Genomic DNA, 137,241 nt, shown 5'->3' on the forward strand with positions numbered 1-137,241 from the left:
AAGCTAACCCAGAAAAGTATAATTCAACTCTTCAGAGGTTTACACAATGTTGTTATCAATAATCGCTCATCTCGAGAAAGACTTAACCCCTTTGAGGCGAAAAAATCAAGATCGATTTTGAAGTTTAAACGCAAGAGATATTCTAAAGGAGGAAAAGCTTTTAAAAAATCTCCGTCTTCAAAGCAAGAAAAATAAGGAGGGAGTTTATGGGAAAAATTCATGGAGATATTTGAAATCAAGATAAGTTGCTAATCAACGGGATAGACTTGCGTGCCATTTTTTTGTTAGAAAAACCCGAATTTTACTTGTATTCTAAACACCTCGTTCAGCCACCACATCAAAATTATAGAGGCGACGTGTACATGAACCATGTAACTGTCAATCCGAACATCTTACTTGCGCATGAAAGTGTTCTCCAAAGATGTAATGCGTGAAGACGTATACTCTACGCGCAAACACATTTTCACTTTCACTGGATAATGCGGTGATTGGACAATTATCTAACTTGCTGGTGTTCGGTATACAGGAAAACGGTCGAAAAGCTCATACAACTTTAAACAAAAATAATCTGACAAGATTCAATTTATCAGCTAATGGAGTACAAGTAGCAAACCAACCTTTACTCGTAGAGTTTGACTTTTCAAATGAAACTTCGATTAGCACGCGAGGATATCTAAGCTTGTTCAAGGGTACTGGAATACATTATTCCGACAAGGGTCATCAAATATAAAAAAAAATTCTTTGATAATGAAGCGTTCTTGTTGGCGATTGATCTCACTCCAGACAATTCCTACAATTCAACATGTAGAAGTCTACTGAATCAGGGCACGATTAGGATCGAGGGGCGATTCAAATACGCTCTAAAGAAAAGCGTCATATGCGTTGTTTACGCAGAGGATGATAACAGTATGGAGATAGACAAGGCTCGGAATGTTTTCACGAGCTATTAAAATCTATATATAGTGCTGGCTCTCCGAAATTCTTCCACAATTAATCAAAAGTCGAAATGAGCTGTTTAGTGAATGTTGATTATCTTCAGATATCCTACTATAACAAGCAATCTAGCAGATGTGGAGGAATTGGGAAGATGTAGTGTTGGATGAAGACGTTATAAAAACATTAGCGAAATTTATTAACATATTTGTTTAAGAAGAAGGAATTTATAAAGCACTTTGTAACATCGCATTCGAAAATTATCAATATTGAATTCTGAACAGGAATGAAGACGATCGAACTAAACAGAACACTCAGAACGAACAATATATCATCAAGATCCTTGAAAGGCGTTTTCCCATGCAATTATTTACCGAAACAAATTAAAAGACCGGAATGTGTGGTAGCTAATGCAGATCCTTCTTACAAAAGTGGAACTTATTAGGTTGCTTTCTTCATTCCGAAAAAAAGACCTGCATAATACTTTGATTCATTTGGATGATACCAAGTAAATATTTTTTTCAAAAGTTTCTCCTGACTAATTCGTCCGTATTTATAAATAATAAGAAACGACTACAAAGTGCGTTTTAATCCCCCTGTGGGTATTACTGTTGTATGTATCTTTACTGGCGTTGTAAGGGACGAAGCCTTAGACATTTTCTAAACCAATTTTCATCATATGATTTCACTTGGAATGACGCTAAGGTTGTTACTTTATAGAAAAATGTATTTAAATCATGCACATAACAGGAGGAAATTTATGTACTCGTCGAAATGAAAACTAAGTTAAAAACCCGAATTGAAATATTTTACATTTAATTTTGCAACTACATTTGTTCATGATGAAGCTTGTAAGCAAGAAGTTAAAAAGTGAGAAAACGGCGAAAGCAGGAAAATCAGTGCAACAGAACAAGTGCTGTTAAATTACATATATTACTTGGACGGATGCCAGAACCAAAAACTTGTGCTCAGTTTTGATCCTTCAAACTTTGAAGCCAAACTCATTTTTCATCTTCATGGACAGCTTCCAGTATCGACAAACTATTCAGGATGGTGTGCAGTTTTCAGCCATATAAACAAGCTTAAAGAGGAAACTGGAGACTTTTTGCCGGATCAGTTTGGGCTTTCGAAATTTGCAGACATTTAAATTTTTAAAGCTATATGAGATGATGCGGTTCTTTAATATTGTTATGTCCCACAACAACAATACTATAATGGATACGTCACAAAGTGCCGAGAGAAAAGCATCATCAACCTGCCAGACGAAGATTTCTCGATGGTATAATATCGAGAGCATCTTCCGTTCATGTTAATTATTCCAGACTTTTTTATGAAATTCCAATATTGTGTACCGCTAATGTACTGTTTAATACTTTGTGTTTATAAAGAAATAAAAGAGCAAATTAAATAAAAGGAAAATATTGCCTTTTATGTTTTATTCAATGATTTTATTTTTCAGCAGATACATATACATCTTCTTCTTTTTCTTCAGTCTTTGTCCCGTTCGCAAGCGGGGTCGGCTCGTCATAATGGGTTCGGCATTTGCCTCAATCAAACGCCTGATCTGAATGCAATCGCGAGCATTTTGAATCCCCATCCAACGTATCAAGCCACCGTTGTTTCGGTCGGCCTTTTGGCCGTTTACCATCGACTTGGATATTTAGATCAATCTTGGCAAGTGAATTCTCGTTAGCGTGAATTATGTGACCATACCATCGAAGACACCTTTCTCCCAATTTTTCCACGATCAGTGCAACCCCATATCGACCGCGCATATCCTCATTTCGGATGCGATCAAAACGTGTTAGGCCACTAATCCAACGCAACATTTTCGTCTTCATTACCGCAAGACGCCGTTCATTGTCTTTTAAAGTTGGCCAACACTCAGAACCATAGATGGCTACAGGACGGACCACATTGCGGTAAATTTTAAATTTGAGACGTTCGTTGGTACGTCGATCACAAAGAACACCAATTGTAGTACGCCACTTCATCCAGGTTGCGTTAATGCGTGAAGTAATTTCATAACGCAGTTCTCCATTGGCTGATAGCGTTGACCCGAGGTATTATGATAAAATCGTTAAGTTCTGGGCAGGTCACTGCTGCTGACAGTGGTTTTGCCTATTTCATGGGGATCGGTCATCAAAAATTCAGCTTTAATCAGATCCAATCTGAGACCCTGTTACATGATTCGATCGTTCCATTTTTGGAGTTGCTAGAGATCATTTTTGCTATCAGATGCCAGGAAAACATCATATCCAGATGATGTTTTCCAACAGTGTGTAGGGCGCTGGACGTTGAATGCCTCATGTGACGGTGTCCGTAACAAAAACAAAGATGAGTGGTGATAGGGCGCTTCCTTGATGAACACCAACTGAGATACGAAGCGGTTTTGGCACTTCGAAGTTTACTTTTCGGATCGTGGTGGAGCCATTGAACCCAGCGCACAAGTTCTTCTGGCACTAAGTGTTGTCGCAAAGCATACCAGATGAGTTCGTGTGCACACGGTCAAACACTTTCTCTAGATCCAGAAATGCAATGTGGAAAGAGGACGATGCTTTTCACGGTGTTTCTCCATGAGTAACCGCGCGGCGTGTACTGCGTCAGTAGTTCCGCAGTTTGTGACAAATCCGGCTTGATTTACGGTTATTTCAACGATTCCATGAATACGGTTGTCAAGAATGCGTTCAAAAATCTCCATGGTATGGGAAGATAATCGGATCGGACGGTAATTTGAACATTCTGCTGGATAACGTTCCTTTTTAAGGTTTTGTGTAAACACAAAACCTTATTAAAATCGGTTTACCGTCTGTCTGTCTGTCTGTCCGTCTGTCTTTTTTTTTTTTTTTTGAGGAGGTGGAAATCTTCAAAAGACACTGGTCTGGACACACCAGCGTGTGGGATGTTTACCCACTAAAACCACCCCCGACTCCCTCCTTGCCCCGCGGAACCACCATAAGGTATTACATCACGGGGCGGAGTCAGCTCACTCTAGCTTAATCCCATTTCTTCTATACGCGGCGCACGTGACCGCGTTTTTCTCCTTTCCTCTGCCTTTCGCAATTTATCTTGAATTGATGCGATCATGGAGTTGACCGCATTCCAGTTCTCTTGATGTGCTAGCATTTTCGGCACCAGATTTTCTGGTACCAGCACCTCTCCTAGAGTCTCCTCTAGGTTCCTCCTTTCTTCCACAAATCTCGGACAGTGGAAGAATACATGCTCTGGGTCCTCTGGGAGTCCATCGCAATTTGGACAGTCGGGTGAGGTCTCCAATTTAAACCTGTGAAGGTATTGGAGATATCCTCCATGTCCCGTGAGAAACTGGGTGAGATTATAATTAACCTCACCGTGTCGTCTCTCCAACCACTCCTTGATGGCAGGAATGAGCCTGTGAGTCCACCGACCCTTTCCCGAGCGTTCCCACCGCTCTTGCCATCTATTTATGGATCTCTCCCTCTCAGCCTTCTTCGTCTGCAATAAGGGAGAGATTGGCTTCGCATGGTATATATTCGCCATCTCATCTGCCAAGATGTCAATGGACATCATTCCAGAGATGACGAATGCTGCATCATCTGAAACAGTCCTGAAGGCAGAGCATACCCTCAGAGCTGTCCTCCTGTAGACTGCATTCAGTTTGCTAGTGTTAACTGACATCCGCAACGCCTCGCTCCAAACTGGGGTCCGTCTGTCTGTCTGTCTGTCTGTCTGTCCGTCACACGCATTTTTCTCGGAGACGGTTATAGCGATTGACACAAAATTTGGTAGAAAGGTGGGAACTGTGAACGCTCACACATACAGTGAGTTACATCCTTTTACGTTGAATTTAAGGCGGGGTCCCCATACATGCAAAAGAGGGGTGTAAAATTTTTTTTCATCAAATATAGTCATGTGGGGTATCAAATTAAAGGTCTCGATTAGTACTTTTCGAAGCCGGTCTTAGTTTTGACATTTCTTGGAAACGTGGAGAGCGCGGGGGGTTGAAAGTGGTCATTTCTTTAAGGGGGCCATTCTCAGAAAAAACCAAGCCGAAAAATCTTAAAAAAATCAGGAGGCTGCCACTATATGGTGCCTTGGCTCCGAAATACCTTTCATACCGATATCCGTTCAAAGAAAGTTAATAATAGTATATTACTATAATTTTTTGTAATTGGCTGGAAACCCCCCTTAAATTCATCTTAGCGGCACGAAATTAGCAGTTATGTAGGCTATAATGTAGAGCATGATCATACCAAGTTTGATGGAAATCGTACTATTACTAACAAATTTATAATACGTCGAAATTGTTGCTTCTTTGAAAATTGAAGGCTATCAATGTCAATATCACCCGAAAGTGGACATATGCATATATTACGTGCTACGTATTAAGAAATACACAAAACCTTTCGTACCTGAAGCGTCCAGCTTCCGGTTTCCCGACTTGTTCAATATTGGAACTGTGGTACTTTCTTGTCAGTCATATGGTGTTCTACCTTCCAGAATAACCCGATTAAAGAATTCACTGAGCCACAATGTTGGATTCCAGCTCTTTGCTTTCCAGAGCTCAGATGCGATGTCGTCAGGTCCTGTAGTTTTCCCCGATTTCATTCGTTTTATTGCCTCCTTGATTTCAGTTGTGCTGACAGTTAAGGGGTTTGAGTGAGTGAGTTTAAAGTGAGCACCTGTGTTGCGACTTAATCCCACGGTCTTCTTAAGACACGGATTGATTTTGTGACCACAATCAGAGCCCCGCTGACACAAGCAACAACAGTACCAGTCTATACTAAGTGCATGGCTTAGCATTCATACTGGTGGATGCAAGAATTACCTAAATCTCTACCTAAATAAGGAGTACGGCACCCGTGTTGAAACGCAACACCACGCCGAGGCCCGAAGGTCTCTTCTCGTTTGAGCATAACCACAACCCCCATGAAACTCCCACTAGGGAGCCTACCGCAAATAACCGAGCTGTACTCACATACAACGGGAGTTCACCCGAAGTATGAGAGTCCAGGCGCCATTCCGGTTCCCATAGTACCAGTATACCCCTGGTAAGGTTTCGTGGCCAATTACCACTTCAGATGAGTCGCCGTGCAGACTCGGGTCTAATCGCCCTAATTAAACCTTTGGAGCATTCGCCTACTGCATCACGGCCGGAGAACCAAAGTGAGTACAGCTTCTCAAGGTGCCACCACTATGGAGGTTCTCCTCGGCCACTTGGTTTTGGTTTGGCCGACACGGGTGCCGCCCCGTCTTCCTCACCACCACCTCTGAGCACCAGTTGTGCTGACAGGTGGAATTGCTCCAAATGTCGGCAATGATTGTGCAAGTGGAGGATGAGCAAATTCTCCAGTTGAAATCTGCTCGAAGTATTCTCGCCACCTATCCGTTGCGGCTCGACGGTTGGTAAGTAAAGTACCGTTCTTGTCATTAAAGCAACAGAAGTGTTCGACATCCTGTATGCGTTGGTTTCGGCTTTTGGCAAGTCGGTACAGATCTCTCTCGCCATCCCGAGTGTCCAGTTTATAGTAAAGATTTTTGTAATGGTGCGCTCGGATGACAACGACTGCTTTCTTTGCTTCCCGGTTAGCATCCTTACAAATTTGTCAATTGGCCAGCGTTTTATCGTCGAGAAACTTCTGGTAGAAGCGTTTCTTTTCGCGGACCTTCATTTCAACATCGTCATTCCAAAGCCAAGTATTTCGGTTGATGTATCGCTTGCCTGGCTTGGTGACCCCGAGGGTTACAGAGGCCGCAAAAATAGAAGAAGCATCCCTATTTATATTTATTATTTTTCTCCATTCTCGTAATTTAATTCACTTAAAGCCATATGGATAGGATAAATGATTATCCGGGAGATTTTTTTTAATAAAATTAAATGCCAGAGTTTGCATCATCATCATCAACGACGCAACAACCGGTATCCAGTTTAGGCCTGCCTTAATAAGAAACTCCCGACATCCCGGTTTGCGCCGAAGTCCACCAATTCGATATCCCTAAAAGTTGTCTGGCGTCCTGACCTACGCCATCGTTCCATCTCAGGCAGGCTCTGCCTCGTCTTCTTTTTCTACCATAGACATTGTCCTTATAGACGTTTCGGACTGGATCATACTCATTCATACGGATTGAGTGATCCGCCCACCGCAACCGTGAAAACTGGCAAGATCATTGTCTTGTACAGTAAGAGCTTTGACCCTGTGGTGAGACGTTTCGAGCGGAACAATTTTTGTAAAGTGAAATAGGCTCTCTTGGCTGACAACAACCTTGCACGGATTTCATCATCGTAGCTATTATCGGTTGTGATTTTTGACCCTAAATAGGAGAAATTATCAACGGTCTCAAAGTTGTATTCTCCTATCTATTCTATAATATTTAAAATTCGATCGTTTGGAGGAGTAGACTGTTATCTACAGCATATTCAGAATAAAATTCATAAAGATAGTGTTTGTGACTCAAATTCTTGAACTATGTTATTAGAGATAAAAGAGAGCATACATGTAATGAATGCTATCGCCAAACATGTTATAAAGTAGTTCCACAAGAACATCTATGCTACATTGCTGCTTTTATCTGGCCTAGCACATTGGTCAGGGTCAGCCTAGTCAGTGTTATCGGTTTCGTTTCGAAACCGAATTCTCTCATGGCCATGCACAGTTCCAGCCTGGTTATGCTATCATATGCGGCTTTAAAGTCGATGAAAAGATGGTGCAACTGATGTCCATATTCCAACAGTTTTTCCATCGCTTGGAGCACACAGAAAATCTGAACTGTTACTGATTTGCCTGGAATGAAGTCCCTTTGGTATGGGCCAATGATGTTCTGAGCGTATGGGGTTACTTGACTTAGCAGGATAGCGGAGAATATCTTATAGGTTGTACTGAGCAACGTGATACCTCTATCACTGCTACACCGTGTAATATCTCCCTTTTTATGTATGAGCCAGATATTGCCTCTTTGCCAGTCGTCAGGCATTGATTCGCTGTCGCACTCCTTGAACATAAGTTGATGAACCACTTGGTGTAATTACTCGCCTCCATGTTTAAATAATGCGGCTGTAATTTCATCGGCTCCTGACGACTTATGATTTTTAAGCCGATGAATTGCACGGACTGTTTCTTCTATAATTGGTGATGGCAGTATTTGCCCATCGTCTTTAGTTGCCGAGATCTCCAAATCACCGCTGTTCTGGTTGTTTAGTAATTCATCAAAGTACTTAAGCCATCGCTCTAATATGCCCATTCTGCCGGAAATCAGATTTCCTTCTTTGTCTCATAAGTTGACTTCCACGCCTGGTGCGGTTGCCCCCTGTGCTTTTAGAGTTCAGAGTTTTTTGGTTCTCCCAGGCTTCCTTTTTCCGTTTGTGAAGTCGCTTCTCTGCTAGCCGGAGTTCGAGATAAGTTTCTGCGTGTGCCGACTTCCTTTGAGAATGCAACATTACTAGGTATGCGGTATTCTCCCGTTCCGTTGCTAGCTTACATTCATCGTCGAACCAGCTTTTTCGACTCTTTTTGCGGCTGGGGCCAAGTATGTTTGTGGTGGTATTAAGGATAACGTTCTTCAGGTGGTTGTGAAGATCATTTGTTCATACTCCATCTCCAGGAAATTTGTTAGATGCGGTTAATGTGGCATCCATTTTCCCCTTATGGGCTGCGTTGTGGATGGCTTCAGTGTTAACTATCATCTGATTGTCAGAGGGGATGCTGGGTCTTGTTGTGGAGTTCAGAGCACCATGCCAACGAGTTAGTGACTCTTCTCCAGGAAACCGGTCCCTGTCCAATGCTACATCAGCCCTATATTTGGACAGGGTATCGGCTAGCTGCTTGGCAGCTCCATCTCTGTACAGGGAGTGCACGTTCCATGAGAAAATGCGCAAATCGTTATCCCGTTGTCGTTGCCGGGTTCGTCGTTATGTAGTCAATCCAGTACGCTTTGTAACAAGTTGTTTTCCTTGTAGGATTGTCAGCCCTACTCAACCCCCAACCTGGAGGACCAGTTGGTACAATTTGTCTCGTTTTTAGGCGCGGGAGACTTGCCTTCATCCTTCTCCGTCTGCAGCTTTTCGTTAAGAAAATGCTCCCAGCGGTCACCACGGGCAGGTTGGAGATAGAGTTTGGTAGTAGAGCTGTTGATGGTGTTTCAACAGGCGTTTCCCAAGTTTTATGCTCCATCGTGCGTACCAGTCCACGTTTCCCCCTGGGGCCTATACTACCCTTTGACCCCTCCCCCGCTCCCCTACTCGTTTTCGCTTAATTTGATTCTCATACTTGATAATCGCGCCATTTTCTTCCTCAGCTTCTCCCGTTACTAAAGACTTTAAATGATTAAAGTTTACAATTTAGAATGTTTGAAAATTAATTGTTATGCCCTTACATTTTATTATATGTTTATATGCTTTAAGACCAATGGATATAAATTCCGAAATAAATGCATTAGGACCGAAGGATTCCATTTCATCTGTTAAATCGCCTAAATAATCTGATGTTTTAAGAACAGAAGATGTCTTTTTATTTCCAATAAATATTAAACTGTCAGTGTCGCAATAAAGAAGCGCGTTACCGTTATTTCCCATTGCTACATACACTTTTATCCGTGCAAAAGCAGTTGTGTATGCTGCAACGGGTATATTAATATACGGGAGCATGCTTAGATTTTCATCAAAATATCTCCAGTTTACCCACATTGAGTCCTCATTAATAGGTAAAATGAATGAGATCTCTATTCCTGGTGATTGAATAAAATTGCAAAACTCTTTGAAATCACCAATTTTCCTTTATATTGTTTATATCCAATTTAATACTTACGCACTCTTCAATTTTTGCCAAGAAATCCTCTTTATCTACTTCTGTTTTACATTCTCTACCCCAACCACTAGCTTCTTGCTTGATTTTGAAAAATGTGTTTACATACTCGGTGAATAACCCACCATTTTTCGTTTTTGGGTCAAATATTGTGTAATCATATTTCCACACTACAAGAAACCTTAAGTATTATACTTTATAACGTTGCTTCACTGCCAAGGCTACTTCATGAATCACCTATGTGCCGGTAATTCGTCTTTCACATTATTCGTGTATATGCGCACTTAAAGATGTTATTTTCTGCCCATTTTCTACAAAGTGGGAAATATAATTTATTGTCATATTTGTAAGATAAAACGGGTAAGAAGAGATTATCAGCAGGGAAAACAAAGCAAGAAAGAAATCCATGCGTTTCTAAAATTTCAGAAACTGGTAGAGTTTGGTTTCTGAATATTGTAGGATGCCCAATGGGGTATAGTGCGTATTTATTAATGTTTGGATACAGGCTTGTAAAATCTAAATAACGAATTACTTCATTTTCAGCATCAATTTTTGCATAAGTCCTACTATACTTCCGTTCTTCTCCCATAAACGGCATCGAGGGGGCTCAAAAGTAAAGTAAAGTATGCGAGATCTTCGCTTATTTGTTTATCTACTGCGGGCTTCCTTTTTAAAAAGTCTTTAAAATCACATTCCCAAATGTTTTCCAAATTATAACCATTCTTCCTAATAGCATGGTCCTTTCGGCCTCTGATTTAACGTGTCGCACTGACTATCCTTAATATATCTGATGAATTGAATTTGAAGCAGTCTAGAGCTCCATGGTAAAAACAACCAACAAAATTCGTAAGTGTTTGTTTTTGGGTTAAACCAATCGACGAAGAGTCCGCCTTTCTCTAATTTCACTTCACCTGCATTTAGTGCGGATAAAACTTCAACTGCAATGTTCATGCCTTTGAAATGTTCCCATTTGAGTGAAGCTGTTTTCCTTTGAAATATTTATTTTTTGGCATGATAGCCAGGGATTGAGCTTTTAAGATTTTTTTTCGAAATACCAGCATGCAGGCTGACGCTAGTGTGGAGGATTCTGTGAAAGGGTTAACAGTAGATATTTCCAGAAATTCTTTCATAAGAGATAAGCATCCTAAACGTAAAATAGGGACATCTTACTTAGTACTCTTAGTACTTTATCATTTCATTTTTATTATTAAACATTTTTGTACAATTTGAAGTGTACCATTCTAAGAATTTCTGTCTCTCTTTTTCCTTCATTGAATTGAAACCATACATTTTTGGTGTCGGGTATTTCCCAATTAATTAAAATTTTCCTTTGTATTGAAAAAGTATGGGAAGCAACCTTCATTATGATTTTCAAATCCAAACACATCAGAAAATTTCGATAAAGGAAATGGCAGAAAATTTAAAGAATCAATAAAACTAACACTTTTACAAGTAAGTTTCATTATTTTAGTGCCATTTAGTGCGAGAAAAATAATTAGAAAACGTGAATTACCTACTTCCCCCGGTATGGTTCAATGTAGCATAGATGTTCTTGTGGAACTACTTTATAACATGTTTGGCGATAGCATTCATTACATGTATGCTCTCTTTTATCTCTAATAACAAAGTTCAAGAATCAAGAGACCGTTGATAATTTCTCCTATCTAGGGTTGAAAATCACCACCGATAACAGCTATGATGATGAAATCCGCACACGGTCGTTGTCAGCCAACAGAGCCTATTTCAGTTTACAAAAACTGTTCCGCTCGAAACGTCTCACCATAGGGTCAAAGCTCTTACCACAGTAGATATACTATGGGCAGTACCCTTACAAAAATGACCCCACTTGCAAATGTGCTTGCAGAAGCTTATCTGTACACATCAGAGACGCTAAACAAGGAAATCGTATTGGTAAGAGAGAGATCGGTGAGCTTTTGCTATTCTGGTACTACGGCGTGCTCACCCATATAGCAAAAAGTTGTTTCACGTATTCACTTATACATAAGCCAAAACCTGCCAATCTCACCAATACATTGGCAAGTCCGGGCGGTATGTCAAACACACCTGATCGGGTTTTCGGTACATCTCGCTCATGCTCAAGGGCAAAACAATTTGAAATCGTGTGTACTCGCACTGATTTCCCCCCTTGAGGGGCAAGGGGGAGTGAGGTAGCTGTCTAGTATCTAACTGTGGCTCTTACTGTACAAGACAATGATCTTGCCAGTTCTCATGTATTCCTCGCAGACTTGGGTTCTTAGCAAGAATAATTGCGAAGGAGGAGGATGGACGATTCCGTAGCCTACATAACGATGAAATCTATGAGCGATACCATGACCGTCCGGTTGTGGATAAAATCCGACTGAATAGGTTACTGTGGGCGGGTCACTTAATCCGTATGGATGAGGATGATCCCACCCGGAAAGACTATAAGGGCAATATTTATGGTAGAAAAAGAAGACGAGGCAGACCCTGCCTAAGATGGAGCGATGGCGTAGGTCAGGACGCCAGACAGCTTTTAGGGATATCGAATTGGTGGACCTCGACTCAAAACTGGGATGTCTGGAGTTCCTTATTAAGGCAGGCCTAGACTGGATACCGGTTGTTGCGCCGTTGATGATGATAATAGAATTTGGATCAATATCATTGAACACAACAATCTGATAATTATTGAGTTACCTTTGAAATTTATTCTAGTAAGCTACAGCCATTTATTCCACTTACATTTACATTTGCAAATTTACAAAGTTTTTAGGTGCCGTACTTAAACTATTTTTTCCTATTTCACTATCAAAAACATAGCAAATACTGCTCGGAAGACAATGGACATCCCCTTCTTTGCCAACATCTACGACGCTAGTTTTCTCCAATAGGACGTCAGCTTCACTTAGTACTTTTGGATTTATTTTGCCCTTCCCAAATGGGAAATTGACGATGTATCTGTATGATATCGTCTGAAAGAAATGTTGAATTTCACTGATTAAGGCTTGATATTAATGATAGAATGTGTTCGCCATTTAGCTCGCTTACAGGTCTTAAATTTGACCAAATAATCCTTATTCATTTTAAATTCCCTAGAACATTCAAGAAAAAACTTGAAAAATGAATTCTTTCCTTCCACTGTTATTTAAACTTTTTATTTATCCAAGTAATTAATAACAGTGTTCATCACCTCAAAGCAAAACACTTTACCCAAAGCAACAATTTTGTAAGTTTAATTAAATTAAAAGTGAAAGACATTTTTAGAAAATTTTATTTTACTTTATGTTTCTTTTATTTTTACAATATATAATTTTTATTTATTTATTTATTTATTTCCTATTTTCTGTTTTCCTAATCTATACAATTTTAATCTATACAAATTAGAAAATCCAAAAATATATTATAAGCAAGCAGATAAAATGGCATACAGAGCAATAGAACTAGTTAATTTACTTACTTTATTTCTTTGTTTTTTTCAAACTGGGCATTTTCTTTTTTTTTGCCTTTTTTGAGAGATCTACGTTATTGTTTCTCTTCTTTCAATTTGTTAATTTTCTTAATAGTTTCAATTTTAATCCCCTTTTCGGCAATGGTTGCGACTCTGTATAAATCAGCAAGCTCACGCCTTATCCTGTGCTAAAGATCGGCTCGAAGGGGCTTCTTCTTAACTTTTGCAAAAGCAGCTGGTTGCGTTGGAGGCTTTTGCGAGTTCCTTGCTCGGTATTCCTCAATGGAAGTTGGCCTGAGGCCAGCAGTTTGGTCCTTGAGTGCTTACTCGAGATTTTATTACTATTTGAAAGTGCTGAAAACACATTTGTTATAATTTATTAATGAAATTTGAAATAAAAGTAGAAAAACTTTTAATAACATTTAACAAATTTTATAAAAGGATCTTACCCCACTGCTGACTTCTTGATAGTTTCAAAATTTCTGCGGATTTTCCACTTGAAATCTGCACTATTTATACATATTCCTAAGAAAGTCAAAAAATAGATCAAACTGGATAACTCAAATCATAATGTTCACAAGCAACAAATCTGCATTACAGCACTTAAGGCATAAGCATGTGTACTTTTTTTGGTGACGAGACAAACGTATTCATGATCGCAATACCTTAGTCCTATGCATTTTTTGTGCATCATTTTGCACTGAACGGGCAACCTGTCTTCATGATCATAATAACTTACGCTCATGTATTTTTTTTGCTTATTTTAGAAATCATGCAAAGTGTTGCAATGAATCATAAGACAAATATTTACGGAATCTTGTTCATAGGCATATGGTAGCAAAGGTTAATATTTTGAATTTGTAGAAAGTTTACATTTGCAGATGTTGAGTAATTAATTTCAGCGAACATAAAAACGTCACCAAACTGCCCTGGATAAATCATAAGGCAAGTATGCTGATCTTGATTTTTGTGTGAAACATCGGGTGAAAGGTACGGGAGTGACGGTTCAAAATATTATCATCAAAAATTTTAAAAATCTCTCTCTCAAAACCAATGCAACCGAAAAAAATTTGAAAAAAATCACTGTAGTGCATCTCTACGAAATCTAGGCCTCAATACAATACATCCGGTTCCGATATCTGCACAAATCAAGTTAATAATAGTATATTTCCCCTTTTTAGAAATTTACTCGGCAACCGCCCCCCCCCCCCTTATGTCCATCCTAGAAGTACAAGTGAATTTCGAGCATTCTGCAACGTGTATGACGTCATCATCACATATCAATTCGTCAATACCACAACGAAGTGGGTTCATATGAATGGGGTCGCCAATTTTGTTTTAGTTTTTTAGTTATTTGTATATGAATATCAATTACTCGAAACAGGCATATGTGTATATAGGTATATATGATAGTATATGCGTGCTAATGAAGTTTGCGGGTAGTGTCTAAATCAGATAGATATAATTGCACATTAAATCAGCCGTATTTAATATATCGTAAATCGGAAATATGGGTACAATTAATTTATATATGTGCATGTGTATGTACAGTGTTCGGAAATAGGCAGTTTGTTTGTTTAGGGTGAGGATAATATTTATGGCTATAATATGTACATATGTCTTATAATAATAATAATCTTTGGCGCAACAATCCAATTGGATCAGGGCCTTGGAGTGTGTTATAGCACTTCATTCAAGACCGTAACGATACACTACAGGATAACCTGTAGGAGGCAATGTGGTCAGCACTACGCTCGCCCGAGATTATTGCCCTGATCTGACTCAGGTACTCATTCACAGCTGAGCCGACTGGTTTCCCACGTTAAATCACGATACAAATTATACTGCCCCAGTGAGATTTGAACCGCAACCTTCTGGACGACAGCCTTGTGCTCTAACCATTCAGCATTATGTCTTATAGTTTGGAAAAATATGAATAAATATGTTGGATTTATAGTTATATACGAATAGGAAAATGTGCGTAGAAGTTTCTCATATAAGATGAACACAAAACCTTTATACGCGAAGCGCTAGCTTCCGGTATTCCACGTTGTTTTATTAGCTATCTTCATGATCGCGATATCATGTTCTCATGTAGCGAATGCGAAATTCATCCCAGGCAGGGTCTGCCTCGTCTTCTTTTTCTACCATATCTGATGCTCCTATCTTTATTTTTCCCGTTTGGCCAGTGGGATTTGATGTTGTTTATTGGTTGGTTTTTGGTGCTGGCGTTGCCACCATATATTTTGTCTTGCCTTCATTGATGTGCAGCCCAAGATTTCGCGCTGCCTGCTCGATCTAGATGAACGCAATTTGTACGTCTCGGGTCGTTCGTCCCATGATGTCGATATCGTCAGCATAGGCCAGAAGTTGGGTGGACTTAAAGGGGATCGTACTCCTCGCATTTATCACAGCATCACGGATCACTTTTTCCAGGGCCAAATCAAAGAGGACGCATGTCGTAGACCGTTGTTGACGTTGAATGGTCTCGAGGGTGATCCTGTAGTTTTTATCTGGCCTCGCACATTAGTCAGGGTCAGCGTAGTCAGTATTATCAGTTTCGTTTGGATACCAAATTCTTTCATGGCCATGTAAAGTTCCACCCTGGCTATGCTATCATATGCGGCTTTAAAATCAATGAAAAGATGGTGCAACTGATGTCCATATTCCAACAGTTTTTCCATCGCTTGCCGTAGAGAGAAAATCTGATCTGTTGCTAATTTGCCTGAAATGATGCCTCTTTGGTATGGGCCAATGATGTTCTGAGCGTATGGGGCTACCCGACTTAGCAAGATAACGGAGAATATCTTATAGGTTGTACTGAGCAACGTGATACCTCTATAACTGCTACACCGTGTGATATCTCCCTTTTTATGTATGAGACAGATAATGCCTCTTCGCCAGTCGTCAGGCATTGACCCGCTGTCCCACACCTTGGGCGCAAGTTGATGAACCACTTGGTGTAACTGGTCGCCTCCATATTTAAATAATGCGGCTGTAATTTCATCGGCTCCTGGCGACTTATGATGTTTAAGCCGATGAATTGCACGGACTGTTTATTCTATACTTGGTGGTGGCAGTATTTGTCCGTCGTCTTCAGTTGGCGGGACTTCCAACTCGTCGATGTTCTGGTTGTTCAGTAGTTCATCAAAGTACTTAAGCTATCGCTCCAATGCGCCCAATGTGTCGGGAATTAGGTTTCCCTCTTCGACGTTTGATCAGCACGTGGTCAATTTGGTTGAAAACAGTCCCGTCTGTAGAGGCCCACATTTGTTTGTGGATCGCTTTCCGCGCAAACCACGTACTTTCAACAACCATTTCGTGTGACACTACTAATGGAATAATCCGTCCGTTATCATTCGTATTTTGATGTAAGCTATGGAAGCCAACGTATCGCCTGAATACGGGCCCCGCCGCTACTTGGCTGTTAAAATCCTCAATTATGAGTTTGAAATCATATCTGGGACAGGCTTCGAGGGTTCCTTCTACTGCCTCGTAGAAAGAATCCTTCTCCGGCTCTTTATTCTCCTCTGTAGGACGTGAACGTTAATGAGACTTATATTTCTATACTTGCCTCGCAAACGCGGACTGCATAGCCCTTCGCTTATATTTTCAAAGCCGATAACAGCAAGTTTCATTTTTTGGTTGACTAAGAAGCCTACTCCGACCGCATGGTTTACTGAATGGCCACTATAATATAGGGTGTAGTGCCTCTTTTTCAAGAAACCGGTTCCTGTTCAACACATCTCCTGCAACGCTATTACATCAGCCCTATTTTGGGACTGGGTATCGGCTAACTGCTTGGCAGCTCCATCTCTGTAAAGGGAGCGCACGTTCCATGTGAAAATGCGGAAATCATTACTCCGTTGTCGGCTTCGTCGTTATGTTATCAGTCCAGTCGGAGGTTCCTGTTGTGGTTTCGTAACAAGTTGTTTCCATGTAGGGTTGTCAGCCCTACCCAGCCCTCAACCTGGAGGACAAGCTGATGCAATTTATTCCGTTTTTAAGCGCAGGAGACTTGCCGTCATACTTCTCCGTCTGCAGTTTTTCGTTAGGAAAGAGTTCCCAGCGGTCACCACGTGGATGTGGAGATAGAGTTTGGTAGTAGAGCTTTTGGTGTTGGTTCAGCAGACATTTCCCAAGTTTTATGCTCCATCGTGGGTACCAATCCACGTTTCGCCCTGGGACCTATACTACCCTTTGACTACAAAAAAATCGATACCCCCTATAAAGGCACCCAAAACAACCTGACACTCCCTAAAAAACACTCGGAAAAGATCGCTATCTCAGATACACACCGAACCAACTTAATAAAGGCACCAAATAAAACTTGACATCCCTCAAAAACACTTGAAAAAGATCGCTATCTCAGAAACACACCAAAAATCGGCTTGACATCTCCCAAGACGCACATTAAAGCAACATATCCCAGAAACGAAACTCTGTATCAGCCAAGACGCACAGGGAAAATGTTTATCCCAGAAAAACACCAGAAGAGCTTAACACTCCCTAGGCCACCAACCAAGATACAGACCCGGCAAAAGCATAGACCTCATTCCAAAGCCCCTCCCCGTTCCCAATGCGCAAACCCCGCTAAAAGCCTCCTCCCCAAGCACATATCCGAAAGCTCGTAGAGTGAAGGAGACGGAGCGAGCGAGATAGCATGAAAACTTAAAAACTCTATCGCGCTATCTGACCCTAAAACACAGAACCTATTGGGTGGGTGTCCCACTTACTGACAACTACGGAACTACTGACACGCTGCGTGGTTACTCATGCAGAATCACCGGGAGAAACATCGCCTTCTTTATAATACATTGGATTTCTGGATGTAAAGGAAACATTTGAACGTGTGCTACATAAACTCATCGGGTATATTTTGCGGCAACACCTAAGAGCGCACACAGAGGAGCGCGTTTGCTGACTTCAATTGCTTTACCACGATCCGAAAAGTGAATAAATATTTCGGGTCAATACTATCAGCGAATGATGAACTGCGTTATGGAATTGCTTCACGCATTTGTGTAACCTAGATAAAGTGGCGTTCCGCAACTGATGCTCCATGTGGTGGATGCAGCAACGAACGTCTCAAATTTAAAATTTACCGCAGTGTCATCTGCCCTCTCGCCCTCTATGGTTCTGAGTGTTTGTCGACTATAAAAGACAGTGAACCGCGTGCGGTAATGGGGACGAAGATATTGCGTTGGACTCGTGGCGTAACACGCCTTGATCACATCCGAAAAGAGGGTACCTTTGATCGATATGGGTTGCACTCATCGAGGAAAACTTGCGAGGCGTCTCCGATGGTATCGTCATGTAATTCACGCTTGCCAAGATTGGTCTAAACATCGAAGTCGATGGGAAACAACCAGGAAGCCGACCGGAACAACGATAGGTTGATACAATGGATGGCGATTTGAAAGCCTCACGACTGCATTTAGATCGAGATTTTGAAAAAACCTCGGGTGAATGTCGTTGCTTGTGCGCTTTTTGAATCACATTTAAAATGAAACGCGTTTAATGGCACTGCGGGCGTTTTACTGCCATGGCATATTCAAAATGCCTTGAACTGATCTCAATTAATTGCGGTAGACAGTTTCAGGCTAAGATTAACCGAAATTACTATCATTCCTATGATTTCGTTTCTCCCAGTACTATCTAACGCCAAATCTTTACCACACTTTTTCCCACTAAAAAGAGATCTCAAATTAACAATTCGAATACGACGACCCGCCAGCAGAAATGTGTCGTACCCATGAATCAGACAAATAGAAATTGCGACACGCGTATGTGTCAAAATTTCATGATATTAGTCAGACCCTTCGAAGCTTGTAACCCAGTAGTTCGTTAAAGCAGTGGATATAAGCAATCAAATTATTTCTTTGATTTGAAATAATAAAAATTTGTTTCTTTTTCGTTGGTGTGAATATTTATTCTTGCAAATACCGATATTTCGGGAACCACTTGTTCCCTTCATCAGTGCTAACAAGTTTGCAAACTAAGTAATCGTTGGAAAAACCGCATAATTTCACTGAGATATTTCTTCGATGTTTTTTTCGATTTTTTGCCGGCTTTTGATAATTGAATTGTTTTTGTGGAAAATGTTTAAGAAAATACGTTCTGTAACGGGCGAATGTAATAATAACAATGGAAAGAAAATTCAAAGTGGAAAAGAAACGAAAATACGGCTTTATTATTTGCCAAAATGTTGAATTATTGATGGTAGATATGAAGTGTGATGCAGCAAAAGGGATACGTTTAATGTTTCTACTTTTTAAATCTGCGTTGCCTTCCGTTTCGTAAAATTGAATCGGAATCCATTCTTTTTTTTCAGAAAGGAACGAAGTTTATTTATTTGCCTGTATACGTCAGCATTGAACCAACCAAGAAATTTGTGGAATATGAAAATAATGATCATAAATGATTGAAATTACGCCTACTGACGGCTATATAAATATTTTTTTTGTCAGCCATCGAAATTCATATGCTTTTATAGATTTTCGTACTGAATTGTTTTCGTATCGCTATTATCATTACTATGTAACAACCTAATTATTAGTAAAGTTATGGGATTTAAGCGAATGAGGACAAAATAACCAGGCTAGTGTGGGTGGTTCACCTTTTGAAGGGAGAAAATGCCAATTACGTCAGTTTATTGATGAGTTTCAGGCAGAATATTGGTACCGGCATAAGAGTTAAATACGTGGAAAAAGTGAATTCACGATGACGAGCGCGGCTAAATGCGGTCGTCAGCTGAAACTACACAGGTGGCTCACGATCTACATATCAGCTGTGCTTGACATCTAGATGCATCTGGGAATGCCTTCATTAAAGTGACACTAGTGACTGTGGGTAAGTGATAAGTGCAAGTTAGGGGTGGTTGTTGCGAATCAACGCGTTAATGATTGTTACAATTAAACTAAGCTTGCTCTGATGACAACGGGTGAAAGCGGCTCGTCGCGCGGAACACTCCGGTGAAGTGATTATAACCATTAAAGCAGCAATTATTTATACGCGGCTGAATTTGCTGGCGCATTTTAAATTCGGGATTTTAAATCGGCTAGAAAAAAAAAATGAGCATTTTATCACTAACTTTAAATGTTTACGAATACAAGAATGCAAGTTGCCCGGCATTTTACAAATCGTGATATTTCTAACTTACATGGTACATTATCCGACTCTTAGTGTAAGCTTAACTCAATATGTAAAGCTGGTCACTTTGGGAAAAGCCGTCGGAATACAAGGGAGCCGAACCACCCTATGTAACGGTTGTTGTTGTGCATTAGAGTAAGAGCCAGCGGACCCAAGCCCTACGTCGTAGTACAACACTTGGAAGTTTGTCAGTGGAAAGTTCCCACGGGTATTGGAACAATTGCGTACAAAAGACATTGAGTCGTAGTGGGTTCAGCAGGTAACAGGTAACAAAGGTGAGTAAAATTTCTAATTAATCACGTCATAGTATAAAGGCTAAGTTTTTAATATTTTCTTCGCGGGAATGTCAGGAACCAAGTTTTACATTGTTAGACAATTATCATAGTGGCAACCCCTGGCCAGACACCCCTAAAGTCCTATAAAATGTAAGTGTATCTACGCCATAGTATAAGGGTTGAATTTGATATATTTTACTCGTGTAACCATAAGTATATGTTTCCTCTGCAGCCAGACACTTTGGGCAGTGGCAGCACCTGCCAGACCAGCTGCCTGTGGCGCATTTTAATTTAATTTTAATTTCAATAAAAGTCGTCGTCTTAACACCACTAAAATCATAGTCGCTAAAGCACTACGATAGTAAGAGTATTGTATAATCATTGAATCGTATCTAGGACTTCATTCGAGAAAACACGAGTAAAATATATAAAATTCAACTTTTATACTATGACGTAGATATATCTACATTTTATAGGACCTTGGGGATGTCGGGCGAGGGGTTTATGATAACTGTCTGGCAATGTAAAACTTGGTTTCTGACATTACCCCGAAGAAAATATTAAAAAATAGCCTTTATACAATGAATTGATTAATTAGGAATTTTGCTCACCTTTGTTATTTGTTGCCTGCCGAAGCCAATACGACTCAAACTCTGTAGTACGCAATTGTTTCTATACCTGTGGGGACTTTCCACTAACAAACTTTCATGATATAGGTATGGGGTCCGCGGGCTGTTAGGCTACATGAACCAACCGTTTTTTGTTGGGGACCTAGTGCAAAATACAATATTTTCAGTGGTTTTGAGAATGCCAAAATGCTTTCAGATTTTATTAGTTACCAATTGCGTATATCCTTAGGACCAGTAGCAATATCTGCTAATAGCGAAACCTTATCCGATAAGTTATCCTCTTGGCAGTATTCTGAATAAATTTATTTCTGAACTAATGTGAATGCAACAAGTATACATTCTATTTTATCATTTCTCCAAACAACTTGTGACTTGGTCTTCGAAATAGTTTTCAACGACTTGGAGTTTGCTAACTGGTAGGAAGGTAGTGTTGTGGCTTCATGTGCGTCTTGTTCTTGTTTCGGGTTGTAACCCCCTTCCTAAATAATATATCTAAACATATCCTTACATTTTCTGATATTTTGTGTAAGAATATCTGAGTACACTGTGGTTCCAATTACATATAGCTCGTAGTGTAGGTACGTTGAATGTATCCGATACTCAATTCGATATGGTACTGATATTTTATCTCGTGGAGAGTAGTATTTTGATGTGAAAGAGGTATGACTTTGCTAATAATAATAGGACTTTCACAAAGCTTTCCAGTGTAAAGCTCCCGAATAAAATCTACCTCAATGCAATTTTCAAAACACAAAAACATACCATTATTTACTTTATTTGAACAAATATCGCTATGGGGAGTAGTTTGAGGGCTAGATACTAAGTGCATGGACTACTTTGGTTTCTTTAGATTTTTCGGATGGGGGTTTTCTGAGAATGGGCACCTCAAGTAATTTAACTTTTTTGGGCCGCCGGACTCCTTGCCTTTTATCCAATGTTAGAACTAACATCTGCTTTGAAAGATACTAACCGAGACCTTACATTTGATACCCCGTATGGCCATATTCGATTAAAAATATTGTGTAACCGTCTTTTAGGTATATGGGGCCCTTAACCTCAACGTGCAACAATTTACCATATATGTGAGGGTTCACAGTTCCCAACTTCCTTTCAAATTTCGTGTCGATTGGTAGAGTCGTTTCTGAGAAAAGTGCGTGTGATAGACAGACAGTGAATCGATTTGAAAACAAAATATTAAACAAGTCGGGAAACCGGAAGCTGGGCGCGTCAGGTATCAAAGGTTTTGTTTGCTTCTTCTGTGAGTATAATTGAGTGTAGAACTATCCCATTTGTACGTAGCCCGTTGTGTATATGCATTTAGCATGTGTGATATTGATATTTAGCTGCAGTAAATTTACACCGTAAAGTGAATTTTGAGCTAATGTAACTTTGTTACTAATGGCATGATTTTGATTAAACTTGGGGATAATATGCTCCATATTATATTTTATACTACTACCCACTTTTATAAATCTGGGATAAACTTAAAGGGGGTTTTACGCAATTTCCCCAAAAATATCGTAAAATAATATTATTAACTTAATTTTAACGGATATCGATATGGAGAGTATTTTGAGGCCTGGGCACCATATAGAGGCAGCTTCACAATTTTTTTCAGATTTTTTCGGTTGGGTAGTTTCTGAGAATGGGTCCGTTAAAGAAATCGTCAATTTCCTCCCCTCCCACTCCCCGCTTTTTTCTACGAAACTAAGACAGACTTCGAAAAGTACTAATTGAGACTTTCCTTTAAATATTCGGTGAAAAAAATTTTTACAACCCTCTTTTAAATATCTAAATCTAAATATTCCAAATCTCAACGGAGAAGGATATCACTCACTGCATGTCTGTGCGTTCACAGTTCCCACCTTCTCACCAAATTTCGTGTCAATTGGCATAGCCGTTTCTGAGAAAAATGCGTGTGACAGACAGACAGACATTGAACCGATTTTAATAAAGCTTTGTTTTGTAAAAGCTGATCTGCAGATCAGTTTTTTATGCAAAGTGGCAGTAAACAATTAGAGTGCGAGGTTCAATCGCCAGATTTGAATCCGATTAAGCTTCTGTGGACCATTTTATATGATAAAATTCCACTTCGGTCTCGTGTGAATCTGGATTCCTTCTCGACAAGCATTCCTACCCTGTGGATTTTTGTACCAGCGATTATGATTGTTACATATAAATACAATCATTTTCGATTTTTTTTTAATTAGATTTTGGTTTCGTCGAAGTGACCGCCATTATTTTTGATTACTTCCTCACCAATTGGGTGCATCCTTTCCAAAGCGCTTCGTAATAATGTTCAGAACTATCCTGCACTAGAAGAAAGAAAGATCTGGTAATTGTGAGGGCCATTTCATGTGTGTATGTATGATGTTGTGTTTTTATCTTCCTTTGAGAAACTTTTGGCACAGTTCAATTAGTACTTTTCGAAACTGATCTTATTTCTGATGCTGGATGAAAGATAGAAAAGTGGGGGTGCACATTGCGTGCCCCAAGAAGTGTAACAGTTCTCAAAACCGAAAAATCGGAAAAAATAATCATAACGAGGACCCTTACGATCTAGGCCTCAAAATACATCCTATTCCGATATCTGCGCAAATAAAATCAATAATGGTATATTTTCATATTTTGGAAATTTAACCGGAAACACCCCCCCCTCCCCCCTCCAATTCGTCCTAGAAATACACAATTACCATTATAAGTAATAATATAACACATAATTTTAGAAAGTTTGAAAGAAATCCAGCTATCATTAACAAATTATTCAAGGTCAACATTTTGCATTTCACGTGAATTAATTGAACTCTGACTCGTCATCGATACAGTGAACTGATATGAATAAATCGGAAATATTCAGATTGTTATCACTATTATAAATATGTATTCGGTAATAGGTTTAGGATGAGCGAAATATTTAGGTCTTTAATATGTAAGTACATGTAACATATCTTGGAGTTTGGAAATATATCAAAGAGTACTTAGAATTTTCATCCATGTACGAATGGAAAAACGTCAACAGACAGTTTCTCAAGATGAACATAAAAACTTTACACCTGAAGCGTCCAGTTTTCGGTATTTCAACTTCTTCCTATTGTTCTATTGTCCAATTCTTATGTGCTTCGCGTTGCTTATGTTTCGCTATTAATTTCAGTTTTTTGACAGCTCCGCAACATCTGAAACCACACTGAAACCCATTTAATCATAGCTGTTGAAGCCCTTTTTCACGTGCTTTATTTTCTAGCATCGGTTACGTTTGGACGTCAATATAATGGTGCCTTTTGTTATACTTTTGGGTTCGTCAGTTCTTTTTTTGCCAACTTTAGTCCCGGTTTCTAATTTCCTTATAATGTCACCTTTACATGACACTCCGAACCTTTCTGCAACTAGACACCCCGTAAAGCCTTCTTCTTCTCATAAAATACACTTAGTTTCCCAATACTTAGTTGCTGTCGTTCACGATTATACAGGAAAAATGTAAGATTTTCTAGTAAAAAGTTAATTTCGAAATAGATTTTATTAATTAGGGCACGTTTCCACCCAGACACAGTAGTGTTTTTTAAACTGATTTTTCAGAAATGAAATAACATTAAATTGGGCTTAGTTATGTTATGGCCCGAACTAGATCGTTTGAAAACTAGAATGTTGACAGCTTCCTAACAATTAAATTTCAAAATTGCACACATGCGAAAGGAGTGTGCCAAATTTTTTTATCTCGGGTGAAATGTAGGGAAGTGAGGGCTCAATATATGAAGCTCGAAAAGTGTAACAGATCTCGTTCTCAGAAGCTATCTAGGCCTACATCCCGTTCCGATATCTGCATAAATAAATTTAATAGTAGTAGCTAGAATTACAAAATTTTGCAGTGGTATAAGGAATAACATAAGGCATAATTCTTCTTTGAAGGAAATCCAACTTTTTTATGTGAATTTCATGCATTCTAAAACGTGTATGACGTCTTCATAATATATCAATTCGTCAATACCACAACAAGATGAGCTCACATGAAGGGGAGTAGTAGTTTATATAGTATATCAATATCAGTTACTCCAGTCAGCCATGTATGTATGTATATGTACATGAAGCTTTGGGGTATTGCCTAATTCAGATAGATATAAAAATAAAACTAGGTAGCTTGCTCCTACTACAATATATTTCAATAGTTAGTAAATACGTATTTCGAGAGCTACTCTCTCTTCTTCAGCACTTAAGGTAGCTTAAGTACTGAGGAAGAGAGTAAGTAGCTCTCGAAATAGGTATTTACCAACTAAGTAAATGACACTAATAGTTGGATTTTCATTAAGCTTGGCATGTGTATACACGAGGCTCTCCTCTATGTCGATGCAAAATTTAGTACCCCTACGATGAACCTAAGGGGAGTTTTTTAGTCGATTTCTAAAAGTTGATAATATACTATTAGTAAATTTTTTAGAGCAGATACCGGAATGGGACGGACATCTCTCGAAGGTTAGATTGCGCATAAGTGTTTTACACAAAACCTTCAAAAGGGCTACAGATAAGTAGATTCTTCATAAATGCGACTTCAATATTTCACGCGAATGTCAATTATTCCCGTTAATTATGACGTCAGCATCTTATTTGCATGGCTTTGGAAGCAGTTAATTGGCGCAAAAGTGCGAAGTTTGAACTGCTATAACTTTGGCGTTAATGGCCAGATTTTCACGAAATTTAGCACGTATATACGAAATGTTATCCTCTATGCTGGTGCAAAATTCGGAAGCCCTAGGATGGATTTAAGGGGGGTTTTACAGTAAATTTATAAAAGTTAGTAATATACTATTAGTAAGTTTATTTGAGCAGATATCGGAATGGGACATATTTTGGGGCCTAGATTTCATCTAATATAGTATTATATTTCTTTTTTTTTAATCTTCCGCAGGCATTTAAATTTTTTTCAAAAACGGTTAGTATTTAAAAATATTGAAATCGCAAAAATTCAAAAACTATGACGGCTAGGGTATTAAAATAAACGTTGATGAATGAAAATTTTCCATACGTAAAAATTGTGTTTTTTTCTTTCAAAATGTTTCTGTTTAACCGAATTTTAACGTATGCAATGTACTAATTTACCTCCAAACAATGAATTTCTGTTTTATTTGATAAAGTTTTACTAACATTATTTTATCTTAAATTGTCAAATACTCCAAATATCTGAACCCAAAGACACAAAATAGGTAAAAAGCGTTCATAACTATTCGATAATACACATGATTGTTCTTTGTCAACTTTGATTGATTAGACAACACGATTAGCAGTTCAGTATAAGGGAGTTATAATTACTAGGAGTTCGTAAGAGTGGCTGAAGTAGTTTAATTAATAGAAAAAAATTACGAGTTAATTCGGCTTCAATTTGAAGTGCTAGTTTAACTTACTTAAAATTTGTAGTAAGATAGATGTAGTAGTTAGTTAGTATGAAGCATTTCAAAGTTTGGTCAAAATCTTACTATTACTAACAAAGTTACAGTAGCTTAAAGTTGCCTTTACCCTTTAAACTTACTGCAATTAAATATCAATATCATACTAAGGTGAGTACACTTACATGCTAAATGCATTCACATAACTGGCTACGTACAAATGGGATAGTTCTACACTGAAATATACTCACAGAAGAAACAAACAAAACCTTTCATAAATGAAGCGCCCAGCTTCCGGTTTCCCGACATGTTTAGTTCTGTCCGGATTTCAATTTTACCTAGGAAAATGGAGTTTCTTTCGTTTTTCGCACTCGGCAAGGGTTCTATTTCATTCTTTTTCGCTAATTTTCGTTGCATTGTTTCCAACGGACTGTACGTTACGTTCTTATAAAAAAGGCAAAACAAGTGCGCCTTCTTTTATTCCCTATCTGAGCACTTATGTATTTCGAACGACAATGTCCGAATTTTTTACTCACTGTATGCATAACAATCATTTCAACATTCTGCGGCTTATTGAAAATTTAGCTTTCCAAGAAAGAAACTGAGTTATTAATGGGTTGTATTGAATCGTAGCTAGCCAACATATAACTATACAAAGCAGGCTTAAAATTAAATCCGAACGGATAACGTGCATCCTTCCTACGCTGCCCAAATACTCAATGATGAGGTTAATCAACAATTTCGATATCACTTTGTTGAAAGCCGACCGTTTCGTTGGCAATGAACTTGACATTTTTCCAGATTTCGTGTCCATAAATAAATTTCCTGTGACTCAGTTCGATATTTTGTTGATCACTCTCTACAATCGAAGATGAATTAATGTCAAAAATTTGCTTGTACGGTCAGAGAAAGCAATCAATAATCCATTGCGTTGAGTTGCTCCCAAAATTGTCGTTGCAGTGCGATGGTGATTTCACAAGATGATAAATTCCGCTTTGCGCAAAAGAATCATACATTCGAGAGAAAACTTTTTTCTGACATCACAAAATGGGATGCAGTTGCGGTCATAACCATGGCTTCATAAATCTTTTGCATTGATGATGGCGTCATACACGTTGTAGAATGCACCAAATTCACAAAAAATGGTAAAGTTTCACTCTCTATAACTTTGTTAATAATAGTGTGTGCATTATATTATCCCTTACACTCATGCCAAATTTTGTACTTCTTGGATTCTTTGGACATAAGGGGGATTGCCGGGTAAATTTCAAAAATTTGGAAATATACTGTTATTAACTTTATTTGTGTAGATATCGAAACCGGATGTATTTTGAGGTCTAGATTTCGTAGAGATGAACTACTCTGATTTGATACACATTTTGATGGTCATATTTTGAGCCCCCACTCCTCTATGTTTCCCTCGATATCAAATACGGAACCAGTATCGAAAAGTACTAATTGAGCCCTTTCATTTGATACCTGACATGGCCATATTTTATGAAAAAAGAATTTGCATCCTTCATTCACATGTATGGGGAGCCACTTCATTAAACCTAACACAAAATGGCGCCACTTGCGGTATGTTAAGGGAACAGATCACACGCACTTACCGATTTTCGTGACAATTGGTCTAGCCGTTTCCGAATAATCGGGTGTGACACAAAACCTTAACAATTATTAGTTGCTGGCATGGTATGAACCAAAGATCTCGCTGTTTAATGTAGGATAAGGAAAGATTTGATTTAATCGGAATTCCTTGAAAAATAAATATTCTTTAGTTGTTCGGACAGGTACAATTGATATTTGTACTATGACAGGTTGTGTTGACTTAGTAAATAGCTTCTTCAAAGTGAGAAATGATTTTATATCCTGAATTATGTATCTTGATGTTCGTGCAAGTTTCTATTGTCACTCATGCACTTATTGTTCAGTATCCATAACGTCGTGTCCGGATAACTGAGTGGTTAGAGTACAAGGCTGTCGTACGGAACGTCGCAGTTCAAATCTCATTGGTGGCATTGGAATTTGTATCGTGATTTGACGTCGGATACCTGATCCAATATGGATAGTTGCGCCAACGATTATTATTATCCATAACGCCGAAAGCAACATGCATTACATTGCCAATAAACTCAAATAGTGCTCGCTTGAATGTTTTCCTTATCACCTCTCTTCCAGTGATACACTCGTTATTAGATTAAGGTTGGAGATTTCTGTTTGAATACCGTTTTGTTTGTTCTAATTCGTTGCCATCGATTGCCCACCCAGCAGAAACTATTAGATTATCTTCGATGCTATTAAACATACATGTTAAGTAATCCAATTACTTTTTTATTTTAATAATTTCTTTACCGTTAAGTAATTAACACCACTTCTCATTTCAACAATCCTTATAAATATTTAAGATATTTTTAAATTAACAATTCATATGTTATTTTCATTAATGTACACTTAACATTACTTTTTAATTCAACGAACTCAAAAAGACTTCTCTGTTCAATTCCCAACTTGATATCTATAAATTGTGACAGGTCTCCTAAAACAAAATCATTCATCGCACACTTTTTTGAGATCTTCCACTCCCTTGGCGTGCCACGCAAAGTGGATAGATCCGCGCCATCTATTTGCTCGCACTCGCAACATTCGAAATAAATTTCGAATGCTGCGAATCCTGCCGCGCCACATCACTCCGCCCCCAGATGAAACCTAGGGGTTTCAGCGACTGATCCCCGAACTTCGTTCGCCGTTAATCCACAAAGCAGACACGACGTTGCTTCGGGGCGCACGCGGGTTTCAGTCTGGACAAAGAGACCGCCTTTTTGTGACCACTGATCTCGAGCTGGAAGAAATGTTCTCCCCGCTCGAGAACGCGGTACGGGCCCTCATATGGAGGCTGCAGCGGCTTCCGGACGGCATCCGTCCTGATCAGCACGTGCGTGCAAGTGTCCAGCTCCTTGGGCGAACAGGCAGGTATGGATGAGTGTCGAGTGGGTGGTGGCGCTTTGATGCGTCGGAGATTGTCTCTCAGCAGACGCACCAACCCCGACTCCGTGAGACCCGATCTCTTGTCGAAGACCGGATCGCTTGGGAGTCTCGGGTTCTCCCCGTAAACCAGCTCCGCGGGGCTGGCAGCAAACTCCTCTCGGCGGGTTGTTCGAAGGCCGAGTAGGACGAGAGGCAAGACTTGCGTCCAGGACGGGTCGTCGCGTGCCATAATGGCGGCTTTCAGCGTCCGGTGCCAACGTTCCAACATCCCATTGGATTGTGGGTGGTATGCCATAGTCCGCTGGCGTTTAAAACCAAGGAGTTTGCCTAACTCGGAGAAAAGGGTGGACTCAAATTGCATTCCCTGGTCAGTGATGACCACTGCAGGGACGCCAAAGCGAGGTATCCACTCTCGACAGAGGGCTTCAGCACATGATTGCGCCGTGATGTCTTTCAGAGGTATTGCCTCAGGCCACCGCGTGAACCTGTCGATGATTGTGAGGCAATACTTATAACCGTGCGAGTCTCGCAAAGGCCCTATTATGTCGAGGTGTATGGTGTGGAAACGCTTGGTAGTGCGGGGGAATGAGCCCACTTCTTTCCTAACATGCCTGGAGACCTTACATTTTTGGCATGCGATGCACTCTCTGGCCCAGGAATTAATATCCTTGTTCATGGAGGGCCAGAAGTATTTTCCGGTGACTAACCGGTTTGTTGTCCTGATGCCGGGGTGCGCCAAGTCGTGAACTGCGTGGAACACTTCCTTGCGAAATGTGGCCGGAATGTATGGCCGAGGTCCCTTTTCCGAGTCTTCGCAGCAGAGCGAGAGGCTTGAGCCGAAGATGGGCAACTCCCGAAATTTGTATTTGGGGTTGGACTTGAGGCTCTGAAGTGCTGCGTCATCCACTTGCGCCTTGGCAATAGCCGAGAAATCGAGTGAGGCGGGGATGTTAACTTCGGAGACACGAGACAAAGCGTCAGCAACAATGTTGTCCTTCCCGGACACGTGCTGGATGTCCGACGTAAACTGGCTTATGAAGCTCAGGTGTCGAAGCTGACGAGGGGACGCTTTGTCGGGCTTCTGTTTCAAAGCGAACGTGAGAGGCTTATGGTCCGTGAACACTGTGAACGGCCTGCCTTCTAGGGAGAAACGGAAGTATTTGATGGACAGGTATGCGGCGAGCAGTTCGCGATCGTAGGTGCTGTAGTTCCGTTGAGCGGGATTCAACTGCTTCGAGAAGAAGCTCAACGGCTGCCAAACTTGGTCCACCTTTTGGTGAAGGGCAGCACCTACTGCGTTGTCAGAGGCATCAACAAAAACGGCTAGGGGTGCATCTTGCAGAGGGAATGCCAAGAGCGTAGCGTCAGCCAGTTGTTGACGAGATTTGTCAAACGCGCAGATAGCCTCTTCAGACCACACGATCTCTCGTGTGTCCTTAGTTTTGGGGCCAGACAAGTACGCGTTCAAAATGGACTGGAGATGGGCGGCCCTGGGCAGGAAACGACGGTAGAAGTTCAGCATGCCCAAGAATCTCCTCAACTCCCTCACTGTCTTTGGACGCGGGAAGCTTGTTATCGCTTGCACCTTGTCTGGGTCGGGCTGTATTCCTTCAGGGGAAATGAAATGGCCGAGGAATCTCACCTGTTGTTGAAGGAATTTGCATTTCTCAACGTTTAGGACTAAACCGGCCTCAAGGAGACGTTGAAAAATGCACTCGAGATGGGCTAAGTGCTCAGACTCAGTGGTAGAAGCGACCAAAACATCATCCAAATATACGAAACAGAATTCGAGGTTTCGCAGGACTGAGTGAATGAACCTTTGAAAGGTTTGCGCCGCATTGCACAATCCGAAAGTCATTCGGGTGAACTCGAAGAGTCCAAAGGGTGTGCATATTGCCGTCTTTGGAATGTCTTCAGGAGCTACTGGAATTTGGTGATAAGCCTTGGTTAAGTCCAAGGTCGAAAAGATGCGGCAATTCGCGAGGTGATGCGCAAAGTCATGGATGAGTGGAATTGGATATCGGTCAGGAACAGTCTGTGCATTTAGTCTTCTGTAATCCCCACATGGGCGCCATTCGCCGTTTGGCTTAGGGACCATATGCAGTGGGGAAGACCAACAGCTGTTTGAGGGCCTGCAGATACCCTGTTGAACGAGTTGTTCAAACTCTTTCCGTGCAATTGCCAGTTTCTGAGATGGTAGGGGACGCACCTTCGAGAAGATCGGGGAACCAGTAGTGATAATGTGGTGCTGCACATTGTGCTTCACTGGTTTGGAGAGACTACAGTTGGTAGTAATCTGGCTGAACTTTTGGAGAAGTGCCCGAACACGAGAGTCGGTAATGTCTTCCAAAAGAACGGAAAGATTATTGCCTGGGTGAGATACCATATGTCCCGACGTATTAAGGTTGGTCGTGGAATCTATAAGAGACTTGTTTTGCAAGTCCACCAGCAATCCATAGTGACACAGGAAGTCTGCGCCTAGTATGGGGAAGCTGACATCCGCCAGGATGAAACGCCACGAAAACGTCCTACGCAAGCCAAGACTCACGTCCACTTGCCTATACCCGTACGTGTTTATGCGGGAGGAATTTGCTGCCGCAAGTTTGAGCGGTTGAGGGAAAAGTTGATGATGCTGGGGTACGGGAAGGACCGAAACCTCCGCACCCGTGTCGACGAGGTAGTCGCGCCTGCTGAGAGGGTCGAAAATAGTTAGGCGACGTGGCGCTGCGTTCTGGGTGGCCGCCGCCAAGACCCCCCGCGGACCTAGTTTTTTGCGGTAGGAGAGAATCTACACGGTAGCGTACATCTTGTCGCTTTATCCCCGAATCTGCGGTGGTACCAGCAAATCCCTGGGTCCGTGGACTGTCTTGACGACCTGCTACCTGATCGCCCTTTTCGGATGGCAGACCGCGAGCGTGCTCGCGATCTGGCGCCCGAACGCTGAGCGTCCAACGTCGCCCGCATCTCGGCCATGCTGGCTGTTAACGCAGCAATCTCGCGCCTCAATTCACCCACCTCATCTGACGGTGGTTGAACGGCCGCCAAGGTTGGGCGTACGTACACCTCCTGAACCTGGTCGGCCGTCGCTGCCAGTTCCTCCAAGGAACCGGAGACGCAAGCTAGGATCGCCTGGGTGCCCTCCGGGAGCCGACGCAGCCAGAGCGACTTGATCAGGTCTTCGCCGATCTTACTCCCACCCAATTGCCTCATTTCACGAAGCAATTGGCTGGGAGTTCGATCACCTAAGGTTAAACCTGCCAGCAAGTGGTCTAATTTTGCCGACTCGCTTGCCGACAGGCGCCTGATCAACTCGCTCTTGAGCTGCACATACGATGTCGACTTCACCACGTCGGACACCAGAAGTATGGACTCTTCGTCCAGGCCGACCACCGCGTAGTTGAAGCGGGTCGCGTCCGATGTGATGCCGGACATTTGGAATTGTGCTTCCAAATGCACGAACCACAGTTCGGGGTTCCGCCGCCAAAACGGAGGAACGCGTACGGCGAGGGCGGTCACTTGCGGGTTCGATGGGCCCGCCGCGTCCCTATTGTCAAAAGACATCTTGTTTCACGAAAAGTACGAGATTGAAATGCAAACGCGGTGAGTTTATTCTGAAACGCGGTGAACTTTACACCGACACGGCAGGCTGCACCCACAAATGCACGCACGAAACGAGAAAAAAAAAAAAAAAAAAAACGAAGCGGACGCTATCCAGCGCAGACCAAAAACACCACCAATGAGAATGGAGGACTCGCGATGTTAAACACTTGCACGCCGTCTCTTGCAGCGATTTCAATTTTTTTATTATTATTTATACAAAAAGTTGGGACAAACTCATTACGCTTAAAGAAGAGTGAAAAATACATGCGTGCCACGCGAGCATTTTAAAGTAAAACTAAAGAGAATTTCCTCAGGTCGTTAAGTTGCAGCGGTTACATTTGGTATGTATTTCGTCGTGGGGTCTTCTTATTCCGATAGCCGAGTAATCTGATGGTGATGGTCCGACGTGTGTCGCGTAGTACACTGTGTAGAGAAGGTTTGTTGATGGGGATGATGATGTGCTTGAGTTTTTTAATTATATGACACCTCGTGCACAGCATTGAGGAATTGAGACTTCTGCATTTGGAGCATATCGATCTTCTCGATTTGTTCTTGGACGTAATCCACTTTCCGTTTGAAGTAGTCTTTGGAGTCTTGTAGAATTTGTAGGCCACGAAGGAGATGGCTAGCAGGCCAATGGTAAGGACGATTCCTCCGATGAACGAGGGTCCATCGAAGTGGCGGCAATTCGGAGGAGGCTTGACCGTGGTTGTTGTGCTGGGACTAGGAGGCGTCGTTGGGGTTCTTGGAATTGGCGTTGTTGAAGTTGAGGTGGTCGAAGTGCTAGATGAACTTGAGGTAGCTGAACTGGTGGTTGTGTTTTTGGGAAGTTCCGGGGTCACCAATTAAGTAATCCAATTACTTTTTTATTTTAATAATTTCTTTACCGTTAAGTAATTAACACCACTTCTCATTTCAACAATCCTTATAAATATTTAAGATATTTTTAAATTAACAATTCATATGTTATTTTCATTAATGTACACTTAACATTACTTTTTAATTCAACGAACTCAAAAAGACTTCTCTGTTCAATTCCCAACTTGATATCTATAAATTGTGACAGGTCTCCTAAAACAAAATCATTCATCGCACACTTTTTTGAGATCTTCCACTCCCTTGGCGTGCCACGCAAAGTGGATAGATCCGCGCCATCTATTTGCTCGCACTCGCAACATTCGAAATAAATTTCGAATGCTGCGAATCCTGCCGCGCCACACATGATTGACAAATCCATATGATGGATAATTTCCAAAAACGATCTTGCTAACCTAATAATGCTCTTATTTTCAAAATATATTCTCGTGTCTTTTTAAAATTACATACATTTATATCGTAAATAAGCGAGTTTTATTCTCAATTACCTCTCCCGGTATATTTATATTTTCACCGTATTTCTTACATACGAGTAAGCTTACAAATTATGTATCTAAGATACATTATAGATTTGTTCATTAGTTTAATTCTTATCTTTCCCTTATCTTTCAACTTTGCTTCCTAAATCTTTCTTGACTTCACAATTTCTATTTGTTTGTGATTTTTTTTGTTTACCTAATCTCTCTATTCCATTTACATTTGAACCCAATTCTGACGGAAATGAGTATATTGTATGAATTGCTCTCTCAGTTTCTTCAAAAGTTGTTTTAATATTAACTATCCATACTAGTCCGTCTTTTCCTCTGCCCCTCTTCCAAGGTAATGGAGGAATATTGTCTTAAGTAGAACTAAAGTTCCGATTTGGATATTATCCTTAGTAGACCTCCATTTAGATCAAATATAATTTTGACTATGTACCCCATTTCTTTTACGCAATGCTGAACTTACTTCCAATCATCTCTATCGTTTTTGTAAAGTGTGTCTCCGTCCATCATTGCATATACTGTCGTTTCAATAAAGAAGTGAGCAGGCGTCAAAGTTTGCATGTCATTGGGATCATCGGATAATGGAACTAATGGTCTAGAGTTTAAAATGGATTCTATCTCTGCCATAATCATTGTCAGTGGTTCGAAAGTGAATGAAATATATGCGAAAGGGAAATTTAAATTTTTTTTCACAGAATGTGGTCATGTGTGGTGTGATGAAATTAATAATATCATATTACCATATTCTAGAAATTTACCCGAAAACGACCCTTAAGTTTATCCTAGAAACACAAAATTTGGAAATATTATAGGTAATAATATAAAACACAATTTTGGAAAATTTGAAAAAATACAACTGTTATTAGCAAAGAAATAAAAGGGCAAAATTGTGAATTTCACGTAAATTTATCGCACTTTAAGACGTGTTTGACCTCAGCATCATATGAAAGTGAACTCATATGAAGGGCGGAGTTGGAGTGTGGAAGAAATCAAGAAATATTTCGAAGTGTTAAGTATGACGAATGGGAAAATGTGCATATGACATTTCTCACATAAGATGAACACAAAATCTTAGTACCCGAAGCGTTCAGCTTCCGATATTGTGATTTGTCCTCATATCGAGCATTTAAGGGGGTCATCCCGTTTGTCAGATCCACGGAACCGATTTTTTTTGCCATCAATTGTATCTAAATAGAATAAATAAACACGTAATAAGTCGCATGCCAGATTTATGTCGATCGTTGTAATAGAGCGCGTATTTATCAGTCCGATTGACTTCCCTAAAAGGACAAGAATTGAAGCCAAGGCTGTACTTGTGTTTGTTGGCGAAACCTAAGGTTTATGGACTAGGTATAGCAAATTAATGATCAGTTAAGATTTTATGGCTAAAAATCACATTCTACTTTTTCTCGAAACTGCATATTGAAAATCTCCTCCCACCATAGCACAAAATCTATCCAACGAAATTCTTTGAAATTTTCACGAATTATTCAGAGCATATTTCTACGGCTCGCAAACTAGGATAATTGCGATTCTTTGGAGATGTGTATAAATTGTTCCGTATTTCAATAATGAATTGTTGTATCGGGCTGGAAAAATTACTACGCAGGCTCAAGATGTTAGTTAATACATTTTGAAAAATTCGTATTTGTATCTTTATCCAGTTGTTCACAAAAAATTTTTAAAAGAAGGAAAAAAAAAACGGCCTTCACACCCTTAAGGGTGATTGCCACCAAATTTCTGAGAAATTATTGAATTGTTGTGAATATTAAGTATAATTGTGGTAGTTCTAGTCATTGCAGTGACCAATCTTTCTCCATTATATCCCTCCAATTCAATATGTAAAAACACTGGTCCTCGTAATATTAATTCTGCGAATTTTCCAGTGTTGTAACATATGCTCAAGGCTCAATATCACTATCTCTTTGAATAGCTGCTACCCTATTGCCCATATATATATTGTTAATTTCGCTGGATCCAATGTAAAGGTAAAACAACTACCGAATCAAAATAATATTCAAGTGAGAGGTAATTTTAAACTTTAATAATAATAATCGTTGGCGCAACAATCCATATTAGATTAGGGCCTTGAAGTGGGCACTTCAAGACCGTAACGGTACACTAAGTACACTGTTGGAGGAAATGTGGTCGGCATTGCGCTCGCTCTAGATTTTTACCCTACTTTGACTCATGCACTCATTCACAGCTGAGTCGACTGGTATCCGACATCCAGTCGCCATATAATTTTCTTTGTCACCAGTGAGAGTTGCACCACGACCTTCCGCTACGTCCGCCATCCGGAAATTCTGAACTTTCTTCCACTTTTTTCATTAATTCGGCCAAAGGTGTAGCTGCACATAATTCTAGTCGAGGTGTAGTTATTGTTTTTATTGGAGCTACGTAGGATTTTGCACTTAAAATGGTACTTCATTATTAATTAATTAATTTCAAATATAACATCTAGTCTTTGAAATTTGAATTGCTGATTATTTGACTTTAAAAACGTCAAATGCCATACATGAAGTGACAAATATTTAGTAAAAACTCTGACATTTACGAAATGGGACACTATTCGCTTGAAGAAGGTTGGGAAATATTAAAAACTTATTTCCTTAAATCCAATTTATGGATCAATTCATGAAGCGAGTTCATGAAGCTGGAGTGTAAGTAGATAAAATAACTCATGTACGACGCACTCGTTCGATGCGATCAACTGAAAATATTGCTGCTGTTGTTGAAAGTGTGCGTGAACGACTATCAACATCAACTCGTTATCTTTTTCAACAATTGAACATTCCACGCACTTCTTTAATGGGAATTTTGCGTAAAGATCTTACTATGAAGCCAATAAAGTTCAAGTGCACAAACTAAAGTCAATTGACCCGAGCCGTCTACTGTTCGCAAATTGGGCAGAAGATCGTTTGACTGGGGATGGCGAACTTTACCGAAAAATCATCTTTTCGGACGAAGCTGATTTCCATCTCAGTGGTTGTGTGAATAAGCAAAACTGTCCCATCCGTGGCTCGCATGTCGCGGAAGAAAATCCCATGCATCCAAAAAGAGTGACTGTTTGGTGCGGATTTTGGTCTAGCCGCATCTTCGGCCCATTTTTCTTCGAAGGAGAACCGCGCAATGTTGACCGATTGGTTCTTCGAAGAAATTCGGATTTTTTGCACCCTATCTTCGAAAATCGAATAATCTGCAATAACGGTGCTGTGAATTGGCCTGCAAAAACCTTATTAAAATCGATTCAACGTCAGTCTGTCTGTCTGTCACACTCGATTTACTCCGAAATGGCTACAGGAGAGCTACACACATGCGAAAGGGGGGTGTAAAGTTTTTTTTAGCAGAATATGATCGTGTGCAGTATCCAATGAAAAGGATTAGTATTTTCTGAAATTGACCTTATTTCTGATAATAGGTGAAACCGCAGAGTGACGGCTCAAAATGTACGTCCCGGTTTCACTCTCAAAACCTATCCAACCGAAAAATCGGCAAAAAAATCACAGTAATGTATCTTTACGAAATCTAGGCCTCAAAATATATCTTGGTTCGATATCTGCACAAATGAAGTTAATAATAGTATATTACTATATTTTGGACATTTATCCGAAACCCTCCCTCCTCATAATTTCATCCTGTACAAAATTTGGCATCATTTTAGGCGATAATATAGGACATAATTCTGGAAAGTTTGAATGCAATCCATGTGTAGGAAGTGTATGACGCCATCATCATATAAAGTGAGTTTATACGAACTACGGGTTCCATGGAGGCATTTCCGCTTTTCTTTTTTAACTATTTCAATATCAGTGTCAATTACTGGAAACAGGCTGTATATACTCATGAAATTTGCGGGTGTGTGTATGTACCTGTATGCTTTCGGGCACAAAGTAAAGTGGAAATGCGTGATGATGCGTTAGATCAATTTTGAGCACAATATTTATGTCCTTAATATGTATGTACTTACGCATATTTTGTTTGGCAATATATAACAGAATATTTTGCACTCTTAGCTCTGTACGAATGGAAGAATGTGCGTAGATAGTTGCTCATATAAGAGGAACACAAACCCTTATACCTGGAGTGCCGAGCTTCTGGTGTTCCGACTTGTTTTTATAGCAAATTTCATTTTGCCCAAATTTTTAAATGGGCCATCCTGCTGCCCTACTGCTCCATATGCGTTCATTGATGCATTACAAAATCCATGTAATACGCTGCTGCAATTTCACCAAGGATAAATCTTAGAGCTTTTACCTTAAAAAAAACTAAATCTGTTCTATATCTCATCTATTTAGATTTAAACCCGTCACATACCTCATCATCGCAACCTAATGTCACTCCCCATAAATCTTGCAACATGATTTCAGCTGTTACTATGACTGGATTCAACAAACCTCAAGGACCGAAAAGTCTGGCAAGATCCGATAATTTTGCCTTCAGTTATTTTGGTTAATTTCATTTCATTCAAACATAGAATTTAGCTATTTGCTGATGGCATTTTACTGATAAATGTGGATGTGTCCCATAAGAGACTGTTTTTAATTTGAATATTCTTAGTTCTTCATCTGGATTCCATCTCCACTAAGTTGTTAAAATTGATCCTGTTCAGAAACGCAAGTTTGAATATACTTACTCATGTTTGAATCGAACTAAAATATTAAATCATCCTGAAGTTGTGGATCGGTAAGACTAATATCATTCAATGGAAGTCCACTTGTTATTTTAGATGATGCGTCAAATACCACTCTTAATTTAGTAGTTAAACTATTTGGTCTCAATATGCAATGATGAAGCATATAGCATACGTTATTTGGAAGAGAATTTTAATTAATTTCTTCCATATGTCCTAAGTCTATATATTCTTTGAAAAATGTGGATTATTCAAAAATTAGTTCCTAATTTTCCTTAAGCTTATCGTTTAAGTGTCCGAAGAGTTCAGTGGGTAGAGCAGTAGGCTGTCGTTAGGAAAGTCGCGGTTGAAATCTCACTGGTGGCTGTGTTGTTTGTATGGTGACTTGACGTCGGATACCAGTCGATTTAGCTGTGAATGAGTACCTGAGTCAAATCACGCTGACCGCATTGCCTCCTAGAGGATACTATAATCTTGTAGTGTGTCGTTTTGTTCTTGAATAAAGTGCTCTAACACACTTCATGACCCTGATCAAATTTTATTGTCGTGCCGACGATTATTATTATTATTTCCGAGTTGTCACAATCTCGATAAATGCCGGATATTACTCAATACCAACATTGAGTGCGAAGCATTTAGGCTCGGGCGATCCTACCCTAAAAGATGGTGGTGGTGGTCGGTGGTAGGTTAATGAAAATCCGCCGAGAACTCTCCGAAAGATCAAACAGGTATGCAAAATTGTGAATTGCATGGTTTCAACCAGACAGTGTTAGAGTGCCTAGACATCAAAGGAAACCGTGATAGATTTAGGTACAATACCTGCAGCTGACAATATGGGAACTATAACAACGTTCTCGAAATGCCAAATTTCTTTGACTTCTCGAGCCAGCGCCTCATGGTTCACATCCTTCTCCAGTTATTTCCATTCAATATTGCTATTATGGGGAATAGCGACATCAATAATGTATGCGCAGAGACCCGTCTTATCAACTAACAGCACGTCTGCATGTTGGTTGGCTCATGCTGTAAACAGAACTATCAAATATTGCCTGTGGCTCATACCAATATACCAATGACTATCGTATGGTACCGGGAAACCGGACATGTTCCCGTGATCAGCCCATACTTGTATGCAAGGTTTTGGTGAATCACCTTGCATATACCATTATGTCTGTTCAGGTATTGCACCGGTGCCACAATAGTGCAGTCAGAACCACATATTCTGCACTGGTTGTTCTTCTGCGCTTTTTTATTACGAGCTTTTTATAGGCTCTGGTACACATAAATCCCTTCGTCTCAACAAAGAGCATACACCAATTTGTTCAACAAATTGCTGCCAGAGATAATTCACGTGTTTGCCGTGCATTTCTTTCGACTTCCATTCATCGAGTTTGTATGATGCATTCGGAATTTGGCTATAGTAGACGGTATCTGCTGGACGTTTTTCAAATCTGTTTTCTGTCTTCTGTCGTCAAGAACTTTACTAGTTTGGGATCAATGCGTTACAGACGTAGGGCATCGATTAAGCAGGTGTGCGGGACGCTTCTAAAAGCCTTGGCGAAATCGATATAGCCGCTATAGAGATTTCTTTGTCTTCTAGTTGCCTGTTTTACCACTATCGAGTCGCTGTTTATGGCTCATCGAACTTCCTATTCGGTAACATCCGCAAAATTCATTCCCGGCATAGTGTCATGACGGCTGCCTTCAGGGGTAATCCACCCCAATACTCTTGCTTCCGTTACTGAAAACTGTTCTGCCTGAACGCTCTGTAGGATTTGTTGAGTGATCTGAAAAACCTACGCTGGTTACTCGCGTGCGTTGCATTCTGAACACGTCTGGAGTGACTTTCGCCATACCGTGGCAACCGGCTGCATGACAGAAAGTTTCTGCGTTAGTGTGTCCAGAATTTCAACTACGGGTGTCTCACTGAAGACGAAACATTATTATTATTATTTCATAAACTATAAAATCGCTTCAGTGTGATATGCCTAGCATTTTCTACATGTTCTGTTAGAACTTTTCGGGGAAGTTTCACTGCAAACCTACCATCCTCTTTTATTTTGTGAGTTTCTTTAAAGTGTAACTCACATTTTTCTTCATCTTTTGTCAGAATTTGATTGCCATTTACTTCTTCGCAATCCTAACATTTTTTAACTTTCTTATCTAGTTCTATGAGAGTGCAACTTACAATGCCGCAATAGAACACTGCCCAATTGAAAACTATATTTTGGATGTATAATTTTTTTTTTTTAATATTTTCTTCTGATTCATTAAAATTGATCCAATAATTGAAATTTGGCATCTTCCGAACTGAATTCGTAATAAAATTGCCTTGTGAACAATCATCAAGTACTGTACTGCCAACAAAAATTCCATCCACCCATTTATCTCGTATCACTATTATTATTATCAAAGACACATTGGTTTTAGATCTTGAAATGTTATCATCAGTTGTTCCCAATTCTTGCTTATTCACAAGTTTAATTGAAAACCCACTATTTATGAAGCATTTTCTGCTTCTTGTAATGACCTGAATTACATTGTTTACCCTCTTCTGAGTCTTCCAATGATTTTTCATATCTTGATCTTGTTTGAATAGTTTTCGTATTATTAAAAAATGCATTAAAATCTTTGTGAACTCTTTGCCGATGAGTTCTAGTGTTTCTAGCGCCTTTAAGCTAGTAGCCACTGTATCATGCAGATTTTTAATTTCATCTGCTGCATGGTTTTGAATTTTTGGGACATACTATTAACATCTTTTTAAAATATTCCCAATATTTTTGGATGGTATCGCTCATAGATTTCGTCGTTATGTAGGCTACGGAATCGTCCATCCTCATGTAGGGGTCCAAGAATTCTTCGAAGGATTCTTTTCTCGAACGCGGCCAAGAGTTCGCAATTCTTCTTGCTAAGAAACCAAGTCTCCGAGGAATACATGAGAACTGGCAAGATCATTGTCTTGTACACTAAGAGCTTTGACCCTATGGTGAGACGTTTCGAGCGGAACAGTTTGCAAGCTGAAATAGGCTCTGTTGGCTGACAACCGTGCGCGGATTTCATCATCGTAGGTGCTATCGGTTAGGATTTTCGACCCTAGATAGGAGAAATTATCAACGTTGTAGTCTCCTATCTTTATTCTTTCCGTTTGACCAGCGCGATTTGATGTTGTTGGTTGGTTTGTTTTCGGTGCTGACGTTACCACCATATATTTTGTTTTGCCTTTGTGTGCAAGATCTCGCGCCGCTTGCTCGATCTGAATGAAAGCAGTTTGTACGTCTCAGGTCATTCTTCCCATGATGTCGATATCGTCAGCATAGGCCAGTAGTTGGGTGAATTTAAAGAGGATCGGAACCCCCCAGATTCCACTCTAATCCCACGCGATCTTCTTTTTCTCCCTCTCCCATCTGTCCCACAAATCGAAAAATCCCCTACTGTTTTGCGCGGAAGCCGAAGTTCGCAGATTGAAATTTCTAATTTGAATGCGGGCAAGGAAACTGCACCGATGTAACAGGTTTCTTTAACGAATAAAAAACAAGTCGGGAAACCGGAAGCTTGATGCTTCAGTTATAAAAGGTTTTGTGCTTCCCTATGTGAGAAGCATAACGTAGTTCTCCATTGGCCCGACATATTTAAATCGGTCAGTTCTGGGCAGGTTACCACTATTGCCAGAACTCAGCGATTTAAATATCTGGAGGGGCAGTTTACTGCCATTGAAAGAACTGAGCGATTTAAATATCTCGAGTCAATGCTACCAGCCAATGGAGAACTGCGTAATGAAATGTTTCAAGCATTAACGCCACCTGGATGAAGTGACATTCCGCAACTGGTGTTCTTTGTGATCAACGTATCAGCGCACGTCCCAAATCTAAAATTTACTGCAATGTCGTCCGCCTGTCCCTCTTTATAGTTTGAGTGTTGACTATAAAGGACAATGAACGGCGTCTTGCGGTAATGGCGACGAAGATGTTGCATTGCACTGGTAGCGTGACACGTTTTGATCACGTCTGAAATGAGAATATACGCGATCGATATGGGTTTGCATCGATCGTGGAAACCTGCAAGAGACGCGTTTTCGATGGTGTGGTCACGTAATTCACGCTAACGAGAATTCAACAACCAGTATTGGTCAGAACATCGAAGTCAATGGTAAGCAACCAAAAAACCGGCCAAGACAATGGTCGCATGATATACTGGATGGGGATTTGAAGGTCTCGCGATTACATCCTGATCAGGCATTTGATAAAATAAGATGACGAAACCGATCACGACGAGCCGACCCCGCTTGTGAACTGAAGACTGAAGAAAAAGAAGAAGATGTGAGGAGCGGTGAGCCTGACAGTTCCGTGTCACATAGTTAAAAATTCTATTGGCATCTATTTTTTAGAAAGTAATTTAAATAAATCATTTGATAGAAAGCCCTGTATTGAAATAGTCAACCTCATCGCTTCACACTCTGAGTTTACTATTATTAGCAAATGCCAACAATTTAACCAACATCAAATATAAACAAGTCGGGAAACCGGAAGCTGGACGCTTCAGGTACGAAAGGTTTTGTGTATTTCTTAGTACGTAGCACGTAATATGTCCATATATTATGTGAGAGTATCTACTTTCGGGTGATATTGACATTCATAGTCTTCAATTTTCAAAGAAGCAACAAATTTGAGGTATTATAACTTTGTTAGTAATAGTGCGATTTCCACCAAACTATATTATAGCCTATATCACTGCAAAATTTCATGGTACTAAGATGAACTTAAGGGGGGTTTCCAACCAATTACAAAAAATTGTAGTAATATACTATTATTAACTTTATTTAAACAGATATCGGAATGGAAGGTATTTCGGAGCACAGGCACCATATAGTGGCAGCCTCCTGATTTTTTTCAGATTTTTCGGTTAGGTAGTTTCTGAGAATGGCCCCCTTAAAGAAGAGATCACTTCCAACCCCCCGCGCTCCCCACCCTTCCAACGAATGTCAAAACTAAGATCGGCTTTGAAAAGTACTAATCGAGACCTTTAATTTGATACCCCACATGACTATATTTGATGAAGAAAAATTTTACACCCCCTTTTTGCATGTATGGGGACCCCCCCTTAAACTCGACGTAAAAGGATGTAATTCACAGTATGCGTGACCGTTCACAGTTCCCACCTTTCTACCAAATTTGGTGTCAATCGCTGTAACCGTCGCCGAGAAAAATGCGTGTGACGGACAGACAGACAGATGGACGGACAGACAGACGGTAAACCGATTTTAATAAGGTTTTGTGTTTACAACAAAACCTTAAAAAGGGCTAGGCAGAATTAGATTCTTCTTGAATGGAATTTTAATATTTCACTCGAATTTCAATTATTCTCGTTAATTATGACGTCAGCGGCATGGCTTTGGAAGCAGTAAACTCGCGCGAAATTGCTAAGTTTGAACTGCTATAACTTTGGTGCTAATTGCCTGATTTCCATGAAATTAGCACATTTATACGAAATATTGTCCCCTATGCTGGTACAAAATTCGGAAGTCCTACGATGAATTTAAGGGGGGTTTTTCAGTAAATTTCTAAAAAGTAGTAATATACTATTAGTAAGTTTATTTGAGCAGGTATCGGAATGGGACATATTTTGAGGCCTAGATTTCATCTAGGCGCACCACCCTGATTTTTTTTCGGATTTTTAGGTTAGGTCCGAAAATGAGTCCTGTCTCACTTCAAGTGCGTACATTTTGACTCCTTACTCACGCACTTTGCAATTTATGCCAAAACTAATATCAGTTTCGGAAAGTACAAATCGAGGCCTTTCATTACCCTACACAACTATATCCGGTGAAAGAATTTTTTGAATCCCCCCTTTAAACTCCACCTAAATTTATGCTACTCGCTGTATGCGTGGGGTTTCATAGTTCCCATCTGTCCACCAAATTTCGTTTGGATCGGTTTAGCCGTTTTGGAGAAAAATGCGTGTGACAGAGAGACAGACATTGAATCGATTTTAATAAGGTTTTGTTTTACACAAAACCTTAAAAACAACCGAATGAATCGCAATTATCGTAGTTTGCGGACCGTAAAAATATGTTCTGAATAAGTCGTGAAAATTTCACAGAGTCTCGTTGGATAGATTTTGACCGATAAATATGGGCTTTATTACGGCGACCGACATAAATCTAGGACGTGACTTCATAGCCAAAGTCATAGCTCCATTAAAAATCGAGAAAGCTACTTTGCGACGAAACATGTACATATATTGTAAAGAAGGTAGGTTTGTATAAAAATGATGACCTACCCTTCTACGGTGGTCCCGTTAATTGCAACTATTTCCATTATCTTGTGAGTTTGTTTCGTTCGTATCTACACAAACTTTTCATTCTCAAACTAATAATATTTCAACTTTCACGAACTTTATAATTCCAAATTGATTTTGACTAATTATAAAGAGGCTGTACGGCAACAAATGCGGGAAGTGACCCCTAACTAACGATTTCAGCAAAATGCAGTGCCACCTTCTCCACAATACGATTAGAATCTTTATCTAAAATTCCAAATGATAATTACAATTAAATCTTAGGCGATTTTTTTCTAGGATAACGAAGCAGGAAAAACTGTACTCTCGCAACAATGGGGCAATACGATGAAGAAACTGGCGAAACAATCTACAGCGAAATGGAAAACATCTGGGAAACAGACAGGGAGACTGGTGAACCTAATTGTAATAAAATCAAATCTCTCTTCACAAAGACGAAGTTTAACGTTCCAAAGATGTATTTGACGAATCCGAGAGACAAACCAACTCCACGATGTATAAAAGAAACCTACACGTTAGTTGACAGCAAAAAATTTCTACATTTCAAAGAGGTAAATCGAGTTTTCAGAAAGAAAAATAATTATTAAAAATTGAAAATGAATCTTCATGGCAGGAAATAATTCTGGGATATAACAAAACAAGTCATCGCATGTTCCTTATTCCTTCGTTATTTCTCTTTTTCAAATGGACTGCGTTGTTTATTGCGGTCTCCGAAATAGTCCTCCATATTTGGGCCCATAAAAAAAACACAACAAATAACGACAAGAATGTTTATTATCGAAGCCCTTTACATATACTCACCTCACAATTCTGTGCAGTGTGCAGATCTCACCATGACTATGATCATATCAACCGATTACATGAGAAAACAAGACGATTACATGAAAATCTTTCGAGGGTTTCTAAGTCATTTAGTTAACAGAAATCTCTTTCATAGTACGGTATAATTGATTTGCATGTTTCCCATTCGATGTAATTGTACTTGAAGTAAAGAAAAAAAATATGAAGAATAAATGCCACTGAAACCTTTTTGTATTTGTAATAAAATACATAATTGATCCTAAGTGTTGTGGTAAAAGTGAGTTTATATATATATATAGGAAAATAAATGCGTTATTCTGGTACACTTCGATTATTTTTTAATTTAAACTTGTGCCATGCTCTTCAGGTTTGATGAAACCCTGAAATCACATTCCGTGCAAGCTGTAATGTCATCAACAGTATAACCATCGGCAATTTCGACTAAGTCGAGGACACCTGCTTCTTTATCGACTTCAAATACCGCCTAAAAATAGAAACGAAAGCTATGATAGGAAAAAATAATAACTGGTGAGATTTTAACCTTTTCCGTAATGATAATGTCAACACATCTCTTCCCTGTTACTGGTAATTTGCATTCTTTTAGGATCTTGGCCGATCCATCTCGAGCGTTGTGCTCCATCGTAACGATTACCTTAGTTCCTGGGGCTGCAACTAAATCCATAGCACCACCCATTCCTTTCACCACTTTCCCCTAAATTTTAACATTTAGCAAAGTTCGGACGGGAAATATTAATTTTGTACTTACAGGTATCACCCAATTAGCTAGATCACCACTTTGAGAAACTTCCATCGCACCAAGAATTGTTAAATCAACATGCCCACCACGGATCATTGCGAAACTTTCATCCGACCCAAAAAATGACGCACCTGGAACGACAGTAACTGTTTCCTTTCCGGCGTTTATTAAATCAGGGTCCACCTAGAAAAAAAGTTAAATTTATTGGAACGATTTTAAAACAAATCGGAAACTGGAAGCTAGGCGCTTAAGATATGGAAGGTTTTGTTCGTCTTTTGTTTAAGAATAGTTGAATTCACGACGGTTCCATTTATACATAGCTCGTCGCATTTATATGTGCTTTGAATGTATGCGATATTCAATTCGATGTGGTACTGACACGTTATATCTTATATAATAGTAACTTGGCGTGAAAGAAGCAACTTTGACTTTCTATAACTTCGTTAATAATAGCAGGATTTCCACCAAACTTTCCAGTATGATGTTTCATATTGAAATCTATATTATTCCATCATCTAGGATGAACTTAAAGGGGTAGATTTTCAATATGTAATAATAAAAAATGATTGCCAAAGGGTAGTGTAAGTCCCAAGGGGAAACGTGAATTGGTACCCACGATGGAGCACAAAAGCTGAGAAACGCCTGCTGAACCAACACCAACACCTCTACTAACAAACCCCATCTCCACCACGTCGTCACCAAGTAGGGACGGGGCCCGTATTCAGGCGATACGTTGGCTCTCATAGCGCACACAAGGATACTAATGATAACGGACTGAGGATTATTCAGTTAGGAGTGTCACACGAAATGATTGTCGGAAGTTCTCCAGACAGGACCATTTTCAAACAAATTGACCACATGACCCTTGATGAATGTCAGAATATATAGGGGGGCCAATATAGACTCCGATCCCTATCTCGTTGGCATGGTGCTCTGAGCTTGAATGACAACACCACCTAGACTCCCCGTTGACAACCAGGTGATAGTTAACACTGAATCCATTCACAGCCCAGCGTAACGTATAAGGGGGGAAGGATGGATGCCGTAATAATCGCAGTCAACAGAGGTCTTGGAAATGAAGCCTTAACGAATGATCCTCAAAATCACTTGGAGCACGTTATCATTGATACCACCAAAAACATACTTGGCCCAAGTCACAAAAAATTCGGAAAGGCTGATTCGACGGTGAATGTAAGGTAGCAACAGAATGGAAGGATATCGCATGCCGAGTAATGTTGCATCCCCAAAGAACGCGGGCGCGCGGAGATCTATCACGAACTCCGACGAGCGGAGAAGTGACTTCACAGACAGAAAAGGGAAGTCTGGGAGAACCAACAAATCTGTGAACTCGAAAAATATAGGGAGCAATCGCACCAGGCACAGTAGTTTTACCAACAAGTCAGCAGGTTGACGTCTAATACACCTCGATGATCATCCTTCCGATACAAAGAGGGAAATCTGCCGCCTATGATAGCGTAGCCAGGGTAAAACTGTACACGGCCATGAAAGAATTCGTTACTCCGACGAAATTGATAAGACTAACTACCTTGACCAATGTGCGAGGCCAGATAAAAGCAGGAGCATTCAATATCAACAACGGTCTAAGACAAAAAGATGTTCTATCATGCGTCCTCTTTAACCTGACCCTGGAAATAGTGATCCGTGATGCTGAGATAAATAAAAGCCTATGCTGACAATATCGACATCATGAGAAAAACGACTCGAGACGTACAGACCCTTCAGATTGAGCAGGCGACGCGAGATCTTTTGCTGCACATCAATGAAGGCAAGACAAAATATATGGTGGCAACGTTAGCGCCAAAAACCAACCAACCAACGTCAAATCGCACTGGTCAAATGAGAATAATAAAGATAGGAGACTACAACTTTGCGACCGTTGATAACTTCTCAAATCCTATCCCGAAAATCACAACCGATAAGAGCTATGACGGTGGAATGCGTACACGGTTATTGGCAGCCAACAGAGCCTATTTCAGTTTACAAAAAGTGTTTCGCTGGAAACGTCTTTTGGCCGAATTCGAGGGAAGAATCATCGGACGAATGTTTGGCCGCCTACATAACGACGAAGTTTTTGAGCGATGCCATGACGGTCAGGTTGTGGATAAAATTCGGCTCAATAGCTTGCGGTGGGCTAGTTACTTAATCCGTATGGATGAGGATGATCCAGCCCGAAAAGTCTAAAAAGGCAATATCTAAGGTAGAAAAGGAAGACCAAGCAGACCCTGAATGAAATGGAGAGATGGTGTGGGCCAGGAAGTCAGACAGCTTTAAGGGATATCGAATTGGTGGGCCTCGGCCCAACACCGGGATGTCTGGAGTTCCTTATTAAGGTAGGCCTAGGTCGGATACCGGTTGTTGCGCAGCTGATGATGATGATAATAAATAAATGTTCGAAATGTAATAATATACTATTATCAACTTTATTTGAACATATATCGCAATGGACAGTATTTTGAGGCCTACATACCATGTGCATAGACCACCATATTTTTTATTTTAAATTTTTCGGTTGAGTAGTTTCTGAGAACGGATCCTTAAAGTAATTGCCTCACTACTCCCCTTTGCATTCCATATGAGCTTCGAAAAGTACTACTAAGCCTTTTATTTGACACCCCACATGGCTATATTCGGTGAAAAGTTAAATAACCAAGAACAAAACTTGAAAAAAATACTCACTTAAATTTTCCGTTGCTTCAGCCTTGCAGAACATTTATTATTACGGCTATTATCTCACATTTATGAAGTTATTCATGAACAAGTCTAGTTAGGCTGAATTTGTGGTTCCTAAAGAGAAAACAGCTTATAAATGAGGAAATTTCGCGAACTTATTATTGAAACGCCGACTGCTACCATTGTTTTGTATAGTGAAAGCAAATCCGAACGTAAGAGTGCATCTCAACTTAAACTATCAGAGACATTATTATAGTAATCGGGGGGAATCTATAAACAAGTCGGGAAACCGGAAGCTTGACGCTTCAGATATAAAAGGTTTTGTGTTTCCCTTTGTGATAGCATTGACTCGAGGTATTTAAATTGCTCAGTGTTGTCAGCTGCAGTAACCTCTCCAGAACTGAGCAAATTAAATATCTCGGGTCAATGCTATCAGCCAATGGAGGACTGCCCAATGAACTGTTTCACACATTAATGCGACCTGGACAAAATGGCGTTCCACAACTGGTGTTCTTTGTGATCGACGTACCAGCGAACGTCTCAAACCTAAAATGTCGTCCGTCTGCCGCTCTCTATAGTTCTGAGTGTTGGCCGATTATAAAAGACAATAAACGGCGTCTTGCGGTAATGGAGGCGAAGATGCTACATTGGACTGGTGGCGTGACATGTTTTGATTACATCCGAAATGAGGATATCCGCGATCAATATGGGGTTGCACCGATCGTGGAGAAATTCCGAGGAAGGCGTCTTCGATGGTATGGTCGCGTAATTCGCGTTAACGATAATTCACTTACTAAGATTGCTATGAACATCGAAGTCAATTGTGAGCGACCAAAAGGCCGACCGAAACAACGGTGACTTGATAGGCTGGATGGGCATTTAAAAGCCTCGAAATTGAATCCAGATCTGGCATCTGATAAAATAAAATGACGAAACCGATCACGACGAGCCCCTCGAGCGGGACAACGGCTAAAGAAAAAGAGGGAGATGTGAAGAGCGACGAGAGCATGACAGCTCCGTGCGACATAATTAAAAATTCCATTGTCCTCTAGTTTTTAGAAAGCGATTTAAATAAATCATTTGATGAAAAGCCCTGTATTAATAATAGTCTGAGTCTGAGTTTAATATTATCAGCAAATGCGAAGAATTTAACCTACAACAGATACAAAAAAACCTAAGGGGGGTTTTTCAGTCAATTTCTAAAAGTTGGTAATATACTAATAGTAAGTTTATTTGAGCAGATATCGGAATGCGACATCTTTCGAGGCTTAAATTTCACATAAGTGTTTTGCACAAAACTTTAAAAAGGGCTAGGTAGAAGTAGTTTCTTCATAAATGCGAATCTAATATTTCACGCGATTTTCAATTATTCTCGTTAATTATGACGTCAGCATCTTATTTGCATGGCTTTAGAAGCGGTAAATTCGCGCGAAATTGTTAAGTTTGAACTTTGGGGTTAATGGCCAGATTTTCATGAAATTTGACAGGTGTATGCGAAATATGGTCCTCTGTGCAATTCACGCCAAAACTAATGTCAGTTTCGGAGTACTACGAGACCTTCCATTTGATACCCTACACGACTATATCTGGTGAAATTTTTTTTAAAATCCCCCCTCCCTTTCCATGTATGGGGAGCCCCCCTTTAAACTCCGCCTAAATTTATGTCACCCGCTGTATGCGTGGGATTTCATAGTTCCCATCTATCCACCAAATTTCATTCGGATCGGTTTAGCCGTTTCGAAGGAAAGTGCGTATGACAGACAGAGACAGACATTGAATCTTACAAGATTTGCATGACTTTCTTCTGTAAATTCTCTTTTCAGAAACATTTAACTTTATTTCGGAAATTATACAATAAGCTATTCTTTAGGAAAAGTAAAATATTGTTAAAGATGAGAGCTATTAAAAAGGGATAGCCCTAAATGTAAAATGTGTTATAAATACGCCTAGAATTGTATCAGTTGAGTTTAAATTATTGGCCATAATGTTGTATAATTAAGTTTGAAATAAACGTTTCCTTTAAAGTTACAGAATCGGTTTTGTCGAGCGGGAATAGTGTGTGTAATTTAAACGGGTGTTGTGAATTATTATTTGTGCCGATTCAAATTCCGGAAGTCTGGGTTCCCAGTGAAGGGGGCTTTCAAAGTCCTAGGTTTCTACGTAAACCAGTCTGAGCATGGAAGTCTCGGTATCCAAGTGGACATGTACGTAAGGCAATTAACAATAACAATATATGATATATATTCCAATGTTTTTATTTTTTCAACTAGTGTGTTAAAATATATTGAGTTTCAATTAATTTTCCAATCTTTTTTTATGGTAGCCTCCAGTTTTTTGGTCGGCAGTGTACGTCTCTAGTTCATTGTTCTTTTTTAGCATTAATTTTCCCATTTCATTCAGAGAAGCCTTTACTTCAAATGTGTTATGGCATTTGATGCTATGAAAGTGATAACTTTACAAAAGCAGAGCAAACTTGAAGACCAATACAAGCAGATGTAACTTAACTGGAATTCGAATTAGACCCACCTAAACTATATAATCTGGACGAAATAACAATCTGAGTTTTACAATAGAATTTATACGAAGGCTAAGTCGCTATTACTATTAGTCTGGCATTTTGACAGGAAATTGTGAAGGTTCATGCCTGTGACGTATGCGACGCCTGTGACGTACGATTTGACATACAATTGACGCTTAAACTTATTTGAAATATAGTTATGTCTGCAAACAAATTACAGATATTATATAAGCCATTGTTTCGGTTTTAGCAAGTTCCCATCAGCTCGAATTACATATCCATACCGTCGAAGCTGTTTCTTTCGCAACTTTTCCACCTTCGTTGCAACCCATATCAATCGCGGATGTCCTCATTGGTACGCAGCCAGCACTCAGAATCATCCTTGGCAACAAGACGAATAATACTCTGGTAAATTTAGGTTTGAGACGTTCATTGATGTCCATCACGAAAAACGGCACTTCATCCAAGTTGCGTTGATGTGTCAAGCATAACGCAGTTCACCATTGGATTATAGCATTGAACCAAGATATTTAAATCATTAAATTCTCAGCTGGCCGCTATCGCTGAAAGTTTCATCGGGGTCCGTGTTTTATTCCGATTCAGTCTCAGACCGTACTGCATGTGGCGATCATTTCACCTTTGGGCAAGTTGTTCGGGTTGCTTCTGTGAGACGCCAGTAAAACAAATTTGCATAGAGCTAAACGTTTGATGTCCGCAGTGACAGTGTGACAAAGAGGAGTGACGCGAGGACGCTTCTTTGATAAACACCTACAAAGAAACGAAGCCGTTTTGATATATCTGCCACACTTCGAACTTTACTCTTCTGATCCCGGTAGAGCAATTTAAGTAAGCACACCTCCTCCTCTGGCACTATGTACGTGTTGACGTAAAGCATACCGTGTGCGGAACAGGGTCAAATACCTTCTCTAGATCCAGGGCAGTAATGAAGGGTGAAGTGAACCACAATGTATCCCTAGCGGCTCGACGGTCGGTAGCCAATGAGCCCTTCTTATCATTACTTCAATAGAAGTGTTTGTGATTTCGGCTTGCGACAACTCGGTAAGGATCTCTCTTGATGCCCCGAGTGTTCAATTTGTCGTAAAAATCTTTGTAGTGTTTTTGACATTTTTATAGATTTTCCAATTGGACAGCCTTCATCGTCGAGGAATTTGTAATAAAGGTACTTCTTCTTCTCGTGGATCTTTATTACAACGTTTGCAGCTCCAGATTCATTCCTTTTCTCGCGGATTTTTATTACAACATTTTCGCCGATGGTTACTACGATTTTTCAGTTTTGGTTTTTATCGACCTGTTAAAATGTCAAAATATGTAGTTGTTTGTAGTTGGCTGCGCTAGTGCTAGTGCGAACAAATTTCTAGCCTTCATGAAGGGAACAAGTGGTTCCCGAAATATCGGTATTTGCAAGAATAAATATTCACACCAACGAAAAAGAAACAACAAGTTTTTATTATTTCAAATTCAAGTTATTGACAAATATCTTTTTACCCAAAAACGGACTTTTTATTATTGGATCTTAAGCATATTATCATAACCAATGGAACTTAGAAGCTTGGGCGGGGATAATTAATGACCAACTTACAAGGTCATTTGTATTTCTAAACCGATTCTCAGGTGAGTGGTATAAATCTTTTTTAAGGGAAGTCCCGCTTTATTATTGGTTTCGACACGATGGGGCATTTCGGCATACATAATTTCAGCGATGTTACATCCCTTCTTAACGAAGGATAGAATGAAGTAGATAGGCCAGTACGATGGCTTCGAATGCAAGTGAGAAGTGAGATTTTGGAAACATAACTCGAAATGTCAAGTATTCAAACGAGTCAAACCGAAACTATAATGATTATATCATAATGTCAAAATTTTAACGAACATAAATTAGAGATCTGTCAAAACTCATTCTCACCTATAATCGCGTTGACTCGTTTCAATATTTGACAACGTACTTGAAATCTCTCAGTGAGAATTGAATGTGACTGCCTATATTAGACGTACGTCGTGAAATGTTCCCCTCCGAATGCTTCATTAAACAACCGAATTTAGCATAGGAAATGTCAAACAGATATCGTAGGAAATGTCGAGTTGATATTTCCTACACTTGTCACTAGCTTACACTACTTCGAAAAAACAAATTTCGAATGACATTTCCCACTACATCTGTTTGACATTTCCTATGCTAAATTCGGTTGTTACCGAATTTTCTGTGTTCAGTTTAGTAGGAAGTTTAATGAAGCATTCGGAGGGGAACATTTCACGACGTACGTCCAATATAGGCAATCACATTTCCATCCAGGCAAAAATTAAACATGCAAATATAATTCTTAGTATCTCATTTTGTAAAATTTTAAGCTCATTTTTATGGTCCACTTTTTGAAGATTCACATTCGCATCTTTCACTTTATTCTTCACTGAATAACGGATGGTGTAAATCTCCAAATGATCTGCATAGAAGTTAGGTATTTTCTTCTTAACTGGATCTATATTAATTCATTTTGAATCGAGACTTTAAGACGTTAATTTTTTTTATTAAAGAGCAGCAGGAGAAGTTTGTAAAAAAATAATATAAATTATAATCATGAGGTTGTTTTTAGCCTTTACGTTTACCTCTCCCAGGAAACATTAGTACTCCCATGTATTGCACGTTGCCCATAATATTTGAAGCGCCAAGGGGCAAACATTTAGGTTGAGGTGGGTCACAACAGGGCCACCATGTCATCCCCCTCCCCCCGCATGAAGAAGAAAGGTAGATGAAAAAACCAACTCGTGGCTAATTCTTCCTCGTCGATTCCTCTGCGCATTAGTTTATTTTTATTTTATTTTTGAAATATTTAGTAGTATCAACTCAGCTCAAGGTTTCACACCAGTTAGCTCTAGTACGTGCCGTTCGATTCAAAATATTGGGATTTTTTTATTTGATATGTGTGTAACAACTATGAGATAAAGTTTTGGAATTGTAAGATACGAATCGGTAATTGATAATGCAGCAAATACGGCTGTCGGAATATCCAAAAGACGCACGCACTATTTGAGTAAATAACTCGGCGAAATATGTTTCAACTGTAGTCTTAAATCGTTCGAAACGTGCCTTTGAATCTCTGCTCGAAATGTATTTCATAATGAGTTGAAGAACATTTTTAACCTTTGAAGTAGAAGACAAATATTCATTATCATTTATCAAAACCATCAGTGTACACGATTGAAAATCAAAGGAAGAAGTAGTATTGTTAGTGGAGTGGTGGGCCCCTTTAAAGAAAATGGAGGAATTTGAAAATTGGTCCCAAAACTTCTAAAGGAGTAAAAACCAGAAAATAAATGACTAAATTTTTTGCTTGCACAAACGAAACACGATACCACACAACTTGTCATTGGTAAGTAACGAATGGAAAGTGTTGAGATTTAAGGGGATCATCCCGTGTGTCGGATCCGAGGAATCGATTTTTTTTCTGGCATCAATTGTATCTAGACATAGTTTAGAATATATGGGCGTGGAATCGTTCGGAAATTACATTGTTAAACAGGTAAAATGTCATTCAAGAAGCCTGAAATAACGCCAAAATTTACAAAAAAAAATTTAACAAGGCACTAAAAAATTAGCTTTTAATATTTTTTAAAAACCCTAATTTGTAGACTGTGGGTAATTCCGCACGTTGAAATATCGTTTACATTTTTAAATTTACGGGAAAAAATTAGCAATGAGCTAGTTAAATTTATATCGCAACTCATTAGAAACATTCGTTTTGAGAATGAAGGGGGTCCTAAGTCCGCATCAACTTAATGCAGGACCGGACCAATTGAGGAGCAACTTACTCCTTCTTTTCTGGTCCACGGACCAGAAACATCAGAAACAATAATGTTCATGTAGTCCTTGCTTCCAAGGGGTAACCCATGAAACTCACCCGATTTCCAATTTTCGTTATTTAGTTCATCGAAGAATAACAGGCGAGGAATCTCGTAAAAGAATCGGCCCACACAAAAGCCTATTGCAAACCGCCAAGCGTCTGCGTGCGGCCATTTACACTCAACAGCAAGCTGCAAAACAAAGAAGGATGATGCAAGCGTAAAAAAATGTAGCAACTGTGGTACACCACACACAGCCAACCGTCGAGGATGCCCAGTATACGCAATTGTGAAAGCATTCTAAACAACAAACCTACTATCCCAAACAGATTTGAACCCAGCAATAGAATACCGAATAGAGAAACCGTTTCAATCCCGAGCTACATATGGAAATGTTGCAAAATCCAATGCTCAAGAGGAACGTTGCTATAATCGACAGCTGCAAAACCTAGAGGGATTGGTTCTATCACTCTCGCAATCTCTAAACCAGTTCATAAACCTTATGCAAGCAATTATACAGAAATTAATTCACACGCAATAGCAGTTACTCAGTAAATTAACATCCTTAAAATATGTAATTGGAATGCCTAAGGTATAAGCCAACACAATAATGAAATAGATATCATCCCCATCTCTGAAATACACCCAACGGATAAATACAACTTTGGCATCAAATGATGGATTTACATTCTACGATATGAAAAATTTTGAAGGTAAGGTTCGTGGAGTGCCGACATCCTTGAAAACCAATTACTTATAAGAAACTACCATTCGGGTAACAGAAATGTCCGATGAAATAACTTACACAGTACAGTAGGTCCTCTAAAATTCAGCGCCAAACAATTTCAACTTTCGACTCTGGCCAATAGGTTCATTGCTGCGGGAGGTCACAAATTAAAACATACCCAGTGGGGCTTCCGACTAGTCAGTCCGAAATGCAAAGAGTTTTGGAAACTAAATTCGCTGTATCGTTTTATTTAAACCAAATTATTTAACAATTGATCCCAACTATAACTAAGCAGACAACGTGAAACTTTGTTCTGCCTAGCATTAACCGTAAAGGTTAATGAAAGATATTTTGGAAACTACGACCAAAGTGGTGAAATTACCAGCGGCGCTCGATACGGAAGTGGAATGTAGCTGGCTATCGTGTGATTTTGGGTGGAACAACGATTCGCAACTCAGACAGTGTGTTAAACGAAGTGGAGCACGCAACAATCGGTGCAGCCGGAACGTACAAAGTCGCAGCAATTTTATTCGCCGGACTGAAATGGAATAGGAGTCAGTGCAACGCATCAAAACAAACTTTGACTGCGCGTTTCGTGCACACCAAGTCGAATAAAAGTTGAATAACTAAAAATTCAATAAAGACACCGCTGTCAGTTCGCAAACTACTCAACATTACTTTTAACTTTAAGTCACAGCAGTTGCAAATTTACAATGTGCAAAAAAACTCCACTATTCAATATTACTCTACGCAAATCAAATTGGAAATGAAAGCATTCATTCATTGTTCATTTCAATCGAAATCAAATTGCAGCATTTATTGATCAATCGATTGGACCAATACACCATACGATTCATCAGCAATCAATCCGCTCCGGAGGTAAATCTGAAAACACCTCATAACAATATAGTTCCCATTCGCTCAATACAATTTATGAATTCATGATGAACGCTTGACCCCGAAATGAATTTTTCACTAGACCGTCATATAGGCAGATTTTAAAATGCCCTTCAAGGAATGCGTACCGCGACATTTTCTGCTGCTGTTCTGTTCTTGCTGTGTCAAACTGCTGTTAAGAACATTTTGAAGCGTGTTATCATTTTTACATTTTTCGTTCAGTGTATTTTCTTTAAGTGAAGGAATACTGGTTGTCTCGTCGTGATCGGCTACGCCATATTGTTCTTCCCAGTATTACAAAATCCAAGCCTACTCCGACATCAATGAATAGGTAGCTTGATGGATGTGTCGGTGAAATACATTAGGGACGTTTACAAGGTCCTGCTTGTCCAGGCAGAAGCTAATTTTTGGTTAGATTTTGCTGGTGTCGAATCATTTTAATTTGTCGAAAATGTACCTGATTCGTAATTTTTCCCCGCTAGAGTGACTATTTTACTGTTAATGCCAGCTCTATTAAAAATGTACAAACTGGAGCTTTTGCTCTAACATAGAATACAACTCTTTGGTTGCTATATTGAAGAAGGTAGAACTCCCTTGTGGGCGGCCATTGTGTAAATGTGCTACTACATTTTAAATATTGATCAATCTTGAATTGACGAAGTTTATGGTCCAGTCTGAGTACTGAGTGTCGAACCAAGTCTGGTTTAATTGAGTTGAGACGATGTTTAAACCAACTGAATCATAGACACTCTTTAAGTCAATAACACGCAGCAGGCTTTCCTGGCAGCAATTTCGGTCAGAATGTCATTGATGCAATGTGATGTGGACTTACCTTCTGGAAAGCGTAGAAGTGCGAAGAGGAGAATGCCGTTATCTGCCAGGAATGTTGAAATCCTGGTCACATGTCCGAAACACGTGTCTGTATTTTTCAAAAACCAAAATAAATCTATAGTACAATCGGAAACTTTTCTTTTAATAGTCTTCTCCAAAACAAACTATAAAAAACAAAGGAACTACTTTTATAAAACCTATTTAATAAGGAGATCGGATGAAAATTTTAGATGTTGCTGTGGTTTTAATTGGAATTCTCTCCATTTATCAGAGGTGTGCATCCAGAAGGAGTTTATTGATTTAAGACAGTTTTGGTGCTATCAGGAAGTATTTTTAGGTGATGAAATTTGGTGCTGTCAGTACCCAAAGCTAAGGAGTTGGATTTCTTGGCAAGGACTTCGTGGATTTCTTCATCAACAGAAATTAGAGGACGGTAGATTGTATTATAAGTAATATGTTGGAAGAAGGCCTCACATCTATGTTGGTCCGAAGTATCACACTCTTCTTTGCTTATGAAAGAGAGTTAAACTCTAGAGAAACAGTTGTGGAGGGCGGTATTGGAGTTTTCTTGATTAGACCGGTATTGAGTTCATCTTTGACTAGGTTGATATTCAAATTAGGGGAAATGTATTCGATTTAAGGTTGATTGGTAGTCTTCTTTTTAAGGTTTTGTTTGCCGAACAAAACCTTATTAAAATCGGTTCAATGTCTATCTGTCTGTCACAAGCACTTTTCTCAGAAACGGCTATACCGATTGACACGAAATTTGGTGAGAAGTTGGGAACTGTGGAGCCCCAGACATGCAGTTAGTCATATCCTTCTAGGTTGAATTTAGGGGGGGGGGCGTCCCCATACATGTAAAAGGAGGGTGTACATTTTTTTTCACCGAATGTAGTCATGTGGAGTATCAAATGAAAGGTCTCGGTTAGTACTTTTGGAAGCTGGTCTTAGTTTTGAGATTTGTTAAAAAGGCGGGGAGTGGGAGTGGTGGGAAGTGATGATTTCTTTAACGGACCCATTCTCAGAAACTACCCAACCGAAAAATCTGAAAAAATTCATGAAGCTGCCTCTATATGGTGCCCACGCCTCAAAATACTCTCCATATCGATATCTATTCAAATTAAGTTAATAATAGTATATTACCATATTTTTGGGGACATTGAGTAAAACCCCCCTTAAGTTTATCTCAGAGTTATAAAAGTTGGTAGTAGTATAAAATATAATATGCAGCATACAGCATATTATCCCCAAGTTTGATCAAAATCATACTATTACTAACAAAGTTACAGTAGCTCAAAATTGATTCTCCCCTGTAAATTTACTGCAACTAAATATCAATATCACATTGAAGTGGATAGTCAGACATGCTAAATGCAAATACATAACGGGCTACGTACAAATGGAATAGTTATACACTTAAATATACTCACAGAAGAAGCAAACAAAACCTTTTATACCTGAAACGCCCAGCTTCCGGTTTCCCAACTTGTTTTTCCACTAAATCCATTTGTTTGCCTATTGTAAAAGGAGTAATAATTTTAAAAAACAAACGGTTTTTCATCGGATTTATGGTCTTGAAGAAATACGATATCTATTTTATTTGTGAACAGCTAATATTCAAGGTTTTCTTCATTTTTTTTAATACTTTGGATATTGAGGAAAATAGCTAATATTCGTTTTGCAAACAGTGAGGAAGCTCAATAATCGATTTAAAAGTCGGAATAATGTTCTTAAATTGTAGTGTTAGCAGTATCAATCAATGTCTGTCACAAGCACTTTTCTCAGAAATGGCTACATCTATTGACTTAAGGAGGTCATCCCGTATGAAGGTCGTTTTTTCGTTGCTTTTAGAAATTTTTTGTGAAAAACTGGATAAAGATACAAATACGAAAATTTCACCATAAATTTATTAATATCTTGAGCGTGCATAGTAATCTTTCCACCCAGATCGTATAGTTGATTATTGAAATACAATTTATAAACCCATCCCCAAAAAAGGTATTTTTCTACTGCCAAGCTAGAAGGCGCTGCGATCATCTTAAAGAAAAAAGTAAACGGCATTTTAACGTACAAACTTAACTACAGTCTACAAACTAGGATTATTAAAAAATATTAGAAGCTAAATTTTTGGTGCTGTGTTCAACTTTTTTTATGAATTTTGGCGTTTTTCACTGCTTCTTAATGAATAAACAAGTCGGGAAACCGGAAGCTAGACGCCTCAGGTACGAAAGGTTTTGTGTATTTCTTTTATATAGAGATTTGAGTGTGCATTTGTCCCATTAGTATGTAGCACATACTATATGCATATATTATATGAAAATATCTACTTTCAAGTGATATTGACATCAAAGTTTTGAATTTTCACAGAATCGACAACTTTGACCTATTATAACTGTGTTAATAATAGTGTGATTTTCGCCAAATTTGGTGAGATCATGCTCTATACTGTAGCCTACATTCGTGATTCTAGGATGAACTTAAGGGGGGTTTTCCTATCAATTACTAAAAATTATGGTAATGTACTATTATTAACTTTATTCAAACAGGTATCCGTATGGAGGGTATTTCGGAGCCTAGGCACCATACAGTGGCAGCCTCTTGACTTTTTTCAGATTTTTCAGTTTGGTAGTTTCGGAGAATGGGTTCGTTAAAAAACTGACCACTTTCAACCCCCCTCACTCCCAATATTCCCAACAAATGTGAAAATCAAAACTGGCTTCGAAAAGTACTAATCGAGACCTTTAATTCGATACCCCACATGACTATATTTGATGAAAAAAAATTTACACCCCCCTTTTGCATGTATGGGGACCCCCCCCCCCCCCCCCCCCCCCTTAAATTCAACGTAAAAGGATGTAACTCACTATATGCGTGAGCGTTCGCAGTTCACACCTTTCTATCAAATTTGGTGTCACTCGCTATAACCGCCTCCAAGAAAAATGCGTGTGACGGACAGACAGACAGACAGTAAACCGATTTTAATCAGGTTTTGTGTTTACACAAAACCATAAAAAAACTACTGAACTAATCGCAATTATCCTAGTTTGCAGACCGTAAAAACATGTTCTGAATAAGTCGTGAAAATTTCAAAGAATTTCGTTGGATAGATTTTGAGCTATGGTGGCAGCCGTTATTCAACTTGCAGTTTCGAGAAAAACGCATTTAAAAAGTAGAATGCAATTTTTAGCCATAAAACCTTAACTGACCAGTAATCTGCTGTACCTAATCCATAAACCTTATGTTTCTTCAAGAAACATGTACAGCCTTGGCTTCAATTCTTGTCCTTTTAGGGAAGTCAATCGGACTGACTATTACGACTATTACGACGATCGACACAAATCTGGCATGTGACTTATCACGTGTTTAACACTATAACTTCCGAACGACTCCGAATATCAAAAAATCATTTTGCCCATATATTCTACACTATAGCTAGATAAAATTGATGCAAAAAGAGAGGGGTCACATATATGCAAAAGCGGGGTGTAAATTTTTTCTTCCCCGAATATGGTCAAGTGAGGTATCATTTGAAAGTTCTCGGTTAGTACATTTCAAATCATCGTTCTCAGAAACTACCGAAACCAAAAATCTTAAAAAAATTCACGAAGTTGCCACTGTACAGTCTCTAGACTTCGAAATATCTTATATATCGACACCTGCTTAAATAAACTTAATAATAGTACATTACTAAATGTTTGGGATATTGACTGAAAACCCCCTTAAATTCATCGTAGAACCATGAAATTTCACAGTAGTATAAGCATGATTCTATCAGATTTGGTATACCGCACTATTATTAAAAAATTATAATAAGTCAAAGTTGTGGCTTCTGTGCACATTTACTGCAAGCTAGAACTTTGAATGTGAGTATCAAGGAAAAGTGAATAGTTTGACTTAATATATATGAGATAGGTATAAATTGGACGCATGTCCACTCAAATATCAATTGATAAGGAACACACAAACCCTTTCTTACTTGAAGCATTTACCTTCTGGTTTTCCGACTTGTTTCTTTTACCGCGTTAACTTAGGGTTAGAAGTAGGTATGGTTGCGGATAGTGATTTATCTGCGGGTTTCGGGGCCTGTGTGAAAAGTTCACGTTTTAATGAACTGGAATCTGTAGTTGCAACTTGGGTGTATGCCCTCTTTTCTAATGAGGAGGTTATTATAATCCCTCTGTCTGTTTTTGGTGTTGTTGGTCGAGGGCTTAGTTTTCCGTTTTTTAGAGCGGGAAAAGCTGCTTCGTATATATTTTCGTTAGCGTGGAGATCCTTGGCTAGGAGACTGTATTAGTTTTTATTTGCGTTTTGTATGGAAATGCCCTATCAATATCTTAGGGGATATTTCTAAGAATCTAGCGCCGTGGCTCATGTTGCCGACAAAAAAATTTTACTAGGTAATCAAACTATTTTCATTCACCTGAGATTTTGACCAGTGTTTTGTAAATATAAATTGATAATTATTCAATATCTTTAATGCACGATTTAAGCAATGGTCCAAAAATTAACAAAATAGATTCTCTGAAGGGCTTATTAGCAAATGTGAAGAAATTCGCTGAAAACAGATACAAATAAGACGAAATACCGGAATTTGGTATAAAGGTTTTGTGTTCATCTTGTGTGAGAAATTTCCTATTCACGTTTTTCAAAGTGTTCCTTAATGTATGACATTTAGAAACTCCAACAATTTGACAATGACCATGTATTTCTAAACTCCAACTCTGCCGTCCATATGAGTTCGCTTTATATTGACGTCGTACACCTCTTAGAGTGCGATATATTCACGTGAAATATACAAATTTGACCTTCTATAACTTTGTTAATAACAATGAATTTTTGTTCCAAAATTATGCATTAGTAAGTAACAATACTTATAATACAATCTTACCAAATTGTATACTTCTAGAATTAACTTAAGGAGGCAGGGAACTGAATTTTTAAAATATGGTAATATACTATTATTATTATTAACGTCATTTAAGCAGGTATCGGAATGGGATGCATTTCGAGGCCTAGATTTCGAAAGGAAGCACCATTGTGATATTTTTCATATTTTGCGGTTGGATAGGTTCTGAGAACGAGACCTATTACACTTTTTGGAGCACACATTTTGAGTGATCAGTTTCGAAAAGGAGTGTGTCCTTTCTTTTAATACTCTACACGACCATATTTTGTAAAAAGAAATAAACACCCCCTTTCAATGTATGAGGAGTCTCTCCTTAAACCCAGTACAAAATGATGCCACCCGTTGCACGTAAAGGGATTCACAGACCACACATTCTCACCAAATTTCGTGACAATTAGTTCAGCCATTGCCGAGTAAATGGGGTGTGATACACAGACAGACATCGAATCCATTCTAATAAGGTTTTGTTTCGCACAAAAACTCAAAAAGGGCTCACCTAATAGCAGCAAAGGTCAAAAGGGCGGGGAGAAGTAACTCCACTATATATGGGACGTTAATATTCGACCCGAATGTCAATTCATCGTTATCATCAAGAGCGCAACAACCGGTATCCGCTCTAAGCCTGTCTTAATAAGGAACTCCAGACATCCCCGCCGAGATCAACCAATTCGATATCCCAAAAAGTTGTCTGGCGTCCTGACCTACGTCATCTCGTTCCATCTCAGGCAGAGTCTGCCTTGTTTTTTTCTACCATGGATATTGCCCTTATAGACTTTTCAGCCTGGATCATTCCCACCGTAACCTATTGAGCCGGATTTTAGCCATAACCTGACGGTCATGGTATCGTTATATAAACTACGGAATCATTCACCCTCATGTAGGATGGCAAACATTCTTCGGAAGATTCTTCTCTCAAACTCGGTCAAGAGTTCGCAACTTTTCTTGCTAAGAACCCATGTCTATAAGGAATATATGAGGACTGGCAAGATCATTGTCTTTGACCCTATGGTGAGACGTTCCGAGCGGAACAGTTTTTGTAAGCTGAAATAGGTTGTTAGCTGCCAACAACCGTGCCCCGATTTCATCGTCGTAGCTGTTATCGGTTGTGATTTTCGACCCTAGATAGGATAAATTATCAACGGTCTCAAAGTTGGAGTCTTTTATATTTACTCTTCCCGTTTGACCATTGCGGTTTGATGTTGTTGGTTGGATGGTTTTTGGTGCTGACGTTGCCACCATATATTTCGTCTTGCCTTCATTGATGTGCAGCCCCATTTCGCGCCGCCTGCTCGATCTGGATGAAAGCAGTTTGGACGTCTGGAGTCTTCTTCCCATGATGGCGACATTGTCAGCGCAGGTTGACTTACGTTGCGTTCCTCACATTTACCTCAGCATCACGGATCACTACTTCCAGGGCCAGGTTAAAGAGGACGTATGATAGGACATCCAGTTTTTTTAGATCGTTGTTGATGTCGAATGGTCTCGAAAGTGATCCTGCTGCTTTTATCTGGCCTCGCAAATTGTTCAGGGTCAGCCTAGTCGGTCTTATTAATTTTGTTGGGATACCAAATTCTCTCTGGCCGTGTACAGTTTTACACTGGCTATACTATCATAGGCGGCTTCAAAATCGATGCTTGCCGCACAGAGAAAATCTGGTCTGTTGCTGATTTGCCTGGAGTGAAGCCTCTTTGGTATGGTCCAATGATGTTCTCGGCATATGGGGCTATCTGACCTAGCAAGATAGCGGAGAATATCTTATACATGGTATTCAGCAACGTGATACCCCTATAATGGCTGCACTGCATGATATCTCCCTTTTTGTCAATTATTATCTTATTTGCATGGCTTTAAGATGGAGTAAATTCGTGTGAAATTGATAACTTTGAAACTAATAACCGGATTCTCATGAAACTTTGCAATATAGTGGACAGTTCCTCTTTGTTGCAAAATTTGGCAAACCCAAGATGAAATTAGGGGGTGTTTTTCGATCATCTTCTTAAAGTAGGTGATATACTATTATTAAGCTTATTTGAGCAGATCGGGGACACCTTTTAAGGACTAGATTTCATACGAGGGCACGGCCCTGATTTTTTTTCAGATTTTTGGGTAAAGTAGTTTGTCTCACTTTATATGTGCACGTTTTGACTCGTTACTCGCGCATTTAGCAATTTACATCCAAACTGAACGCTGACGAACTTAAGGGTTTTTTTTCGATTCATTTGATACCCCAACATGACTATAATTGGTGAGAAAAAATGTAAGCCCCCTTTCGCCCCCCTTAAAACTCAACACAAAATGGCGCTGCATATAAAGGGGGTGACAGTCGATTCAGTCGTTTCAGAGTAAATCGGGTGTGACAGACAAATAAACAGACGGACAGACAAACATTAACTCGATTTTGATAAGGTTTTGTTGTTTTACACAAAACTTTAAAAACGAAATCGGGGAGCGATGACATATTATTACCATACCATACACCGAAGTTCGGAGATACAAAAATCTTCGCCAGAGATTGCGACTACCAAAAAAATTAACTCTGAAAGCCCTCTGTACCTTACTAACCAACAACTCGGGTAATAAGGAAGTCGGAAAACCAGAAGCTGAACGCATATGTTATATGTCCCATCTGCACTGTAATGTAGGTATATACATATATTATGTCAGACCATTCACTTCAGTGTGATGTCAGTACCAAAGTCTTAGATTTCAGTAAATTTTCACAAAGGCGATATCTTTGACCTAATATAACTTTGTTAGTAGTAGTGCGTTTTCTACCAAACTTGATAGTATTGTGCTCTATTCATAGTTCCACCCAATTTCTAAAAAAATGTAATATATAATTATTAACTTTATTTGAGCAGATATCGGTATGAGGGGTATTTCGAAACCTAGACACTGCATTACATAGTGGCATTTGTTTCAGATTTTTCGATTGGGTGGCTTCTGAGAATGAGCCTGTGAAAGAAATTCTCACTTTGCAGCCCCCGCACTCCCCGCTTTTGCATTAAATGTCGGAGCTGAGACCAGCTATGGAGAGTACTAACCGAGACCTTTCGCAACTTGGATGAAGTGGCGTTCAAAATCTGGCAATGAAGTCGGTAGCTGTTAGAAGGTATTCGTTGCGTTTTGGTAAAAAATTCAGGATTGTTATGAGTTGTTTCCAATTCCCTTGCTTTTCACGAAGTGACAACCAAAAATACATCTTAATTTTTTTTAAATTAACAAAAATTACATTTTTATTGCGCAATTTCTATATACGTACTTGCACTTTTAAGCTTATTGAAATAAATAAACGCATACTGACTGGTTACTAATATTTTGTTTTGCCCCCATGGCGTTGAGGCTATTAAATGTTTAAAGTGTTTTCTACGATTTGGTAACAGCATTCTAAAATTTTTTTCTTTAACTCAAGTACGGAGCCAAATTGGCGTTCATTCACATAGACTTTCCTTGCAAGCATCCCCCATATATTCTCTATGGGGTTAAGATTATGACTTCGATGTGACCACTGCAAAATTTTTATTTGTCATTTAAAAATGATTTCATGTATGCAGAAGCGTGTACTGCCTCGTTGTCATGTTGGAAATTCCAGTCAATGTTATTATTCTCATCTAAATGCGGCATCAAAATGGCTTCCAGAAGCTCAGCATAAATTACTGAGTTCATTATGGTTGGTACGATTCCCTGTCGAAGGTTACCGAGAAAAGAAAATGTCCCCAAAACCATAACACTGTCCCCTCCAAGGTTGCGACTCACTCGATGAGCTTCATTTTTTTAGATCGTGCCAAAATGCGCTAAAGCTGGGCCGTAAACGTTAAAGTTCTTCTCATCCGAAAAAATTACTGCCTTCCATTCTCCTTCCCATTTCATCCACGATCTAGCAAATTTGAAACGAGCCTTATTATGTGTCGGTGTTAAATGAGGTGCTTTAGCAAGCTTTTTATATTTAATGCTGTTATCAGTATGGAAAATATGTTGCACTCGTCTCTTTTAATAGGAAGAAGTAATTTCGACATGATCTAGAACAAACCAAAGTTTTTTTCTAGTAGCTTCCTCCATATTCAGGGCGATTTCTCTTTTCCCGATCTTTTTATTTCCACACGGATGCTTTTTTGTACCGTATTTTCCCTTTAATCTAAAGAAATTCCGCAAAACTCTTTCTTCTTCGGTTAACACTTTTCCACGAGGCATCGCTATAATCTAAGCTAAAAAAACTAAAGTTGAGTACTATTTTACGTAGAACACTACAAAATTTCACGTCACACCTTTTAATTACAAAAAAAACTTTTCGAAAGTAATTTTATAGACGTTTTAACTACCTGCGTTTATAGAAATTGCGCATTTGCAAATGGTTGCTTTCGACCAGAAACAAAATATCGTACAACATTTTTCAGCTGATCTAAATATCGCTGTCATAGTGAATTGTTTCAATTGTTTCACAAAATCTTCGCATTCAATCTAAGAAAAAAAAAATGTAACTGCGTATATAGAAATTGCGCTCACTGTAATTTGGCCTTCGTTAGAGAAAAGAAAACTTGATGGCGACCTAGCGCTCATCAGTATTCTTTCGCGGATTGTTCTCCAACTGCCGAACGACAACCTGATCACGAAAGGAGCCTTGGGGCCTTGAGACTATCAACCCTTGCGAGTAGATGCTGTAATGACGATGTAGTCGATCTGGTTAAATCTACATTGCTGGTCATATGAAACCCAACTGTCCTCATGGCGCACTTTTTATTCGACAGTGTACCCCCAACGGCGAGTAGACGGAAGCTACAGAAAGCCATAAACATCCAGTTGCTTCATGTCTCATAATAGGTAAGATGATTGTCGGTTGCCAAGAGTAAGGTTGTGGCAAATGATTCAACGTGATTGACTCACTTGTTGTTAATACGACCGGTAGGTATTTAGCTCAAAATATCAAAGTAGTTTTCATGACAATCTGGAACAACCACGCCGCTCATTTAGTTCGGTTAACTTGGTAGATGTTGTCTTCCACTTGCACGTTATTTACTAGCATTAAGTTCTCGCAGTGTTCCCGAATCTCCTCCCTGACTTGTCGATCACAAATTTTCGAGAACTTCACCGTGTGTTCCCGGAGACGATTTTTTTCTTTCACTTTGATTCAAGACCCGGGTCAATCGACCATGACCCAGTACAATACGCACAAACACAGTAAGGTCAATATGAGAGCTACAGACCCTGCTCGTTTTTTACTCCTACCCCCTCTCCTAGTGATCCGAGGGGTAGAAGGGAGGGACGATACGACCATTTTTTGCCTCTTACCCCTGCTCCTAGTAACAGGATGGGTAGAAGGTTGAGATGATTCGACGAGAAGCAATCGACTGAGTCGGAGGATAACATGAAAGAATTAGATTCCAAATTGTCTACCTCATTTTCTCATTCTGGTCTTCTCGTACCAATTGTTAAACAGACCTGAGCAAGTTTTCTTTCTTCTTCCTTTGAATTGAACCTGATGATGCCCTTGACATCTGTATACGTTTCCAAGACCCGTGCAATCTTTCAATGGAGCGCACTAATTGACGACCAGGGCCTTTCTAGCTTTTCTCCAAGTGGGCCGGATAACCATTGGCGAACCTTTTCCAAAACTGCTTCTGGGGCTCCTAATATGCAGTCGTCGCTTTGTTGCGGGTAGGCCGACGTTAGCTTTGCTTTCCATGGGGATTGACAACAAACACACTTGAATGGCGAAATATTCAAATATGAAACAGCAGGCATCTGCTTGTTAGGCCACTTATGACGGCTCGACAAGCCCTCCAAAATGCCTTGCGCTAGGTGCATTGTGATGCCGAACAATCCTCTCCCGAGTCGTATGTTCGATGCTTTCAGATACGGCCTTAATCCAGGCTTCTTTCAGCGCTTTTGAGGTGCAAGCCAGGTTCGTTCCATTGTCTGATCTGGCATTTTTCTAAAGCCCCGAGAACTGATAAAACTTCGAAATGTTGCCGATTCGCCTCTCATTAGGATACACCTTATGCAGCTCAGCATTTTCTTCACTCGCTGCTGAAGCGCAGGAATAAAATATCTTTTTCCGACAAGACTCATCGTGAGCCCTATTCCGTAACAATTATACTTGTGGTGGGTGTGGCGGATTAGAAGGTCTATTAAGTGAGATTTAGCCAAAATGGTCCTTCCGGGCAAATGGAAGAAAGGATCGATCCAGCCTACCCCCGCACGAAGTGTGCCAGTCCCATTCTCTAACAAGTCGGGAAACCGGAAGCTCGGCGCTTCAGGTATGAAAGGTTTTGTTTGCTTCTTCTGTGAGTAAATTTGAGCGGAGAACTATCCCATTTGTACGTAGCATGTTATGTATATGCATTTAGCATATCAGGCTACTCACTTTAGTGTGATATTGATATTTAGTTGCATTAAATTTACACGGCAAAGTCAACTTTGAGTTGTTGTAACTTTGTTAGTAGTAGTATGACTTTGGTCAAGCTTGGGGATAATATGCTTCATATCATATTTTATACTACTACCAACTTTTATAATTCTAGGATAAACTTAAGGGGGTTTTTAATCGATTTCCCCAAAAATACGGTGTTATACTATTATTAACTTAATTTGAGCGAATATCGCATAGAGGCAGCTTCATGAATTTTTTCAGATTTTTCGGTTGGCTATTTTCTGAGAATGGGTCCTTAAATAAATCATCATTTTCCACCCCTCCCACTCCCCGCCTTTCTAACAAATGTCAAAACTAAGACCAGCTTCGAAAAGTACGAGACCTTTCATTTGATACCCAACAAGACTATATTCGGTGAAAAAAAATTTTACACCCCCCTTTGTTATGTATGGCGACTGCCAACCGAAGAGGTTCCTAACCGTCCTCCTCCTCAGATATTAGTAATTCTTGTTGGAGGAACTCAGGTCCAGTAAACCATAAGTCATGACCCACCAACTTTTAAGGACATATTCCTCAAGGTTCACAATCGGCAGGATTGGATTTAGATTTCACATGATGTATATTCTCCGGCGACATCATTTTCTGAATAGCTGCTACCCATTTGTTCTCAAGTTCGCGTTGGCGTCGAATCCACCACAGCGAAAGTTCTGAGTCCGTAAGTGCCGTGAAGTGAATGGCTATTTTCCCAAGGCTTTTCCATACGCCTGGATAGAACCCTGACCACAATATTTTGGAGTTCCAGCATGGAGATTGTCCAAGCTTCTAACTCTTGATTGACCCGTATTGTAAGATGAATTATTGGACCTCTTGCGACTATTAACCGAATTCTGTAGCAGACCTCACTTTTCATCCGGCTGTACACGACCGCATCATAACCATTTGCGCAGCCGTCGCTCAAACATATGAGGTCTAACTTCGCTGTATTGAAATCCCAACCAGTCCAACGAGGGATCTTCATACCATTAGTTTCTCCCTGTGGTTTTGGCTAATTTGGGTATTCCAATCATACCCTTCCCGCCACAGGTTTTAAATTGCAATCTTGATCTTCAGTATTACGGGAAGTAACCAACTTATGGGGTCGTACAATGAACCAGTAATACTAAGAACTTTTCTTTTGGTGTATTGGGTAATCAAAAAAGGATTGATTTTATACAGGAAACAGTCCTCTTGGGGGTTGTATTGTATCCACAAGATTTTAATGACAATTTCTGCTTTCTGCACTTCTATGAGCGAGTCAATTCTGTAGGACTGATCTACATGTAATAAAGTTTCCTTTCGATTTGGGGTCCACTTGCACAAAGAAAGCTTTCCTTTCTCTAGGGTTTCCAAAAATGTTCGGATGGAATTTTGGGCTTCTTCTAGGCTGAAGGTACCAGGTCATCCATGCAGAATGCATTCTTTATTACCCAGTTCGTTTCAGCATCGAGAGGATTATCATTGGCTACTTGATGCAATGCCCTAATCATTCGCCAAGGCGCATAATCTAAGCCGTATTTCAGTGCTTTGGTGAAATACTCCCTGAGTGGATATTCCTGGTTATTCCTCCACAAGATCCTGAACTTGAACTGATCCTCTGGGCCCAACACCTCTCAGCACCTCATCCATGTGTCCTAAGTCGAAATACTCAAGCATGAACTCGTCATTTCATCTTGAGCTATTTATTTTTTCAGTGCTTTTCCTGTGCCAAATAGTATTGGCCAGCTTTGTGGTAGGTCTCAGATCTTCCTGACGCCAGGGGATTGGGACCACATATCTTCCCTCTTCCGTCCGATAATGATTCTAGGAATTAAGCTTCTCGCACTTATGCTCATCTAAAGTATTACTGTCGTCCTTATTCAGTGGGATATCCCAGAATAGCTTGAGGCAGTGTTCCACTTCCTCTAGTTCCCCTGGTCTAGAAACAATCTACCCAAGTTTGGTATTTTTGAAGAGGAAGCTATCAATAATTTCAACTAAAAACTAGAAACAACTGTTTGACTCAAGCAGGATTGGGACATGGGTGCGAATTCTGTAACTGAATCCGTCAGTTTTCTGTCTTCTAACAGTGATTTCACTCGTGGAGGGAATTGCGGGGGTGTCTCTTTAGTGACTCTTTTCACAGCCAAGGTTTTGGTTTGAATGATTGAGCCGTTCCGTACATGAATATGTACGTTTACCAGGGCGAAAACCCTCCCTATTTCGGAGACTTAAATGTTCGTCCTTTTTTGGACTACCCCTCACTTTGGCGAATAAGACACTGCAACCTTTCAGCCATCTTCTGCCCCTATCTGAACGACAGCTATGGGAAGAACAGTACTGAAACAAGCTAATTTCATCGAATTCCCTCCATGATGTGATGCAATTCCATCATTGTCCTCAACTTCCCTTTGATCCTTGCAAGGGTGCATAACCGTAAAGTGCTGTTTCTTGCAAATATCACATTTGCTCTTTTATTTATTCCAAGCCTCTCGCCTATATTTATGACAGGCGCAATAGATACAAAGGAGCAACTGACACATCAAACTCTCTTTGTTCCCGCTTTCTGCAAGTTTGAAGCATTTAGCAGTACTATGAGCTTTAGTGTAGACAAAACAATTTTTCGCGTTTGGCGTCACCTCGAAGTTTGCATTGCAGCATCATCAGCCTCTTAGTCCAGCCTATGTCCGAACCATCGTAAACTGAATTAAATATACTTTTGTTGGGCTAATATTGGCTAAGATTTCCTCCAAAAATGGAGATATGAGGTACCGGAGAACAAGGTCGAAGACGATAACCTCTGCTCCAGGGAGGCCATTCTTCTCTGGAACTATTTCTAGGCAGAAATTGATCATGCGTGAAATATGGGTTATTTTTCCTATTGCGGTAATCGAAATGTTCGCTAGCTCGCGAGCCCCAGCTGGTTGATTTGCAAGTTGGTTCCTCTGGTCTTGATGAGAAGGACCAGCAACTGCACTATCTGGGCCGGTAGTTGACTGTCGTGTGAACATTTTTCCTCCCCTTGATTTGGTGATCCCGTTGGAAATTCCTCAGTACTACCATTGAAAGGATTGCAGACCAGCAGCTTCCTCCAAACTACAAATTTTATTTTCCAATATAGATATATATTTCGGGAGCAACTTACCCCCTTCATCTGTAGCTTTGTACCTTACTCAAAACCTTTTTTTAAATAGCAGTCAAACTTTTAAATGATATATCTCTAGTCCTTTTTTAAGAACGATTTACAAAAAAAAAAAAACACTTTTCATGACAACTTTAACAGTAGATTGCGCCTTTAAGAGATTTTGCACTTTTCAAGGTTTTGTACGAAAAAAAAAACATTATTCAAATTGATCCAATTGCTATCTATACGCCTGTCTTCCTGTCACACCCGATTACTCGGAAAATTATATATGTGGTCTGGTGGTCTTCCATATATATGAAAAAGGATGTAATTGTTTTTTCTCAGAATATAGCCATCTAGAGTATCAAGTGGAAAGGCTCAATTATTACTTTGCGGAACTGATATTTTTATTTCTGATGTTGGGGAAGGGGAGGAGGCAGCTCAAAATGTATGTCCTAGAAAATGAAACAGGTCCCATTTCCAGAACCTATGCAGCCGAAACAATCTGAAAGAAGAATTACAATGGTGCATCTACATCAAATCTAAACATCAAAATACATCCCATTCTGATATCTGCTAAAATAAACTTAATAATGGCATATACTTTAGAAATTCATTCGAAAACCCCCTTAAGTTCATCCAGCGAGTGTAATGTTCGGTGGTTTTGCCAGAAGATACGCTGGTGCTGCGTCGTAAAAGCAAGATCGTCACGCAGCGAGTCCGTGGTATCAGATAGTGTAGGCTCAACATGCAGCGTAAGTTGGGACATGAAGTCCCCAAAAGAGTCAGAGTTCGTTTGCATACCTCGGCGCAAAAAAGGGATGTTTGGAGTTCCTTATGTAAGGCAGGCCTACACCGGATACCAGCTGTTGCGCAGTTGATGATGATTATTGATTTTTTATATTTAAAGAGTTTAGATGGTCTTGTTGGTTGATTCTATTCGTTTTAACATTTTCTATGATTTTTCGTGCTTCGCCGACATCCGCAATCTTTGGAGGGGTATGGCAATTCACGAAAATTTACTTATATGGAGTGTAATTTGTATCTATGTTTGGAGTTGTATTGTATGCAAATGAATAGTGCGGTACTCATTTGTCCCTTTGCTAATTAAAAGAATATATATATATTAATTTAATATCCAATGGTTTCTTTTACCCGCATCTAGCAAATTCAGTGCCAAAATTTGATTTCATTATCTTAAAATGTCCATATTTTAGTATAAATTAATTAAATAAAGCTAGTGTTTGCTTCTTTATTTTCTATTGGGAATGCAATAACGAATTTGGTTAATTCATTTTGTAAAGTCAAAATATATGTTACCATTGATTAAGGATCAATGATACGGCAGGAGTACAGACATTTAGTATAAATGGTAATATAAGGTATAATTCTGGAAAGTTTTAATGAAATCCAACACTTATATATACTTTATAATTTATATAAGATAAAAGTTTTCTATTTCATGTGAATTTATTCTTTATTCAACCGCGTCAACCGTGATAGGGCGTTCTTTCTCGTGTAAAAGTGCGACAGTTTTATATAAGAGTGTTAAAGCGGTTATCAATTGGTTTATATAATAGAGGTACTCTTATGAGATCAGCTTTTATAAGCATACTGTGTGCACATATTTTTCCAAGTGTTTTTAGAACATAATATCAAATAAATGTACTTTCGACCTCCACCTTATTTAATTATAATCATTTGTATACTTACATTTTCTTTCGTTGGGAACGGCCCAAGGCCAAGGATTCCGTTTTCTGACTGTAAAAACACTTTTATTCCTTTCGGAATGAAATTTGATGACAGAACTGGTATACCTAGAGATAAAAATTATTTAGTGGCTTCACAAAGTAGAGATTCTCTAGTATGAATTACCAATTCCCAAATTAGCATACATTCCGTCCTTAAACTCCAGTGCTACTCGGCGAGCGATTCTCTCACGAATATTTGCACCGCCACTAGTATCCTTCGATTTGCCACCAGTACTGTTTTCATCATCTCGTACACGTAAACGTTCAACGCGCTTTATATACTTCTCACCTTTTATAATGCGCTGAACAAATATTCCTGGCACATGTATTTCATCTGGTTTCAGATCGCCAACAGGAACAATTTCTTCAACTTCAGCGATGGTGACCTTCGCTGCCTTGCACATTGGAGCATTAAAATTTCTCGCCGCCTTATTGAAAACTGTTTCAAAGTTACTTTCTAAATTTTTGCTTTAAACATTCAACACATACTCAAATTTCCGAGTGAATCAGCTTTGTAAGCCTTCACAAGAGCGTAGTCGCCAAAAATGGCGTCTTCCATAATGTAAGGTTTGCCATTGAATTCGCGAATTTCTTTTGGCTCACTAGCTATTTCCACTTTTCCATCTTCACTGTATTTAATTGGGGCACCACCCATTTGGATTTGTGTTCCATACCCTGTCGGTGTGAAAAAAGCGGGAATACCTGTTTTGCATAATAATAAAAAACCTTGTAGATCTACTAAAACATGTATATTATGTATATATAGTCAAAATAAAATAATTACAAATAGGTAAACACAAGTATCAAACTCAAATTGAATTAGAAGTCAACAGTTCAAATAAATATCATAAATGTGGAGAAAGCCCTCAGACCCTACTGGCCCATTATACTCCATTCCCCCATCTAACGAACTCGTTTATGTATCGCTGCATTTCCGTTAGTGGATGCGATGCTACCTTCTGCAGCTGCAGTACATCAGCACCAAAAATCTGGTGTCTGGCACTCACATAGAAGATGTTTCGTGGATTCCGCTTCCTCATTACAGGATGTACACGTATCATCTTGGAGAATGCCTATTTTAAAGATACGTCCAGCTAGTGAAATATGGCCAGTCAGAATTCCCAAAATACTTCTGCATGTTTTCCTTCCGACGGGAAAAACTGTGCAGTGTATTTGTTGTTTCTGACTGGAAAAGTTTGGTGTGGCTAGGAGCACTAAGACTTGGTAACCTGTCAGTGTGGGAAATTTGAGCCCACTTTTGGATAGTAGCATTAACCTATGCTTCTCACACTCCACTCGCTGGTTCCGGTCCCAACATGGAGGAATTCGAACCCCCTTTTGCTAAGGAATCCGATTTTTCATTAACCTCTGCATCATAGTGACCAGGTTCTCATACCGTATTAAATCTGCAAATGGAGTCCAATCGGTTTCTATATTCCTGAACCATTTTCGAGATGATCAAAAAACTGAAAAAAATCAATAGACTGCCACTATATGGTCCTAGGGTCCGAAATACCTTTCATTCCAATATCTGTTCAAATAAAGTTAATAATAGTATATTACTATAATTTTTAGTGATTGGCCTCAAAACCTTCCTTAAGCTCATCTGAGAACCACGAAATTTTGTAGCAATCTAGGCTACAACATAAAGCATCATCCCACCAAGTTAAATGCCAATATTACGCGAAAGTGGATATGCTCGCATAATATATACGAGTACATATATTACGTGCGGGGTACTAATGGGAAAAATGCACCCTCAAATGAAATATACAAACCCTTTCAAACCTTCCGGATTTTCGACTGGTTTAGTATAAGTTCTTTCTAGAGAAAAAGACAATAACTCGATTACCACATTCCGAGCATTTTTCCCGTCTCTTACAAGGCACGCCGCATGTGAATAGAAAAAAGGAAAAGCGATTGAAATCAGCGAAGTCGAAATAGTTTAAAAGCATTCGCAAAATACTGAAGAAACGTTCAAATCAAATGGTCCTTAACAGAAATATATATACATACATCTCGTCTTATGAAATTACATGTATCAGGCAATCTTGTCATTTACAAACTACTTTAAAATTTTGATAACTGAATGAAGAACATCTGCAAAAGAACCGAACGTGCCAAAAAGAATAATACTCCACACAGGAGATGTGACGTTGGGCTCAATACAAACCCAGAGTGAAGCATATCAACCTGATGCGGATTATTTTACACTATTTGCCAGAAAGAACTCAAAGACTATAGACAAAGTAATGGCATTAAGCTCATCATTAGCTATAATACAAAAAAAAACGCATTTCGACTCACTCACTTTACTAAGTCGACTCAAAAGAGTCAGCATTATTTACATTTCGCCTATAGCACTATAACTTAAAAAGCAGCTAAGAACAATAAAACACATGTAACTAAATTTCAAAATAAATATTTTCCATTTCGTTATTAAAGCAAGTTCTTTCGGGAAAAAGTAGGTCCTATATTACTTTCCGATGTATTAAGAAAAGGTACAGTAGATATCCAAAAAGTTTGCCATCAACACGCCCCAGAATTGGCTTTTAAATGTTTGGATAAGTTAAAAAGTGATCCAATTTTTAAAGTAAGAATTTCGAAACACAAATCACATCCGGCCGTTTCAGGGGAAACTTGCATACACATATTTCTCAATACTCACTCTACCTTCAATTTATTCTTACAGTGTATTACAATCTACGCTACACTTTCACTAAATTACATATTATGCGTTTTCATATTTTTTCTATTCATTCCGTACTTCCTCATATGCAATAAAACCTCATTAATTTATTCTGCAAAGTGAAACTTTACTATTTCACCGTGTGCTCAGCGAAATAATTTATTGAACATTTTCTAGGATGAAAATGTTCACCCGAGAAAGAATATTAACAAACATTATTTACTCATGACTGACACACAGTTTTATTACCCCCTTTTAAGATTCGGCAGACGACTTTATTATGAATGTACTTCGTATGTAGGTTGCTCTGCGATAATTATCTCTAATGTGACAGCGGCTTCATATTACCCATTAAATGCCATACAAATATATTACACACCAAAATCGCAATAAACAATTTCCCTAATATAGTGTAATTTCTGTTTAAAATACATACTTTGCGTATTGAGATTTAATTTCATTTAAAAATAAAAGGCAAAAATGAAAATCATCACGAATATTCATAGATTCGAGATATGAATATTCGTATTAAAATTGCTTCATTCCATACTGAAATTTGTACAGCGCCTAACGGTTCCTTTTTTCAACGTGTGTGTACAGTTTGATTCTTGTGCACTACAACGGTTGTTTCTGTTAGTGTTTTTTATAGTTTTTGGCTTCTACTGCTTTAGTGTGCCTATTTTCTTGCATTAAGCTTTGTGGCTACTCTTCTCCTAATCTTTGAATCATTGGTTGGTTTTTCGGAGCACGTGCATTCCGTACCCTGGTACGAAATTGGAATTTAAAGCGCTATTAACATGGAGGGCGAAGAAAGAGAGCCCCCGTACATGGGTCCGATAATAAGTACCGAAGTTGTAGACAAGCTGTAGACAAGCTTCTGAAAGCTGAGAGGTTTCGCAGAACAGACAAAGAAAGCAAAGATCTACCTTTCCCAACGGGCGCGGTTAAGCTGATCTTTCTTGGGGAAACCCTCTGTATGCATGTAATCATAGGAAAAACTTACTTCAAAGAAGATCATTTTGAACAGTGAGAGCGACAGTGCTATAACTGCGGGTACATCGGGTACATTACCAAACTATGCAAAACTACAAAACTCAAATGTCTGAAATGTGAACAGTGAAAACTGCAACGCAATAGCACAGAGCATAATGCTCGAAATAAAGAATGTCCTAGATGGGCTGAATACAAACAAATCGGGATACCGGAAACTGGGCGCTTCGGGTATGAGGGCTTTGTGTTCATCTTATGTAAGAAACTCTCTATGCACGATTTTCCATTCGTAAATAGCTGAGAATCAAAATATTCCGTCATATTTTGGAAAACCCCAGATACACATATATACACACATTAACAACACAAATGCTGTGCTAAAGCAGCATATACATATATGTTATATACGTAGATTAAAAACCGCTGGTAACCAGGTACATATATGTTTATTATATTGTTTACTACCAGCAAGCTTTATTAGCAAATAGCTAAAAGAAGCCAAAAAAAAAACTAAAACATCCCCATCGACCCCGAGATTCATATAAATTCACTTCATACACGTCTCTGGGTGCAATTAATTTACTTAAACTGCGGAACTTTGACCATATGTAACTCCGTTAATAATAGTTAGATCGAGTTTAAAGTTTCTAGAATTGTGTCTGTATAAAATGTTGAACCTCTGGGATGAGCTTACGGGGGGTTTCCGGCATATTTCTAAAATATGGTAATATACTATTATTATTTGTATTTGTGCATATATCTGAACGGGATGTATTTTGAGGCCTAGATTTCATATATACGCATCATTGTGATTTCTTTCAGATTTTTCGGTTGGATAGGTTCTGAGAACGAGACCTGTTTCCCCTTTTGGGACACATATTTCGAACCGTATTTCCCCTACGTAATATAAATATAAGATCAGTTTCGAAAAGTACTAATCGAATCCTTTCATTTGGTACCCCACATGACCATATTTTGTGAAAAAAATGTACACTCCTTTTTCGCATGTATGGGAAGTCCCCCTTCAAATTCAACACCAAATGGCGTCATTCGCTGTATGCAAAGAGACAAGCAGACTCACCAAATTTCGCGACAATCAGTTCAGCCGTTTCCGAGTAAATCGGGTGTGACCGACAGACGGACAAACGGACAAACAGACATTAATCGGTTTTAATAAAAAACATAACAATTAAGGAAGAATATTAGGAATTACTATCATGCAATTGATCACGAGATTGAGTACGAAAGGGAGTTCCCACCTTTAAGGAGAAAAAACCAAAAATCGGTCAACGACAGAAACAGTAATATAGATTTAATGATATCCTCAGTGGTCCGAGCAGATACAGTGTAGTATTGAAAAAAACTCAACCCAAAATACCCAGAAATTTTCCGCAGGCTGATCAATACAATGATACATTCAAGAATGGTCCGCTGTTCAATAGCTTTGCATACCACATTGCCTCTGACTACCAGAGACTGTTCCAAAAAATTATGCTAATATTCAACAAAATAAATAAAAATAAAGGATTTGGGAATACAAGAAGAAGTTGTTCAAGTCAGAAAATTAACGGAGAAACTGAATAGCACCAGTGATGTCTTTTTCGAGTAAACCTGATGGTACGAGTGTTACAGCATAATGTTCAAAGCACCTCTAACTACAAAGTGTGATATTTTACAATACAAAGGAAATGGACATTATAGCACTCCAAGAAATGTGTTCGATTCATTTCCACCCGATATCCAAACTGCTAACAAGTTATTACCTGATACATAAAATGAGGGAAAATGGTTTTGGAGGGGTGACTATCGACTTCAAAAATGACACCACATTTAAAGAAGTTAAATACGATACTGACCAAGATGTCATCATTGCGGAAACGTGTAACCTTCAACCCAATATATTCTCCCTCATATGAACGCATCGTCCTTTAAAAAAGAAATTAAACTAATTGCGTTTCTATTAAACCACCCTAATACGATGATCCTTGGCGACCTGAACACCAACTCCCCAGCCTTTGGGGATACTGTCAACCAGCCAAAGGCAACATTCTACTAAGCGAGCTTTGTAATTGTGACTTTGGAGTAATAAATTACGGTGATAACACCTTTGCAATAACAACCCTAACAGGTAGTTTCAGGTTCTCAGTCCCGGATATCTCCCTTACCAACTCTCAGGTGTTCTCCTGGCACTGACAACCTACTCAAACAGTCATCACAAGCAAATTCCCCTACAAAGCAAATCATTTACAATCCAATCAGGTTTCAAAATAGCCAGAAACAAACTAAATCTAATTGGAAATATGCAACCACAGAACACTATTAAAGGCTTCACCCATAGTATTCATCAAACTTGCAACATTTAAGAAGCCCAAGGTTTGGTGTGATGCAGACCTAAAACCATACCTCTTAGAAAAAATGAGTGCCCTAAAGGATTTCAGGCGGGTGCCTAACTTCAGCAACTTCCACAAAACAAGAAACGCCTTGGAAAACTGAAGGAAAGAAATTAAGAAAACAAAAAAGAAATATTGGGATGAGTTATATGAAGAAATGTCTAACAAACCAGACATTAAAGCTTTTTGAAATAAAATAAAGAATTTCAGGAATACTCGGAAAGGGAGCAGCAATAGACTACAACCTCTTCAAATCATTTAATAAAATTTGGGAAAAAAAACTCCAACCACCACTAAAATCGTCAGCAAAATTGAGCGTTCGAACATCCCAGAGATAAGTCATATGGGTTCCGACAAAAAGTGGAACCCCCAACCCACCCACCACTACCTTATGTCACACCTGCGGAGTTCCAGAAAATGTTGATCACATATTCTTCTCATGTCAGATCTTCGCCGCTTTTACGAAGAATTATAGTTGGAGCAAAGCTTTCAACTCTGTAAATATGTTGCTCAGAAATGGATGCAAGAACCACATTGAGGATTTAAAAACAGTTATATTACATTATTTTACCCAATAGTTTATTATATATGCATATTACACATCTCACTAGTGACCAGCAACATAATCCACAATGCACATCCATGCCCTCATAAGCCCTCTGACCATACAAACACCTATCTAATTGTGTTGTGTTTCACCCTATCAACATCCCACTACTCACATCCTAGCGAAGCATAATGAATTGTCTTGTACAACATGATCCTCCAAACAAATAATTGGAAACTACACACATTACAACGATAATACCAGTTTTGACAAACAAAAAATTACTACATATACAAGGAATCTCAGCTATGAAGGGCAAATTGTCTATACGACCGAGTGACACCTGGCATACATGGGCCCAGAGCCTAGCCATTTTTTGCCTCCACGTATGGTCATCGTCAGTCGGACCAGAAAACTTAGCTCTCTGATGTAGCTTACCGGGACATTTTGGGACAACTAAAAACACAACAACAAAAAGCCATCTCTACTGCGGAGTCGTCATGGTCCTTTCCTGTCAGTGGAAAAAGTGTTGAACGAAAATTCGGTACTATGTAGTTCTGGAAGGGACGAAATCATAGAAGTGATTGTATTTTCAGGGAATTCAAAATCGAAATTTCCTGGTGCAATTAATTGATAATATTAGCTGAAAGCATTTTGAACATGCCATGATAAACCCTCAGACACATACCATTTGGAAATGTGTATCAAACCTCAGAAGTAAACGGAACGGCATTCACCCTCAGGAAGCTCGCGAGCGCCTTATCAGACCCAACTAGTTTGACCCGGACCAACGGTTTAGTAAAAAAAAATAAGCAAGTATCGGGTACGTAATCGGTGGGCTTGCGAAAAGATGTCGCTTGATATCGCTTCCATGTCGTTAGCTATGATGTGGGAAATTATCTTTCTTTTGCATCGTCTCTATTTTGCAGACGCTTTCGTAGGGACAGTGATCGGTTATAAATTTCAGGTTTTTTCAGTTTTTGTTCGCCGTCCATCCTTTAATAAGAATTTGCTATGCCTACAGCCAAACGCGGTATCTAAACAATGAAAGTGTTGCATAAACTCCCAGTCGGATATAATTTTTACAGCGGCCGATTTGTTAATTTTCAAGTGTAAATTTGGTCCTTAGATGGTGTTTGAGATCACGCTCTTTCACGCATCAGACTTTTGAGGTTTTCTCGGCATTTCGATATTCGATCTGTTATCAGCTCTTCCAGGCCTCGAATGGGGAGTCAAAGTAAAAATCGTATAAAGTCGATACCCATCTTCAAGATTTGATTTATAATTTGGTTAGTAAGTTGGCTACGCCCTTACGTCACAAGTGCCCTATATCGTTTAACTAAAGCCGACCCCTTTATTACTAGACCTAAAGCAGCAGTGTCTCCAGGCAAGAATTGGTGTATTCTTCATTGCACCCGTAATGCAAAGACAAGCAAGTCTTTAGAGTATAGTTTTCTAACAGATTTCTTCTGCTTCACATTTGACCATCTTAGTATTGCTTTTTAGATAAACAAGAACTCTCTCGTTCGCCGTCTTATCTTCCTTACGTATGGCCTTTACTATGATTTATTTATCTACATAGTATAAAATATCTGCCCCCAAACAGCAGTCGCTGAAGTGTATAGTGCTTTCTATACCGTACTTCCTAAGGACTAATACCATGCATTCAATAGACATACTTTCGAAAACGCCGTCTATTTCCACCGGGAATACAATAACCGTCACTTCACTGTTCATTGTGGTCCCAATTTTTGACTTTCGCTGATTAAGTGCAATTTTACAAAATGCTTCCTATTGGTATGGATGCTGGTCGCGATGCAGAGTGTTCGGTTAGAAATGATTAATGGGCACATAGATTTTAGCTTAAGTTGTATCTTTAATAATAATCGTTGGCGCAACAATCCAACTGGATCAGGGCCTTGAAGTGTGTTAGAGCACTTCATTCAATGGTAAACTACAGATTGAAAACACCCTATAGGAAGCAATGTGGTCAGCATCCCGCCGGACCCGAGATTATTACCCTTATTTGACTCAGGTACTCAATCACTGCTGAGTCGGGTGGTGTAAATCCCACTGGCACCAGTTAGATTTGAACCGCGACCTTCCGTAGGACAGACTTCGTGGTATTCTCTAGAAGAAATATGTCTTCTAACTTTACGCCTTAAGGGGGTCATCCCGTGTGTCGGGTTGGAGAAATCGATTTTTTTTTTTTGCATGAATTGTATCTATATATAGTGGAGAATATGTGGGCAAAGGGATTTTCCGATATTCCGAGTCCTTCAGAAATTACAGGGTTAAACAGGTAAGGAGTCTGCAGCCACGGCTAGAGTACTCGATGAGAAAGAGCATCGAATCTTTTTTATTTGTTAGTTTTTTACCTGAGCCTTATAAATTCGAACACAGGTATAAATATAAAAAGATGGAAAACCAATCAATTGTCTAAACTTATTTGCTGTTTGGAATAAAAAGGATAATCCAGTCTAGAGTGAGCACTGAAAGACGTACAAGTTATACTCAGTTATATTTTGTTGTAAGTATTGTGCTGTTTGTGTGTTCAGTGATTTTTTTAAATGGGTCATACGAAGGGAGATCACTTTAACGTTCAACGTCATGCTCGCACTGAAAACCGAGTATTTCATGGGAATCGATAGTTATCAGAGAAGAAAAAGGACTTCGCATTAACATCAGCAAAGAAACTTTTAGGAAGCATGAACATGGATGTTCCAATTGCGACAAGTTTTGTATATTGTATATTGGATTTTGCTGGAGTTGTCCCCGGTATTTCTGCTAATTTCTGCAAATAATAAAAAATACTTAGCAGTAAAAAAGGAATACGTAGGACATGTCGAGAAAAGAATGGGAACGCGGCTTAGAAATGCAAAGAAGAATCACAAAGGCATTGGTGGAAAAGGGGCTGGAAAACTTACTGATAAGGACCTCACTACATTTCCTGGGCTGGCTATTCGTCGACACGCAAATTCGATAGAAGGAATGAAGCAAGAAATTTGGGCAACTTTCTTCCATAAATGTTCTACAGTGGAAAATCCTCAGCATCAAAATTGTCCAACAGGCGAGGACAGTTGGTGCAAATGGCGCAAAGCGGAAGCTAAAGGAGAACTGGATAGTTTTTACCACGAGAAGGCACCTTTGACTGAAGAAGTTCAAACAGTCATTAAACCAATCTACGAAGATTTGTCACGAGATGATCTCTTGAAAAGATGTTTAGGAGCAGAGACCCAGAATAACGATGAGTTGTTAAATGCATTGATCTGAACTTTCGCTCCTAAATACCTACACTCTGGGGCCAAGGTCGTAGAAATAGCCACTTTTCTGGCTGTAATTATTTTCAATGAAGGATTCAATGGCATTCTCAAAATTCTAATGACAATGGGATGTCAAGTTGGTCACATATGTGAGGTTTATGCCGACCCCCGTAATGAAGCGCGAATTTGGCGGTCCGAACGACGTTCGACTGACCTCGCTAAAAGAGCCACAATTGACACCAGAGAGCAACAATCGGCCTTACAAGACTTTTTTGAAGAAACGGAGGGTGTTCTCTATCGATCAGGTATAGCAAATTAATGGTGAGCTAAAATTTTACTGTTGATAATCACATTTAAATTTTCAAATGCGTTTTTCTCGAAACTGCATCTTGAAAATCGGCTGCCACCATAGCTCAAAATCTATCCAACCAAATTCTTTGAAATTTTCACGGCTTCTTTAGTACATATTTCTACGGTCCGCAAACTAGGATAATTGCAATCGGACGGGTAGTTTTTTTTTCATTAATAAAAAAAGCCGTAAAAAAACACCAAAATCCAAAAAATTAAGTTTAAAAGCCCACCAAAAATTTACCTTTTAATATTTTCTAATTATCCTAGTTTGCGGACCGTGGAATATTGTCCACATTAAAATGCCGTTTAGTTTTTTTCGCTCAGATGAACACAGCGCCCTCCAGCGTGGCAGCAGAAAAACACCTTTTTTTGGAGATGGGTGCATAAATTAACACCTATTCCAAAAATTAGCTACGAAATCAAGCTGAAAAATTTATCACATATACTAGAGATATCAATAAACATATGGTGAAAAAATCACGTTTCTATCTTTATCCAGTCCTTCAAAATAATTTTTCAAAAAAAGGCAAAAAAAACGGCCTTCACACGGGATGACCCCCTTAATATTTTATGATTGTGGTTTCATATGAAAATTATGTTACCATTTTTTTATCGAATTGTAAACGAGTAAAATAGCAAATTCAGCAATTTTTGGCTGAGTTATCAACGATATGAAATGCGCAATGTTTGTATTGCTTCCCTAAACACGAATTTTCTAAATGCACTGAGCATTTCAACCAAAAAACCTCGTGGGAGTCCAATTTTTCAAATTTTTTGAGAGCCTTTTCGTACGACTTCCAAAAAAACCAATCAAATATTTTCTAAAATAGTTCGAATTATACAAAAGGGCTTCGAATTATCCACGATTTTTCAAGAACATTACTGCAGGAAATTTGAGGGACCAAGAGAAAAGCTGGAATTATCAAATTATCAAGGTTTCACTGTATTTCAACATCAAGTACTTAAAACACTTACCGGCACCCCCTGCACGTATCTTTTCTGCTAATGTTCCTTGAGGAGTTAACTCAATTTCCAATTGGCCATTCAGATATTGCCTGACTAGTTCACTGTTTTCTCCGACATATGAAGAAATCATTCGTTTGACCAGGCCGCCTTTAATCATTAGACCTAACCCGAATTCGTCAACACCTATATTTCAAAGTGGTATTATATTTAAATTTTCACATTATCAGATTCACTTCACCTCCATTATTAGATATCGCCGTTATATTTTTAACACCTTTCGCAACCAAGGCAGATATCAAATTTTCGGGGATGCCGCAAAGGCCAAAGCCGCCGAAGAGTATTTTCGCGCCATCGGGGATATCCGACACAGCAAAATCAGCTGATGCGCAAACCTTATGACTCCCAGGTCGAAAAGTCGAAAAGTTATGAGCTACAAACTGGAATAATTTTCGTTGTATTTTTCATGTAAGAACTCGAACTTTATGTTTTAAGGGGTTAAGTGTGACCTTCGCCTATGTGGAGGCATGTATGCATATGTGGTTTTTAAAGCTCAAACGAGTATTTTTGAACGCAAAATGAGATCTGGATGTGGCTGGGCGGATTTATTTTAAGCCGATCAGGAATAAAAGGGAGTATTTACACTTACCCGCAACGGCCTGTATAGTATGCCGCGGTAGATTTGTACCAGCATTCTTCTGGTCAATCGAATAACCTTTTAGCTGCCACTAGAGTCTTATCAGTTTTTAAATTAGACCGTGTCGTCTCTTAATCTGAATGAAGTTTCCCAAGTGCACAGTCGACCGACCTATTGCCGCTCTCTTAAACATTATGGACAACAGCGAAAGCCACTATCTCCTGTTATACATTTGAAAAGCTGTAAAAGCTCCAAGCCACATCTGCGGAAGTGTGTCGTGTTAAATTAGTTCCACCGTACAACCAGACTATAAAATAATAATCGGGCTTGTAGGTGTTGAGTGAATAAATAGAATATTATGGATCGTTTATAGTAAGTGGTAGTTTGTTTCTGTAATTACCCTTGTTTGGAAAAGTGATCATTTGTCTCACAGTTTAAATGAAAGCATCAGCTTTCTTTCTCTTGAAGATCTGCAACCCACAAACCGGTAATTTGATCGGATTCGAATTGAAGCTGGATATAGGCCACCAGTCGACGCAGCTGTCAAAAAATGGCTAAGCGAAATCTAGATAATAATTCCGGTCGAGAGCAATTGTGCCAACACTGGCTCCTAACACGCAATTACGGTCTGACAGATGAAATAAACTAATCCAACCAAGGCCTAGGTCCTATTGTAGCACCAAAAGTACGAAGTTTAGTACCTTTTTAAGTCCATCATTTTTCAGTACTTTTTTAGTTAAACAGTTATGTTTCAGTACTTTTCAACAACAACCGAAAGGAAATCAATATTTAGCAATAACAAGTTTTGTAAACGACAAAATTATCGAAAAGTTGAACTGGTAACGTTACGCCATCTGTCGTCACTTCGTGAAATATGTCGAAATTTCCGTGAAACCGCAAAAGCAAAGTAGCGGCTTAACCGACTAATTGGATATAAATTGAACCGAACCACTGCGGAAGCTGGTAATTCGAAAAAAAAGCGTTACGTCATTCGCAATAGACAGAAAGGGTGTTTCGACATCTAGGGGCAGACAGATTCACTTTAGAACATAGTATTGTAGCTAGTGGAGTTTCATAGGCACCCGGCTAAAACAAAACCGTTTATCTCTAAAAGTAACCAAGAAAACAGCCTGCCTTTGTGAAAGAGCTTGATATAGCCTAGGTATCTTAGAATTTTGATATTCAGTTTGGTGGTCTAGCAAAAGGAAACACAACCTATTTGCATTTAATAGAAAGCAGTATGTCTACAGCCTTGTGTAAGCCAGCATGCAGTTTAAAACTAGGGGCATAGATACAAGCGATCAGAGAAAGTAGATTGGTGTTTATTGGGTAGAACATGGAAAGTAAGTATATTTTAATGTGTTGTGCTTTAACTTGTTACAAAACGCCACCTTAGGCATACAGCAACCGTTTGTATTCCAGAACTACTATTGTATAATGTTCATGCCAACTCTACATACCTCCTCAATCGGTAAACCATAACCTGGTTGAACATCTGCATTATTTGCTCGGACTCCAAGCCTATAAAAGGCAAATCTTCACAAGAAATTATTTCTGGCAGGCACTGTGGTATCGGTAAGAGCGAAATTTACCCGGTTGTGATTCAATACCTTTTCAGTCCCATGAATCATGGTTATAATAATGAAATGAAAGTGCGAATTCGGTTGGCTTTTACTTAGAATCCGAATTTTCGCAGTGTACCAACAATGGTGATAGTCACATTACACGATATACATTGTAATGACACAAAATACTGCAGCAGAAGTGAAAATCTTTTCTTTTTGCACGTACCTAAAAGTAAGCATCGCCGAAGAATCAAATTGGTAACCAAGTTCCTGGTTCTCCATACTAGCTCAGGTTGCAGCAACGGTTGCAAAAACATCAAAATATTTTGATATTTTGTGGGCGGAGTCTCTAAATGTGAACTGGTTCGGTCTGTGTTTAATTATTTGAAAAGCTTACGAAAGTTTTTGGTGTGTTGCGAACGCTTGAACAGTTCACATCATATATTGATATGATATATGATTGCAAGAATTATAAGTACCGAACGTTCTCGATATACTTTTAATCTGAAACTGGCTTATCCCGGTAATTTTTGAAATGAAGAGAAACTAGTTGAACTTTACGAGAAAAATCGCCTTTATTTAGATAAAAGTTTATACAGTTCCTGACAATAATGACGGACCAAGCGAACGACGTAGTTGAACGGAAAAATGTGAACAAGGATTAAAGCCGGAACAATAATAACCGTATGCGGCAACATACTTGAAATCCCTCAATGAAAATAGAATGTATCTATATTAGACGCGTTGTGAAATGTTGCCCTCCGAGTGTTTCGTCTAACTTCCGGTAATAACCGAATGCAACATTGGAAATGTCAAAACAGATGTCATAGGAAATTTCAACCGAAACCTGTTTTTGCGAAGTGTTGTAAGCAAGTAAGATGTTCGAAACATCAACTCGAAATGTCAAGTATTGAAAAGAATCAATGTGGTTATTGGCGAGAATGAGTTTTGACAGATCTGTAATTTAATTTTGTTAAAATTTTGACATTGTGATATGACCATTATAGTTTCGGCTTACCTCGTCTTAAGGATTTATAAAATTTTCTAGGCTGCTATTTGTTTCCTACACATTTTTTAATGAAATCTCAAAAATTGACGGCATGGATGATTTCGGGTCACTGAGACGTCTAACAAAAAACGGGGTTTTAATCAGCATGAAATTTTCTATAGAATAAACTATCATCAAAAGATTTCGCCAGAAAAGAATATGGCAGCGATTTTTTAAATTTTCCGGCTTTTGGCGCCAAAAAACCCGATATAAATCAAAATATTTAGCACCTATCTCCACCGAGGTTCATTCTATTGTTTTGAATGTGTATAATGACATCTTAAAATTTCAAAGCCATTGGCCAAGCGGTGTTTTTTTAATCTTCCATGCCTTGTTGCTTTGAGAAAAACGCGTTTAAAAATGTATTACAGTATTGACAGTAGTGACTTTTCAGTACACAAGGGCATAACCGGTAAAACCAGTTTCCAAAGTGTTTCCTTCTATTTATACAACATACTAACAAAACAAGAATGTGTAATGCACCCATCTGAAGTAAACGTTTTGAGCAGAAAGGCACGGTACAAGAAGTAAGAAGTTCAAAATGCGGCTTTGATCCGCGGGGCTGTATAACCTAGAAGTGTTGTGCAGTAGTTAACTAATTTGTTAGTTAGCTAATTAATCGACTAATACTTGATTCAGTTATTAATTGCAATGATCGACTAACAAATAATTAGCCGTAATCACGAATGAGCAACCATTTTATTCAATTTCCATTCGTTATTCAAAGCTTGCAAATCATCATCATCATCACCGGCGCAACAACCGGTATCCGGTCTAGGCCTGCCTTAATAAGGAACTCCAGACATCCCGGTTTTGCGCCGAGGTCCACCAATTCGATATCCCTAAAAGCTGTATGGCGTCCTGACCTACGCCATCGCTCCATCCGTCTTCTTTTTCTACCATAGATATTGCCCTTATAGACTTTCCGGGTGGGATCATCCTCATCCATACGGATTAAGTGACCCGCCCATCGTAACCTATTGAGCCGGATTTTATCCACAACCGGACGGTCATGGTATCGCTCATAGATTTCGTCATTGTGTAGGCTACGGAATCGTCGATCCTCATGTAGGGGGCGAAACATTCTTCGGAGGATTCTTCTTTCGGAAGCTTCCAAGAATTCGCAATTCTTCTTGCTGAGAACCTAAGTCTTCGAGGAATAAATGAGGACTGGCAAGATCATTGTCTTGCACAGTAAGAGCTTTGACCCTATGGTTAGACGTTTCGAGCGGAACAGTTTTTGTAAGCTGAAATACGCTCTGTTGGCTGACAACAACCGTGCCCGGATTTTATCGTCGTAGTTGTTATCGGTTGTGATTTTCGACCCTAGATCCTAGACTACGGTAATTATCAACGGTCTCAAAGTTGTAGTCTTTTATCTTTACTCTTCCCGTTTGACCATTGCGGTTTGATGTTGTTGGTTGGATGGTTTTTGGTGCTGACGTTGCCACCATATATTTTGTCTTGCCTTCATTGATGTGCAGCCCAAGATCTCGCGCGCCTACTCGATCTGGATGAAGGCAGTTTGTACGTCTCGGATGGTTCTTCCCATAATGTCGATATCGTCAGCATAGGCCAGTAGTTGGGTGGACTTGAAGAGGATCGTACCTTTTGCATTTACCTCAGCATCACGGATCACTTTCTCGAGGGCCAGGTTAAAGAGGACGCATGATAGCGCATCCCCTTGTCGTAGACCGTTGTTGATGTCGAATGGTCTTGAGAGTGATCCTGCTGCTTTTATCTGGCCTCGCACATTGGTCAGGGTCAGCCTAGTCAGTCTTATTAATTTCGTCGGGATACCGAATTCTCTCATGGTCGTGTACAGTTTTACCCTGGCTATACTATCATAGGCGGCTTTAAAATCGATGAATAGATGGTGCAACTGTCCTCCATATTCCAACAGTTTTTCCATCGCTTGCCGCAGACAGAAAATCTGATCTATTGCTGATTTGCCTGGAGTGAAGCCTCTTTGGTATGGGCCAATGATGTTCTGCGCGTATGCGGCTATTCGGCCTAGCAACATAGCGGAGAATATCTTATAGATGGTACTCAGCAACGTGATACCTCTATAATTGCTGCACTGTGTGATATCTCCCTTTTTATGTATGAGACAGATAATGCCTCGTTGCCAATCGTCAGACGTTGATTCGCTGTCCCATACCTTGAGCACAAATTGATGAATCACTTGTTGTAACTGGTCGCCTCCATATTTAACCAATTCGGTTGTAATTCTATCGGCTCCTGCGACTTATGATTTTTTAGCCGATGAATTGCACGGACTGTTTCTCCTAAACTTGGTGGTGGCAGTATTTGTCCGTCGTCTTCAGTTGGTGGGATCTCTTGCAAGCCTGCAACTAACAATTAAAAATCGTAAAAAATAGTTGCTCACTTATGATTACGAATAATTAATCATTATTCGTCAATTGCAGTTGACAATGAATCTTTTAACTGATTCTGTAGGAATCGAGCGTACGAAAATTGTATGAGTTGTAGATGAAGATGTATCAAATAAATAATTTTGTCAAACTGTCTGTCCGTCCGTCTGTTGGCAACTTTTATTGGAAAACAACTGAATTTGTTATTCCGAAATATGACGTGCGGTACGTGGTCTACGAAGTTGTTAACAAATAATCAACGATATGATTTTCTGTTAACTGATGGCGGCGGAGGGACTTTTCTTCTGTGGGTTCTTTGCATGGTTGTTATTTCAGGTGCTTGAAAGAGAATGTTGGAATATTGTTGCCACCGTTACTTTTAAGGACATTTTATAGATAGGGTTGCCGTCATTGGATTTAAAATGTTTTATTGTGGAATGGTTGCGGAACGGAGGTTGCTTTCGACAGAAGAGGTTTTGGCTGCCGTTCTTGAATTTTTAGGCCATACATTTTGGAAAAAAGGGTTACTTTTTAAGGAGTTTCGACAAAGTAAGATCGCCATATATTGGGTTGCTGAATTTAAAAATTTCACACCAGTTGTGTCATTATGTGAGAATGAATAAAAATGTTCGTGGAACCACGAGAGAACTCAAATACCATGCTAAAATCCAACTACAAAAAGTGTCTCCAAACAGCACCAAAAATTAAAATTTTTCACTGTCATACGTGACTGAATCTTAATCCGTTAGAAATCCTAAACCGGTAGCCCTTTTTTAAAAATTTAATGGTGGACCTCGGCGCGAAACCGGGATGTCTGGAGTTCCTTATTAAGGCAGGCCTAGACCGGATACCGGTTGTTGCGCCGTTGATGATGATGAATGCTTCTAAAATAAGGAACGCCAACCCTAACCTCTTCTATCGAAAACCATCCGCGATTCGCACCCATTAACATAAAAGAAATATCAAAACAGCAAACTTGGCGGCCCTGTTTATAAAATACCTGTAGAATAATGACGGTAACAATGTTCCCCACGCAAACGTCACTCCAATTGCAGAACATCTCCCAACCCCAAAACGGCTATGCTATTTTTACCCAATTCATAAGAAAATTACAAAACCTTTCAAACGTAATGCACTTACTTCATTCATGATTATCACTCAAAACCACTGAATTATTTGTTAGTTAACTGGTTTTTCAATTAATTGATTTCTTTGCAACTAACCTTCAATCAGTTGAAATTGTTCAAATAACGAATGAAAATTAAAAAATTAGTTGCATATTTTCGAATAAAAATTGAATTTTCAATTGTTAGTTGCAATTAACTTTTGAATGAATTAATTTCATTCGTTACTTGTTAGTCGCAACCAACTTTTGCACAACCTAACCTAGCTACTCATTTTTAAATTCAAATATGACTTTCATATCCTTACCACATATTCAATCAAAATCAATCATAAAAAAACAAAAAATTAGAAAAATTGAACCCGTCACGTCCCCTTAAGCTAGATTCTATGAGTTGAGGAATAGTAGCCCATTTGTAATGGACGTACTTTATTATTAAAGAGAGAGAGTTGTTGTTTTTTACAGCTTATTCCCATCGCCTCACCGTCGGGAAACCAGAAGCTAGACACTTAATGTATGAAAGGTTTTGTGTATTTCTTTTATAAAGAGATTTGAGTGTGCATTTGTCCCATTAGTAAGTAGCACGTAATACAGGGTGTGGCAGCATAACTTCCTTTTTTAAAATGCGCGCCACTCAGTTAGTTGATGTCATAGCGGAACGCTAGTGGTCTCGTTCAAGAGGGGATACTGTAAAGTTTTGTCTCGACACGGTTCAGTCGCCATCATGCGTTGGAATAGTGAGGAGCGTGCCTTTGCCGTTGAGGTTTACTTTTCAAGCGGATGTTCGGTAATTGCAACACAGCGTGCATTTCGGAATCGCTTTAATTTAGCCCCGTTGGCTCCCGTCCCAGACCGCAAATCAATTGTTACATGGGTCACTACATTCAGACAAACTGCAAGTGCGACAAAAGGAACAACTGGAGTCCCTCGGCCCGTTAGATCACCTGAGAACATTGAAGCAGTGAGAGCGTCAATGTTACGATCGCCACGGCGTTCTGCGCGCAAACACGCATCTGCCTTTGGACTATCCGATCGTTCTGTGAGAAGAATTCTTCGTGATGATCTTCATTTTCATCCCTATAAGATGGTGATAGTGCAGGAACTTTCAGAACGTGACTTCAATTCTCGGATGAACGCGTGTGAGCTGTTGTTTTTTTTAGCGATGAAGCCCATTTTCATTTGTGTGGGTCGGTTAACAAACAAAACATGCGTTACTGGGCTGACATCAACCCTCGAGAATTGTATCAAAAGCCTTTGCATTCACCCAAAGTCACAGTGTGGTGTGCAATTTCCTCAGCTGGAATTATTGGTCCCTGGTTTTTTGAGGAAAATGAGGTTACAGTGACAGTGAATTCGGACCGGTATGTAAACATGCTTCAGAATTTTTTTTTCCCACGGCTAGAAAATTTGGATTTGGGGGATTTGGATTTGGTTCCAACAAGACGGTGCAACAGCACACAATTCAAGAGCATCGATGGCTGTTTTGAGGGAACACTTTGCAGAGCGCCTTATCTCAATGGCCGGCACGCTCTCCCGATCTGTCCCCTTGTGATTTCTTTCTATGGGGTTTTTTGAAATCCCGTGTTTATGTGAACCGTCCAAGAATCCTACAAGATTTGAAGTCAAAAACAACCAAGAAGAAATTGCCAACATAACACCTGCTATGCTAACAAGAGTCATGAAAAACCCCAGAAATCGGTTTACGAATTGTCCATCCTCATGTAGGGGGCCAAAAATTCTTCGGAGGATTCTTCTCTCGAACGCGGCCAAGGGTTCACAATTTTTCTTGCTAAGAACCCAAGTTTCCGAGGAATACATGAGGACTGGCAAGATCATAGTCTTGTACAGTAAGAGCTTTGACCCTATGGTGAGACGCTTCGAGCGGAACAGTCTTTGTAAGCTGAAATGGGCTCTGTTGGCTGACAACAACCGTGCGCGGATTTCATCATCGTAGTTGTTATCGGTTGTGATTTTCGACCCTAGATAGGAGAAATTGTCAACGGTTTCAAAGTTGTATTCTCCTATCCTTATTCTTCTTTGTGTTTGTGTTTGACCAGTGCGGTTTGATGTTGTTGGTTGATTCGTCTTCGGTGCTGACGTTGCCACCATATATTTTGTCTTGCCTTCATTGATGTGCAGCCCAAGATCTCGCACCGGCTGCTCGATCTGGATGAAGGCAGTTTGTACGTCTCTGGTGGTTTTTCCCATGATGTCGATATCGTCAGCATAGGCCAGTAGTTGGGTGGACTTAAAGAGGATCGTACCTTTCGCATTTGCCTCAGCATCACGGATCACTTTCTCGAGGGCCAGGTTAAAGAGGACGCATGATAGCGCATCCCCTTGTAGTAGACCGTTGTTGATGTCGAATGGTCTTGAGAGTGATCCTGCTGCTTTTATCTGGCCTCGCACATTGGTCAGGGTCAGCCTAGTCAGTCTTATCAATTTCGTCGGGATAACGAATTTTCTCATGGCCGTGTACAGTTTTACCCTGGCTATACTATCATAGGCGGCTTTAAAATCGATGAATAGATGGTGCAACTGTCGTCCATATTCCAACAGTTTTTCCATCGCTTGCCGCAGACAGAAAATCTGATCTATCTGCGCGTATGCGGCTATCCGGCCTAGCAACATAGCGGAGAATATCTTATAGATGGTACTCAGCAACGTGATACCTCTATAATTGCTGCACTGTGTGATATCTCCCTTTTTATGCATGAGACAGATAATGCCTCGTTGCCAATCGTCAGGCATTGATTCGCTGTCTCATACCTTGAGCACAAGTTGATGAACCACTTGGTGTAACTGGTCGCCTCCATATTTAACAAATTCGGTTGTAATTCCATCAGCTCCTGCGACTTATGATTTTTTAGACGATCAATTGCACGGACTGTTTTTCCTAAATTTGGTGGTGGCAGTATTTGTCCATCGTCTTCAGTTGGCGGGACCTCCAACTCGCCGATGTTCTGGTTGTTCAGTAGCTCATCAAAGTACTCAACCCATCTCTCTAATATGCCCATTCGGTCGGAAATCAGATTTCCGCCATTGTCTCGGCAGGATGAGCACAAAGGTGTATAAGGCTTGATCCTGCTGACTTGTCGGTAAAAGTTGCCCGCCTGGTGCGGTTGCTCCCTGTACTTTTCTAGTTCACAGACTTGTTGGTTCTCCCAGGCTTCCTTTTTCCATCTGTGAAGTCGCTTCTCCGCTCGGCGGAGTTCGTGATAAGTCTCTGCGCGTGCCCGCGTTCTTTGAGAATGCAACATTACTCGGTATGCGGCATTCTTCCGTTCCGTTGCTAGCTTACATTCATCGTCAAACCAGCCGTTCCGACTCCTTTTGCGGCTGGGGCCAAGTATGTTTGTGGCCGTATCCATGATAACGTTTTTCAGGTGATTGTGAAGATCATTTGTTGATGCTTCATCTCCAGGTCCTCTGTTGACTGCGATTATTGCGGCATCCATTTCCCTCTTATAGGTGTCGCGGAGGGTTGTGTTGTGGATGGCTTCAGTGTTCACTCTTACCTGATTGTCAGAGGGGATTCTAGGTGGTATTGTTATTCGAGCTCGGAGCACCATGCCAACGAAATAGTGATCCGAGTCTATATTGGCCCCCCTATATGTTCTGACATTCATCAAGGCTGAGAGGTGGCGGCGATCGATCAACACGTGGTTAATTTGGTTGAAAGTGGTCCCGTCTGGAGAGGCGCACGTATGTTTGTGGACCGCTTTCCGCGCAAACCAGGTACTTCCAACAACCATTTCGTGTGACCCTGCTAGTTGAAAAGTCCGCAGTCCGTTATCATTTGTTTTTTCGTGTAAGCTATGGGAGCCAACGAATCGCCTGAATACGGGCTCCTTTCCTACTTGCCTGTTAAAATCCCCAAGTATGATTTTGATATCATATCTGGGACAGGCTTCGAGGGTTCGTTCTACTGCCTCGTAGAAGGTATCCTTCTCCGACTCTGCAGTCTCCTCTGTAGGGGCGTGAACGTTTAAGAGGCTTATATTTCTAAACTTGCCTCGCAAGTGCAGAGTGCATAGCCGTTCGCTTATGTTTTCAAAGCCGATAACAGCAGGTTTCATTTTTTGGCTGACTAAGAAACCTACTCCGAGCACATGGTTTACTGGATGACCGCTATAATATATGGTGTAGTGGCTCTTCTCTAGGAAACCGGCCCCTGTCCATCGCATCTCTTGTAACGCTGTTATATCAGCCCTATATTGGAACAGGGTATCGGCTAGCTGCTCATCAGCTTCATCTCTGTACAGGGAGCGCACGTTGCATGAGAAAATGCGCAAATCATTATTCCGTTGTCGTTGCCGGGTCCGTCGTTTTAAAATCCGTCCTGTCCGAGGCTCCTGTTGTGGCTTCGTAAAAAGTTGTTTTCCATGTAGGGTTGTCAGCCCTACCCAAACCCCAACCTGGAGGACCAGTTAGTACAATTTGTCCCGTTTTTAGGCGCGGGAGACTCGCCTTCATCCTTCTCCGTCTGCAGCTTTTCGTTAAGAAAGAGCTCCCGGCGTGCACCACGTGGAGGTGGAGATAGGGTTTGGTAGTAGAGCTGTTGGTGTTGGTTCAGCAAGCATTTCCCAGGTTTTATGCTCCATCGGGGGTACCAATCCACGTTTCGCCCTGGAACCTATACTATCCTTTGACCACTTTGATCTATTATAACTTTTTTAGTAATAGCGCGATTTTCATCAAAAGCCCATATTGCTGCAAAATTTCGTGATTCAAGAGTGAACTTAGGAGGGGTTTTCCTAGTATCGGTATGGAGGGTATTTCGCGGCCTAGGCACCATACAATGGCAACCTTTTGATTTTGTTCAGATTTTTCGGTTGGGTAGTTTCTGGGAATGGGTCCCTTAAGGAAATGATGACTTTCGACCTCCCGCACGCCCCACCTTTCCAACAAATGTCAAAAATAAGACCGGCTGGGAAAGTACTAACCGAGACCTTTCATTTGATACCCCACATGATTATATTTGATGGAAAAAATGTACACCCCCCTTTTGCATGGACGACGTAAAACGATGTAACTCACGATATACGTGAGCGTTCACAGTTCCCAACTTTCTACCAAATTTGGTGTCAATCGCTATAACCGTCTCAGGAGAAAAATGCGTGTGACGGATAGACTGACAGAGGCATACCGACAGTAAACCGATTTGAAAAAGGGTTTTTTACTTGGATACACGTTTAAGTTAATGCTTCCTTAATTATGAAGAAATTTTCCCTCAAAGAATCCTGATCTCCCTGAGAGATAGCCTTATTAGGCTATTTTATGACAAGTGGAATTCCACATGCCTGGTAATTAAGAATTTTGTTCTGTATTAATAAAACCTAATTAACGGGTTTGGGTACTGCTCAAATAGGAATTCCGTTTATTTCAGAAATAGGTTACCGAGGTACCCTATAGTGTTGCGGTGCACTTTTCTTGAAATGAGAAATTATAGTGAATGAAACTGTTCCTTTGCTTCATGTTGAAATTAAGAAGTTTATTAAGATGCAACACGAAATCAAACAAAAATCATTTATCAATCAATTCGCTCAATATTGTGTTTATAAACATCGAATTACATTAAATTATGCACACATAAAAATAAGAAGTTGATCTACCAAATTCTAATTGGCGATTGGTGAAAGATGACATCACCATCATCAACGGCGCAACAACCGGTATCCGGTCTAGGCCTGCCTTAATAAGGAACTCCAGACATCCCGGTTTGGCGCCGAGGTCCACCAATTCGATATCCCTAAAAGCTGTCTGGCGTCCTGGCCCACGCCATCGTTCCATCTTAGGCAGGGTCACAGATATGTTTTTATGTTTATATTTGCACTTCCTCTATGTGCATTATTACCTTGCTAAGACGCATGAATCCTTTCATAAAGATGATTGGATGGATGATTGGATGACTAATGATAGTCGGAGGCATGTTGATAATTAGAGACGAGTCGGGACACCGAGAGTTGGACGTTTCAGGTGTGAAAGGTCTTGTGTATTTCTTTTATAAAAACATTTGAGTGGACATTTGTTCCATTAGTACCTAGCACGCAATATATGCATATGTTATGTGAGAATACTAATTTTCGCGTGATAATAACAGTCAAAGTCTTGAATTTGCACAGAAGCGACAATTTTGACCTACAATATTGTTTTTAGTAATAATGCGATTTCCACCAATCTTGGCAGGATCATGCTCTATGTTATAGCCTAGATCGCTGAAAAAATTCGTGATTCTGGGATGAACCTAAAGGAGTTGTGCAGTCAATTACTAAAAATTATAGTAATATATAATACTATTATTAACGGGATCATCCCGTGTGTCGGATCCGAGGAATCGATTCTTTTTTTGGCATCAATTTTATCTAGACAGAATGTAGAATACATGGGAAAAGTGATTTTTTGATATTCGGAGTCGTTTGGAAATTACAGTGTTAAACAGGTAAAATGTCACATGCCAGGTTCATGTCGATCGCGGTAATAAAGCGCGTATTTATCGGTCCAAATGACGTTTGAATGACTTCGATAAAATCATAAGAATTGAAGCCAAGGTATTACATGTGCTTCTTCAAGAAACCTAAGGATTATGGACTAGGTATAGCAGATTAACGGTCAGTTACGATTTTATGGTTGAAAATCGTATTCTACTTACATTCTACATTTACATTTAGATTCTACTTTAAATGCGTTTTTCTCGAAGCTGCATGTTGAAAATCTGCTGCCACCATAGCCCAAAATCTATTCAACGAAATTCTTTGAAATTTTGAGGATATATTCAGAACATATTTCTACGGTCCACAAACCAGGATAATTGCAATTCAATCAGTAGTTTTTTCTTATTCCTTAAGGAAGCCTTAAAAAAACACCAAAAACCCACAAAAAAAAGTTTAACATGGCACAAAAAATTTAGTTTTTAATATTTTTTAATAATCCTAGTTCGCGGACAGTTGTTAAGTCTACACGTTAAAATACCGTTTCCTTTTTTTAAGGTTTTGTGTAAAACAAAACCTTATTAAAATCGATTCAATGTCTGTCTGTCTGTCTTTCTCCAAAACGACTAAATCGATCCGAACGAAATTTGGTAGACAGATGGGAACTATGAAATCCCACGTATCCAGCGAGTGGCATAAATTTAAGTGGGGTTTAAAGGGGGGCTCCCCATACATGCAAAAGGGGGATTCAAAAATTTTTTTCACCGGATATAGTTGTGTAGGGTATCAAATGAAAGGTATCGATTCGTACTTTCCGAAACTGACATTAGTTTTGGCATAGGTTGCAAAGTGCGTGAGTAAGGAGTCAAAATGTACGCACTTGAAGTGAGACAGGATTCATTTTCGGAAACTACCTAACCTAAAAATCCGAAAAAATTCAGTGTAGTGCGCCTAGATGAAATCTAGGCCTCAAAATATGTCCCATTTCGATATCTGCTCAAATAAATTTACTAATAGTATATTACTACTTTTTAGAAATTTACTGAAAAACTCCCCTTAAATTCATCCTAGGATTTCTGAATTTTGTACCAGCATAGGGGACAATATTTATATATGTGCTAAATTTCATGGAAATTAGGCAATTAACGCCTAAGTTATAGCAGTTCAAACTTAGCAATTTCGCGCGAGTTTACTGCTTCCAAAGCCATGTAAATCAGATGCTGACGTCATAATTACCCGGAATAATTGACATTCGCGTGGAATATTGAAGTCACATTTATGAAGAATCTATTTATCTGCAGCCCTTTTTAAGGTTTTGTGTAAAACACTTATGTGAAATCTAATCTTCGAGAGATGTCCCATTCCGGCATCTGTTCAAAAAATTTACTAATAGTATATTATCAACTTTTAGAAATAGACTAAAAAACTCCCCTTAAGTTCATCCTAAGTGTACTACCGACATAGAGGACAGCCTTGTGCATACACATGCCAGGTTTCATGAAAATCCAACTATTAGTGGGAAAGTTATAGCGGTTCAAACTTATCAATTTCGTGCTAATTAACAGCATTCTAAGCCATACAAATAAGATGCTGACGTCATAACGACAAGAATAATTGAAATTCGAGTGAAATATTAAAATTCCATTTAAGAAGAATCTAATTCTCCCTAGCCCTTTTTAAGGTTTTGTGTAAAACAAAACCTTATTAAAATCGATTCAATGTCTGTCTGTCTGTCTGTCTGCTACACGCATTTTTCTCCAAAGCGACTAAACCGATCCGAACGAAATTTGGTAGACAGATGGGAACTATGAAATCCCACGCATACAGCGAGTGGCATAAATTTAGGTGGAGTTTAAATAAGATGCTGACGTCATAATTAACGAGAATAATTGAAATTCGAGTGAAATATTAAAATTCCATTTAAGAAGAATCTAATTCTCCCTAGCCCTTTTTTATATTTGATGTTGGTGAAATTGTTGCATGCATTTGCTAATAATATTAAACTCAGGGTGTGAGGCGTATGAGGTTGACCATTATCAACACAGGGCTTTCCATCAAATGATTTATTTAAATCGCTTTCTAGAAAATAGAGGGCAATGGAATTTTTAGCTATATTACACGGAGCTGTCGTGCACTCCTCGCTCCTCACATCGTTTTCTTTTTGTTCAGCCATCAGTTCACAAGCGGGGTTGGCCTGTGGTGATCGGTTTCGTCATTTTATTTTATCAAATGCCTAATCAGGATGTAATCGCGAGACCTTTAAATCCCCATCCAGCATATCAAGCCACCGTTGTTTTGGGCGGCTTTTTGATTGCTTACCATTGCTTTCGATGTTCTGATCAATACTGGTTGTTGAATTCTCGTTAGCGTGAATTACGTGACCACACTATCGAAAACGCCTCTCTTGCAGTTTTTCCACGATCGATGCAAACCCATATCGATCGCGGATATTCTCATTTCAGACGTAATCAAAACGTGTCACGCCACCAGTGCAATGCAACATCTTCGTCCCCATTACCGCAAGACGTCGTTCATTACCCTCTATAGTCGGCCAACACTCAGAACTATAGAGAGCGGCAGACGGACGACATTGCAGTAAATTTTAGATTTGGGATGTGCGCTGATACGTCGATCACAAAGAACACCAGTTGGGGAATGCCGCTTCATCCAGGTTGCATTAATGCGTGAAACAATTTCATTACGCAGTTCTCCATTGGTTGATAGCGTTGACTCGAGATTTTTAAATCGCTTAGTTCTGGGAATGGCAGTAACCTGCTCTTCGAGATATTTAAATCGCTCAGTTCTGGCAATGGCAGTAACCTGCCCAGAACTGAACGATTTCAATATCTCGGATCAATGCTATAAGCCAATGGAGAACTACGTTATGCTCCTAACATAGGGAAACACAAAACCTTTTATACCTGAAGCGTCAAGCTTCCGGTTTCCCGACTTGTCTTTAAGATGATCACAACGTCCTCTAGCGTGGCAGCAGAAAAACACCTTTTTTGGTGATGAATCTATAAGTTGCTCTGTATTTCAATAACGAACGATATTACCGTGCTGAAAAAATTACTACTGATGTTCAAGACGTTAATAAATATGTGGTGAAATATTCGTATTTATACCTTTATCCTGTTCGTCACAAAAAAAATCTAAAAAAATCGAAAAAACAACCTTCACAGTGGTTGCCTCTAGATTTTTTTTTCAGATTTTTCGATTGGGTGGTTTCCGAGTATGGGCCCGTGAAAGAAATGATCACTTTCGACCCTCCGCACCGAATTTTTTGTTCAGTAAGTAAGTCACGCATTGCTGCGAGACTTAAAATAAAAATCAACATTTCAGTTTAAATCCGCGGAGGACTGTATACGTATGTAATTCGACGATATACACTAAGTGGCGGTAACGGGACTGTTCGACATCTCGCATCATAGCCTTACGACATCACAATGCGCACTCCTCGAGATCTCGCAACGAAAGGAAGTTACAAGATCGGTTGCTGCGTGTGTCGTAAACGAACCGTAACCTGGTTACCAACTTGGTTGTGCGTCTGTGGCCCCTAGAAGTACGCCCACATACCATAAAAGTATAATTTAGTACATTTGATCATACTTTTTAGTACTATAATTTTTCCGCTTCCGGCCAGAGTATATCTAATAGGTAGTACCTATGCTCAATGGACCGGACTTGCGAATGTATTGGGGAGGCTTATCCATACACATCATAAACCTTCAACATCTGCCAGTATCTACATGTGGTTTAGTGTCTATGATGTGTACGGATAAGCTGCCCCAATTCATTCGCAAGTTCGGTCCATCAAGTGTGTATTAGATGTACTGTGCATCCGGCAACGCAAGCAACCGAGTTGGCATCCTGGTTGCGGTTCGTTTGCCACACAGGGAGCACATCGTCGCGTCCACAGGTAGATACTATACAGCTACCACACTGCCCCTTGCCTCTCAAGAAGGAAAATCAGTGCGACTAGGCACGATTTCAAATTGCTCTGCCCATGAGCATGAGCGAGATATAACGAAAACGCCCGGACTTGCCAATGTGTTGGTGAGATTGGCACGTTTTTCTATGGATAATTGAAGACGTGAAACTACTTTTGGCTATATGGGTGAGCACGCATTTGAGCCATCAACAACCGACCCTGCAATTTCATTTCATTGCGAGATCTCGAGGAGTGCACATCGTCGCGTCGTAGGTGTCATTACGATGCGAGATGTCGAAGAGTGCACGTCGTTGCGCCGTGAGCTTCGCTATGTTGTGCGCTCTCTTTTAGTGTGGCGTTGAATTACATATGTGCATAGTCCTCCGGGAGGATTCTAGGAAGTAGCAATGATTAGGAACAACCGGATTTAAATCTAAATGATGATTTTTATGTTCAGTTTGAAACCCATTAATTGACTACTTAGTTTCAATTCCAACGAAAAAGTCACAAATCTAATGGGAGGGATTTTACTAGTCTAAGCTAATATGCTATGTAAATGTTACCAACAATGTTCCTTATTTGCTGTTCTTTAGTTCCGATAAGCCATGCATTCTTATTGGAATTCGGCATTAGTTTATTGGAGCTAATATGTTACATTATTTGTGCATTCCAGCGTCTTATTTACTCTCCTAAATTTTATTGAGTGTTTGTATTGGTTTGCATAGTCCGATCTAACACTATGGCGTCGTGAGCATGTAAATGCAATAAAAATAAAACTAGGTAGCTTGCTCCTACTACAATATATATAAAACGATCTTTATGAAAGGATTCATAGGGCTTAGGAAGGTAATAATGCAGATGCAAGTTAATTAAAATTTGGTGGATCAATTTCTTATTTTTATGTGTACATAATTTAATTTAATTTAATGTTAATAAATACAAAGGAATTAACGGCATATTGATCCACTTGCTAATTATCCTATCTTTCCTTTGTTTGTTTGATTTCGCGTTGCACTCATTTTCAAGGTGAAGCAATAATTTCTTATTTTCAAAGAATGCACCAAGTTGGTAAGGGTATACAATTAGAGGGTGTTAAGGGCTAGAAGGATTGTGGAAAATGCATTTGGAATTGTGGTAATGCGATTCCGCATACTTATAAACTGCATGAATTTGAACCCTAAAAAAGCTAGCATAATAGTTCTAGCATATTGTTATCTTCACAATTTTTTAAGGAGAATCAACTCCTCGGTGTACTTAAGAGGAAGCGTTGATGTTGAACACATGAATAAATGAATAATGGTAATATGCAAGGCAAGACAGTAAGCAGCTTTCTGGCCTTCAACCAACTGCATCGACAAATGCAACTTCAATAGCAAAAGAAATAAGAATGAAATACACTAGGTATTTTAATGGAGTTGAATGGAAATGAATGAGAACAACAATTAGGATTTTTCGTCTCATAAGTATGTATTTTGTACGATTAATATAATAAGTGCTTGTATTAGGTTTAAAAAACAAGAAGAATGTAGACGTCAGGATCATTTTCGAATTGGGGTAAGGAAGGTTGTTCACCGTTAAGCTCACTTGATGTTGCTAATGTTAAGGCTTCAGCAATATTGACTGTAGTCAAACGTAGGGCTCCCAATTGCCCCAGCGTGAAAATATCTTCTATCGCTTTTTTAAGGTTTTGTGTGAAACAAAACCTTATTAGAATCGAGTCGGTGTCTGTCTATCCGTCTGTCTGTCTGTCTGTCACACCCGATTTATTCGGAAACGGCTTGACCGATTGTCAAGAAAATTGGTGAGAGTATGTAATCTGCTGTTCCCTTTACATGCAACAAGTGGCGCCAAGTTTAAGGGGGGGTTTCCCATACATGTAAATGGAGGGTACAAATTTTTTTTCAGAGAATGTGGCCATGTGGGATATCAAACGAAAGGGCTTAATTAACACTTTTCGAAACTGCTTCCACATTTGATATCACGGAGGTGGAAAATCTTAAAAAGACACGTCCGCCGCAGCTCCACCGCCCGAACGCCGGAACTACAGCGGGCGCGTGTGGGATTCACATCCACTAAAAACCACCCCCGGTCTCTCCAACCCCAGCCCCACACCCTAATGTTGAGAATGAGCCTGTGCAGCGATCGACCTTTCGTAGACTCGTCCCATCTGCCAAAGATCAAGCGACTCTGACCTTGTCGCATTTCTACGCTGTGTATGCCCCTCCATACGTCTTGCATTGTACAGGACACTCATGCTCCGCTGGTAAACCGAGTTCACCTGCTTCCGTCTCTGAGAGTTCGCAAGCGCCTCTGCCCACACAGGCGACGAGTAGAGCAGAATGGAACGGACCACTCCGGCTAGCACCAACCTCCGGCAATGTTTCGGTCCATCAATATTTGGCAACATTTTTGCAAGTGCCGTGGTGGCATTGGCTGCCTTTCGGCATGCATACTCTAGGTGTTCCTTAAAACTCAATTTAGTGTCAATTATTACCCCCAGGTATTTAATAGCCGGCTTTGATACGACCGTATATCCACCGACCTCTACTTTCACAGTGTTATTTTTTCTGCGGTTCGTTATTTAGACCGCTTTGGTTTTCGCGTCCGCCAAGATCAGCCCGGCCTTTTCTAGCCAGGACTTTACCGCTCTCACTGTTTCCGTTGCGTAAACCTCGACATCTTCTGGGTGTTTTGCTGCAACAATCACAGCTAGGTCATCAGCAAAGCCGACAATCGTAGTCCCCTCTGGGACGGGAAGAGCAGGCACCCCATTATACATGGTATTCCACAACAGGGGACCAAGTACCGATCCCTGTGGTACCCCGGCCGTGACAATGTACTCTTTGGGGCCCTCATCCGTCCCGTACTAGAGAGTCCTCTCTGATAGGTTTCCACCAAATTCACTAAGTATTCGGGGACACCTATGTCAGCCAACGCCCCTTTAATTCTGTTCCAGTTGGCCGAGTTGAATGCGTTTTTGACATCCAACGCCACCACGGCACAGCAGCCGCCAGAAATCAGTGCACCTTTTGCCAGGTTTACCACCATGTTAATTGCGTCCACCGTAGAGTGGGCGCGTCGGAAACCAAACTGGCGTTCCGACAAACCATCGCCGGCTTCGACGATGGGCAGGAGTCTATTGTAGATGACTCTCTCCATCATCTTCCCCATTGTATTGTGCTTGGCCCGTTTGGTCTTTGACCCAAACGCTACAATTTGGGTCAGCTCCGCAGTCCTTGCTGATATGGCCTTCCACTCCGCATCTCCTGCATTGCTTTGGCCTGTCATTTGGGCTAGTGCATGCCTTCGCAATGTGACCAAAGCCAAGGCGTCTAAAGCACCGTTTTAACGCCACCTGTTCCCTAAGGCGACACATAGCCCAGCCTATTCTCACTCTCCCTGCTGCTAACAGTTTGAGTGCGTTCTCCACTGGTAGGCTGATGATGGCGGTTTGTGTTACCCCATAGGCTTTCCTTAGCGTTTTCACCACTGACTCTTGTAGTCCGGCAAGATCGAACTTCGCGAACCTCCTCCTTCGCCGTGATTTCATCTATATATTTGCAAATTATAGTGATCTCCGGCGTGCTAGCTCTTATGTCGGCTTCCTGCCCTAAAGTCTTCCCAATTTGGCTTAAGAATTTGTCCGCGGTTACATCCTTGGATTTCTTAAGCTTCAACATAAGATATCCCTTCTGGGACCGTCTAATGCGGCTGACGTTGTCTCCCAAATTGGTGAATTCGTGGTCTGCCTTCACTTTCCTGAGAAAGTCGGCGTATGACCCTTTGCCTCGTTTGGAAATGAAAATCACCTCCGTTCTTATCTTCCTCCGATCATTTCTTTTCCACGGTTCTACCTTCCTCCAAGCTTCCGCATGCGCCTTTGAAGGTTCGACCCCTTTTCTCGAGGTAGCCACTGCAATATGTTCACTGGTAGCTTCACACGTACTTTTCATGAACTCCGCCTTTTTTCTTTTCGGGGTTTGCTGGCCTGTTGAGTCATTCAGCTTCTCGCGCAGCCTCTTCCCCGGTTTCTCCTCTTTTATGTTTTGAACCGGCGTTACTTGAGTTGCCTGGTTCACTTTTCCAATCGGCGACTTCCCTAACCGTTCATCCTGGTCCTTGCCGTACGTCAAACGGATGCCTCTTATCATGGCCCTTCTATTTTGGTGAATGTTCCTGCGCTCTTTTACAAACTCACACAGCTCCACGATCTTTTTACCGAGGGCAGTAAAAGCAACTCCAGACCGATCATTGCCCAAAACATCGTTCGGGTGAATCGATGTCAGTGATTCTTCCTCATCGAAGGCTCTCGCTATACGCTTCCCACTGGGGGTAGCGCTCGTGGGGGCTTGTGCCCGTGTGGGAGGGGATCTGCGAAAAATCGAGCTCCTTCTGAACGGGTCCGTCACTGGAGCCAGTTCAAGTTCTTCCTGTGCGCTTGTAACATTAGATGCCACAGTAGCCAAGGTTCCCACTACTGACACTGCGCTCGTTGGATATCGACGGCCGGGAGCCCGCTTGCTCACTCCCAAAAACCGCCGGTACTGGGTTTCCGAAGCCCTGCACCGTAACTTCATTCTTCTTCTGCTCCTCCATATTTGGTTTTATTTCTGGGTATCCTTCCCATAGCCAATTTTTATCCACGGGTGGGCGTTTACTTCCCACATACCCGGGCTGCGCATAAACAGGCCCATACACGCACATCTCCGGATGCGTGCATGTGCATGGCCATGATACATTCGTCGAGCATTCCCTTATCCGCACGAAGGGACGCGCCTGATGGGAGATTTGGCAAGTCCCCACAGGCTATATCTATATCTTTCTTTTTAAGGATCATCATCATCATCAATGGCGCAACAACATCATCAACAGGCCTTAATAAGAAACTCCAGACATCCCGGTTTTGCGCCGAATTCCACCAATTCGATATCCTTAAAAGCTATTTGGCGTCCTGAACTACGCCATCGCTCTATCTTAGGCAGGGTCTGCCTCGTCTTCTTTTTCTACCATAGATATTGCCCTTATAGACTTTCCGGGTGGGATCATCCTCATCCATACGGATTAAGTGACCCGCCCACCGTAACCTATTGAGCCAGATTTTATCCACAACCGGACGGTCATGGTATCGCTCATAGATTTCGTCATTGTGTAGGCTACGGAATCGTCCATCCTCATGTAGGTGGCCAAAAATTCTTAGGAGGATTCTTCTCTCGAACGCGGCCAAGAGTTCACAATTTTTCTTGCTAAGAACCCAAGTTTCCGAGGAATACATGAGGACTGACAAGACAATTGTCTTGTACAGTAAGAGCTTTGACCCTATGGTGAGACGTTTCGAGCGGAACAGTCTTTGTAAGCTGAAATAGGCTCTGTTGGCTGACAACAACCGTGCGCGAATTTCATCATCGTAGTTGTTATCGGTTGTGATTTTCGACCCTAGATAGGAGAAATTGTCAACGGTCTCAAAGTTGTATTCTCCTATCCTTATTCTTCTTTGTGTTTGTGTTTGACCAGTGCGGTTTGATGTTGTTGGTTGATTCGTCTTCGGTGCTGACGTTGCCACCATATATTTTGTCTTGCCTTCATTGATGTGCAGCCCAAGATCTCGCGCGCCTACTCGATCTGGATGAAGGCAGTTTGTACGTCTCGGATGGTTCTTCCCATGATGTCGATATCGTCAGCATAGGCCAGTAGTTGGGTGGACTTGAAGAGGATCGTACCTTTTGCATTTACCTCAGCATCATGGATCACTTTCTCGAGGGCCAGGTTAAAGAGGACGCATGATAGCGCATCCCCTTGTCGTAGACCGTTGTTGATGTCGAATGGTCTTGAGAGTGATCCTGCTGCTTTTATCTGGCCTCGCACATTGGTCAGGGTCAGCCTAGTCAGTCTTATTAATTTCGTCGGGATACCGAATTCTCTCATGGTCGTGTACAGTTTTACCCTGGCTATACTATCATAGGCGGCTTTAAAATCGATGAATAGATGGTGCAACTGTCGTCCATATTCCAACAGTTTTTCCATCGCTTGCCGTAGAGAGAAAATCTGATCTATTGCTGATTTGCCTGGAGTGAAGCCTCTTTGGTATGGGCCAATGATGTTCTGCGCGTATGCGGCTATCTGGCCTAGCAAGATAGTGGAGAATATCTTATAGATGGTACTCAGCAACGTGATACCTCTATAATTGCTGCACTGTGTGATATTTCCCTTTTTATGTATGAGACAGATAATGCCTCGTTGCCAATCGTCAGGCATTGATTCGCTGTCTCATACCTTGAGCACAAGTTGATGAACCACTTGGTGTAACTGGTCGCCTCCATATTTAACAAATTCGGCTGTAATTCCATCAGCTCCTGCGACTTATGATTTTTTAGCCGATGAATTGCACGGACTGTTTCTCCTAAATTTGGTGGTGGCAGTATTTGTCCGTCGTCTTCAGTTGGCGGGACCTCCAACTCGCCGATGTTCTGGTTGTTCAGTAGCTCATCAAAGTACTCAACCCATCGCTCTAATATGCCCATTCTGTCGGAAATCAGATTTCCCGCATTGTCTCGGCAGGATGAGCACAAAGGTGTATAAGGCTTGATCATACTGACTTGTCGGTAAAAGTTGCGCGCCTGGTGCGGTTGCTCCCTGTACTTTTCTAGTTCACAGACTTGTTGGTTCTCCCAGGCTTCCTTTTTCCATCTGTGAAGTCGCTTCTCCGCTCGGCGGAGTTCGTGATAAGTCTCTGCGCGTGCCTGCGTTCTTTGAGAATGCAAAATTACTCGGTAAGCGGCATTCTTTCGTTCCATTGCTAGCTTACATTCATCGTCAAACCAGCCGTTCCGACTCCTTTTGCGGCTGGGACCAAGTATGTTTGTGGCCGTATCCATGATAACGTTTTTCAGGTGATTGTGAAGATCATTTGTTGATGCTTCATCTCCAGGTCCTCTGTTGACTGCGATTATTGCGGCATCCATTTCCCTCTTATAGGTGTCGCGGAGGGTTGTGTTGTGGATGGCTTCAGTGTTCACTCTTACCTGATTGTCAGAGGGGATTCTAGGTGGTATTGTTATTCGAGCTCGGAGCACCATGCCAACGAAATAGTGATCCGAGTCTATATTGGCCCCCCTATATGTTCTGACATTCATCAAGGCTGAGAGGTGGCGGCGATCGATCAACACGTGGTCAATTTGGTTGAAAGTGGTCCCGTCTGGAGAGGCGCACGTATGTTTGTGGAGCGCTTTCCGCGCAAACCAGGTACTTGCAACAACCATTTCGTGTGACCCTGCTAGTTGAATAGTCCGCAGTCCGTTATCATTTGTTTTTTCGTGTAAGCTATGGGAGCCAACGTATCGCCTGAATACGGGCTCCTTCCCTACTTGCCTGTTAAAATCCCCAAGTATGATTTTGATATCATATCTGGGACAGGCTTCGAGGGTTCGTTCTACTGCCTCGTAGAAGGTATCCTTCTCCGACTCTGCAGTCTCCTCTGTAGGGGCGTGAACATTTAAGAGGCTTATATTTCTAAACTTGCCTCGCAAGTGCAGAGTGCATAGCCGTTCGCTTATGTTTTCAAAGCCGATAACAGCAGGTTTCATTTTTTGGCTGACTAAGAAACCTAATCCGAGCACATGGTTTACTGGATGACCGCTATAATATATGGTGTAGTGGCTCTTCTCCAGGAATGGATGGAGGCGGAAATCTTAGAAAGACGCTGCTGCGCCAGGTTGCAGCGGTGTGTGGGATTAGCACCCACTAAAACCACCCCCACTCTTCCAATGGGACATAACGTGCTCCGGATCCTCGGGTGTAGCACCGCATTCAAGACAGTTGGGAGACTCGTCCAACTCGAAGCGATGCAAGTACTTCCTATAGCCACCGTGTCCCGTAAGGAACTGTGTCAGATGGTAATTCAATTCTCCGTGCTTTCGGTCGATCCATTTCGCGATACACGGGGTCAATGTATGGGTCCACCGGCCCTTGTCGGAGTTATCCTATCGTTGTTGCCACTTGCCACACAACTCTCTCCTGATGGCTTTTCGGTAATCCGCATTTACCTCGGCTGGATTTTCCTTCCGTTTTTCGTAGAACCAGTGTGCCTCGCTCGCTAGAAGATCTATAGGGATCATTCCCGCGATGACACACACTGCCTCCGTCGACGCTGTCCTAAATGCGCTGCATAACCTTAGTGCAGTTGGCCGGTATGCCGAACTTATCTTCCTCCGGTTGACAGCGTGGTTCAACGCTCCCGCCCAGACAGGGTTAGCGTATAACAGGATCGACTTCACCGCTCCCGCAATGAGTAGCCTACGACTATACTTTGCCCCTCCCACGTTAGGCATCATCCTCGCAAGGGAAGAGCTGGCATTTGCTGCCGTCTCTCGCGCATAATCCAAGTGTCCCTTGAAACTCAGCTTGGCATCGATCATCACCGCGAGGTATTTGACAACTGATTTTGAGACGACCTCACGATTACCAACCCGGATGGTAACCGTGTTGTTCTTCCTACGGTTGGTAATGAGGACCGTCTCCGTCTTTTCGTCCGCCAGGTCCAGCTTGGCCATTCGTAACCATGACTTGATGGTATGAATGGCTTCATTTGCATAAAGCTCCACGTCCTCGGGATGCTTTGCAATTGCAACTACCGCCAGGTCGTCCGCAAAACCAATCAGCGTTGTCTCCTCCGTCACGCGAAGGCCAAGCACTCCATCGTACATTATGTTCCACAGCAGTGGTCCCAATACAGAACCTCAGGGGTCGTTAGCGATTTTTAAACGGGTCACTTACGATACGGGGTGTGACGTCCCCGAGGTGCCCGAGTAAGTAGTTTTGCCCCCTAGCTGGCAGCATACCTGCGTCCTAGGTAGTAGCCTCGAGAAAGCTTCTCGGTGAAGAGCGAACTGCGAATGACCGATACACGTCGGGACACACTGGGAGTCTCCGGAGCCGTCGACAACTCTCTGTCGGCGTCGACGGGGTGATGTGAGCGTAGCTCTGCCAAGGTGGTAGTTGCGACGTGTATCAGGAGCCAGCCCCTTCGGGACCCTGGTCGGGAAGTGTGCATTGAACCGGTGTTAGTAGACCGCGTTGCCCCGAGCGAGCGCTGATCCGTCCGTGAATTCCGGGATCAGCTAAGCGTAGGTCAGGCCTCAGGGAACTGGGGTAGGGGCTGTGTCCCCGAGGGTATACCCGTTCTTGACTATTGCGGCCCGCTCCCTTGCACACGATGCGCTGGTAACTTTTTCATGGAGAATATTCTGAAAATTATAAAAAAAAAACGACGAAACAACAGACAAGGAGGAAGAGCTGGGTGCGTTTGGGCGGAGCACAAAGATGCGTCGTTCACCGCAGCGACCAGTGAAAGAGGCAACGAGGGCTGATATACCCGATGAGACACCCGGGCGCCCAAATAAAGAGGAAGCCTCATCAAGTGGTGCGACTGACCGTGCGGGGATGGCAACTCCACTACCTTGCAGTGCCCCTGTCCTGGAAGTAAGCTCAGTGAGAAACGCTAGTCCTGAGCAGATGGATTTGGGCACAAATCGAGTGGAAATGCATTCGACCGTCCTCGCTAGAGCCGAAGAGGAAAGGCTCATCCGAAAGTGCGCAGCAGTGGTGAAGCGTATGCGGTCGGCAACGTTCCTTCAGAGAAACGTCAGCAAAGGCGTCAAAAACGGGCTGATGGAACTGGAGGAACTACTGGACCGCGTTTCCTTTTATAGACGCACGTGGAGAGCAGCGGAAGACGATTGTAGAGCAGAAACAGTCGCACTCCCCGCTGAGAATGCTGCTTGCGTCAAACGGACCGCAGATAGCCCTCTGCAAAGTGAACAGGGGAAAAAGCGGAAAGAGGACGACGTGCCTGAAGGAGACTTTATCGAAGTAGTCTCCAAGGCCCAAAAAAAAAGGCGAAAAAGGATAAAAAGAAACAACGGACTCCGGCGCCAGAGACACGTCTGTCCAAAAACAAGGAGGCTGCCAACCCAAAGCCAGTTGCGGAAAAAACGAGTAAACGAAGAAGGACTAGACCGTCGGCTCTGCTCATTAAGCCGACGGAAGGCAAGACATTTGCGTAAGTCCTTAGTGAAATCCGCTACAGGATTAAATCCGAGGAGAACGGAGCAGAGGTGTCTTCGATACGGAAAACGAGGAGTGGTGGAGTTCTCGTCGAACTGGGCCCAAAGTCGACCAACAAGAGCACGTTCTGCGAAGCGGTCAAGGGGCTATTGGGGGAGAAGGCCCTTGTTACCAGCCTAGAACCCATGTGCTCTCTAGAAATACGGGATCTTGACTGCCTCACAGAAAAGGTCGAAGTAGAGGAGGCGCTAAAGCGTGAATGTCCAGAGGTAACCAATGCCCGGGTAGCTATTACCTCTGTAAATGCTCGAGGCCAAAAACTTGCCGTGGTGGATGTCCCCGAGCAATATGCGAGGAAACTCCTTAACAGCGGGAGAATCAAAATCGGATGGGTAGTATGCAGGGTATGAATGCGGATAGTCCCCACCAAGTGCTACAGGTGTCTGGACTATGGACACACGTCAGCAGCTTGCAAGGGTCCGGACAGGAGGACAGCATACCGGAGATGCGGCCAAACGGGTCATCAAGCGTCTGGCGAAAGCGTCGCACACACTGCGGGCTCGGGACGGTGTCCGATCTTCAGGGCGGAATTGGAGTGAGTCGATTCCGGACTTTCAACGCCGGCTTGATGCTCTGGAGGACGCCGTTTCGAGCACGGAGGGACGAATCCTGGTTGGCGGTGATTTTAATGCCAGGGCTCTTGAATGGGGCATGCCTCAATCAGACTCCAGAGGGAAACGGATTTGTACGTCTCGGATGGTTCTTCCCATGATGTCGATATCGTCAGCATAGGCCAGTAGTTGGGTGGACTTGAAGAGGATCGTACCTTTTGCATTTACCTCAGCATCATGGATCACTTTCTCGAGGGCCAGGTTAAAGAGGACGCATGATAGCGCATCCCCTTGTCGTAGACCGTTGTTGATGTCGAATGGTCTTGAGAGTGATCCTGCTGCTTTTATCTGGCCTCGCACATTGGTCAGGGTCAGCCTAGTCAGTCTTATTAATTTCGTCGGGATACCGAATTCTCTCATGGTCGTGTACAGTTTTACCCTGGCTATACTATCATAGGCGGCTTTAAAATCGATGAATAGATGGTGCAACTGTCGTCCATATTCCAACAGTTTTTCCATCGCTTGCCGTAGAGAGAAAATCTGATCTATTGCTGATTTGCCTGGAGTGAAGCCTTTTTGGTATGGGCCAATGATGTTCTGCGCGTATGCGGCTATCTGGCCTAGCAAGATAGTGGAGAATATCTTATAGATGGTACTCAGCAACGTGATACCTCTATAATTGCTGCACTGTGTGATATTTCCCTTTTTATGTATGAGACAGATAATGCCTCGTTGCCAATCGTCAGGCATTGATTCGCTGTCTCATACCTTGAGCACAAGTTGATGAACCACTTGGTGTAACTGGTCGCCTCCATATTTAACAAATTCGGCTGTAATTCCATCAGCTCCTGCGACTTATGATTTTTTAGCCGATGAATTGCACGGACTGTTTCTCCTAAATTTGGTGGTGGCAGTATTTGTCCGTCGTCTTCAGTTGGCGGGACCTCCAACTCGCCGATGTTCTGGTTGTTCAGTAGCTCATCAAAGTACTCAACCCATCGCTCTAATATGCCCATTCTGTCGGAAATCAGATTTCCCGCATTGTCTCGGCAGGATGAGCACAAAGGTGTATAAGGCTTGATCATGCTGACTTGTCGGTAAAAGTTGCGCGCCTGGTGCGGTTGCTCCCTGTACTTTTCTAGTTCACAGACTTGTTGGTTCTCCCAGGCTTCCTTTTTCCATCTGTGAAGTCGCTTCTCCGCTCGGCGGAGTTCGTGATAAGTCTCTGCGCGTGCCTGCGTTCTTTGAGAATGCAAAATTACTCGGTAAGCGGCATTCTTTCGTTCCATTGCTAGCTTACATTCATCGTCAAACCAGCCGTTCCGACTCCTTTTGCGGCTGGGACCAAGTATGTTTGTGGCCGTATCCATAATAACGTTCTTCAGGTGATTGTGAAGATCATTTGTTGATGCTTCATCTCCAGGTCCTCTGTTGACTGCGATTATTGCGGCATCCATTTCCCTCTTATAGGTGTCGCGGAGGGTTGTGTTGTGGATGGCTTCAGTGTTCACTCTTACCTGATTGTCAGAGGGGATTCTAGGTGGTATTGTTATTCGAGCTCGGAGCACCATGCCAACGAAATAGTGATCCGAGTCTATATTGGCCCCCCTATATGTTCTGACATTCATCAAGGCTGAGAGGTGGCGGCGATCGATCAACACGTGGTCAATTTGGTTGAAAGTGGTCCCGTCTGGAGAGGCGCACGTATGTTTGTGGAGCGCTTTCCGCGCAAACCAGGTACTTGCAACAACCATTTCGTGTGACCCTGCTAGTTGAATAGTCCGCAGTCCGTTATCATTTGTTTTTTCGTGTAAGCTATGGGAGCCAACGTATCGCCTGAATACGGGCTCCTTCCCTACTTGCCTGTTAAAATCCCCAAGTATGATTTTGATATCATATCTGGGACAGGCTTCGAGGGTTCGTTCTACTGCCTCGTAGAAGGTATTCTTCTCCGACTCTGCAGTCTCCTCTGTAGGGGCGTGAACATTTAAGAGGCTTATATTTCTAAACTTGCCTCGCAAGTGCAGAGTGCATAGCCGTTCGCTTATGTTTTCAAAGCCGATAACAGCAGGTTTCATTTTTTGGCTGACTAAGAAACCTAATCCGAGCACATGGTTTACTGGATGACCGCTATAATATATGGTGTAGTGGCTCTTCTCCAGGAATGGATGGAGGCGGAAATCTTAGAAAGACGCTGCTGCGCCAGGTTGCAGCGGTGTGTGGGATTAGCACCCACTAAAACCACCCCCACTCTTCCAATGGGACATAACGTGCTCCGGATCCTCGGGTGTAGCACCGCATTCAAGACAGTTGGGAGACTCGTCCAACTCGAAGCGATGCAAGTACTTCCTATAGCCACCGTGTCCCGTAAGGAACTGTGTCAGATGGTAATTCAATTCTCCGTGCTTTCGGTCGATCCATTTCGCGATACACGGGGTCAATGTATGGGTCCACCGGCCCTTGTCGGAGTTATCCTATCGTTGTTGCCACTTGCCACACAACTCTCTCCTGATGGCTTTTCGGTAATCCGCATTTACCTCGGCTGGATTTTCCTTCCGTTTTTCGTAGAACCAGTGTGCCTCGCTCGCTAGAAGATCTATAGGGATCATTCCCGCGATGACACACACTGCCTCCGTCGACGCTGTCCTAAATGCGCTGCATAACCTTAGCGCAGTTGGCCGGTATGCCGAACTTATCTTCCTCCGGTTGACAGCGTGGTTCAACGCTCCCGCCCAGACAGGGTTAGCGTATAACAGGATCGACTTCACCGCTCCCGCAATGAGTAGCCTACGACTATACTTTGCCCCTCCCACGTTAGGCATCATCCTCGCAAGGGAAGAGCTGGCATTTGCTGCCGTCTCTCGCGCATAATCCAAGTGTCCCTTGAAACTCAGCTTGGCATCGATCATCACCGCGAGGTATTTGACAACTGATTTTGAGACGACCTCACGATTACCAACCCGGATGGTAACCGTGTTGTTCTTCCTACGGTTGGTAATGAGGACCGTCTCCGTCTTTTCGTCCGCCAGGTCCAGCTTGGCCATTCGTAACCATGACTTGATGGTATGAATGGCTTCATTTGCATAAAGCTCCACGTCCTCGGGATGCTTTGCAATTGCAACTACCGCCAGGTCGTCCGCAAAACCAATCAGCGTTGTCTCCTCCGTCACGCGAAGGCCAAGCACTCCATCGTACATTATGTTCCACAGCAGTGGTCCCAATACAGAACCTCAGGGGTCGTTAGCGATTTTTAAACGGGTCACTTACGATACGGGGTGTGACGTCCCCGAGGTGCCCGAGTAAGTAGTTTTGCCCCCTAGCTGGCAGCATACCTGCGTCCTAGGTAGTAGCCTCGAGAAAGCTTCTCGGTGAAGAGCGAACTGCGAATGACCGATACACGTCGGGACACACTGGGAGTCTCCGGAGCCGTCGACAACTCTCTGTCGGCGTCGACGGGGTGATGTGAGCGTAGCTCTGCCAAGGTGGTAGTTGCGACGTGTATCAGGAGCCAGCCCCTTCGGGACCCTAGTCGGGAAGTGTGCATTGAACCGGTGTTAGTAGACCGCGTTGCCCCGAGCGAGCGCTGATCCGTCCGTGAATTCCGGGATCAGCTAAGCGTAGGTCAGGCCTCAGGGAACTGGGGTAGGGGCTGTGTCCCCGAGGGTATACCCGTTCTTGACTATTGCGGCCCGCTCCCTTGCACACGATGCGCTGGTAACTTTTTCATGGAGAATATTCTGAAAATTATAAAAAAAAAACGACGAAACAACAGACAAGGAGGAAGAGCTGGGTGCGTTTGGGCGGAGCACAAAGATGCGTCGTTCACCGCAGCGACCAGTGAAAGAGGCAACGAGGGCTGATATACCCGATGAGACACCCGGGCGCCCAAATAAAGAGGAAGCCTCATCAAGTGGTGCGACTGACCGTGCGGGGATGGCAACTCCACTACCTTGCAGTGCCCCTGTCCTGGAAGTAAGCTCAGTGAGAAACGCTAGTCCTGAGCAGATGGATTTGGGCACAAATCGAGTGGAAATGCATTCGACCGTCCTCGCTAGAGCCGAAGAGGAAAGGCTCATCCGAAAGTGCGCAGCAGTGGTGAAGCGTATGCGGTCGGCAACGTTCCTTCAGAGAAACGTCAGCAAAGGCGTCAAAAACGGGCTGATGGAACTGGAGGAACTACTGGACCGCGTTTCCTTTTATAGACGCACGTGGAGAGCAGCGGAAGACGATTGTAGAGCAGAAACAGTCGCACTCCCCGCTGAGAATGCTGCTTGCGTCAAACGGACCGCAGATAGCCCTCTGCAAAGTGAACAGGGGAAAAAGCGGAAAGAGGACGACGTGCCTGAAGGAGACTTTATCGAAGTAGTCTCCAAGGCCCAAAAAAAAAGGCGAAAAAGGATAAAAAGAAACAACGGACTCCGGCGCCAGAGACACGTCTGTCCAAAAACAAGGAGGCTGCCAACCCAAAGCCAGTTGCGGAAAAAACGAGTAAACGAAGAAGGACTAGACCGTCGGCTCTGCTCATTAAGCCGACGGAAGGCAAGACATTTGCGTAAGTCCTTAGTGAAATCCGCTACAGGATTAAATCCGAGGAGAACGGGGCAGAGGTGTCTTCGATACGGAAAACGAGGAGTGGTGGAGTTCTCGTCGAACTGGGCCCAAAGTCGACCAACAAGAGCACGTTCTGCGAAGCGGTCAAGGGGCTATTGGTGGAGAAGGCCCTTGTTTCCAGCCTAGAACCCATGTGCTCTCTAGAAATACGGGATCTTGACTGCCTCACAGAAAAGGTCGAAGTAGAGGAGGCGCTAAAGCGTGAATGTCCAGAGGTAACCAATGCCCGGGTAGCTATTACCTCTGTAAATGCTCGAGGCCAAAAACTTGCCGTGGTGGATGTCCCCGAGCAATATGCGAGGAAACTCCTTAACAGCGGGAGAATCAAAATCGGATGGGTAGTATGCAGGGTATGAATGCGGATAGTCCCCACCAAGTGCTACAGGTGTCTGGACTATGGACACACGTCAGCAGCTTGCAAGGGTCCGGACAGGAGGACAGCATACCGGAGATGCGGCCAAACGGGTCATCAAGCGTCTGGCGAAAGCGTCGCACACACTGCGGGCTCGGGACGGTGTCCGATCTTCAGGGCGGAATTGGAGAGGGCTAGGGTGCGAACGCCATGATCCGCATTTTGCAAATTAACATGCACCGGAGTGCAACCGCTCACCAGTTGCTAGCGCAGTTCGCTGCGGAAGTAAATGCTGATCTAGTGCTGATTAGCGAGCAATACCGAAACAAGGACCCGTCCTCATGGTATCTGGACTTATCGGGCACCGCTGCCATCTGGGTTCGGGACGACGTTCGACTTCGTGTTCTTGCCGAAGGCCGGGGGGACGGATTTGCCTGGATTCGGTGTTTAGGGATAACGTTTTTTAGCGTTTACCTGACGCCGAATGAGTCGATTCCGGACTTTCAACGCCGGCTTGATGCTCTGGAGGACGCCGTTTCGAGCACGGAGGGACGAATCCTGGTTGGCGGTGATTTTAATGCCAGGGCTCTTGAATGGGGCATGCCTCAATCAGACTCCAGAGGGAAACGGATTCTGGAAATGGCGGCGAGAACCGGGCTCGTAATTTTAAACACCGGATCCACGCCAACGTTTCGGCGCTCAGGTTGTGAAGGAAGCATTCCCGACATCACTTTTGCGTCGGAATCTCTGGCATCATCGGTGGACGGGTGGCGAGTCCTAGAAGACTTCTCGGCAAGTGATCATCAGTACATTGCGTTCGAAGTGTTTGACGCTACTTGCCGGCGAGCACCAACACGACGTTCCCCCTGCGTGTGGAATGTCGCGAAGGTGAACATCGGAAGGTTCGTCGAAGCTCTTGGAGCAGGTAGGGCCGCACTGGGGGGCACTCCGGGGGGTGTGGTGTCGCAGCTGACACCGTCGTAAATTCAGTGATGAATCTGATAACGACGGCGTGTGAGGCTTCCATGCCCCGGAGAGGCCCCAGGCGCGACAAGCCTTCTATGTACTGGTGGACGGCGGAAATTGCCGACCTACGGAAGGAGTGTCATAAGCTCCGCCGTTTGGCACAACGTTTGTACGCCAACGAGGAGGCATGTGCCATAAAGGCACAATATAGATCAGCAAAAAGGAAACTCCGCAGCGCTATAAATAAAAGCAAAGCTCGCGGCTGGCAAAATCTTGTTAATGAGGTGAATGATGACCCGTGGGGACTTGGCTATAAGCTTGTCACTCGGAAAATCGGGGCTCTGCGGAAACCCTGCATACTGAGCACCGACCAGATGGACTGCATTGTGCGGGCATTGTTCCCCAGACACCCTTACGGGTTGATGTAAACAGCGCGGAAAGCCTCGTGGATTGCCCCCTTTTCACAATGGGAGAACTCGAAGAAGCGGTTCTCACTATGAAAAACAGGAAGGCGCCAGGCCCTGATGGCATCCCGGCGGAAGTTTACAAACTGGTGTTCCGCCAACGGCCAGAATTGCTGCTCGAAGCGTTCAACGCGTGCTTGAAGGAGGGCATTTTTCCTTCTCGCTGGAAAGTGGCCAGACTCGCGCTGATCCGTAAGGGTAAAGGAGATCCGGAGCTCCCGTCTGCACACCGACCGCTGTGTATGCTTGACACGGCCGGAAAAGTGCTCGAGAAGCTCATCAGGGGTAGACTCGCTGAAGCGATCCGTGCTGCCGGGGACTTATCCGCAAGGCAGTTCGGGTTTAGAACAGGGAAATCTACAGTAGATGCTGTTATGGAGGTCGTAGATGCGTTTAATCGAGCCGGGGCGCACAGCCGTCGATCTCGACGGATAGTGCTCCTCATAACGCTTGACGTCAGAAATGCCTTCAATTCCGTAAGATGGACAGATATGCTGGGTACAATAGAGAACTCCTTTCACGTGCCAAGCTATCTCTTGCGGATATTGAGAGATTATCTGAAAGACCGCTCCCTGTTCTATGAGACGCTAGAGGGCCAGAGGAGGATGGAAATCACGTCGGGAGTAGCGCAGGGATCCATCCTAGGGCCGGACCTCTGGACGCACTGTTGAACAGGCGCAAAGCAGACTTGGCATATTGATGCGACGGGTAAGCGGATGGATGACTGCTCACGGTTTCAACCTTGCGCTGGAGAAAACCGAAGTAGTCATCCTGACCAGAAGGAGAATCCCGACCTTGCGTCCCATATCGATCGGCGAGTTGACTATAGAGTCAAAACCAGCGGGTAAATACCTTGGTTTAATGCTCGACTCGAAGATGAGCTTCTTCGAGCAAATCAAAGCAGCCGCGGACAGGGCTGCAGCAGGAGTCGCGGCCTTGAGTCGGCTAATGGCGAATGTCGGCGGCCCTATATCAACTAGGAGACGTCTCCTCATGGGAGCAACGCAGTCCGTCCTTCTCTATGGTGCGGAGGTATGGGCTGATGCCCTTGACAAGGAGGTGCATCGTAAATGTCTAGCTCAAGTGCAGAGGCGGGGAGCTTTGCGAGTGGCGTCTGCTTATCGCACTGTCTCCGAACCGGCTGTGATGGTGATTGCGGGAATGATCCCCGTTGCCCTCCTTGCCAAGGAGCGCAAAGCTATCTATCGCCGTAAGAGCGAAAACTTAAGAGAAGTGGTTGCCCGTGAAGAACGTCAACGCACCCTTAACGAGTGGCAAGTTTCTTGGCAAAATGAGCCAAGGGGCAAGTGGACTGCGCGGCTCATCGACAAATTAGACCCATGGTTGAACAGAAAGCACGGTGAGATTGATTACTTCCTTACCCAACTTCTAAATGGGCATGGAGGTTTTCAGTCTTACCTGGACAGGGTTGGGAAGGCGCGATCTCCTGATTGTGTGTTCTGCAATAGAGTGCCGGATGACGCTGAACACACCTTTTTCTCTTGCGAGAGGTGGGATGGCCTCCGCCAGCAGCTTTATGCAGACACAGGGGAGCTCTCTCCAGACAACATTGTCAGAGAGATGCTGAAGAGCGCTGGCAGCTGGAATCGTATTGCGCATTATGTTCGGGCTCTTCTTACTACGAAGAAGATTGAACTCGACCGGCAGAGGGATCGGACGGTAAGGGGTTCCCTGAACTAACAACTCCCTTCCTCTCCTCCCCTCCCGTTGGTGAAAGGAATTCCCTGACTTGAAGGCTCCCAAAGCCGGGAGAGCGGGAGGGCTAGCCCGAAGTAATGTGTCAAACGGTTCCAGGCTAGTTCTCTGATGACAGGGAGGTGTTTAGTTGGTAGTCCGCCAGCGTGCTGTTGCGGGAGTCCAACACTCTGTGCGTAAACGCATTCACCTACCCTACTCCAAAAAAAAAAAAAAAAAAAAAAAAATACAGAACCTTGAGGCACACCTGCTGTCACAATCTACTCCTTCGGCCCGTCGTCCGTCTGGTACCAGAGAAGTCTGTCCGAAAGGTAACTCTCGATGAGCCGAGCCAAGTAGCTAGGAACACCCAGTTTGGCCAAAACGCCCTTAATCCGGCCCCAGTTGGCTAAGTTAAAAGCATTTTTGACGTCCAGCGTCACCAGAACACAGCATTTGCCCATGGCCATTGCATTTCGAGCCAATTCCACGACCTTTGCTGTAGAACGGGCTCGCCGAAACCCATATTGCCGCTCTGAAAGACCACCCGCAAGCTCGATGAACGGGAGCAGCCTGTTGTATATCACCCTCTCCAACATCTTCCCTATGGTGTCTAAGAGACAAATAGGGCGATATGAAGAGGGCACGCTGGGTGGTTTTCGGGGCTTCGGTAGCAACACCAGCTTCTGCTTCTTCCACTGGGCGGGAAATATTCCTTGCGCCATGCACGATTCGAATGTACTTGCGAACCACCTTGGTCTGGCCTTGACCGCCACCTTCAGAGCCTTGTTCGGAATTCCGTCCAATCCCGGAGCCTTGCTATCCCCTATACGTCTGCAGATTTCCCGAGGTTCCTCCTCGGTAACATCAGGGATCGAGAACACGTCCTGCTGAGCTGCCAGTTAGGGTTCTCTTTCATCCTGCCCCTGTTGCAGGAAAAGAGATGTAATTATTTGCAACAAGAGCCGTGGGAATGTCACTTGAGGTGATTTTTACCCGCGGGTCTTCTTCATTACAACTTTTCGTATTAGCCTCCATGCAGAGCTTCTGGTATCATTCCCGCTTGCTTCTCCGTATGGCCGTCTTAAGGTTGCTTTGCAGATCTCTGTATTCCTGCTCACGTTCCTGGTGCTCTGGCCTTCCCCTTGTCTTGTGGGAAAGTCTCCTCGCTCGGAGACAAGAGGATCTCAAAGCAGCGATCTCCTTGTTCCTTCAGTAGTTTGACCTCTTGCCGTGGTGCAAACGTCATCGTGGCATCGTAACGTCGCATGCTTCGGTTACACGCAGAGAGTTGTATGACCCTTTCCACCGCTGTTCCATCCGGATCATGGGCTCCCTCCAAAGCGGCCAGAAATGTCTCCTCGTCGAAAGCTCCGATAGACCAGCCAACCGCCTTAGCCTTTCCACCTCCAGAGTGTCGTTGACTGCTTCCTCGGTTTTTAGTGCTGAGGAAGACGGCCTGGTGGTGACTGTGGGTGTAGTGCTCACTTACTTGCCAAGCCATCTCCCTCACCACCGAAGTGCTAACAAATATCAGATCAACGATCGAACCCGACCCTCTTCCTCGAAAGGTGGGCACGCAGAATTTGACCTCTGGTGTTCGTCGATCGGCTTCCCCACTCCAGGACCCACGCGTTGAAATCGCCCGCAACGATTTTAGGGCTGCGGTCTCTAGCGTCCAACACCAGACTGTCTAACATCTCCACATATTGTGCTAAGGTAGCACTAGGAGGAGCGTAGCTGCTGTAAATATGGACACCGTTGACCTTCGCCCTAATCAAATCGGGGGGGGGGGGGGGGGGCATGACTTCCTGAATGGCCTGTCTTCCCTACGCCCAGATTGGATTTTATGGCACTCTGGTCTATATCGCTAAGGTTGAACTGTTGCTTTAGCGCAGCACAGATGTCCTCATCTACATAGACCCTTGCATTCAATCACTATTTCCTGCTTCCGAGCTCTTACCTCAGCTTCCTCTCCTAATACCTTTCCACCTTGCCGCGGAAATTGCGGGCGCTTATACTTACGCTATCCTCCAAATCCATCAGTTCCGGGTCTGATTTCACTTTTCGGAGGATGTCGGTATAGGACATATTTCCCTTCTTGGAAATAATTATTATTTCCGGGCGGAGCTTCTTTTTGTCCTTTTTTCTCTTGGTGCTCACCTTAATCCATTGTTCGGGCCTCCGAGCGTTGATTTCTTCCACTTTTGCAGGTGTTGTGGCTGCAATCGTGAGATTTTCGACGTTCGCGGGTACTCTCGCCGGTTCCGCCTTCTTTGGTGAAGAGGCTTTTTTCTTCTTCGGGACTTGCCGCGGTCCTAGAGGCTCACTGGGACCGTCTCTAGTCCGTTTCTCCGTTTTCCCGCCTACCTTATCTTGAGGAGGCGTTACCTGTGTTTCCCTTGTGACCTTGCCACCTGACGCTTGGGAATTCTTTTCTTCGAGTGCCTTGATATAAGACAATTGAATGCCTCTTATCAAGGCTTAAATATTTTGGTGGATATTCCGTCTCTCCTTTGATGAACTCGCACAGTTCATTTATTCGTTCCCCGAGTGTATCGAATGTCATTCCGGTATGTTCCCATTTACTTTCGCGCCTTGCACCACAAGCAATGATGTCGATCAAGGAACTATTCATGTTTCTTTAAGAGTCCCGTGACGAATCTCGACAACCAAAGAAAACCATTGCCATCGGCGGTGATCTCCCAAGCTTCGAACTCCTCCTAAAGGGATCCGGTATGGACCTAATTTAAACTCCACCATTATCTCTTGTAGCATTAGATGTCACAGTAGCCAAGTTTCCCATTACTGAGGCACTGCGGTCGTTGGATATCGACGGCCGGGAGCCCGCTTGCTCACTCCCAAAAACCGCTGGCACTGGGTTTCCGAAGCCCTGCACCGTAAAAAACTATCTTTCTCCTCCTCCATTTTTGGTTTATTTTCTGGGTATCCTTCCCATAGCCAAATTCTATCCACGGGTGGGCGTTTACATCGCATAAGCAAGCCCATACACGCACATCTCCAGATGCGTGCATGCGCATGCCCATGACACATTCGTCGAGCATTCACTTACCCGCACGAAGGGACGCGCCTGATGGAGATTTGGCAACTCCACACAGGATCTATATCTATATCTACAATCAAATATGATCTCCCAAATCACATCATTTGCGTAAATCACGATCTTGATGCTTTGCAACTACGATTATTCCGATGTCATCCGCGAAACCAATGGTTGTCACGTTGGAAGGCGTAGCGTCAACTTTCCATCATACATAACTAGCCACAACCCTGTGGCACCCCGCAAGTTGTCGGGAATATTTTAAGCCCACCGTATGAGCCATAGTAAAGTTTTCTCCCAAAGAGAAACTCAACAACAATGCGTAAATGTATTTCGGGGCCCATAGCTTGACGAGTGCTTCGATGATTTTTTTCCACTTTGAAGTATTATCATTATTACTGCGCAGTATTTGCCTTCTTGTATTGCAGCCTGAGCCAGGCCAGACGCCATGTTGATTGCCTCGATGGTTAATTTCGCCTTACAAAATCCGAATTGTTTGCCGGAAAAGTCTCCTTCCTTTTCCGCAACAGCATGCAGTCTGTTGTATATTGACCAGACATATCGGTCTATATAAAGACGGGTCACCCAATGGTTTACCTACCTTCGAAATGAGTATGAGCTTTTGTAGCTTCCATTGCTCGAAGAATTCTCCTTCCCTGAGGCATGCCGTGAAAACTTGGACAAACATACCTGGCGCTGTTCTGGCAACTACTTTCAAGGTACTATTAGGGATTCCATGCGGTCATTTGGTCTTTTTTTCAGTGAATCCTCTCGCTGTGCGGAACTGCGAACGCTCACGCATCTAGTGAATTACATAATTCTACGTCGAATTCAATGGGATGGGGACAAATACATGCAAAAGGGGGGTGTACATGTTTAAGGTTTGCATACATGCAAAAGGGGGGTGTAAAATTTTTTTTCATCAAATATAGTCATGTGGGGTATCAAATTAAAGGTCTCGATTAGTACTTTTCAAAGCCGATCTTAGTTTTGACATTTCTTGGAAGGGTGGGGAGTGCGAGGGGTTGAAAGTGACCACTTCTTTAAGGGGCCCATTCTCAGAAACTACCAAACCCAAAAATCTGAAAAAAATCATGAGGCTGCCACTATATGGTGCCTGGGCTCCGAAATACCTTCCATGCCGATACCTGTTTAAATAAAGTTAATAATAGTATATTACTACAATTTTTTGTAATTGGTTAGAAACCCCCTTTAAGTTCATCCTAGTATCATGAAATTTTGCAGTGATATAGGTTATAATATAGAGCATGATCTTACCAATCGCACTATTACTAACAAAGTTATAATACCTCAAATTTGTTGCTTCTTTGAAAATTGAAGACTATGAATGTCAATATCACCCGAAACTGAATACGCTCGCATAATATATGGATATATTACGTGCTACGTACTAAGAAATACACAAAACCTTTCGTACCTGAAGCATTCAGCTTCCGGTTTCCCGACTTGTTTTCATTAAACATGGGATAAGAAATGACTTTCCGAAGCCGGTCTTATTATTGACATTTGTTGGAAAGGTGGGAAGTGCGGTTGAAATTGATCATTTCTTTAACGACCCATTCTCAGAAACTGCTCAACCGAAAAATCTGAAAAAAATCAAGAGGCTGGCACTATATGGTGCCTAGGCTCTGAAATATCCTTCATACCAATATAGCAGATGTCGTTCAAAACCTATTCTTCAAAATACATCCCATTCCGATATGTGCACAAATAGAGTTAACAATAGTATATCACCATATTTTAGAAATTTAGCCAGAAAGCCCCTTTAAGCTCATGCTAAAAGTACAAAATTTGGCAGTGATATAAGGGATAACATAAGGCATAACTGTGGGAAGTTTGAAGAAAATCCAACTGTTAGTAATAAATTCACAAAAGGTGAGACTTTTACATTTTATGTGAATTTCGTGCATTCTAAAATGTTTATGACTTCATCATAACATATCAAGTCGTCAATTCCATAATGAAGTGAGCTGATATGAATGGGAGGTCGCAGGGAAACATTTCGTCGCGGGCTCGTCACTTGAGGTGATTTTTGTCAACGAATCTTGTTCATTACAACCTTGTAAGCAGCGCCCCACTGGTTCGTGTTTGCCTTAAGGCAAAACTGCTTGTAGCAATTCCGCTTACTTTCCCGTACAGCCTTCTTAAGGCTACTTCGAAGACCGTGGTACGCCTTCTCCAACGGCCGATATTCTGGCTTCCCTCTTGTCCTTTGGTAAAGCCCCCCCACTCGCAGATACGATGCTCTCAACATCACGATTTCTTGGTTGTGCCAGTAGTAGTTGACATAACTGGCTCATTTTTCCCTGCGCCGTTCCATTCGGGTCCTAACCTCCTTGTAAAGCCACCAGGAATGTCTCTTTCTCGAAAGCTCCAGTGGACCACCCAGCTATCCTTGTTTATCCGCTTGTTGTTCAATCAACTGTCGCCTCTCGCGGTGTAGTGTTCGCTCACCCGCCAGACCACCCTTCTCACCAATGAGGTAATGAGGTAAGTCAGACCGACAATTGGGCCTCTACACGGAAGGTGGGCGCGCATGCAACGTTGGCTATATGATGTCCAGTTCCGTGAAGGTTTCAAGCAGGATTTGGCCCCTGATGTTCGTTAGCCGACTTCCGCAGTCTAAGGCCCACGCCCATTAATAGCGGTCTGTGTATCCCCTTCATCTTTTTGATGGCACTTTCTTCTATTTCACTAAGGTTGAATTGTTCACTTAGCGCAGCACAGATATCCTCTTGTGATGTGACTTCGTCTAGGTGTTTACAATCGATTACTATTTATTGCTTTCCAGCTTTCACATCTGCTTGCTTGCTTAGCACCTTTTCCACGTGGCCGCGAAAACTACCCGTTGTCTTCTCGCTGGATTTGTTTAGCCCCAGTATCAAATCCCCCTTCTATGTCTGATACAACTCACACTGCCGTCCAAGCCTATCAATTTTGGACTGGTTTTGACTTTCCAAAGGATACCGACACAGGACATATCTCCTTACTTGGAAATAATGATTATTTCCGGACGAATCTTCTTTTTCTTCTTCTACCACTTTTTGTCGCCCACCTTTGTCCATTCTTCGGGCTAACGAGCTGTAGGCTCTTCCCTTTTTATTAAAATTGAGGCCGTAATTAGAGAAGTACCCGAAACTTTCTCCGGCTTAGCTTTCTTCAACAAAGAGGCCTTCATCTTTTTAGCCGCTTGCTGGGCACCAAGGGATTGAATTAATCTATCCCTGCTCCGTCTGCCCGCCTGCTCACCCACCTTATGTTGAGGAGGCATCACCTACGTCTCCCGCGTGAGTTTGCCACATGACGCTTGGACGTTTTTCCCCTCCACCGCCCTAATATAGGACAACTTAATACTACATATTAGAGTCCTGAGCCATTTTCCTTGATGAACTCACAAAGTTTATTTATGCGTTCTCCCAGACAATAGTTACGTGGGTGAAAAGAGATGAGGTGGAAAGGGAATTTGACACACGCGATTTTGCGGGCAGTCACGACCTTGTACTCCTAAATATATGGATCTTTATTAAGGATGCTGGGAATCCTGAGTCCGCACCAACTTAGTGACGGACCAGACCACTTGGGAAGCAACTTATTTCCTCTTTTGTAGTCCACGGACCCCTCTTTTTTTAGTTAAACCCAAGTTTTTTCAAAAAAATACGAAAAAGCTGACTGACGGTTTTATCGTACTTAGGCCTGGATTAGGTCTGGACTTATAACGGAGTTCAATTTGAATATAATTCGTACCCATTACTTGTTTGCGATTATATTTAAGTGGAACGATTTCCATCTGTCGTTACTTTTGGGTCACGCTGCTCCCACGGCAGAGTTGAGGCAGCGTCTGATGAGTTGCCTCTGCCTGGGAAGGAACCGTCAGTCAGCTTTTTCGTACTTTTCTGAAAAAACTTGGGTTTAACTCAAAAAAGAGGAGTCTGTGGACTCCAAAAGAGGAAGTAAGTTGCTTCCCAAGTGATCCGGTCCGTCACTAAGTTGTGCGGACTCAGGATTCCTAGCAATATATATATATAATATATGGATCATCAAACGATTGTCTCATCTTCCTATAGTATATATACCACCGTCATTGATTGCAAAGCCATTCCCTAAGAGACTATCGCACCTCAGCATCGGTCGTTGATTGTCGTCTTGCGAATCAAGCTACCGATAAAACAGCGTGAGGAACGCACTGGCCCGCCGCGCATTAAATGGTGGCGATTTCGTGAGGAGAAAAAAGAAATGATCTCACGTACGCGGTTGCTGTTCTACACTATGAACCACAGTGGATCTACTATAGGCAGTACCCACACTAAAATGACCCCACTTGCGAATTTGCTTCAGAAGCTTATCTGTACACATCAGGGACGCTAAACAAGGAAAATGCATAATCTTCGCCAAATCGTATTGGTAAGAGAGAGATCGGTGAGCTTTTGCTATTCTGGCACTACTGCCGTGCTCACCCATATAGCAAACAGTTGTTTCACGTATTCACTTATACATAAGCAAAAACTTGCCGATCTCACCAATCCATTGGCAAGTCCGGGCGGTATGTCAAACACAGCTGATCGGATTTTCGTTACATCTCGCTCATGCTCAAGGGCAAAACAACCGTATTCGCGGCATCATTCAAATAACGGTGAATCAAGACTAGTTTCCCAAGATCTGGAAAACTATTAACGCAATACACGCTGCGCGGTTAGTCATCGAGAAAACACCGTGAGGAACATTACCATCATTACATTACATTACATTGCATTTCTGGATGTGGAGAAAGCGTTTGACCGTGTGCCACACTAACTCATCTGGTATGTTCTACGCTAATACTTGGTGCCAGAAAACCTCGTGCGCTGGGTTCAAAGTAAAGTTCGAGGTGTGGCGGGTGTATCAAAACTACTTCGTGTCTCCGTCAGTATTCATTCATCCCGTGTGTCGGATTCGTGGAATCGAATTCTTTTTGGCATTAATTGTATCTAGATGCAGAATACATGCGCAAAGTGATTTTTTGATATTCGGAGTCGTTCGGAAATTATAGTGTTAAACACGTGATAAGTCACATGCCGCATTTATGTCGATCGCCGCAATAATGGGCAAAGGACGCTAAAAGGACAAAAATTGAAGCCAAGACTGTACATGTGTTTCTTGAAGAAACCTAAGGTTTATGGATTAGGTATAGCAGATTAATGGTCAGTTAAGGTTTTATGGCTAAAAATCGCATTCTACTTTTTCAATGCGTTTTTCTCGAAACTGCATGTTGAAAATCGGCCGCCATCATAGCGCAAAATCTATCCAATGAAATTCTTTGAAATTTTCAGGACTTATTCAGAACATATTTCTACGGTCCGCAAACTAGGATAATTGCGATTCATTCGGTAGTTTTTTTTATTCCTTGAAAAAGCCAAACACCAAAATTAAAAAAAAAAGTTTAACACGGCACCAAAAATTTAGATTTTAAGAATTTTTTAATATTGGCTATGCGGTTTCGACCGCAGGGCAGAGGCGATCTCATCAGACGCTGCCTCAGCCAATATTAAAAAATTTTTAAAAGTACTGGGCGCTTGCCCACGAAAGAGTAGTCCGCGCACTGAATAGCAGAAGTAAGTTGCTTCTCAAATATGTGCAGCCCGCCATCAAGTAGATGGTGATTATTATTATTATGGAGACGGTTTTTAGATTTTAATATTTTATAATAAGCTTAGTTTGCGAACTGCAGGTAAGTCTGTACGTTAAAATCCCGTTCACTTTTTTCCTTTAAGATGCTCGCAGTGCCCTCTAGTGTGGCAGCGGAAAACGCCTTTTTTTGGAGATGGGGGTATAAATTGCTCTGAATTTCAATAATTCGATCGGGCTGGAAAATTTACTATGCACGCTTAAGATATTAATAAATCTATGGTGAAAAATTCGTATTTCTTCAAAACAAATTTCCAAAAAAAGGCAAAAAAAAAAACGGCGTTCACACGAGATTACCCCCTTAAGGGAGCGCCCTCTCACTGTTCCCCTCTCTGTTCTTGTTATGGAGGTTGTCACATGGGGCATCCAACGTCCCTATACACTGATGATGTTTATATGAAATTCATTACTGAATTTATTTATTGAATATTGGAATGGAGAACTGCGTTATGAAATTGCTTCACGCATTAACGCAACCTGGATGATGTGGTATTCCACAACTGATGTTCTCCGTGATCGTCGTATCAACGAACGTCTGAAATCTAAAATTTACCGCAGCGTGGTACACCCTGGCAATGAACGACTCACATAGGTCGATTGCCCGATTTAGGTGTCCAAAAACTATTTTAAAGGGAATTCTGATTTTAAATCATATATTTATATGAAATTTATTACTGTTTGTAATATTACTATTTCTATTTCCAGTCAAAAAAAAAAAAAAATACAAAATAACTACTTCAAAATTAAATTAAAAAATTGATTACAATTTTAAGGAATCAATCATCATCATCATCAACGGCGCACCAACAAGTAAGGTACTCCAGACATCCCGGTTCTGCGCCGAGGTCCACTAATTCAATATCCCTAAAAGCTGATTGGCGTCCTAACCTACGCCATCGCTCCATCTCAAGCAGGGTCTGCCTCGTCTTCTTTTTCTACCACAAATATTGCCCTTGCCCCTGCGCTATACTGTGGCGCAGCGGGATTCGAAATAAATTTCGAATGTTGTAAATAAAATAATTGAATATGAAAAAGAAATAATTGAAGATTATTAAGTTGCGAACCACCGACCGGGCAGGTCGTTTTAATTTGGTATTTCATCTAAAATGTTAATTGTAAATACAAATTGTAAAATAAAGTGTTTTAATTAAAGTAATTGTAAACACAAGTGGTAAAATACCAAGTATTACTAAATTGGTGACCCCAAAGAACTCGAACCTCTTTCTCTACTGCGAATTCTCGGAAAAGGGATCCCGGCCATATATTCCGGCCACTTTTCGCAAGGAAGTGTTCCACGCGGTTCACGACGTAGCGAATCCAGGCATCAAGACAACAAATCGGTTAGTCACCGAGAAATACTTCTGGCCCTCCATGAATAAGGATATCAACTCCTGGGTCAGAGAGTGCATCGCATGCCACAAGTGTAAAGTCACCAGGCATGTAAGAACGAAAGGAAGTGGGCTCATTTCCCCGCACAACCAGGCGATTCCACACCATACACCCCGACATAGTTGGACCTTTGCGAGACTCGCACGGTTACAAGTATTGCCTTACAATTTCCGCGGTGGCCTGAGGCAATACCTTTGAAGGACATTACGGCGCAATCTTGTGCTGAAGCCCTTTGTCGAGAGTGGATCCCTCGCTTTAGCGTCCCTGCAGTGATCATTCCTGACCAGGGAATGCAATTTGAGTCTACTCTTTTCTCGGAGTTAGGCAAACTCCTGGGTTTTAAACGCCAGCGAACTACAGCATACCACCCGCAATCCAATGGGATGCTAGAGCGTTGGTACCGAACGCTGAAAGCCGCCATTATGGCCCGCGGCGATCCGTCCTGGACTCAGGTCTTGCCTCTCGTCCTACTTGGCCACCGAACAACCCGCCGAAAGGAATTTGCTGCCAGCCCCGTGGAGCTGGTATACGGGGAGAATTCAAGGCTCCCAAGTGATCCGGTCTTCGACAAGAGATCGGGTCTCACAGACTCGGGATTGCTGCCCCTGCTGAAAGACAATCTTCACCGCCTTAAAACTGCACCTCCCACCCGACACACATCCGCACCTGCCTGCGCTCGAAAGGAGCGGACACGTGCAAGCACGTCCTGGTCACGATGAATGCTGTTCGGAAGCTGCTGTAACCTCCATATGAAGTCCCGTATCGTTTTCTCGAGTGGGGAGAGCATTTCTTCCAGCTCAGGATCGGGGGACACAGAAAGGCTGTCTCCTTGTCCTGGCTGAAGCCAGTTTGCGCCCCAAATCAACGTCGCGTTCGCTTCGCCGAATATTGGAAACGCACTTCAATTGCTGAAACCAACTCCGCCATGCTATTAACATAGTATGCTGGTCCCAAGCCCAGGTAAAGGAGGAGGGTTTGAGGCAACGTACTCTGTACTATCCTCAGTAAAACAAAAATAAAATGCTGAGATCAGGGAAAGAGATAAATAGAGTATAGTTGAAGTTATTCTACTATGCTAAATCCTACCTGATCTCTCTTGGTGACAGGCCCCGCGACAGGTCGACCAAGAAAATGCATAGAATGTCGTTACAAACACGATGATCGGATTAAGTCACAGGCCTCGGAGAAATGCTAGGGCGTCCACCTCAGTCGACGCGGCAGGACGGGCCCCGGTCCTGTCGAGAAATGGGCAAGGGTTCTTGACGCATGGACGGCGTCAGGACGTAAGCAAGTTAGTCCGCACACAACGAACAAAACAAATACGTGTCTGCACGCTAAATGTTGGTACCCTAACTGGAAAGACCGAGGAACTCGCAAGAGCCCTTCGGAAAAGGTGCATTGACATCTGCGCTCTGCAAGAAACCCGATGGTCTGGTTCCAAAAGCTGCGACATTGAACGCGAAAGCGGTAAAAATGGCTACAAACTTCTCTATTTTGGTAACCCACACACTCAATATGGTGTTGGCATTGCCATCTCAAAGGGTTTCCGTGATGCCATTAAAGAAGTCGAACGATTTGATGATCGGCTGATGAAGCTCACCATTATATCAGCTGATCGCACTATTCACTTCTTCACCGCGTATGCACCACAAACAGGCCGACCTGATGCCGAGAAAGATGCCTTCTGGCAACTTCTCGTTGAAAAGACTCGTCACGTGCCTGCTGACGATTACATAATCATTGCCGGCGACCTTAATGGTCATGTGGGTGAAAAGGCAGACGGTAACAGGTGCCATGGGGGAAAGGGGTTCGGAGCGCGCAATGAAGGTGGCGAGCGTATAATCGATTTTGCGGACACCCATGACCTTGTACTTATGAATACATGGTTCATCAAACGATTGTCTCATCTTCCCACATTTTATAGTGGGAACAATAAAACGCAAATCGACTATATTCTCATAAGACGCCAACATTTTACCACTGTCACTGATTGCAAAGTCGTTCCCTATGAGACCATCGCACCTCAGCATCGGCCGTTGATTGCTGTCTTGCGAATTAAGCCACCGATAAAACGGCGTGAGGAACGCACTGGCCCGCCGCCCATTAAATGGTGGCGATTTGGTGAGAAGAAAGAAGAAACGGTCTCACTCATACGATTGCCAACCATTACGAATGTGGAAGAATCATGGAACGAAATGAAAGACACGATCCACAAAGCGGCCTCTGCAACCCTCGGGGTCACCAAGCCGGGTAAGCGGTACATCAACCGAGATACTTGGCTTTGGAATGATGATGTTGAAATGAAGGTCCGTGAAAAGAAACGCCTCTACCACAAATTTCTCGACGATAAAACGCCTGCTAATTGGCAAATTTCTAAGAATGCCAACCGGGAAGCAAAGAAAGCGGTCGCTTTCACCCGAGCGAACCATTTCAAAAATCTTTACGATAAACTGGACACTCGGGATGGCGAGAGAGATCTGTATCGACTTGCTAAAAGCCGTGATGAACGCACACAGGATATCGAACACTTCTGTTGCGTTAATGACAAGAATGGTACTTTGCTTATTGATCGTCGAGCCGCGACGGATAGATGGCGAGAATACTTCGAGCAGATTTCAACTGAAGAATTTGCTCATCCTCCACTTCCACAATCATTGCCGACATTTGGAGCAGTTCCACCAGTCAGCGCAACTGAAGTCGAGGAGGCAATAAAACAAATGAAATCGGGGAAAGCAACAGGACCCGACGACATCGCATCAGAGCTCTGGAAAGCGAAGAGCTGGGACCCAACACTGTGGCTCAGTGAATTCTTTAACCGGATTACTCAAGAAGGAAGAACACCATCTGACTGGCAAGAAAGTACCACTGTTCCAATATGGAAAAAGAAAGGTAACCCGGCAAAATGTTCAAATTACCGTCCGATCCGTTTACTTTCCCATACCATGAAGATTTTTGAACGCATTTTTGACAACCGTATTCGTGAAATCGTTGAAATAACCGTGAATCAAGCCGGATTTGTCAAGAACTGCGGAACTACTGACGCAATACACGCTGCGCGGTTACTCATGGAGAAACACCGTGAGAAACATCGCCCTCTTTACATTGCCTTTCTGGATCTAGAGAAAGCGTTTGACCGTGTACCACACGAACTCATCTGGTATGCTTTACGACAACACTTCGTGCCAGAAGAACTCGTGCACTGGGTTCAATTGCTCCACCACGATCCGAAAAGTAAAGTTCGAAGTATGGCGGGTGTATCAAAACCGCTTCGTGTCTCTGTTGGAGTTCATCAAGGAAGTGCCCTCTCACCACTCCTCTTTGTCCTTGTTATGGACACCGTCACACGGGATATCCAACGTCCAACGCCCTACACACTGCTTTATGCAGATGATGTTTTCCTAGCATCTGATAGAAAAAATGATCTCGAGCAACTTGTTCAAAAATGAAATGATCGCCTCATACAACACGGTCTCAGATTGAATTTAAACAAAACTGAATTTTTGACGACCGATCCCCATGAAACAGGCACAATCACTGTCAGTGGCAGTGATCTGCCCAGAACTGAGCGATTTAAATACCTCGGGTCAACGCTATCAGCCAATGGAGAGCTGCGTTATGAAATTGCTTCACGCATTAACGCAACCTGGATGAAGTGGCGTTCCACAACTGATCCTTTGTGATCGACGTATCAACGAACGTCTCAAATCTAAAATTTACCGCAATGTCGTCCGTCCAGTCGCTCTCTATGGTTCTGAGTGTTGGCCGACCATAAAAGACAATGAATGACGTCTTGCGGTAATGGAGACGAAGATGCTACGTTGGACTAGGGGCGTCACACGTTTAGACCACGTCCGAAATGAGGATATCCGCGATCGTTATGGGGTTGCACCGATCGTGGAAAAGTTGCGTGAGAGGCGTCTTCGATGGTATGGTCACGCAATTCGTGCAAACGAGAATTCACTTGCAAAGATTGGTCTGAACATCGAAGTCGATGGTAAACGACCAAAAGACAGACCTAAGCAACGGTGGCTTGATACGCTGGATGGGGATTTGAAAGCCTCGAGATTGCATCCAGATCAGGCATTCGATAGAGCCAAATGGCGGAGCCGACCCCACTTGTGAACGGGACAAAGGCTGAAGAAAAAGAAGAAGAAGACTTCAATTGCTGAAACCCCTAGGTTTCATCTGGGGGCGGAGTGATGTGGCACAGCGGGAATAGCAACATTCGAAATTTATGCTGCTGCTTGATGTCCCCCTTTTTATGTATGGGGCAGATAATGTCTCGTTGCCAGTCGTCAGACATTGATTCGCTGTCCCACACCTTGAGCACAAGTTGATGAACCACTTGGTGAAGCTGGTCGCCTCCATATTTAACCAATTCCGCTGTAATTCCATCGGCTCCTAGCGACTTATGGTCTTTAAGCCGGTGGATTGCACGGACTGTTTCTTCTATGCTTGGTGGTGGCAGCATCTGTCCGTCGTCTTTAGTTGGCGGGAGCTCCAACTCGTCGATATTTTGGCGGTTGCGCAGTTCATCAAAATATTTAACGCATCGCTCCAATATGCCCATTCTGTCGGAAATCAGATTTTCCTCTTTAAATCGGCAGGATGAGCATCGAGGTTTATTCATCCTGCTGACTTGTTGGTAATATGATATTACTCGGTATGCAGCATTCTTCCGTTCCGTTCTTCCGCTCTTTTTGCGGCTGGGGCCAAGTATATCTTCAGGTGGTTGTGAAGATCATTTGTTGATGCTTCATCTCCAGGACATCTGTTAGCTGCGATTATTGCGGCATTCATTTCCCCTTCGTATGTGTTACGGAGAGCTGTGTTGTGAATGGCTTCAGTGTTCACTTTCACCTGATTGTCACAGTGAATTGTAGGTGGTGTTGTTATTCAAGCCGGAGCACTATGCCAACAAGATATTATAGTTATCCGTTCTGACGTTCATGAAGGCTGAGAGGACCAGCAGCACGTGGTCAATTTGGTTGAAAGCGGTCCCGTCTGGAGGGGCCCACGTATGTTTGTGGACCACTTTTCGCGCAAACCACTTACTTCCAACAACCATTTTGTGTGATACTGTTAACTGAATAATCCGCAGTCCGTTATCATTGGTATCCCTCTGTAAGCTATGGAAGCCGACGTATCGCCTGAATATGGGCTCCGTCCCTTATTATTATTATTCTGTTAAGGGAAAGTCGCACCGCGTCCTTGAAGAACTATTGTGCCCCTTTTACTGGTTATAGTGTACTTGTTGATCATAGTATCTCAATCAGGCCTGTAACCGTTAGGAACTTTAGTATGTTCCCCACTTCCAGAAGTTTCAGCTTTGCATCTGGTGTTAAGTGTTCTCCCAGGAGTATCGACCTA

The 137,241-nt window shown here is 41.6% G+C and overlaps 2 protein-coding genes and 1 long non-coding RNA gene across 12 annotated transcripts; 2 read left to right on the top strand and 1 right to left on the bottom strand.

Annotated features, from left to right (window-relative positions):
* The first annotated feature begins 19,106 nt into the window (after positions 1–19,106).
* LOC119648071 lies at positions 19,107–46,568 on the top strand. Of its 9 annotated transcripts, XM_038049551.1 has the most exons (4): positions 19,107–19,359; positions 19,472–19,989; positions 45,718–45,989; positions 46,052–46,568. In XM_038049551.1, the coding sequence occupies exons 3-4, from the start codon at positions 45,753–45,755 to the stop codon at positions 46,355–46,357; spliced, it is 543 nt and encodes a 180-aa protein (XP_037905479.1). In that variant the 5' UTR covers positions 19,107–19,359; positions 19,472–19,989; positions 45,718–45,752; the 3' UTR covers positions 46,358–46,568. The 9 variants fall into 9 exon arrangements, with proteins under 9 accessions (XP_037905479.1, XP_037905480.1, XP_037905482.1 ...); XM_038049552.1 differs by having other exon boundaries at positions 19,107–19,989; XM_038049554.1 differs by lacking the exons at positions 19,107–19,359; positions 19,472–19,989 and adding an exon at positions 19,990–20,116.
* On the bottom strand, positions 46,453–86,662 carry LOC119648069 (succinyl-CoA:3-ketoacid-coenzyme A transferase, mitochondrial-like). 2 transcript variants are annotated; one of them, XM_038049544.1, is made up of 9 exons: positions 86,521–86,662; positions 86,113–86,311; positions 85,884–86,057; positions 75,168–75,353; positions 74,803–75,117; positions 74,641–74,744; positions 47,006–47,179; positions 46,781–46,951; positions 46,453–46,723 (listed from the first exon to the last, which is right to left on the bottom strand). In XM_038049544.1, the coding sequence occupies exons 1-9, from the start codon at positions 86,563–86,565 to the stop codon at positions 46,583–46,585; spliced, it is 1,509 nt and encodes a 502-aa protein (XP_037905472.1). In that variant the 5' UTR covers positions 86,566–86,662; the 3' UTR covers positions 46,453–46,582. The 2 variants fall into 2 exon arrangements, with proteins under 2 accessions (XP_037905472.1, XP_037905471.1); XM_038049543.1 differs by having other exon boundaries at positions 75,168–75,380.
* A 95-nt stretch (positions 86,663–86,757) lies between these two features.
* LOC119648072 lies at positions 86,758–88,066 on the top strand. Its single transcript, XR_005249011.1, has 3 exons — positions 86,758–86,880; positions 86,960–87,851; positions 87,931–88,066. It is a non-coding gene; the product is annotated as an uncharacterized LOC119648072 (long non-coding RNA).
* The last annotated feature ends 49,175 nt before the right edge of the window (positions 88,067–137,241 follow it).

This window comes from Hermetia illucens, chromosome 2, assembly GCF_905115235.1.
Source record: "Hermetia illucens chromosome 2, iHerIll2.2.curated.20191125, whole genome shotgun sequence".
Lineage (NCBI taxonomy): Eukaryota > Metazoa > Arthropoda > Insecta > Diptera > Stratiomyidae > Hermetia > Hermetia illucens.

Coding starts and splice junctions, on each gene's coding strand:
- LOC119648071 (XM_038049552.1), top strand. CDS start 45,753: ATGGGGCAATACGATGAAGAAACTGGCGAAACAATCTACAGCGAAATG. Junction 45,990..46,051: donor AATTTCTACATTTCAAAGAG/GTAAATCGAGTT, acceptor TCTTCATGGCAG/GAAATAATTCTGGGATATAA.
- LOC119648069 (XM_038049543.1), bottom strand. CDS start 86,565: ATGCTGGTACAAATCTACCGCGGCATACTATACAGGCCGTTGCGG. Junction 47,180..74,640: donor CGTTCCCAACGAAAGAAAAT/GTAAGTATACAA, acceptor CTTTTTTTCTAG/GTGGACCCTGATTTAATAAA. Junction 46,952..47,005: donor TAGCTAATTGGGTGATACCT/GTAAGTACAAAA, acceptor GTTAAAATTTAG/GGGAAAGTGGTGAAAGGAAT.